The sequence below is a fragment of the Hyaena hyaena genome, unplaced genomic scaffold, assembly GCF_003009895.1.
Source record: "Hyaena hyaena isolate Hyena2069 unplaced genomic scaffold, ASM300989v1 scaffold_1018, whole genome shotgun sequence".
NCBI lineage: Eukaryota > Metazoa > Chordata > Mammalia > Carnivora > Hyaenidae > Hyaena > Hyaena hyaena.
The window spans coordinates 188,178-332,356 of NW_024081650.1; the positions used below are offsets into that span (position 1 = coordinate 188,178).

The window sequence follows — 144,179 nt, forward strand, 5'->3', positions numbered from 1 at the left end:
CTCTACTAACAAATATTATCACCAGAGAAGCTGGCTGAGAGTCATAATATAAGAAGTTTAAAAAGATTGTATAGATTCTCTATTTCATTTGTTTAATGACTTGAAAGGCCAAGCAGAAAACAAATATGACTGTAATGGAGTGTGTACCATAGTAGAGAGTGATCACAGACATCTCTCCACCTATGGTTTCAATTCTGTCTTCTTCCTGTATTCTCCAGGATCATACTCCCTTTTCTGCCTATATTTTCAATCTTTCTAATTTCCATGGCTCCTTTCCCTCATCATATACACATTTCAAGTTTCTCTAGTCTTACTAGAAAACTAAAATAAAATCTTTCTCTGATCTTGTCTTTTTAACTGCTTTCTTCTGTTTTCAATAGAAATTCTTGAGTGATCTGTTTATCCTTCCTTTCTTTCTTCCAGAGTAGATGTTAAATGCCTACAATGTGCTTGGCTCTGTGATAAGAGGAATGATAGAACCATAGATGATACATATATAGATAGGTTTTATGTATATATGCATATATTATCCATATATTTATAAATTTATATCTATGTATATCTCTCAAAGCAAGTCTTCAAACACAATGTTGTGTTAGTTTCTAAATTTATGTAATTGATATAAATCAATTTTTATAGGTTCTCACAAGTTAATAGCATCAGAAAAAAATTTTTAAGGGTTGAAAATTTTTCATTGAACTTATCAGTTAGAAGAAATTATGTGACTTTGATGATATCAATTTCATCAAATTAAAGGGACAGGGTCCAAATAACAGTGAGTTGATGAATGAATGGTAGGTAAGGAAATGTGTTCCTATAGTTTTTTGCATCTCCCTTATAATGCACTTAATTTTTCTATATTGTTTAATTGTTTTCACCTTCCCTGCTAGAAGAAAAGCTTCATGAGACAAGTTACTGTGCTGTATTATCAGCTCTTATCACAAGGCCAAGCACAGAGTAAGCACTTAACATCTACATTGGGAGAAAGAAAGGATGACAAACAGGCCACCCAAGAAATTCTATAGGTAAAAAGATGGGCTTTGACCAAAAGAGATATCTCTTGCTAAGGTTAAAGGAAGGAGGCAATGAAATCATCACTCAAAGCTAAATTAGTGCATTACTGAACTTAATGTATGTGCAGGACTTTGTTAAATGCTGGGGCAAGTGGAAGGGGGATAGAGACTCAAAATATGTACCAAACACAGTTCTCAATAATGATGCATTATGTCATAAAGTAGCATTCTATTTTAATTATTTATTGTCTCAGGAAAGAGAAGAAAAACCTTGAAGGTATGAAAGGCTAACATATATATAAGCATGATCATTCTAAGTTTCATATATATAATAAATAATATGAATATATGTATATATGCATTTCTAAAAGCCAGTAATTCCAAAAGGTACTAAAAGAAAACTCTAAGAAAAAAGAGAATTATGTTTTTGCTGAATGAAGATTGATAGAAGCTGAATAACCAGTTCTCTAAACTGGATGGGTTTTTTTCCTTCTTCTTCCTAATCTTTGTTAAATTTCCTGTAGACATTTTAAAGTATTGTCACAAACACAGTGATACTTCATGCTTGAGAATTCTTTTAGTAATATATATATTATGTATAATATATATATCACATAAGTATAATTTTAAAATTCAAGGAGTGATTCAAATCAGTTTATCCAAGTCTTATTTGCTCATATAAAATGTTATTATTTTAATAACTTTTGAAGTATAATTGACACAAAATATCCTATTAGTTTCAGGTATACATCATAGTGATTTGATACTTTTATACATTATAAAATTATCACTATGATAATTCTAGTTGCTATCCATCCTCATACAAAGTAATTATATTACTGACTATATTCCCTCTGCTGTACATTATGTCCCTGTAATTTATTTATTTTATAACCAGAAGATTGTACCTTTTTAAAAATGTTTATTTATTTTGAGAGAGGGAGAGTGGAAGAGGGCAGAGAGCGGGAGAGAGAGAATCTCAAGCAGGCTCCACTCTCAGTGCAGAACCCAAAGCAGGGTTCAGTCTCACAGACTGTGAGATCATGACCTGAGGTAAAATCCAGAGTCAGACATTTAACCGACAGAGCCACCCAGGCACCAAAGAAGTTTATACTTCTTACTCTCCTTCACCTATTTTACCTGCCTCCTCAACTTTTCCCCTCTCTGATAACCAATAGTTTGTATTCTATATTTATGACCTCACTTATATTTTTTTTGTTTAGATTTCACATATAACGGAAATCATGTGGTATTTGTCTTTCTGTCTTATTTCACTTAGCATAATACCCTCTAGTTCCATCCATGTTGTCACAAATGGCAAGATTCCATTCTTTTTATGGTTGAGAATATTCTGTTGTGTACATATATCACATCTTCATATATTCATCTATTGATGGACACTTAGCTTGCTCCCATATCTTGGCTATTGTAAACAATGTTGCCATGAACATAGGGGTTCATATATCATTTTGAATTGATATTTTCATTTTCTTCAGGTAAATATCTAGAAGTGGAATTTCTAGATCATGTGGTAGTTCTATTTTAATTTTAAGGAAACACCACACTTTTTTTTATAATGACTGAATCAGTTTACATTCTCACAAACAGTGTACAAAGGTTTCCTTTTTTCCTACATTCTAGCAATTGTTATTGTCTTTGTGATAATAGCCAATCTGACGGGTGTGAGATGATATCTCATTGTAGTTTTGACTTGCATTTCCCTGGTGATTAGAGATGTTGAGCAACTTTTCATGTACCTACTGGCCATCCATCTTTGGAAAAATGTCTATTCAAATCGTTTGCTGTGGAGAATAAGTTTAGGAATTCCAGAGCTTGTACCAATGGGTTAACAAGGTTTAGGATGAAAACATACAAGATAAGGTAAACAGGGAGAAAGCACCCCTAGCATAGTACAAAAGCAGAAAGCTGCTTTCACAGGACAGAACGTCCAGAATAGGTAAACAGGTAAAAAGGGCTATAGACCACTGTAGCAGGGTGAAATTGCCTGGAGTGGAGCTAATTAGTAAAAGAAAGGTGCCTTGCTGACCCTGAGGTAGCCTGCTCTATCTGTCTTATCCCCTAAGCAAGTTAAGATAAACAGACATGGGCATTTGGTGCCTGCAGTAAACAACTATCTGCTCAGTGCTGCGATTTTGTTTAGTGTTGACCCAAACCCCAATACCGCATATCTTCGAAACCCCCTTTCTGTCATACAGATGAGTTCATGTTCACTGTTTCATTGTCTCTTTATGCATGTCCATCACATTTGTAAGCCTTCTGATCATAATAAAAATGGAGCAAAGACCCTTACTCTGGCTCTTGCCTCCTCCAGGACATTAGCCTCTCTCATATTTAACTGTGTGTCCACTCTCTTGCTGGACACGAGAGAATTCCAAACTCAAGGTCTGTGACACTCTGCACATTAAAAAAATTTTTTTAAGTGTTTTATCTTTTTTTTTGAGAGAGAGACAGAGTATGAACTGGGGAGGGGCAGAGAGAGAAGGACACACAGAATCTGAAGCAGGCTCCTGGCTCTGACCTGTTAGCACAGAGCCCAGGGCTTGAATTCACAATCCATGAGTTCATGACCTGAGCTGAAGTCAGACACTTAACTGACTGAGCCATTCAGGTGCCCCTGCCTATTTTTTAATTGCGTTGTTTGTTTTTCTGATAATAAGTTGTATAAGTTCTTTATAGGTTTTGGATATTAAACCCTCATCAAATACATCATTTGAAAATATCTTCTCCCATTCAATAGTTTGCCATTTTGTTTTGTTGATGGTTTTCTCTACTGTGCAAAAGCTTTTTAAAAGTTTAATGTAATTCCATTTGTTTATTTTTGTCTGTGTTGCTTTTGGCTGAGAAAGCTCTGAGAAATATTGCTAAGACCAATGTCCAAGAGCTTACTGTCTATATTTTCTTTTAGTTCTATGGTTTAATGTCTTACATTCAAGTTTTTAATCCATTTAGAGCTTGTTTTTAAATTAATTAATTTTTAAATTTACATCTAAGTTAGTTAGCATTTATTGCAATAATTATTTCAGGAGTAGAATCCAGTGATTCATTCTCTATGTATAACACCAAGTGCACGTCCCAACAGGTGTCTTCCTTAATTCCCCTTGCCCATTTAGCCTATCCTTCCACCCACAAGCCCTCTGGCAACCCTCAGTTTATTGTCTATATTTAACAGTCTCTTATGTTTTGTCCCCCTCCCTGTTTTTATATCATTTTTGCTTCTTTTATGTTCATCTGTTTTGTATCTTAAATCCCACATATGAGTGAAGTCATATGACATTTGTCTCTCTCTAATTTCACTCATATACTCTCTCTAATTTTGCTAATACACTCTAGTTCCATCCATGTTGTTGCAAATGGCAAAATTTCATCTTTTTGATTGCCGAGTAATACTCCATTGTATATATATGCCACATCTTCTTTATCCATTCATCTGCTGATGGACATTTGGGCTATTTCCATACTTTGGCCATTGTCAATAGTGCTGCTATAAACATTGGGGTGCATGTGCCCTTGAGCTTATTTTTGTATATGGTATAAGAAAGTAATCCAGTTTCATACTTTTGTATTAATCGACCATATATGAGTGGGTTTATTTATGTACTCTATATTCTATTTCATTGATCTGTGTGCCTGTTTTCATGCCAGCACCATACTGTTTTGATTACTATCGCTTTGTAGTATAGTTTGAAATCTGAGATCATGATACCTCCACACCTTAGTTCTTCCTTCACAGGATTGCTTTGGATATTTAGGGTCTTTTGTAGTTCCATACAAATTTCTGGATTCCTTGTTCTAGTTCCATGAAAAATGCCATTGTTATTTTGATGGAGATTGAAACTGTAGATAATTTGGATGTTACAGGAATTTTAACAATTTAAATTCTTCCAGTCCATAAACACATTCATTTTTTACTTCTAATAGTTTTTTTTGGTAGAAGCTTTAGCGTTTTCTATATATATTACAATGTCATCTGCAAATAGTGACAGTTTTACTTCTTCCTTTCCAATATGGATGTCTCTTATTTATATTTTTAGGTTTATTTATTTATTTTGAGAAAGAGAGAGAGAGAGAGAGAGAGAGAGAGAGAGAGAGAGAATCCCAAGCAGTCTCCATGCTGTCAGTGCAGAGGCCAATGCAGGACTCAATCCCACCACCGTGAGATCATGACCTGAGCCAAAATCAACTTGGATGCTAATTGACTGACCTCCTCAGGTATCCCAGATGCCTTTTGTGTCTTTACTTTGTCTGATTGCTATCGTTAGGACTTCTAGTGCTAACATGAATGAAAGGAGTGAGAGTGGGCATCCTTGCCTTGTTCCTCACCTTAGACAAAAAGATTTCAGCTTCTCACAATTAAGTATACACCCACTATAACCACTTTTTAAAATACATACACTTCTATACCTACTTTGTTGAGAATTTTTATCATAAATATGTGTTGAATTTTGTCAAATAACTTTTATCTATTGAGATGATCATATGATTTTTATCCTTTGTTTTTGTTAATGTGGTTTATCACATTGATTGATTAGCAAGTGTTGAACCATCCTTGCATCCCTGAGATAAATCTCACTTGATCATGGTGTATGATCCTTTCAATGTAATGTTGAATTTAGTCTCCTAATATTTTGTTGAGTATTTCAGCAACTATATTCATCAGGGATATTGGCCTTTAATTTTTGTTTACTTATTTATTTTTGGTGATGTTTGCCTGCTTTTGGCATCAAGGTTACACTGGCCGCTTAAAATGAGTTTGGAAGTGTTTCTTCCTCTTTATGCTTTTTTTTTTTTTTTTTTTTTTTGGAGGGATGATTTGAAAAAGAATAGGTTCTGCCTCTGCTTTAAGTTTTTGGTAGAATTCAGCTGTGAAGCTATATGGTCCTAGACTTTTGTTTTGGAGGAGTTTTTAAATTACTGATTCAATTACATTATTTTCTATCAGTCTATTCATATTTTTTATTTTGTCATCATTCAGTCTTATAAAGTTGTGTGTTATTAGGTATTTATCAATTTCTTCTAGGTTTTCCAGTTTGTTCATAGTAGTTTCTTATGAGCCTTTGCATTTCTGTGGTGTTAGTTGTAACTTCATTTTCATTTTGGATTTTATTTATTCAGGGCCTCTATCTTTTTTTCTTGATGGGTCTGACTAAAGTTTTATCAATTTGATCTTTCCAAAGAACTGGCTCTTAGTCTCGTTAATCTTTTCTGTTGTTTTTAGTGTGTATCTCATTTCTTTTCACTCTGACCTTTATTATTTCCTTCCTTCTACTAACTTTGGGGTCTGTTCTTTTTCTAGTTCCTTTAGATGTAAAGTTACATTGTTTATTTGGAATTTTTCTTATTTCTTGAGTTAGGCCTGTATCACAATGAACTTAACCTCTTAGAGCTGTTTTTGCTATGTCCCACAGATTTTGGAAAGTTGTGTTCCCATTTTTATTTGTTCCAAAGTATTTTTTATTTCTTTTTAAATTTCCTCATTGACTCACATTGAGTTTGAGCCCCACACTGGGCTCCATGCTGACAGTGTGGAGTCTATTTGGGATTCTATCTCTGCTCCTCCCCTATGCATGCTCACTCGCTCGCTCGCTCTCTCTCTCTCAATAAATAAATAAATAAATAAATAAATAAAAATTTAAAAAACTCTTTTTAAAAAAGGCAAATATCATAATTGGAGTTGAGCAAAATGAGCAGACATAAATAGGTCATTAATAATCAATTATATAATTGATAATTATATATTATTATATATAATATATTTAACTGTTATATTTCTGCATGCTAATTAGCCACAATATTAAATAGTCATACGTGCGATTTATAGCATTAATTTTTATCCAATCAAACCAAGTATTTCTAAATCTATTATTTAATGAAAGGCAACAGCAAAGCAGAAAGTTCATACTGTTTCTAAAAACTCTATATTAATTCAAACCAGGTCTTACATTCCACTATCAGTAAGTATCTACAGACTTAGACTTCTAAGATCACCAAAATCACTTACAATCTTATGAGCATTTACACATACCATATTTCATACCAACTTTAGTATCTCAGTTTATTCCTACATGAACCTTACTAGGTATTGTCTAATCCACTTTGAAGATGAGGCAACAGCTGTGCAAAGAATTTAACTAACTGGTAAGGAGTCATATGACAAGTAAAATGGAAAAAAATGTTGTAAAATAGTTTGCAACTTCCAGAAAACTTTATTGCCAGCTTAATTGCAAATCATTGCACTCTCCAGCAGGTCATAAGGAAATAAGGACACTAAGAAAAAACAAATTCCATTTTCAACAAAGGTAGAAGACAGAGAAAACACCTCCAAATTAAATTTGCATACAAATGCTGCCCAACACAGAACTAGTAGCAGAACCTTGCCGAAAACTGTGATGGTGGTAGGGTGGGGTGCCTGGGTGGTTCAGTCAGTTAAGCTTCTGACTTTGGCTCAGGTCATGATCTCATGGTTCATGAGTTTAAGCACTTCATTGGGCTCTGCTGACAGCATGGAGCCTGGAGCTTGCCCACCCCTTGCTCACACTATGTCTGTCTCTGTCTCTTTCTCTTTCTCAAAAGTAAATAAACGTTAAAAAATACAAAACTGTGATGAGCTATGATAAAAGTAAAAGGGAAAAAGTAGGGAGAGCAGTGAGAAAATAAACTAGAAGATCTCAAAAGAAATCAGCACATAAACAAACTCTGAAGACGGACACATTCTGAATGGAAACTGCTATAAGCATGGTTGAGGAGCATGGGGGGAGGGAGAAAGGGAGGGGATTCAGCAGTTATCCAGGGAAAGATCAGGAAATCATAAAAAACAAAAAACAAACAAAAAAAAACCCACTTCTGAATTTAAGGGAATCCCTCAAGAGGTAGGTGCTATTCTTTGGTGGCAAGGGCAGAGTAGAAAGAACCTACAGAAGTTTAGCTATGGCAACAGAAATCTCCTTGAGCCAGGTCAGGTTCAAGAGGTAGAGAGCACCTGATGGTTTTACAGAGTTCCAAGGCTATAACAGAGGTGGAAGCCTTTGAGTTGTAGAAGTGCCAGATTACCCTAGTCTTTCCCCTTCCCCAACACGACCTTCTCATAATAGCTGGCCAGTAAAAATAAAACTTAATCAAGTATGAGAAACAGATACAATATCCACACAACACCATGTTTTTAAAGTGAGAAAAGAGCAGCAAAACATTCTCAGACAATATAAGTCACCAGAACATATTATCATACTTCCCTGATGATAAGTAATGTTGAGCATCTTTTTGTGAGTCTGCTGGCCATTAGGATGTCTTCTTGGGAGAATGTCTCTTTAAGTCTTCTGCCCACTTTTAAATGGCATTATTTGGGTTTTGGGGATTGAGTTGTGTAAGTTCTTTATATATTTTGGATTCTAACCCTTCAGCAGGTATGTCATTTGCAAATATCTTCTCCCATTATGAAGGTTGCCTTTTAGTTTTGTTGATGTTCCCTTTGCTGTGCAAAAGCTTTCTATTTTTATGTAGTCCCAATAGTTTTTGTTTTTGATTCCCTTGTGTCAGGAGATATATCTATAAAAAAAAGTTGGTATGGCTAATGTCAAAGAAGTTTCTGCCTGTATTCTCTTCTAGGATTTTTATGGTTTGAAGTCTCACATTTATGTCTTTAATACATTTTGAATTTATTTTTGTGTATGGTATATGAAAGTGGTCTAGTTTTCCCAACACCATTTGTTGAAGAGATGCTTTTTACCCATTGTATATTTTTTCCTGCTTTGTCAAAGATTAGTTGACCATATAGTGGTAGGTTTATTTCTGAGTTTTTTATTGTTCTATTGATCTATGTATCTATTTTTTGTCAATACCATATTGTTTAGATTTCTATAGCTTTCCAATATAAGGTGAAGTCCAGAATTGTGATGCCTCCAGATTTGCTCTTCTTTTTCATGATTGCTTTGGCTCTTCAGGTTCCATACAAGTTTTAGGATTGCTTGTTCTAGTTCTATCAAAAATGCTGTTGGTATTTTGACAGGGATTGCAATGAACTGCTTTGAGTAGTATAGACATTTTCAAAATATTTGTACTTCCAACCCATGACTAGGGAATGTCTTTCCATTCCTTTGTGTTGCCTTTAATTTCTTTAATCAGTGTTTTATACTTTTTAGAGTAAAAGTCTTACACTTATTTGGTTAGGTTTATTCCTAGGTATCTTATTATTTCTGGAATAGTTGTAAGGAGATTATTTTCTTATTTTCTCCTTCTGCAGCATCATTATTGATGTATAGAGATGGAAGAGATTTTTGTACATTGATTTTGTATCCTACAACTTTACCAAATTGTTTATTATTACTAGCAATTTTTGGGGGGGTGGAGCCCTTAGGGTTTTTTATATACAGTATCATGCCATTGCAAATAGTGAGTTTTACCTCTACCTTGCCAGTTTTGATTCCTTTTATTTCTTTTGTTGTCTGCTTACTATGCCTAGGACTTCCAGTACTATATTGAATAAAAGTGGTAAGGGTGGACATCCTTGTCTTGTTGTTGACTTTACAGGAAACGCTCTTAATTTTTTCCCATTAAGGATGATGTTTGCGGTGGGTTTTTGGTATATGGCTTTTATTATGTTGAGGTATGTTCCCTCCAAACTTATTTTGTTGAGGGTTTTTATCATAAATGGACGTTGTACTTTGTCAAGTGCCTTTCCTGTATCTCTTGAAATGATCTTATGGTTCTTAACCTTACTCTTATTGATGTGATGTAGCATATTGATTGATATGTGAATATTGAATGATCCTTGCAGTGCAGGAATAAATTCCACTTGACCGTGGTAAATAATTTTTAGTGTATTGTTGGGTTCTGTTTGCTAGTATTTTGTTGAGGATTTTTTTGCATCTATATTCATAATGGATATTGGTCTGTAGTTCTCTTTTTTAGTGGTGACTTTATCTGGTTTTGGTATCAGGGTAATTCTTAATTCACAGAATCAGTGTGGAAGCTTTCCTTCCTCTACTATATTTTTCAAAAGGTTGAGTAAAATAGGTATTAACCTTCTTTAAATGTTTGGTAGAACTCACCTGTGAAGCAATCTGGTCCCAGACTTTAGTTTGTTGGGAATAGTTTCATTACCGATACAATCTCCTTGTTGTTTGAATAATTGGTCTATTCAAATTTTCTATTTTTTCCTATTTGAGTTTTGGTAGTATACATGTTTCTAGAAAATTACCCATTTCTTCTAGTTGTCCAACTTGTGGGCATGTAGATTTTCATAAGATTCTTTTATATACAGTATATGATGTTTGTTGTTATTTCTTCTCTCTCGTTATGTATTTGGGTCTTTCCTCTTTTTTTCTTGATAAGTCTGGCTAGAGGTTTTCCAATTTATTGATTTTTTTTTCAAAGAAACAGCTCCTAGTTTCATTGTTCTACTGTTTTCTTTTTTTGTTAGTTTCTATATCTTTTATTTCTGCTCTAATCTTTGTTATTTCCTTCAACTAGTTTGGGGTTTTGTTTGTTGCTCTTTTTCCAGCTCCTTAAGATATAAGGTTGTTTATTTGAGCTTTTTCTTGCTTCTTGAGGTAAACCTGTATTACTATAAACTTCCCCCTTAGAAGAAGTTTTGCTGCACCCAAAGGTTTTGGACTATTGTGTTTTAATTTTCATTTGTTTCCATGTATTTCTTTACTTAAGTTTTTATTTCCTGGTTGACTCATTCATTGTTTAGTAGCATGTTACTTAAATGCCATATATTTGTGGCCTTTCCAGATTTTTCTTAAAGTTGACTTCTAATTTCATGTGATTGTGGTTAGAAAAGATGGATGGTATTTTTTCAATCTTGAATTTATTGAGGGTTTTTGTGTGGCCTAATATGTCATCTATTCAGGAGAATGTTCCATGTGCACTTGAAAAGAATATGTATTTTGCTGTTTTAGGATGCAACGTTCTGAATATATCTGTTAAATGCATCTGGTCCAGGGTGTCCTTCAAAGCCAATGTTTCCTTTTTTATTCTGTGTTTGAATGATCTGTCCATGGATGTAAGTGGAGCATTAAATTTCTCTACTATTACTGTATTAGCATTAATTTTTTCCATTACGTTTGTTACTGTTTCATGTACTTGGGTGCTTCTATGCTGGGTGCATAAATATTTACAATGGTAATATGTTCTTATTGGATTGTCCCCTTTAGTATTATATAGTGTTTTTGTCTCTTGTACAGTCTGTGCTTTAAAGTCTACTTTGTCCAATATAAGTATTGTTACTCTCGCTTTCTTTTGACCTCCATTTGCATGATAGATGTTTCTCCATCCACTCACTTTCAGTCTGCAGGTGTCTTTAGGTCTAAAATGAGTCTCTTATATGCAGCATAAGAATGGGTTGTGCTTCTGCTAGGAATTTACCCAAGAGATACAGAAATGCTGATGCGTAGGAGCACATGTACCCCAGTGTTCATAGCAGCACTCTCCACAATAGCTAAAACATGGAAAGAGCCTAAGTGTCCATCAACAGACGAATGGATCAAGAAGATGTGGTTTATCTATACCACGGAATACTACATGGCAATGAGAAAGAATGAAATCCTTGGCCGTGTGTAGCAACATGGATGGACCTTGAGGGTGTTATGCTGAGTGAAATAAGTCATGCAGAGAAGGACAAAAAATATATGTTTGCATGTATAGGAGGATTGGGAGGAACTTAACGGAGGACGATGGGGGAGAAGAAGGGGAGAAATGGAGGAGGAAAGGGAGAGAGGCAAACCTTGAGAGACTCTTGAATGCTGAGAACAAACTGAGGACTCATGGGTGTGGGGGGGGGGAGAGGGGAGATGGGCATGGAGGAGGCCACGTGTGGGGATGAGCACCAGGTATTATATGGAAACCAACTTGACAATAAACTATTTAAAACAAAAAAAGAATGGGTTGTGTTTTTATCTATCTGTCATACTATGTCTTTTTGTTGGAGCATTTAGTCCATTTACATTTAAAGTAATTATTGATAGATATGTATTTATTGTCATTTTATAATATGTTTTGCAGTTGTTTTTGTTTTAATTGTTTTTTTTAATGTGTATTTATGTTTGAGAGAGAGAGAACAAGTGGGGAGGGGCAGAGAGAGAGGGAGAAACAGAATCCAAAGCAGGCTCTAGGCTCTGATCTGTCAGCATAGAGCCTGACGCAGGGCCTGAACTCACAAACTGCAAGCCAAGGTCAGAATTTAACCAACTGAGCCACCTAGGTGCCCCTGTTTTGTGGTTGTTTTTGAAGATTTTCTCTGATCCTTTTTTGCCTTTCTCTCTTTCATGGTGTGCTGATTTTCTTAAGTCATATACTTGGATTTCTCTCTCATTATTCTTTGCCTATTAATTAATGGATTTTGATATATGGTTACCCTTAGGTTTGTATATAATCTCTTTTGCATGTAGCAGTCTACATTAAGTTGATGGTCATTTACTTTTTAACCCATTTTTTACTCCTCTACTCCCTATGTTTTTGGTATATGTTGTTATATTTTAATGAAAAGAGTTTCATTACTCTTTTTTAAAATAAATATTCATGCTGTCACTTTTGGTTTCTCCTTTCCACTCAAAGATACCCCTTTTGATATTTCTAACAGGGCTGGTTTAGTGGTCCTTCAGTTTTTGTTTGTCTGGGAAACTCTTTATCTCTCCTTCTATTCTGAATGACAGGCTGGATAGAGTATTCTGGGCCGCAGGTTTTTTTCCCATTCATTTGAAAATATCATGCCATTCCCTACTGGCTTGGAAAGCTACTGCTGAAAAATTCCCTGCTAGCCTTATGTATTTGCCCTTGGAGTTACTGTCTCTTTTCTTGTTGCTTTAAAATTGTTTTCTTTATCACTATATTTTGCCAATTTAATTACAGTATGTCTTGGTGTGGCTCTGCTTTGTTGATTTTGATGGAAGTTCTCTGTGCCTCCTGAGTCTGGATATCAGACTTCCTGCTTCCTTTTCCAGATTAGGGAAGTTTTCAGCTATTATTTCTTCAAATAAATATTGCCCCCTTTTCTCTTTCTTCTTTTGAGACTTTTATAATACAGATGTCACAGATGTTATTATGTTTGATGGAGCCACTGAATTCCCTAAGTCTATTCTCATTTTGTGTAATCATTTTCTCACTTTTGTTCATCTTGAATACTTTCCATTACTCTTCCTGGTCATTAATTTTTTTCCTCTCATTCCAGTCTGCTGTTCATTCTAACAACCATGTTTCTCATTTGTTTACTGAGCTCTTTATATCTATGTTATTCCTTATCTCTGTGTTAAGGGTCTCACTCATGTCTTCCATTATTTTCTTGAGTCCAGTGAATATCCTGTGATTATTGCTTTAAATTATTAGTCATGTTACTTATAGCTGTTTCACTTAGATTTCTGGCCATGTCCTTTCCCTGTTCTCTCATTTGGGATACATTTCTCTGTCTTCTCATTTTGTCTAAATCTCTGTGTCTGTTTCTCTGTGTTAGGAGAGTCAGCTATGTCTCCTATTCACGAGAATAATGGCCTTATGAAGAAGAAATCCAATAGTGGCCTACATGTAGTGCTTCCTGTTCCCCAGAGCCCAGTGCTTCCGGGAATGCCTCTAATGTGTGCTGTGTGTGCTCTGCTGTTTTATCCTGTCTGCTTTATCCTTCAGACCAGTTTTCTGCAGAGGCTCTCTTTGCCTGTTGTGGGCAGTATTTGGTCACTAGCCTGAATGTGGTGAGTTTCAAATAGGAGTGCTCTGGTCTGTTTGTAAAATGAGATCTGTTGCCATCACTGCCAGAACTGAGACTGCAAAATTCCTGCATCAAGAGCTGGAGTGATCAGTAAGCAGAGGTTTGGGCTGGTCTGGGGAAGGGGTCCACTAAGATGGTTGGGGGCATGCATGACCGTGAGGAGTGGTTCCACTAGAGCATGGAGGGGGGGCAGAGCTTGTTGTAAGCAAGTTATGTAGCAAGTATTAGTACTTAGCTAGTTCCCACAGATGGCCTTGTGCTTATGCTGAGGGAAAGGGGATGGAAATGGTACTGTCCAGTCTCTTTGTTCCCAGAGGTGTCTCTTGTTGAACACTGTCTCCCTGGGACACACTCCAGGATGAGGAAGTGCCCTCTCCTCTGTTGTCTCGGATGCTCTTCAGCACTGTTTCCATGCTCTATGTCTGTAGGTTGTTTGCTTGCCTTTTCTGCAAAAGCAGCCCAATATCCTCCAGGTTCTAAGCCCAAGCCCGCTGAACTTTAAAACTCCAAGCTTTAATTCCTGTTGGTTGCAAGAACTTACAAAATTTTGGCCTCTTCACTTTCCAAGCAAATTGCTATACTGATTCATTTCCCCCTCATGCTGCCCTGTGTGATAGTCTGTCTCCTGCCCTTCTCCATGAGTGTGTCTCCGACTCCACCATGGCAGCCATGGTCTATTTCTTTCCCAAACCACATGCTCTCACTTTCTACCTTCTTCCCAGTGGCCTCTTCTCTACCTTTAGTTGTGGTGTTTGTTCTTTCAGTATTCAGGTCAATTTCTGGGGTGTTTAGGATGATTTGCTAGTCATCTAGTTGTGTTAGTGGGGTGAGTTAAGACTAGAGTCCTTCTATTCCACCACCATCTTCCTACCTCTTGAAGCAATTGCTATTACCACCATCTCCATACTTGTTGAAGCAATTGCTATTCTGAAGGAAGACCACAAAGCAAAATTACAAAAATTCAGAGAAGAAATGGCCAGAAAAGAGTAGGTTATGAGGTGACAACAGTGGATAAGTCAAGAACTTGGAAAAATCAAGTAAAAATGGGGGTGGTGGTGATTTTTTTTTTTCAGAAATCAAGACTTAATTTTAAGGACAATAGATACTGAAAAAGCCTTTGAGAAAATTCAAAGTCATTCATGTATCAGTCGAATATTGTCTGAGTAAACTATAGTTTATATGTACACAATGCAGTACGATGCAGCTATAAATATTAATGAGTACTATGCAGCTATAAATATTATGGACATATATGAAATAATTTCCAGGATATATTAAATGAAGAGAACTACTTTTTATATGGCAAATAAGTAGAAAAAGAAGAGCAAATGTATCTGTTTATACAAAAAGAAACAGAAAGGATAAACCAGAAAACAACTGCTTATTCATGGGGGTTGGGGTAAAGATGAAAGGGATAGAGGAAGGCATGAAGTTTCTCTGAGAAAGTATAACTGTTTTGTAGTTATGACTTCAAGAAGCATGTTCTATATGTTCTAGAAATAAAAATAAGTCATCAGGAGGTAAAGTAAAAAATATTGAAAATAAACTGAAACAAATGTATACAACTTTATTTCACATGACTAACATAACAATACTAGAAATAAAGACACAAATCCAAAAAAACCCTAACATGCTATTTAACTATATCTCTTCAGTTGGGGGTGAAGAGATGAAAAGAAATAGGAAAAAATTTTAATTTTTATAGGTATTTAAACAAATTAAAAAAAATTTTTTTTTAATTTTTGGAGACAGAGAGACAGTGCAAGCAGGGGAGGGACAGAGAGAAAGGGAGACACAGAATCTGAAGTAGGCTCCAGGCTCCAAGCTGTCAGCCCAACTGAGCCACTGAGGCACTCTAGTATTTTTAAACAGTAATATGGGTGAAACAATTCTGGAGTTATTTAGGTATACTGCTGAATTGAGGAAATAAAATAAATGCTTCTGATGCTGCAATATTAGGAACTGGTGTTCTCACTGTGGAGGAGGGAAATACAAACTGAATGCAGGAAGGCAATGAAAACTATGAAGATGATTGTATTTCAAGGTATCAATAAGAACTAATGATGTCTAATCTCTTCACTGATAATTAGATTACAGAAGTTATACATACATGTTATACAGATTATATATGTATAATAGATTATAGGTGCACATACACACTTGTACACATTTCTTAGCTCTGTCTACTGCAAGGAGCTAGAAACAAAGATGATACTCTAGTAGCATTGAGCACATTGACTATCTCAGTATGGGTTTCTAATTATATTTTCCACTAAAATGAACCACGTTTCCTCAGGAAAAAAAAAAAAAAGAATGAGTCAATGGCTGGGACAGGAAATGAAAAATGATCCTAGAATATATTAATCAAAAAATAAGAAAGTGTTAAGAACAAGTGATTAGAGCACGTTAAAAGGACAGAGAAGCCAGTGTACAGGAGCTCCCATTGGCCAAATCTAGTTCAAATTGAGTACTGGGATAAAAATAGTATTGAAAAATAAACATGTTGAACTTAAAAAATAGAAATCTATGAATCCATTTTGTTAATGACTGGATAAATACATACATACATACATACATACATAAATGAGGTCAAACTTTTCCTTACAGAAGTATGCTAACTAAAAGAGGTGGAAGAAGAACTGGAACAAGAAAATAAAAAATGTTCAACTATAATAATAAAGATTGGAAGGAGAAAAGAGAAACTACATGATGGAAAAACTGAACAATATCTTGGAAGTTTACTGTAAACTGAAGTAAACTGAAAAAAATCATGGTAGTTTACTGCATACCCACTAAAATTTTTCTCTACATTAGAAATTATTTCCAAATAAAAAGGGTGGGTTTTTTTTTTAAATTTGAGGAGAACGAACAAAGAACATAGACACCAGATGTAGTAGGTTGAATTGTGTCCCTCCAAAAGACATGTTCAAGTCCCAACCTCCGGTGCACGTAAATATGACCTCATTCAGAAATAAGGTCTTTGCAAAATTAATTAAAGATTTTGAGATGAAATCACACTGGATTAGGTTGGGCCCTAAATCTAATTCCTGGCATCTTTATAAGAAAAGGATAGAATACAGCGATCCACAGAGAAAAAGTCCACATGAAAACAGAGTCAGAAACTGGATTGATACAGATAAAAGGCAAGGAATATCAAGGATTTCTGGGTGCCACCAAAAGCTAGGAAGAGGAAAGGAAGGATTCTATCCTAGAGCCTTCAGATGGAGCATAATCTTGTTGACCCCTTGATTTCAGACTTCTAGCCTTCTGAACTGTGAGAGAATAAATTCCGAGAGAGAATAAAATTTGTTTTTAGACACCAAATTTGTTAAAGCAGCCCTAAGAAATTAATATATCTTAAAAAATACTAGGGCTATAGAAAGTAAATACCAAAAAGAAAAAAGAAAGAAAAGGATTAGAAAGAAAATAAATATATAAAATCAGGCTAAACAGAGCCAATCCTTACAGGAATGAAGTAACCAAAGAGGAAGATAAAGATGGAACAGAATAAATATTTTAAAGTATAATTCAAAATAGAAAATATTTTCCTAAAATAACTGAATCTACATATAGAAACAGTGCACCATATAATAAAATCTGAATAAGTATAGTTAAAGACAATGGAATCAACCATCTCTATAGTTAGGAAATAGAGTAGAAACATTTATAAGATACACAAGAAAAGTAAGTACCCAGGATTTTGCATTCACCTAAGAACTCCTTCAAAAAGAAGAAAACCAGCAATTTTGAACATATAAGAACTTAATTAAGTTCTTTTGGAAACTACTAAAGAAACAAGGATATGGCTGTGGAAATTTAAGTGAGTGATAGATTTTTTAACCAATGAAAATCTAAAATGAAAACAAACATTGGGGAAAGAGATTGAATGTAATATTTATGAATGACATAAATTTAAAATTAAAATAGTACAGAGAAAAAAGACAAAGTAGAAAATGCCTTGTGACTGATTCATTTGTATAAGTGGAAGTCAAAGAATATAAGATAAAATGAAAATCAAATAAAAGTACAAGCATATTTTAAAAATATGGGAAACGCTAGGGAAGGTAACACTATTGATTAAAATTGAGCTGTAGAGAAAAGGGGAGACAGAAAAAGAAGATACAACTATCTTTAATTGATATATCATTTTAATTCTAAAATTAAAATTATTTTAAGTACATTTAAAGTACTTTTTAAGTACATTTCCTCACAGAGAAACTCTGTAGCTATATCCATGGTCACGGTATTTTTTTTTTTTTTTTTTTTTTTTTCCAGGAGAGAGAGAGAGACAGCGTAAGCAGGGGAGGGTCAGAGAGAGAGGGAGTCACAGACTGAAACAGGCTCCAGGCTCTGAGCTGGCAGTCAGCACAGAGCCCGACGCGGGGCTCGAACCCACAAACCATGAGATCATGACCTAAGCGAAAGTCGGACGCTTAACCGACTAAGCCACCCAGGCGCCCCAATGGTCACGGTATTTTTAATTCTTTAAAATTTTTTTATTAATAAAATTTATTTTAAAGCCTGTCTCATGTCAAACTTTTTGAAATAAATAAGGTATTTACTAATTAACATCATTTTTCTTATTTCTTCATGGACAAGAATAAAAAATTTGGGAAGCGAGATAAGAAGAACATGTAGAAGAATGAAAACTGGCAGAGGCACAAAGTCATTTGAAGATAACTACCAAGAAGAGTAGAGTAGAAGACTGCCTTGATGCAGAACAGCAAAACTGCAGAAACCGGGTTGAGAAGCAGCACAGGGGCAGAGAAAGTAAGAGTAGGAGTAGATTCCTCATAGCAATAGACTCTTTCTTCTTCTCCTTAATTTCCACTTACTAGAATTGGTACATTTGGGTAGCTATTTATGATGAGGAATATTATTGTGTTTTCTATTTTCTAAATTTAGCTATGCCATTTATCTTGTACTTTCACAATAATTGGTGTTATGAAAAGATAATGGCTTTTTCTAAGTCTGGATTTCCTCATTTTAAATGAATTGGTTAGTTTTTTTAAGAAGTAAAAATAATGGATTAATGAAGTTTGTGAGGAATGACTGGCACGTAAATGAAAAAAATGTCTGCAGTTCCAGATATGGTCTGGCATTAAGTAGGTTCGAGCAAAATTTTTTTGTTTCTGCATGCAATTTTGCACTTTATATTTTATAAGTTTTATTTTTTGCTGTATAGTTTGTAAGTTATAAAGATTATATGGATATATTTTGGGGAATCCACTCCAATGCCCTTCTCAATATTAACAACATCTATACGTAGCGTAACTACAAAACTAATAGTATCACCATAAAACTTTTTGTTTGTTTCCTGTATCATAATTTCAAGCTTAAAATTATAGTTCCTTATTTTAACCTCAAGTATACAATTACCACTGATATTATCAACTTCACCAGGAAAGTATTATTCCTGGTGTTTAACTTAGCAGAGACATAGCTATTTTATATAGCATATATACTTTTATTCTCCTTCCTAGATTAATTTGAAGTTTATATAACTAAAAATTTTAAGATAAATAGCTGGTGCTTATGACCCCCTGCTCCAAAAGATCTGATTGCAGAATGTAATAAAATAACTACTTTCTTTTTCTTGACCTTCATTCTCCTTCCCAATACCATAGTAGTGTTTTCTTAATAGCACACAATTAATGACTCATATTAAACAGTATCAACTATAGATTAACTGTGACAGGTCTTTATTTTTACTACTATTATTTGCCAATCTTTCCTCATTCTATAATATTCCATATAAATATAGACTTTTAATAATAATTTGGAAAAATTCCTAAAAATCACATTACATTAAGGAGAGAATACTAGACTATGGAATTATAAATTACATTTTTCAAAACTGTAACACAAGCCACCTATTTAAGTGTATTAAGCTCTAAAGACAAAAAGAAAGGTAACAAGTGCACCTATGTGTAAGCTCTGGATGATTACATGCTAAATTGCAGAGCTGAAGAAATGAGAACTATAGCCATAATTAGTGCACAAAGCTGACATTAGTAATTAGTACATAAAGTTAAAGAATAATTCAAGGCACATAAAAGGATATTTTGAGTTGAGAGTCATTTTAAAATGTTACATTAAAGAGATCACAAGTACATATTAAGCATTTATGAATAATAATTATCTTTAAGGAACATTTTAAAGATTTATAAAAATACAAAGGCTATTGTATTAATTCATACATTAGTGTGAATTTAATTTTTTTTCTCAGTTTAGATTGTCATTTAGGACTCTGCAGGAAATAAGACTTTGGAAAAATGTCAGATACAGTTTGTTGAATTCCAATCAGCCATCTCCTTACTTCTATTTCTTTCTAACAGAACTCCAACTTTGTTCACATTTTGGTAGCAAAGTACAGATAGCCCTGGATGAATCACAATTAACCTAATCAAATTTCCCTTTGAGTATCTGGTTTAGCCAATAAATCTTGATAGGATATCAACAGGGTCAGCTTTTGGATAAAGTTTCTTTCTGGATCAAAAAAAGGTGGGGGGGGGGAGGTGAGGAGAAGAAGGAAAAAGAGAAAGGAAGATTAGAAGGAGGAGAAGAGGAGGAAGAAGAAACAGAGAAGGAGGAGTGGGGGAAGAGGTGGAAAAAAGGAAAAACTTGCCAGGAGAAACTCTGTGTTCTTAACTTTGCATTGGATCTTAGCCAAAAGGCTGAGAAGTGATGTATTCTTTTTAAATTTTTTTTTTAATGTTTTATTTATTTCTGAGAGAGAGAGCGAGAGAGAGCAAGAGAGAGACAGAGCATGAGCAGGGGAGGGTCAGAGAGAGAGGGAGATACAGAATCTGAAACAGGCTCCAGGCTCTGAGCTGGCTGTCAGCACAGAGCCTGATGCAGGGCTTGAACCCATGAACCGTGAGATCATGACCTGAGCCAAAGTCAGACACTTAACTGACTGAGCCACCCAGCTGCCCCTAGGAGTGATGTATTCTTAACTTTGGATGCAGTTATGTGAAACTCTGATATCTGCAGCTTCAATAGCCATCTTTGGACACTGGGGGACAAAAAGACAAAACTTAGGTCTCTGACACTAGCTGACTGGCAAGATGGGGAGTTTGGGACCTTGAAAATAATACCGAGCCACTGATTAATCAACCCTAGAACTACTTTCCTCTAGACTTTTGTCATGTGAGATAACATCTGTTATATATCACTTTTTGCTCGGTGACCCTGTTTTGTGGATCTTGTTACTTGGAGCCAAAATGTATTTTACCTGACATGGCTATAAAAAGCAGTTTAAGGGGACCTGGGTGGCTCAGTCAGTTAAACATCTGACTCTTGTTTTCGGCTCAGGTCATGATCTCATGGTTTGTGGTTTTGAGTCCTGCATTGGGCTCCATGCTGAAAGGCTGGGAGCCTGTTTGAGAGTCTTTCTCTCCCTCTCTCTCTGTACCTCCCCTGATCACTCTTTCTGTCTCTCTCTCAAAATAAATAAATAAACTTAAAAAAAGAAAGCAGCATATGGTCAGGCTCATTCCCTAATCCTAACCTTACCACTAAACTCTAATTCCTTAACTCCTAACCCTGACCATTTCCCCAAACCTAACCCTCTGGGGAGGTCTCTGAATTGCAGGATACTGGGCACATACCATCACCATAACCCTAACTCTAACTCTAATTCTAAACCTATACCTGGATCCAAAAAACCAGGTTCATGAACACACAATTAAAAAAAGAAAGCTGAGAAGCAGCCTATTTATTCTGTACAAGACCTCAAATGTTTAAATATTGGTAATATTTCTTTTTTTTTGCATTTATTTATTTTTGAGAGACAGAGACAGAGCATGAGCAGGGGAGGGGCAGAGAGAAAAGGAGACATAGAATCCGAAGCAGGCTTCAGGCTCTTAGCAAGCGTTCGGCACAGAGCCTGAAGCGGGCCTCGAATCCATGAACTGTGAAATCATGACCTGAGCTGAAGTCGGACACTTAACTGACTGAGCCACTCAGGTACCCCAACATTGGTAATATTTCTAAAAATGGATGTGAAAGAGTTAAAAACAAAAGGAACATTTGAACAATCATTTAAAGAGTATTTATAGATCCAAATCTCATTCTTGCCTCAGCTCAACAGACTGCTGTCACGTCTATTTTCATCCCAGCAAAAGTCTGGGGTTTTATTATCTGGAAAGATCTCTGAACTGCAGGATGCCAGGGACATAACCTCACCCTAACCCTAACCCTAACCCTGGCAATGACCCTAAAGCTAACCCTAGACTTGAGAAAAAACAAAGAGATAGCGCGCACGCGCGCGCGCGCACACACACACACACACACACACACACACACCACATGAATATTACTCAGCCATAAAAAAAATGAAATCTTTCAATTTGCACTGATGTGAATGGAATGTCTTCTCTCTCTCAGCTCCTTCCCCATTTGTGTCCTCTCTCTATCTCTCGAAATAAATGACTAAACTTAAAAAAAAAAAAAAAAGAACTATCCTGTGACCAGTAATCTCACTACTGGGTATGTACTGAAAATATACAAAAACACTAATTCAAAGGAAAGCATGCATTCTCATGGCAGCATTATTTATAATAGCCAAAATATGGAAGCAGACCAAGTATCCACCAATAGTTGAATTGATACAGAAGATATATATGTGTATATACGTATATATACATATATATAAATTAATATTATCTGGCCAGGAAAAAAATGAAATCTTGCCATTTGCAATGACATGAATGGAGTATTATGCTAAGCTAAATAAACCCACCAGAGAAAGACAAATGCCATGATTTCACTCATATGTGGAATTTAATAAACAAAAGAAAAGAGCAAAGGGGAGGAAAAAAAAAAGAGAGAGGTAAACCAAGAAGCAGACTGCTCACTACAGAGAACAAAGTGATGATTACCAGAGAGGAGGTTGGTAGAGGATGGGTTAAATAGGTGATGGGGATTAAGGAGTGCACTTGTTTTGATAAGCACCATGTGTTGTACAGAAATGCTGAATCACTATATTGTATACATGAAGCTAATATTACACTGTATGTTAACTAACTGGAATTTAAATTGAAACTTGAAAAAAAACACTATTCATTTATGTGTGGTCAATGCATCTATGGATAATCCAAAGGTTATATGGGACACTGTATTCAGAACCCAGGGGAATATGCTCAAGTAGGTCAGAGAGCGACCTTTGTATACTCACATCAAATCCAGCTCTCACAATCATCACTTTCTAAATACATAAGAATTCCAGTTCTCAAAGTTGTAAAAATAATAATGATAAAAAAAAATCCAAACTAACCAAATCATAGGTCTGGGTGGCCCAACACGCTTTCTGAAAAGTGCTTGTATTTCTAGGGTCTCAGATCAAGTAAATGTTTCTACTCTATTCCATATAAACCTTGTTTACTACCAAACACTCTGAATTGTAAAAAATAGAGCAACATAATGCGTAAAGTGAAAATAGCACTATATTGAAACCAGAAACCTTAGTAGTGAGTTCTGGCTCTACTAATTACTAGGTCTAAGACTTTAAGCTTCACCTTTCTCATTTGCAAAATTGAAATAGTGCTTATATCATGAATTTTTATGAGCATTATATATGATAGTATAAAAATTGTTGTATCTATTGTAAAATAACATGCAAAGCAAATTATTTAGTGACATACTGTAGGTAGATGTTTGTAAAATGAGAGAAAGATTCCTTTATTCACTATAAAAACTGGATAGGCTTGACAAAGTTAATCATCTTTTCAAGCTTAAGACAACTTTATGGCTTTCTTTTCATGTGATGCCCACTGCCAAGGTAGAGAGGCAATACAAAGAACAGCTAATGCCAAAATACATGTATTTATGAAGATCCTAAATTGTATTGTAATTTTTATTTTATTTTATTAATATAAAAGTATGCCATTTATTTCTTGTAACTCATGATACAAAAGCCAGACAAAGTCATTACAAGACATGAAAATAACTAGTAGAGTAATTGCTTAATGGTAAGGTAGTTCTATTTTTAACTTTCTGAGGAACTTCCATACTGTTTTCCATAGTGGCTGTACCAGTTTGCATTTCCACCAACAGTGTAAGAGGGTTCCCCTTTCTCTGCATCCTTGCCAACATCTAGTATTTCCTGTGTTGTTATTTTTATCCATTCTTAAAGGTGTGAGGTGATACCTTATTGCTGTTTTGATTTGTATTTCCCAGCTGAGTGATGTTGATCATCTTTTTATGTAGCTATAAGACATCTGAATGCCTTCTTTGGAAAAATGTCTATTCGTGTCTGCTGCCCATTTTTTAATTGGATAATGTTTTTTTGGGAGGGGTGTTGAGTTTGATTAGTTCTTTATAGATTTTAGATTCAAAACCTTTATCAGATATGTTATTTGCAAATATCTTCTCCCATTCTGAAGGTTGCCTTTCAGTTTTGTTGATTTTTTCCTTCACTGTCCAGAAGCTTTTTATTGTGATGAAGTCCCCATAGTTCATTTTTGGTTTTGTTTCCCTGGCCTCAGGAAACATATCTAGTAAGAAGTTGCTAAAGGCAGTGTCAAAGAAGTTACTATCTCTGTTCTCCTCTGGGATTTTGATGGCTTCCTGTCTTACATTTAGGTTATTCATCCATTTGAATTTATTTTTATGCATCGTGTAAGAAAGTGGTCCAGTTTCATTCTTTAGCATGTTGCTGTCCGGTTTTCCCAACACCATTTGTTGAAGAGACGGCTTTTTTTTCCTTTGGATATTCTTTTTTTTTTTGCTTTGTGAAAGGTTACTTGACTGTATAGTTATGGGTCCATTTCTGGATTTTCTATTTTACCAATCCAAGTGTCTATTTTTGTGCCAGTACCATATTGTCTTTATCACTACAGCTTTGTAATATAACTTCAAGTCCGGAATTTTGATGCCTCAAGCTTTGCTTTTCTTTTTCAAGATTGCTTTGGCTATTCAGGGTCTTTTGTGGTTGCATACAAATTTTAGGACTGTTTGTTCTAGCTCTGTGAAAAATGCTGTTGGCATTTTGATAGGGATTGCATTGAATGTGTAGATTGCTTTGGGTAGCATAGACATATTAACAATATTTATTCTTCCTTTTTTTTAGAAGAAAAATGTTATTTAAAGATGGCAATGGTTTGCTTACAAAATCCTAAAGAATCCATAAAACATCAACTAGCACTTGTAAATAAATTTAGCAAAATTTCTGGATACAAACTCATTATGTAGTAATTAACTAATTTTATATACTAGCAGGAAACAGTTGAAAAGTGAAATTTAAAAAAAAGGCATAACAGATGCAATTAAAGTTCTCTGCCTTTATCAGCCCTCACTCAACTGAGCTCTGTCTTCCTGACAACCCTCTCAGTCTTCTTCCCTTGCTCCAATAGGTGGCAACAACAGGCCATAAGAAATAAATAAGAAGTGATATATAAATACTTACCAGAATTAAAACAAATTCTATAAAACACTTTGAATTAGTTAATTTCTAATGATCTACTGGCAAAAATGAAATACTTCAGAAAAAGTCATGGGGATTGAAAGAAATTTAGGGTTACTTTAGAGTGACCAAAGAATCACAAAGAATAGAAGGATGAGAAGGGTAAAGAAGGGTCTTATTTTATTTAACCCCAGACTGGCTCTTTGTCTTAAGAAGCAGAGTAAAGTTAAGTATAAAGAGAACTGTGTTAGCTATAATTATCATACTTTTGCTTGTTAATTGGTAAGAGGAAGATTGGAACTCTTTGAAATATTCATAATGCATTTTAGAAAGAATATTTCTAGATAGACAAAAAGTTCATGTATTGTAACTTCCAATGACAGAGCAGGTATAGGACAATTTTTGTTACAGGAAATTAATGTGTTCACTTTATATTTAAAAAAAATTTTAATGTTTATTTTTGAGAGAGAGAGAGAGAGAGAGAGAGAGAGAAAGGGGCAGAGAGAGGGGGAGACACGGAATCTGAAGTAGGCTTCAAGCTCTGAGCTGTCAGCACAGAGCCTGACATGGTCCCCAAACCCACGAGCCCTGAGATCATGACCCAAGCCGAAGTCCAATGCTTAACTGACTGAGCCATGCTGGTACCCTCACTTTATATTTAAATAAATTACTTTGTTTCAGTCCATCCCATGTAAATTGTAGAGATTGTTTTGATAATCAGTATAAATGAGGATTTTTTTTCATTATTCCTCCAATCCATGAGCATGGAACATTTTTTCATGTCTTTGTGTCATCTTGAATTTCTTTCATAAGTGTTCTCTACTTTTCAGAGTACATATCTCTTACCTCTTTGGTTAGGTTTATTCCTAGGTATTTTATTATTTTCGATGCCATTGTAAATGGGATCAAATCCTTGATCCCATTTCTGCTTCTTCATTATTGGCATATAGAAATGCAAAGACTTCTGTATGTTGATTTTATATCCTGCAACTTTACTGAATTTGTGTATTGGTTCTAGCAATATTTTTCATGGAGTCTTTTGGGTTTCCTATATACAGTACAACGTCACCTGTAAATAGCAAAAGTCTAACTTCTTCCTTGCCAATTTGAATACCTTTTATTTCTTTGTGTTGCCTGATTGCTGAGGCTAGGACTTCCACCACTATGTTGAATAAGAGTAGTGAGACTGTCTTGTTCCTTAATTTAGGGGAAAAGCTCTTAGTTTTTGTCCATTTAGGATATTAGCTGTGGGTTTTTCATATATCACCTTTATTGTGTTGAGGTATGTTCTCTCTATCCCCACTTTGTTGAGAACAGAACAACTTTGAAAACTTAAAAATTCTCAACAAGTACTTAACAAATCAAAGGAAATATATTAAATGCTACGTCATAATTAAGTAGATTTATCCCAGGAATACAAGGTTGGTTTCACATTAAATAATTAATGTAATTCACCATGTTAACAAACTAAAAGAGAAAAACCATATGATAACTTCAAAATGTACAAAAAGATTATTTGACAAAAACCCACATCTACTCCTAATAAACTTCTCAGCAAACTAGGAATGGAATAGTACTTCCTTGACCTGATTAGGAGAACCTATGAAAAAATCTGCAGCTAACATCATACTTATTAATAAAAGATTGAATGTTTTCTATCCTAAAATCACAAACCACCAAGAACCCTACACTTATCATTCCAATTAAAAAATCAATTCCATTTATAATCACTAGAAATGTACAATATAAAACAAAAATTAGTCATAATTATAACATGGCCTTCAAAATTCTTTCCCCACAGTATATATGGTTTATATAATTTCCTCTCCTTGAATGTGGATGAGACTGTCTGAATGTTAGCACTGTATTTTACTTCCATGATTATGGTAATATATATGGCAAAAGGAAATTTGCAGATGCAATTAAGATCCCAAATCAGATCATTTTTAATTAATCAAAATAAGGACTATCTGGGTGGGTCTGACTTAATTTGGCAGAAGCCCTTAAAAAGCACGAGTAAATTTTTCCTGCTGACCTCAAAGACAGAAATTACCATGAGTTCAAAAGCTGCACGGAACTGAATTCTGCCACCAACCTGAATAAATTTGGAAGAACACCATGAGCCTCAGATGGAAATGCAGTCCTGGCTGATCCACAGATTATAGCCATAAGAGCCCTAAGCAGTGTATACAACCAAGAAGCCAATTCTCCTGACCCCATGGAAACTGATAATAACTGGGTGATGTTTGAGCCACTAAGTTTGTGGTGATTTATCTGTAAGCAATAGACCCCTTATACAGATACATTTACAATAGTGTCAAAACATATGAAATAATTGGAGACAAGTCTGACAAAATATGTGAAAGACCTATACAATGAAAGCTTCAAAACACTGCTGAGAGAAACTAGGCCTTACAGAAATAGTGATATATGTCTTCTTCACAGGAAAATGGGAGAATTAATGTTGATGAGTCGTCAATTCCTGTCCAAATTGATCTGCTTTGATTCATTCCCAATTATTATCACAGCAGCCTTGTTTTGAGAAATAAACTGATTCTAAGATCTATATGAAATGAAAAATATCTAGAATAACCAAAACAAAATTTTTAATGAATAATAAAGTCAGAGAGTAATACTTCAAGTACTTAAGAACTAATATACAGCTACCTCAATCAAGACACTGTAATACTGACATAAAGATTGCCATATAGCACAGCGAAACAAAATAAAGAGTCCAGAAATTGACCCCTACATACATGAATAACATTTTCAACACAGTGCAAAGGCAACTAAGAAAGGATGTTGTTTTCAGCAAGTGGTTCTGGAACAACTGAATATCCATATTCAAAACAAAAAAACCTTTCAATTTATACTTCATGCCATATTAAAAAATATCTTAATATGATTCATAGATATAAATGTAAAAACAAAAACTATAAAAACAGAAGAAATCACAAAAGAGTAGATTTTTGTGACCTTAGGTTTTTGCAAGAATTTTTAATTACATCACTTAAAGCATAATTGATAAAAGTATAAATTGATGAACTACACTTTACCAATTTTAAAAACATCTTCTCTTCAAGGGACAGTTAAGAGAACTTAAAGATAAGGTACAGAGTGGAGAAAATATTTTCAAATCACATATATGACAATGCATGAGAATTCATAATGAACTCTCAAAATTCAACAATATGGAAATTAATGCAATTTTTAAAAAGCAAAGCATTTGAACAGACACCCCAAAGAAGATATACAGATGGAAAATACATACATGAAAGATGATAAACATCATGTCATTAGGGAAACGCAAAAAAGCCACAATGAGATGCTACCTATGTATCTATTAGAATTGCTAAAATTAAAGATACTGACCATACCAATTTTTGTCTAGGATATGGAAAATTAGGACTATAATATATTGCTGGTGGGAATGTAAAATGATACAACCACTTTGGAAAATCATTTGGTATTTAAATGTATACTTACTCATTTAGCCAGCCATTTCATTTCTAGGTATATACCCAGGAGAAAGTAAAACATATGCCCATACAAAGACTTGTACACATATTTCATAGTAGTTTTATCTGTAATACTAAAACACTGGAAACAATCCAAATGTTCATCAACAGGTAAATGGATAAACAAACTATGGTATATCCATACAATGAATTACTACTCATCAATAAAAAGAATGAACTAAGGATACATACTGCAATATAGATGAATCTTAAAATAATTATGCCAAGTAAAAGAGGCTAGATGAAAAAAATATACATATTGCATTATATTAAATTCTAAGAAAAAAAAAGAATGTAGAACACATTTAGCAGCCAGATCCTCATTGTTAATATAACTTTCCAATAAATTACTGATTCTAGGACTGGGGAGGAAATAGACAAGATAATCTGGAGCATCTTTTAATAAAGACAGAAAGTAAGAAAGTGCTAAAACACACATACACACACATACACACACACACACACACCCCACACCACACACTCTTCCAGTGCCCAAAGCTGGAACAACTTAAGCAACAAAATAAAATAGTATTGAATTATAACCCAAAGCATAAAATAAATATACATGAGCTCATACTGATATAAATACAAGATTAAAGAAATTAGTAAATGGTGGAGAAGGGAGTAAATCTCCTATGCAGAAGAATTCCTAATAAATTATGTAGACACTCCACCCTAAAGGAGGAAGAACAGAACACTCTACTCCCCACATTCTCCCTTAAGTGTGGGCTTCTCATAGTGACTTCCTTCTAAAGTGCATAGTATGGAAAGAGGGAAAAAAGAGTAACTGTGCAATGGAGAAACCTGACAAATACTACTTCAGCCAGCTGATTAATGTTAACATCAAGGGTGTTGTCTGGTTGACAGTACGTATGATGTGACCAATATGGCATTTTACTGCTGTGATTTTCCTCCTAAAAACCCATAAACCCAGTCTAATCATAAAATTCCAATAAAAGGGCATCATGCAATATGCCTACCAGACTCCTTAGGGCTGTTAACCTTGTAAAAAAAAAAAGGAAAGTAAGAAACTGTCACAGCCAAGAGGAGCCTAAGGAGACATGACAACAATGTAATATAGTGTCCTGGATAAAACCCTGGAAAGAAAAGAACATTAGGTAGAAACTAAGGAAATCTGAATAAACTATGTATGTTAGTTAATAATGTGTCAATATCTCTTCCATAATTGCAACAAGTATACCATATTAATATAAGGTGTTAATAGGAGAAACTGTATTCAAAGGATATAGGGGATCTCTTTGTATTATCTGCTTAATTTCTCTGTAAAATCTAACACTGTTCTAAAAAAGTAAAGTTTTGGGGTACCTGAGTGGCTCAGTTGGTTGAGCGTGTAACTCTTGATTATATCATCAGGATCATGCTGAGCATGGAGCTTGCTTAAGATTCTCTCCCTCTGACCCACTCCCTCACTCCCTCTCTAAAACAAACAACCAAACAAATAGTAAACATATATGTAGGTGTATAATTTAACATTTAATAAATCAGATATGAATTAAAATAACTAATGTATAGCAACAGAAAGCAGGTTAATTGGTTGCCTAGGGACAGATGGGAAATGGCAGGGACAGGAAAGAATAAGAAAGAGCAGTAGGAAAGAATTAAAAAGTGGTGTGAAGAAACTTCTGATGCAAAAGGGTATATTTATCACCTCATTTGTGGTGATGGTGTCATAGATACACAGATATGTTGAAATTTCATGAAACATACACTTTACATATATGCAGCTTATTGTCTGACAGCTATTCCTTAATAAAGCTTTTATTTTTTCAAAGTATAAACAAACTAACTTCCAAATTTGAATTGTCTTCTCCAAAAACAGTCTTCAAGAATATTTGGAGTTAGTCCTATCACATCTGAATGTAACCAGTAAATTCTGTTTCACTCTGAGATTCATATATTTGGGAATTCCTTTGCCAAAAATGCTAATCACCCAGCATTAAATATCATGGCGTCATGATGATTAGGACATGCTGGGCTTCTTTATTATTGTTTTCCCATTTCACAATTTTACATCTTATAGAAACAAACCAGTCAGTCTTGCTGGCTTGAGGGAATTTTTATAAGCAATCAAAATTGATCCAAATATAGTTTGCCATTTAAAATGATGCCCAGTGCCAATTTTTATGGCTATAGCAACCTGCAAACCAAATTCCAAACCATCTACTATTTAAAAATCACACCCCTAAGAAGGTTGGCATTTTAATTACCTGAGTTTAAATCTACCTAGGCTACTACTACCTTTATAATATCGGGCTACTCTATACCTCAGTTTTCTCAACTATGAAATGGAGATAATAGAGATAATAGTATCCACTTTACAGGACTGTTGAAGGATTAAATACATTAACACACGTAAAGGTCTTAAAAGGCTACCTGGCAGTGCTATACAGATTGTTCAAATTCTACAGATTCTATGGCATAAAATGTAAATGAAAATATATGTTGGCATAAAAATTTATACACAAATGTTGATAGCAGCATTATTCATAATAACTTAAAAGTAGAAACAACCCAAAATGTCCAACAACTGATAAATGGAAAAATATAATGTGGTACATCCACACAAATGAAGTATTATGTGGAAAGGAATTTAAGTATTGATACATGCTACAACATGGGTAAACTTTGAAAGCATTCTGCAAAGTTTAAAAAAATAGGATAAAAAACCACATACAGTATAACTCCGGTTTTATGACATGAAATGTCCAGAAAAGGCAAATTCACAGAGAAGGAAAATAGATTATGGCTGCTGGGAGATTTGGACTGGGAAGAATGAGGTATGACTACTAATGGGTATGAGGCTTATTTTGGGGGTAATGTAAATGTTCTAAAATTGATAGTGGTGATGGTTACTCAACTGTGAATATGCTTAAAAACCATGAGATAGTATGCTTTATAGTGGGTGAGATATATAGTATGTGAATTATATATCAATAAAGCATTTTAAGTGGTTTAAAATACACTGAAAAGAGAAAAGCCTGAAAGCAACAATGAAAGTATTAATAATAATAAACTGGTTCATTTCTCTAGTCTCATTTTCTTCCATTCCCATATTCATTCTAAGATCAATCCATAATGGATGGCCTCCTGGCAATTGCCATGTTATGTCTTCCTATTTAATGTGCTATGAACATACTCTCTCTGCTTCCTGGAATTCGCTTTACCTCTCTTCTACCTCCCTAATTTCTTTATATCCAAAATTTGTCAGAATAAGCTAATTGCTAGAACAATCAATTCCAAAATCCAGTGGCCTACATCATATAAGTTTATTTCTCATTCACACAGACTTGCCGTAGGTGATTTAGGGATCCAAGATCCTTACCTCTAATGGTTCTGCCCATCCTGGAGTCTTCCACTGATTTCTCTATATCTGGCTGAAAGATCCTGTTGGGGCAAAAGCACACATAGGATCTTGAGGAACTTTCCAAATGATTAATTCAGTTTTGAGTATTTAGTATGACATCAAGATACCCAATGGTCATGGATTCAGCAAAGTGTTAGTTTTTTATTCTGTATCTCAAATATATTGCAATACTCTCCCCTGTCTACCATATCTTATGAAGTAAGACGTGACCTACTTAAAAACTAAACTTCAAAGATAATTATTGTTAAGAATTAAGTATGTTGGGGAACTGTATTGAGGAACTTATGATGTAGCACAGAATATAAGAATATAACCTAAGGAAAACTTTTCCTAAAGTGCTATTAGAAGTTGGAATGAATTCCTTATGACAAATTAAGGTGTGGTACCCAATATCTAAACTTCTAGAACAGGTCAAGAGATATTATCAACTATCTTCTACTCCCGAATTTCTCCGCCACATTGAGGACTGTGTGAGAAAAGCAAAACACATTGGATGTATTGAGAGAAATTTGAAACTACTCGCTTTCGGGGTGCCTGAGTGGCTCAGTCAGCTGAGCATTCGACTTGGGCTCAGGTCATGATCTCGTGGTTGATGGGTTCCAGCGGAAAGGCGGGCTCTGTGCTTACAGCTCACAGCCTGGAGCCTGATTCAGATTCTGTTGTCTCCCTCTCTTTCTGCCCCTCCCCCGCCCATGTTCTATCTCTGTCACATAATAAATAAATATTAAAAAAAAAAAGAAAGAAAGTACTCGCTTTCAAGGAAATCATGAGAGAGAGAATCTCTTTTGTATTATTTAGGATCATCCTTGATACATTCACTCTAAAACATAATAAAGCCAAATATCTTCCTTGATGTTAAATCTTTACAAAACTGAAATCCTGAAAGAATCCATTCGCCTTTCCAGTTCGATTGGGCAGAATTCTTAATTGGTAGTAAAATATCTAACATGTTTATAAAGTTTCATCCCACAGCACCTGCCATTCAGAGTGGAATCAGACTAGCGGTTGGGAATACCCAACTCCAGAATTTCTGATCAGGTCCCTAATTGGTGTAAGAGAGGCTTTGGGCGGGGCATCCCGATAGGGAGGAGACATCATTAGAAATCCGTGGGGCCAGTCTACAGCTGTCACTATTCGAGTTAAGCTTTATAGTATTTGAGTGTTCGAAGATCTGGTGTGTAAGAAGCATTCTCAGTGCGAACTAGTTTCACTTGGCCCTTGAATGAAATAGGTTAGCACAGGCGTTTCTTCCTCCTGGATAGCCGAGAAACCCGAGAGCCGCAAAGATGATTGTCGCCAGTTATTCGTTGGAGCACGCAAAACCCGACTGTTTTTGAGAATGGGCCGTACCAAAAAGTCCAAGGAGTCCCAGGGTTTCAATGAGAAGGCAAGTAAGACGTAGTCAGGGATTGGAGCTACGCGAGGCATGCACTGGAGAAAGCTGGAGATGAGAGCCGCGCCTGTAGCCGCTTTCGAAGCCGCAGCCGCTGGAGTGCCGGACTTGTGAGTACTCTGCGCTTCCCGTGCTCGGACCGAAGTCGGAGAACTCTCCCGGCGAGGCGACGAAGCCCTGGGGACTGAACAACTGTACCCTTCCTCTGCCTTCCAGATGGAGGGCGAAGGCAGTAGCTGAGCAGCGTCCTCCCCCTTCCGACCCGGGAGGTGGAGATCGCACCACCCCGCCCCGCCAGGGCCAGCCACATTCAACATTAATCTTCTCCTCCCGCTGCTCCTATATTCCCTGAACCCCCACCTCCTTCCCCTATCCCGCCTCCTTACAAACAGGGGAGGAGATAAGGGGAGTCCAGGCCGTCATGACAGAGCTGAAGGCAAAGGATCCCCAGGCTCCCCACGTGGCGGGCGGAGCGCCCTCCTCCACGCCGCTCGGATCGCCTCTGCTGGGACGCCGGGACGCGGGCCCTTTCCAGGCGGGTCAGACCACGGACGCCTCGCCTGCAGTCCCGGCCATACCCATCCCTCTGGACCGGCTGCTCTTCCCTAGGCCCTGCCAGGGCCAGGACCCGGACCGGAAGACACAGGACCAGCAGCGGCTGTCAGACGTGGAGGGGGCGTATCCAAGAGTTGAAGCCACAAGTAGTGCAGGAGCCGGCAATTCCAGACCCCCAGAGAAGGACAGGGGGCTGCTGGACAGTGTCTTGGACACGCTACTGGAGCCTTCGGGTCCCGAGCAGAGCCACGCCAGCCCTCCTGCCTGTGAGGCCGCCAGCCCTTGGTGCCTGTTTGGCGCCGAGCTTCCCGAAGACCCCCGGGTTGCCCCCACCACGCAGGGGGTTTTGTCTTCGCTCATGAGCCGGCCAGAGGGCAAGGCTAGCGACAGCTCCGGGACGGCACCTGCCCATAAAGTACTGCCCAGGGCGCTGTCACCGCCCAGGCAGCTGCTGCCCCTGACCTCTGGGAGCCACCACTGGCCCGGGGCCGCAGTGAAGCCAGCTCCGCAGGCTGCTGTGTTAGACGTGGAGCAGGTGGATGGCTTGGAGTCCGAAGGCTCCGTGGGTCCACTTCTGAAGGGCAAATCCCGGCCTCCGGGAGGCACGGCCGCTGGAGGAGGAGCTGCGGCCACCGCTCCCGGGGTGGTCTCAGGAAGCGTCGCCCTGGTCCCCAAAGAAGATTCCCGTTTCTCGGCGCCCAAGGTCGCCCTGGCGGAGCAGGACGCGCCAGCAGCTCCCGGGTGCTCCCCGTTGGCCACCACGATGATGGATTTTATCCACGTGCCCATTCTGCCCCTGAACTCTGCCTTCCTGGCCGCCCGCACCCGGCAACTGCTGGAAGGGGAGAGCTACGACGGTGGGGCTGCGGTGGTCGGCGCCTTCGCCCAGCCGCGGGGCTCGCCCTCGGCTTCCTCCACCCAGGTCGCGGCTGGCGACTTCTCCGACTGCGCGTACCCTCCCGACGCCGAGCCCAAGGACGACGCCTTCCCGCTCTACGGCGACTTCCAGCCGCCAGCCCTGAAGATCAAGGAGGAGGAGGAAGGCACCGAAGCCGCCGCCCGCTCCCCGAGACCATACCTGGTGGCTGGTCCCAACCCCGCCGTCTTTCCGGATCTGCCGCTGGCGCTGCCGCCACTCCCTCCGCGAGCGCCGTCGTCCAGACCCGGGGAAGCGGCGGGGGCGGCCACCGCGCCCGCCAGCGCCACAGTCTCGTCCGCGTCCTCGTCGGGTTCGACCCTGGAGTGCATCCTGTACAAAGCGGAGGGCGCGCCGCCCCAGCCGGGCCCGTTTGCGCCGCCGGCGTGCAAGGCGCCGGGCGCAGGCGCGTGCCTGCTGCCGCGGGACGCAGCCGCCACCTCAGCCTCGGCGGCCGCCGCGGGGGCCGCGCCTCCGCTCTACCCGCAGCTCAGCCTCAACGGACTCCCGCAGCTCGGCTACCAGGCCGCAGTGCTCAAAGACGGCCTGCCGCAAGTCTACCAGCCCTATCTCAACTACCTGAGGTGAGGGCCCCGCGCGGGGCGCGGAGCGCCAAACGCGTCTCGCTGGTCGCAGCCCAGCGCCTACGTCCCGGCTGGCTCCTGGTCCTCAGGGTCCTGCTCACCCAAGTGGCCGCAAGGGGGTGGGTGGCCAGGGCGGGGCAGTTTGGTTTCCTTTTTCTTCCCTCCTCTCCTCACTATTTTGGGGACACAAAAGGGGCGCATAATATGCCGTTGTTGGAGCGTGCCTCCTCGAAAACATCTTCTGAACTTTCCAAATCTGCGAGATTTCGGGGCGAGATCAACCCTGATTTAAAAAGTGCAGCGTCACTATAGGTGCGCAGTAGCTCAGTGGAGCAGGGGTGGGGAGCGGGGCGGGGGCGGGGGCTGCGGCGAGTTGGGGGCTTTGCAAAATGGTTCTTTTCCTTGTAGGATGCTTTCTGGGACGGTCCTTAGAGGAGACTTTAAGGCACAGTCCCTCCGGGAGGGGTGGTACTTAACGTATGGTAGCTAGCCAGAACCGAAAGCAGAACCTGACGGGTTTGGACGTTCGATGGCTCTATTTTCATACGAATTTCAAGACTCCACTTATATGTAAAATATTTACATTATGGATTTAAATCTCTGCAGTGCACTGCTTTCTAATATCGTTTCACATTCGCTACAACTTTTTTCACACAGGTTTTCAAAAACATTTTAATTTACATGCTGAAGTAGTGGGATTTTAAATAATCGGTTTAGAATCTTATGTGCTGTGAATAGGTAAAACGGTGTCCGTATATTGAACAATTCTTAAAAATGTCAAATGCACACTCGTTTAAGTAAACAGTCATTGTGGGGTGTTTTAAAAACTCAAAACAAAAGCAGGGCTAAGTACAGTTGAACTAAAAACCATGTTTACTGTTATGAAGCATATCGTTTCATTTGTCAGACTAAATTGATGATTCTATATAAGGAGTTATATAGAAAGATTTAAAAAAAATGGACCTTAGCTTTTCTGAACATTAAATTATATATTATTCTTTTATGTTGGTGCTGCTGAATGACATAATTTACAAATGCGAGGGATCCAGTAATGGTACACCAAGTTTAGTTTGCAAGCCTTTCAAGGGTGTATGTACGTTCAGTGCCATATTAAAATCCTTTTTCACTCTCAGTTTTGTTAAGAAAACTTCAGTATTAGACAGTGGTGCACCCAAAAATAAATGGAGTACTTTGTTTTGCATTTCAAGGCCCGATTCAGATGCCAGCCAGAGCCCACAGTACAGCTTCGAGTCATTACCTCAGAAGATTTGCTTAATCTGTGGGGATGAAGCATCAGGATGTCATTATGGCGTCCTCACCTGTGGGAGCTGTAAGGTCTTCTTTAAAAGGGCAATGGAAGGTAGGCTCATTTCCCCTGATCCTTTATTTTTGGTTTAATCATAAACTGAGGTTTATTAGATTGTAAATCTAAATTTTTTTAGATTTTAATTGTCCCTTCTAAGAAATGGTGGTATTTTCCATATAAGTTCCATATAAGTTAAGATATGACTACGTTTTAACAGTGTGTTTTTATTTATAATATTCAAAATTGAATGTGGTTGGATATTGTAATTGCATACTCTTGACTAACACTTTCAATACTAGACTCAAATTATAGTAATCTTGGGTACAGCGCTGCTATTGTTCATTGTCCAGTTAGCTTTAAAGAAATAGGTTGGCTGTAATTGTATTTTCATATTTCTATTATATATTATATGAAATATATACTAAGTTTAAAATTTTGATCAAAAGAAAAATGATAAAAGTCATCAAAATTATGTATATGTACTAAGTGTGTTTGTATATATATGTGATGCAGTTACAAATTTTCTACATGATTTTGTCTTTTCTCTACATGCACATTTAGTAATACTTAGATAATGGCAATTCTAAACAAAATTTTAAAAATTCTCTTTTTGTTGGCTATATTTTTATAAGTATGTAAGGGGTTAGGAGTAAACAGTTTAAAGCAAATGAAAAATGTGGATCTCAAAGTAACAATTTCTGTTACTTTGCTACAAGAGTTTCATGTTTTTAAAATCATCTAAATTTCCTATTTAATGATTTTTGGATTGACCTATGTCATGTATTTTGGATTTCAGCTCTAATAGAAAATATTTTAAAATTTCTCTATCAACACTAAATTTGAAGCAAATACATTTCCATTTGAAGATAAAAATGCATTTAAAGATCACTTTACATTTAAATTCTAACAATAAGTGTATTTTATAAGGAGTCGAAATGAGTTTAAGGTTCCCTCTGGAGTGCTGAAATCACACTTAGACAAGGAACCAAAGATCTGAATGCCTGGTTTTTTGCTTCCTGTTTGTGAGTTTACTGATTTCAAGAGTTTTCTACTTATAAATAGGAAAAGAGGGAATGGAGATTTTTTACCTTAAGGAAACTTTCAAAGGAGTTTGATATGTATATTTAATATGCACCAAGAGAATAAAATCTAAAAGGCATTTCAAATTAACTATTTTTGTAGATGCCTAACAGATGATTCTTTACAACTACTAAGACTTTTTGATAAAAATGATTCCTGACTATTTATTAGTAGTGTTTGTAATAATTCTACTTAAATTAATTCTTAAAGAATATTTGCCGGGCACCTGGGTGTCTCAGTCAGTTGGGCGACCGACTTCGGCTCAAGTCATGATCTCACAGCTAGTGGGTTCGAGCCCCGTGTCAGGCTCTGTACTGACAAGTTGGAGCCTGGAGCCTGCTTCAGATTCTGTGTCTCCCTCTCTCTCTGTACCTCCCCCGCTCACACACACTCTTTCTCTCTCTCAAAAAATAAACACTAACAAATTTTTAAAAAAGAATATTTGCTTTGTATATATCTAGAATATGATTTTTCCCCCACAAAACATGCATGTATTTAACTGATACTGAACATATGTATTCAGCTTCAGGGGGTTTAATTGCATTTTAAGTTAATTAAAGCACTGTGTGAAAAGAGGCTAGTGAGAAAATGGAACACAACGGAAAGTGGCCTTAACTTTACTATGGACATTATTTAGTCATAGTTACAAGCTGAATTCCTTTGTATGGAAGGGTTGATTCTCCAGTGCATAATTGGAGTTACTATTCCCATCTGACTTTGGTTGATTTCTTGAATGCTTCTTTCAACGTTAATATGATTTCCTTCATTCTTACAGTCTCCTTAGAGTAGTCTAATTTTATAGGTGAATGACCCCCATAGAATCCCCTAAATACCTTTTTTTTTTCCTAGCCCAGCTCCATCTCTTTATAGATAAGCAAGTCCCAAAGACCTAGTTTCCAAGAGCACACAACTAGTTAGTAACTAATGGTTAGTCACCATAGGTTACTCTTTCATTGCAGTGCTTATAAATCAGAGATGGTATGAACAAGTAGGTATATGATAAACGTTACTTAATTTTCAGAAGTTATTTCAAAATGTGCAAATTACTTCAAAATGTGCATATAGAACCAAGAGCACCCTAACTTAAATACAAATGATTTTATAAAATAGAATAGCATCTAAAACCACATGCAATGTCTTTCCAAATTTACTCTTAAAAAGCATTTGTTTACCACTATTGTTGACACGGTACTCTTTTAGTTCTGAGTAGTAGAAATGAAGCACCTTTATTTGGCAATGTTTCTGAAGAGGAACTCAAGGTATATGTTTATAAATCATTCATGAAACTAGAGCAAGATTAAAAAGCTATATGAGTAAGTTCATTCAACAGTTATTTTATACCTCTTATATTTGGATCTGTGCTTTAGATATTCTTCCCTTGACTTCACCTTTCCCTGCCTTATATATAAAATGAGGATAACAATAGCTACTCATCAGGGTTGTTATGAAGAGTAAATAAGCATTTAATTTAATAAATACTCATTATTAATAATAAATTGCATGTATATACATGCAAAGTATTGAAATAAATGCCTAGCGTATTGTCATCAATTGGTGTTACTTCTGTAGTCAAGGAGTTTATAACAGAGTTGAAGAGATAATATATATGCATGTAAGACCTTTTGGCAGAGACTGTCACTAATTAAACAGATAAGCAAATCTGTAAAATCGTTAAGATTTGTGTGGTTTGTGAGTTGGTGTGTTTGGGCAGGGGTAAGTTGGAATGTACATGTTCTATAATGATGGGAGAAGACTTAATGGAAAATATGAACTTCATTTGATTATTAAAAGACAAGATAATTGATCTCTGAACATTAAGTGTATATGTTTAAAGAGGAGTAAAGAGATTGAGATTAGATTAAGACTTGAAGAGTTATATTAGGAAATCATTAAAATTAAAAGTTGGGAAGTTTAAGTGCTGGTATTTGGGTGGATTGGTAGAAAATCAGTGATTTAAGACAAAATAATAGAAGTTTCTGGGAATTTTCCTGAGTAAGAAGGATGAGTAGAAGGACTTTAATAGTTGGAGAGAGATAGCCAGTGTGAAATCTTAAAGTAGGGGCTGTGTGATGAGCTAGTTCAAGGTAGAACTATGTGTGGATGACAGTATGTCCAGAAATTGAAAGTCGGTGGTCAAAAAATAGATTTTGTTACTAGGGATAATAATAATATCATTTTAGAGTGCTTTCTATGCAGCAGAGACTATTTAAGTGTTTTATGGGTATTTTAATTCATTTAATCCTTATAGTGTACATATTATTTATTATTTTCAAGTTCCAAAAAGGTAACCAAGATCCAGAGATATTAAATTGCCTTAATTACAGTTAAGAAGTGGTAGAATTGGGATTCAAACCCAAGTAGTGGGACTCCAGAATCCGTGCTCTCTACCACCTATACATTTCACTTAATAGGAAATTCTGTTCAAAATCAAAGAAAACAATAGAGCTTGTAAGAAAAAAAATATGAGCCAAATGATAAAACATCTAGGAAGGTAAAAGTGAATCCTAAAGGCGATTTCAAGATGAAGGGTGATTAAAAGTGTATGACCTAAATGGATGAATGATATTAATTTCACATTTAGGAGAGCTAAGAGAGGCATAGTCAGGGGCCAAGGATCAGTTTCCCTGCCTCTCCTCCAAGCTGGGAGTGAGAAACAATAAGGCATGTAAAGAAGTCACTCGGGAAAATTGGGTTTCCCTTGGTATGTGAGAGAAAAGCCAGGAAAAAAAGAAAAATCACTTAGGAAGTGGTTGTACAGGGATCGGAAGAAATAACTTCTCTTATTAAGAAAATGAATTAACTGAAAGCAATTGGTTGAATACCCCATTGCATTCCTTTACTAAGGGTTGGAATGGACCAGGAAGTGGTCAGGAATTGCCCTAATACCTTTCAAGGAGGTGAAGTCATAATGACCCACCAGTTCTATAAATGCAGGCCCATGATTTTGTATTAAGAAGGAAAAGGTCCTTTCTCATTGGCTTACCTCTGTATGTACTGTGACTAGCTCAGTGTTAGGAATATATTAGATATTCAGTAAATTTTGTTCCAACTGAACCGATCATCATAATTGATGGTGCTAACCTCTTATTCTTTGGATGCTTTTTACTGTGACAGCATTTGTAGTGAATAAATTTGATGGAATATGGGTGAGCAAATAATGAAGTACAGTAAAATATTGTTTAGACGATACTAGTTAGGTAAGTAATGATGGATTTTTAATTATGCTACATTATTAGCCTCATTTTTATTCTAGTTATATTGAGGTATAATTGACAAATAAAATTGTAAAATATTTAAAGTGTACAATGTGATGATTTAATATATATGGTGAAAAGATTCTCCCTGTCAAGTTAATTAACATGTCCATCTCCTCACATATGTTTTTTTTCTTTTTGGCAAGAACATTTAAGTTCTACTCTCTTAGCAAATTTCAGTCATATAATACAATGTTCTCAACTAGTCACCATGTTACACGACCTTATTCATCTTTAACATTTGAATCCTTTTACCAACCTCTCCCTATTTCCATTTCCCAGCCCCTGGCAACCATTTTTCTATTCTTTCTATGAATTTGATTTTTTTTTATTCCACATGTAAATGATATCATGTGGCATTTGTCTTTCTCATCTGGTTTATTTCATGCATAATGTCCTCTAGATTTAACTATTTTTTTGTTCATGTATTAATAACCAAATATTTATTGAGCACCTACCATATGCCAGGCACTATGCTAGATGCTAGCTGAAAAAGTAGTAAAACAGGACAGATCTATCTCACTGCAGCCCTCATGGTTTGTAGTGTAGTGGAGGCAGGAAACATTCTATCAATTAGCATTTATATAATGAATTATAGATGTACTGAGTTGAATAGTTTAAACAGTGCTTGAAAAATTAGAGAATCGACCCCTCTGTCAGAAGCTGGGGATGATGGAAAATGCCTTTTAGATTTAGAAAGATGCCATCATAAGTAGGCCATAGAGGAAACTGGACAGAAATTAAATATTTTTATGAATAATGCATTTCTTTTTCCAAAGTTGAATATACTTGGTATCAGAGACTAAAAATGAAACTGATTTGGTGATACATTCTCCCTGTTATGGCTTTCAAAAGAGAAATAACACTCAAATTAATTTAAAGACTTTATTATATTTAAGAGCAATTTTAGGTTTATAGCAGAATCAGGAGGGAGATGCAGAGATTTTCCATATACTTCTTGCCCTGGCATAGCCTCTCCTGTTATTAACATCCTCCACGAGAGAGGAACGTTTTGGTACAACTGATGAACCTACATAGACATATCATCACCCAAATCCATAGTTTGCAGCAGAGTTTGCTTTTGGTATTGTACGGATGGGTTTGGATAAATGTACCATAAAAATGTGTCTATGATTATGGTATCATACAGAGTAGTTTCACTGCCCTAAAATTTCTGTGTTCCATTTATTCATTCACTGCCTCCTAATCCTCGGAAACCACTGTTCTTTTTATTGTCTCCATAGTTTTTCCTTTTCCAGAATGCCATACAGTTTCATTTACTAATATGCACTTGTTTCCTCCATGTCTTTTCATGACTTGATATCTCATTTCCTTTTAGTGCTGAACAATGTTCTGTTGTCTAAATGTAGCACTGTTTATCCATTCACCTGCTGAAGGGTATTTTGGTTGCTCTCAAGTTTTGGCAATTTTGAAGAAAACTGCTGTAATGATCCATGAGTAGGTTTTTGTGTGGACATATGTTTTTTATTTCTTTGGGTAAATACCAAGGAGTGTGATTGCTACATTGTATGTCCGTTTAGTTTTATGAGACCTCTAAACACTCTTCTAAAATGGCTATGTTATTTTGCATTCCCATCAGCAATGAATGAAAATTCTTGTTGCTCTGCATCTTTGCTAGCATTCGGTATTGTGTGTGTTCTGGCCATTCTAATAGGTGTATAGTGGTATCTCATTGTTTTAATTTGTATTTCCCTGATGACATATGATGTGGAGCATGTTTTCATATGCTGATTTGCCATCCACGTATCTTTGGTGAGATGCCTGTTAAGGTCTTTGTCTAATTTTTTAATCAGCTTATTTTCTAATTGTTGAGCCTTAACAGCTCTTGTATATTTTGGATACTTGTTCTTTTTTAGATGTGTATTTTACAAATATTTCCTCCCACTCTGTGTCTTTTTATTCTCTTGACAATGCCTTTTGCATAGCTGAAAATTTTACTTTTAATGAAATCCAGCTTCTCAGTTCTTTCTTTTATGGATTGTGACTTTCATGTTGTATCTAAAGAGTCATTCCTTGATTCAAGGTCATCTAGATTTGCTTCTATGTTGTCTTTTAAGACTTCCAAAATTTTGTGTTTTACATTTAGGTCTGTGATCCATTTTGAGTTAATTTTTATGAAGAGTGTAAGGTCTGCGTCTAGGTTCACTTTTTTCATGTAGATGTCCAGTTGTTCCACACTATTTGTTGAAGAGAGAGTTTTTATTCCTTTGCACCCCCTTTGTTACTATGTCAGATATCAGTTGACTATATTTATGTGCATCTATTTCTAGGTTTTCTCTTCTGTTACATTGATCTCTTCGTTCTTTCACCAATACCACACGGTTTTGATTCATGTATATTTATAGTAAATCTTGAAGTTAGGTGGTGTGAGTCCTCCAACTTCAGTATTGTATTGGTATTCTGTCTGGGTCTTTTGCATGTTAACTATAAATCACTTTGTCAATAACCATGAAGCAATTTTCTGGGGTTTTAGTGGGATTGCATTGAATCTGTAGATCATATTGGGAAGAACTCACATCTTGACAATATTGAATCTTCCTATCCATGAACATGGAATATTGTTCCATTTATTTAGTTCTTTTATTTAAATTGAGTTTTGTGATTTTCCTCCTGTATGTCTTGTACATATTTGGTTACATTTATGTTAGTACATAATTTTTGGATGCTAATGTAAATGACATTGTGTTTTAAATTTCAAATGCCACTTGTTCATTGCCAGTATTTAAGAAGATGACATAGATTAGGCTTGCATCCTGCCACTTTGCTGTAGTTGCTCATTAGTTCTAGGAGTTGTTTTGTCAGGTTTTTTTCTTTTTTTTCTATGTATAAGATCATGTCACCTGCAAAGAAAGTTTTATTTTTGTCTTCCCAAGGAGTACACCTTTTATTTCCTCTTTTTGTCCTATTGCATTAGTAGGACTTCCACTACAGTGTTGAAAATGAATGGTGAGAGGAGATACCTTTGTTTTGTTCCTAGTCTAATAGGAAAGCTTCCAGTTTCTCACCATTAAGTAGGACATCATTTGTAAGGGTTTTTGTAGATATTTTTTTATCAAGTTGAGGAAATTCACTTTTATTTCTAGTTCATGAATGAGTGCTGAATTTTGTGAGGTGCTTTTAATGCATCTATTGATATGATCATGTGATATTGCCTTTTAAGCTTGTTGATGTAATGGAATACATTAATTTTCAAATGTTGAACCATTCTTAGATACCTAGGATAAATCCCATTTAGTCATGTTGTAGACTTCTTATTACATTTTTTTGGACTCGAATTGCTAAGATTTTTTTTGAGATTTTTGCATCTATGTTCATGAGAGACATGTCTGTATTTTTTGGTGCTGTCTTTGGTTTTATATTAGCATAAAGCTTGCTGATAGATTGAGTTAAGAGCATTCCCTCAGTTTCTAAGAGATAGTGGTAAATTGGGATAATCTCTTCTTTAAATGTTTGGCAGAATTCATCAGTGAACTCCTCTGGGCATGGTGCTTCCTGTTTTGGAAAGTTATTAATTACTTATTCAATTTTGTTAATAGATATAGGCCTATTCAGATTGTCTTTTTCTTCCTGTGTGAGTTTTGACAGATTGTGTATCTCAAGACATTGGTCCATTTCATTTAGGTCCTTTTCATTCAGATTTGTGGGCATAGAGTTGTTCATAGTATTCCTTTATTATCTTTTTAATGTATATAGAATCTAGAATGATACCCTTCTCTCATTTTTGATATTAATAATTTGTGTTCTTCTTAATTAGGTTTGGTTAGAGGCTTATATTGATTTTATTGATCTTTCAAAGAACTAGCTTTGGTTTTGTTTTTTCTTTACTGATTTGCTGTTTTTAGTTTCATTGATTTCTGATCTAATTTTTATTATTTCCTTTATTTCTTTATGTGGCTTACTTTACTCTTATTTTTCTACTTTCCTAAGGAGAAAGGTTTGATGGTTGTAAATTTTAGATTTTCTTTTCTAAAAAAAATCCAGTTAATGCTATAAATTTCTGTATAAGCACTGCTTTTGCTATATGTATACCACAGATTTTGGTAATTTGTGCTTTCAATTTATTTCAAAGTACTTTTAAATTACTCAAGATTTTTTCTTTGAATCATGTATTATTTAAAAGTATGTTGTAAAATCTGCATGTGTTTTGTAATTTTCACCTGTATTTCTGTTGAAAGCTTAATCCCATTGTGGTCTGAAAGTAGACATTGTATAATTTCTATTTTTCTATTCTCCAGATTGGTTAAGGTGTGTTTTTTCTTGGTGAATGTTCAGGTGAGCTTGAGAATGTGCATTCTGCTGCTGTTGAACGAAGTAGTCTAGAGATGTCCATTATAACCAGTTGAATGATGATGTTGAGTTTAACTGGGTCTTCATTAGTTTTTTTTCCTGTTAGATCTGTCCTTTTCTGATAGAGAGTTGTTGAGGTGTCCAACTATAATAGAGGATTCATCTCTTTCTCTTTGTAGTTCTATCAGCTTTTGATGTACAAAATTTTAATGTTCAGTTGTTAGATTCGTATACATTAATTAATGATTGTTACGTCTTCTTAGAAAATCATTCGTTTATCATTATGTAATACTCCTCTTTACCCCTAATAAGTTTCCTTGTTTTGAAGTCTGCTCTAATTATACATTCAAGTTTTCATTGACCAACTCATGAATTATTTTCCCTGTCTTCAGAGCTCTATAATACTTTCTCTATATTTTGTATACCATAAAATTATCCAATAATCCCTTCCACCATAATTTCTTTCATTAAAATTTCTGCTCTTGGGGTGTTGGGTGACTCGATTGGTTAAGCATAGGACTGTTGATTTCAGCTCAGGTCATGATCTACCTATACATGAGATCCAGCCCCTTGTGCTCTGTGCTTACAGTGCGGAACCTGCTTGGGATTCTCACCTTCTTTGTCTTTCTCTCTCTCTCTCTCACCCACTCTGCCTCATGTGCATGTGTTCTCTCTCTTTAAAAATAAATAAAGGAATAAACTTAAACTGTCTTATTTTAATTGAGGCTCTTGAGAAGGTAATTTGCCAGTATTCTTATTTAATTTAATTTTCTCTCTAATAGAGTCTACCCTGTGACAGTTTTTCTGTTATCCTAAAAATAAACATGTAGCAATTCAATGGATTGGACTTTTTTTTTAACAGAAAGAGAGCACATGCATGTGCAAGTGGGGAGGGGTGGAGGCAGGGAGTGGAGAGAGAGAGAGAGGGAGAGGGAGAGCGAGAGCGAGAGAATCCCAAGCAGGCTCCATGCTCAGTACAGAGCCTGATGTGGGGCTTCATCCCATGATCCTGGGATCATTATCTGAGCTGAAATCAAGAGTCAGACGCTCAACTGACTGAGCCCCTGGACTGGAATTCTAAACTCTATAAATAATAATAGATATTATTATTAATAAATACTTGGATAATTTATATTCTGCTACAGGTCTCTCAGTTTATTATTTAGCATGAGTTGTAAGCTGGTTTTAAGCACAATTTTGCATTATGAGCCATTAAGTTCTCCACTTTACTGAAAAAGAAGTGGTAGAAGGATTACATTCGGGATCATCTGCTTAACATTAGGTTACTTGGGGTTGCCTCTTATTAATGTCCCTTCAGAACTTGAATCTTAATACCACTGCAAGAATCTGAAGTGGAGATATTGGTATTAAGACATACCTGTTAATGCTAACAGCTAGTGCTTCTTCTTCAGCCTTTGAGCTGTTGAGATATTATATTTTAATTTATCAAGTAACACAATAATACATTCTCCTTTAAAACGGTAAAATATTACAAGTAAGGCTTAAGTCCTCTTTGATCAATACCTCTAATCTGTTTCCTTCCCTTCCCTACCATTCCTTCCTACCTCTATCTTAGTTTTTAATTTGTATATGAAATGTTCATATATAAATGATATCCTATATAGAATTTGTATATTATTCTTCATCATGGTTTCATACAACAATGACTTGAAGCTCTGAATATTTATTTATAGTCCTAGCTTGTTCTTTTAACTATTGCCTAATACTTCATAGTATGAAAATCCTTTTATTAAGACTTCACTATCACAGTTACTTGAGTAAACTTTTTTTTGTTCTCACCTCCTTGAGTACACACCTTGTTTGTCTTTCCAGAATATAATTAAGTATTTTGATACAGCTCTAAATGAACTATATGATTAGCTTCCTTCATGCTGCTAAAGTGATTTAAATCATTAGTTTATTTACTTACTACTACATTTAAAAGTTGCTTGTGCTAGAACTAGAAAGATAAAGATGTGTATAATCCCTGTCTTTGATGTGTACAAAGCCAGAAAGCAGGAAAAAAAAAAGCAAAAAAACCTGCTGTACAATTAGTGAACATGAGAATAATATTTTGACTTGAGTTATACCAAAGCCATGGATGACACACCATAGTATTCAATTAGACAAATCCAGAAGGATTGTAATTTGTTCCACTAACATATCCTGATATTGTGTAATAGGCTTATTCATTTAAAAATACTTAAGTACCCTTGAGCATCATGTAATCTTTCTAAGAGTCTATCAGGTGGAGATATTCTTATCTGTATTTCACAGATGAGTAGCCCACTACAAAGTATAAGGGTCAAGATTTAAACCCAGGGTATCTGACTCCAACTTCTGTGTTTTATGTGCCTCTCTGCTATTTCTCGACAATGTTTTATATTTGAATAAACATTAATTACTTTATAATTTTTCAGACAAAACCATGATCTCTTCCAGAGGGTTCTTTTCAAATTATGATCCTTAACTCAGTCCCATTCCTTTTTCAAACCAGAACAGCTCTGCTTTTGTCTGTTTATTTGATTTCTTCTTCCACCTAAAATTTTATTTGAACAAAGGAGTTTCTGCCAACATTTTATTTTAAATACCATTTCATCATGACAGGAAACCCTTAGGCCTTGAACAAATGTTTATTCAGGTATTTGAATGAATCCTCAACAGTTCCTTGACTTATTTGCTGATACCCTTTTGACATCTGTGCAAAGGTAGGATGAACATTTGGTCAAGATTTCAAATGCAACTATTTAATATTTGAACAGAATCTCAACGTTATCATCTGAAAATCACTTCTGAGTTACTGAGTGCTATCTTTATCAGCAAAACAAAGTAACTCCAGGGAATCTTTTATCAATCACTTCTTTAAAGGACAGATTGAAATAATTGATACTTAAGACAATCACTCTAATCATTTACTTTCCTGGATTTTTAAACATTTTTCCTCATTTAGAATATTTGAAAGCCACATACTCTATAGATATTCCATATCAGCCTAATTTGTAGAAGGAGAGATAAAAATACAACATCCTTCTTATTGCTGAATGAGCCTCATATAATAAACTACTAGTGCATATTTCACATAATTTATCAGCCTATTATGCTTTCCTTTTTATGTTAACTCCTACAAATAAAAGAATTAAACTTTCATGCTCAATTTTTTAACTTAATAAACTTAGGTGTTTGGTTCTCCACTGCTGCTACAACCTTTGTTGTTATGTACTTTATATAAAATTTTTATCACAATGTTTTTTGAAGCATAATACTCAATAGTAATAATTTCTTCAGAAAAAAATACTTTCAATGTTATTTTCTCTTCTGTAATTAAGTGATTTATGATATTGAATAAACAAGTGGTAAGTATGGACCAAGATTGAATTCCTTTGAAAATGTCTTAAGAGCAATCACTCCAGAAAAGCACATGAAAATGTTATATATAACATTATATAATAATATATAATTATAAGGTATTCTGGGGTCCTGGACCATGTCCCATGCTTTAGCTAAATTGTACTTCTGCTCATTCCATTCTTTTTGTTTAGAACAGCCATTATTACAATTCTTTGTAATAACATCATGTATTCTCAGTCCATCTAACATGCTTCCTTCCCCACAAAACATCCTTTTTTTTAGTCTCCCTAATTAATATGATTTGTGTTTTATCCTCAAGATCCAAGCCACATTTAGTTTATATTACCTACGTTACACTTATCTCCCTGGTGGAATTTAAAACTCTATGAATTTAGATATTATAGCTTATTTGTCTTTTGTAATCTTCTGCAGAGCCCAACATGATAGTAAATGTACAGGAAGAATAAATAACAATAATTGTTTCCTAAACATTTATTATAAATTTCAGGGCTGCTACAGTGCAAAACTACAGCAGCATCATGTTCAGTACAGTCAGTAAATTTATTTCTTAATACATGTCCAAAATCTCTAAGCTAAAATCTTTGGGCTAGATATATTTCAGAATTCAGAATTGTATGGATTTAAAAAAAATGATGTAGAACAAAACTTCATAATGAAACAGTAATATTTATGAAGCAAAATGTATGAATGCAGCCTATAAAATGTGAGTTTGGGCCAGGTTCAGCTGCCAAATGAAGTCAGGTTGGGTAAAGTACTGTTGACAAATAGTTACAGCAAAACTTTTGTTAGCATGTCTTTGTATTTTGAAATTATGAATGAGTACTTGTGATGAGCATTGGGTGTTGTATGTAAGGGATGAATCTACCCCCGAAGCCAAGAGCACACTGTATACACTGTAGGTTAGCTATGTTGACAACAAATTATATTTTAAAAAAGTAGATATTTAGCAGAATGACACTTCATCTGCCTTTTCAAGCAGAAAGTGATGTTAGAAAAGCAAAGTAACTCCCTTTTGCAAGATCTCCCTTTATGTGAAGAGCCTTTTGAAAAACAGTTATGTGCAGATGAGTGTTGTTATTTGATTTTGTTGTGAAGGCATTATAAATACATTATAGGTAAAAAGTTTCACAACTACATAACTTTATAACTTATTAAAAAATCTAAAGGGTTTCAATGGTTAGGTTCTGAATATGTTTAATAATAAGAGTGGCATTTATATAACATTACATGCTGGGAACTTGGCTCTATGTATTACATGAAGCACAAAAAAAAAATCACTTGCACAGGTAAATAGCAAATAAATGGCAGAATTGAGATTGGAAACCAGTTAACTTTCTCTCTTATCCATGACAATACATCTTATCCATTACCTATTGTCTCTTTGTCCTAATTATTTGTAAAGAAAACTGATTTACTTCAGGGAGGGCAGAAATTTTCTAGCTGAATTTCAGGAAAATAAAATTTGCATAATTAATAGGGAAGATTGGAGAAAATGAATATAATCACTAAATAACCAGCCCTGCAAATAGTCCATTCGTTATCCATGTCTTCTGGGTGGCTACCTTCCACCTTCCTCTTAGACTTCCAACACTGCCACCTTCCTGTCAACTGATGACATTGCTTCCTAATTTTCTGAAAAAACTTTCTAAAAATGTTACCACCACATGTACTCATGTTTAAACCTTCAGTTTTAAGATTATTTAAAATATTATTTGATCTAGATTAGGGGCCTTTGGTCCTTTGCTTAGGAGAAGCTACTTTTCATTCCCCAAAACAGTGAGGTTAAAGTATAGGAGACATATAGGCAGTTTCCCCTACCAAGAATGCTCCCTTCTCCAGAGAGAATCCTAAAAAATGTGAGAGTATAGGAAAGGAGGATGGAGACTCTTTTTTTGTTTTTTTATTATATACCAGGTACCATGGTAGACACATGGTAATATATTCATATTATCCTTTAATTCTCAGTTAGGAGTTGCTGGAGGAGTTCTTACCATTCTGTTTTTGCAAATGTAAGAATTGAGACCGGGAGAGAAGGTAACGTGCCTAAGGTCACACAGCCAGTTAGTGGTGGAGTTGGTAATCAAACCCAGTTCTGACTTATACCATACCATTTAGCACTAGTTTGAAATAAAACATGGCAAGAACAATTGATTAAGGGATTTTTCATAAAAGGCTTAAAAATCTGATGATAGTACAGACTTATATATTTGGAAGCCTAGACCTAAATAGTGTGTAGGAAAATGCTAATTAATTAGGCATAGAATTCTAGTTTTTTGCAAAGCCGATTTCAGGTGAAGCCAAAGTGACTCTGGAGAATTAGAACAGAATCTTAAGTCACCTGATATTCTAAAGCAGAAGTTTGAAGAAAATAATGAAGTTGAATGTTGATAAATTCAGGATTACAGTACTCAAAAGGAAAAATAAATTCATAGATATGAGAGAAAGAACCACTTACTTATGTGTAAAAAGTCATAATCTTGAGGTGCCTGGGTGACTGAGTTGGGTAAGCATCCTACTCTTGATTTTGGCTCAGATCGTGATCACATGGTTCTTGAGACTGAGCCCCACTTTGGGCTCTGTGCTAACAATGCAGAGTCTCCTTAGGAGTCCAACCCCCTCCACCCTGCCCTACTAGTGCGCATGCATGAGCTTTCTCTCAAAATAAATAAATAAAAATTTAAAAAGGTCATAATCTTGCATCAGAGTACCACATGATTTAAAGAACCCTGTTGACATATAGTTTAGTTTTGTAATTTTTTTCTTATGTTTTGTAGATATCTTAAGTACTTCATCTCTCAGTAGTATGTGAACTTTTCTTAAGGTAACATGGTTGTGTAGATTTTTAAATTCTGTGTGTAATTTCTTCTCTAAATGCCTTCTGGTTACCTAAATACACAACTGAAATTATAAGGTGTGATTAGATAGATGCTGCATACAATTTGTTGTTTTAAAACTTAAAAGATGTGTAAAAACTTAGGAAAGAGATCAGAAGAGATTCAGAGGCATTGTTTTGTTTATAAAGAGAGTAGTAAGACTAGCCTCAGGAAGGAGCAACTGATCAATCTACAGTCAGAAAGAAAGTAAAGGGAAATAAAGTGAAGAAAGAAGAGGAAAAATTTTTTAATAGTAACATTGAGGACTTAAGAAAGTTAAATATCGGAATGTTATTTGTAAGATTTTGTGCCCTACTTGGTTTCTCCTTTAGAATATATCTAGAATCTGATCTCTTAATCACCATGATGGTTCTCCTTTGGGTTTATTATGATAGCCCCTTAACTGTTCTCATTTCCACCATTGACCTCCTAGAATCTATACGTCAATTAGAAGCCAAAACGATGCTGCTAAAATAGCCAGATTATGTCACTCCTCTCTGGTCTAAACTCTATAATGGCATTTTATTTCCTTCAGAGAAAAATTAAAGTTCTTACAGTGATGTCCAAGGCCCTATTGAGTCTTGCCCTGTTACAATCTGATCTTCCTTTCCACTACCAATTTCTTTGGCTCAGTCAGCTCTAACCTTACTCGTGTAACCAAACCCAAGTTCATATGCCAAATGTGCAACAAAGCCAATCACTGAGATATTGAGTAAACAGCAAAGATGTTTTTGTTTTTTGTTTTTGTTTTTCCCCTTCAGGAAGCAGCCAAATGAGGAGACAGGAGAGTCTGGCTCAAATCTGTCTCCCTGAAGGTAAAGTAAGAGATATTTAATGGCAAACAGGAAAAGATCTGGGTACAGGAGAAAAGAACTTCACAATAGGAAGGGGCTTAAGTCAATTTGTTGTCTGTGCCTGCACAGATCTTCTAAATATAATCTTCATGTGACCCATGACCATAAAATGACATCCTTAGCATGGTCCAAGGGTAGAGTTTTAGGCCCTTCTATGTCAAAAGTTCACCCATTGGCCACTTGTGCATGCTCAAAGAGGTCAGTGGTCCTGATCAGCTCTGGCAGTTTCTTGGTGAAGACTTGGGTCTCTGCAAAAGAACTGTGTCAACATTTTATTATTATGGTGTCCAGCAAGAATGTTATCTGTAGAAGCATAGTAGCAGTCTGCATTCCAAGAGCAGGTATATTTGGGTAAAAAGTTGCAGTTGTACTTATTAGTCCTATTAACTCTCTGGTTACTGATTTCACTAGCTCCCTGACAATTCACATCATATCTCAGGATATTGGCAATGGGCCCTTTCTTCTATAATTCCATTTTCCTGACATTCCTCACTCATCCAGCTCATTCTAACATACAGCCTCTGTGAATATCCTAAACGTACCAAACTTTGCTGACTTCCAGTCTCCCACTGAACAGTTACATTCGCCCACTAGAGTCTTGTCAAGTTGTTTGATTGACCACCTTATCATGAATAATTAGATCTGATTTTAGGAAAAGGCATACTTAAAACTGATTAGCTAAAATAGTTTTACCCAAAGAAATATTTGGGTAAGAATCAGCTTTGAGTTCTTAAGATAAAAAATGATGCCATCTGTGAAACGAGAATGAGGATCATAGGAAATAATTAGATAAGATGAAAACATAGCTGGATGAGATAAGAAATACTACAGTAAGATCCAAAAATGTAATAGGAGAGTTAAAATCTATTTTAGAAACCATGAAGAGAATACAATAAGTTGTGTACAGTTATTATTTAAGGGATTGCATCAAATTAAGGAAAAAGGGCAAACTAATAAAATTTTAAGCTATAATTTATTGTTTACTATGTACCAGTGTGCTAAGTAATTTCTCTTAGTTCATTTAATTCATATAACAGCCTTATCTAGTATTTATCTTCATTTCCATTTTATACGTGGGAAAACTAAGATAATTTTCTCAAGGTGCAACTACTGGTAGAACTAGAATTTGAGTCAGAGTCTATGTGAATGTAAAAGCATTTGGTCTTATCACTGTGCTGTTGGATAACAGGTATGATTAATAGAGAACAGATATTCAACACATAAATAATAATAGTTTATTCTGAAGAATAAACTAAAAAACAGGTTAAACAAAAGTATTAACTAATTATGGAAAGTAAGCTCCTGGGATCTTATCATCAGCACCTAGAACAATGTCAGGACATGGAAAATACTCAGCAAATATTTGTTTATTGAACTGTCCTAATTACTACCTATCAGTTATTAATTATGATCTATTAATGGTTAATAAGCATTAACCATTCTGTGTCATAGTGCTACATATATTAACATTATTTTATTTAACTCTCAAACAACTTTTGAACTCTTATTTGAACTCTTATTATAAGAAAAATGAAGCACCAAGAAGTTAAATAATTTAAGGTCTAATAATTAATTGTTGGTAGAATTTGGAAAACAGAAATAAATTTAAGAGTTAAATAAAAACTGTACTCTGTATATCAAAAGGGCTCATGGTATCCCAAACAAAAATAATGAAAAAAGCTATACCTTTGCGTATATTGAATACATTTTAAATTTTACATAGGAGAGATCTGACAGGAGTTTAAACAAGGGAGGAAAAAACTGTTTTACCACCAAGAAATAAAACTTGGGATGACACTAGATTTTCTCTTGGAAGCATTAAACGTTGGAATTGGCAAACAATTCCATCAGGATAAGTTATTATTCTTAGATGAAACTAACACATATTCTATTCTCACTTATGTGTAATAGCTTAGGAATATGCCCAACTTCTATTGAAGTAGACGTTTGCCTGATACTTGAGACAAATTGGATTCTCTGGGTGGCCTCTGGTTCACAATGAAGCTTAACAGTAGTCTTGTATAAGAGATGGGAGGTGCCATTCTCTCTGCTCTTGATACCTGCCAGTGTGATGTAACTCTCTAGCAGCCCCTTTCAGGTGTCATGTGGTCATATCTCATGCCCAGTGCCCATATCTCTGTTCTTGAGGGACATTGATGTGCCCTCTTTGTTCTCAGCCCGAGAATCTTTGTTTTATCTATCTTTAGGTGCTTTCATTACCCGAGTAGTCATTTTCCTCTTAAGAAAATCAAATACCTATGTAGTATCTATTTTGTTGTAAGGATTATATGAAATAAGTTAAGTTCCTAATATATTGGCCCATAGTGTGCTCAATAACATTCTGTTTTCTTCCTTCTCTCCCTCCCCACATACATTTTCTTCACTTTAATAAACAAAGAAAACACCTTCGAAGTTATATGAAGATACTTTAAAACTGCTTTGTTTTTGTCTGACACCCTTTCACACTCTGTCAAATAGTCATTGTTCCTCGCTCTGCTTTCCAGTTTTACATACCCAGCCCCAGATTGGCTAATGTGAAAAACTAAGATAAAACCAAGCCTTCATCTCACTCTACTGTGCCTTCAGAAAACTTTGGCTTCTAGAAAACATCCAGAAAATTTGAAAGAATAGTATAGTGAATATCTATACATAACTAGATGAAATTAAATTGCAGATATATTTCACCTCTCAAGATTTCAGATGTGTCTCCTATGGACAAGAACATTCTGCAATATGGGGCACCTGGGTGGCTCAGTTGGCTGAGCGTCTGACTTCAGCTCAGGTCATGATCTTACAATTCGTGGGTTTGAGCCCCGTGTCAGGCTCTGTGCTGACAGCTAGCTCAGAGCCTGGAGACTTCTTCGGATTCTATGTCTCCCTCTCTCTCTGACCCTCCCCTGCTCATGCTACCTCTTTCTCACTGCCTCTCAGAAATAAATAAAACATTATTTAAAAAAAAAAAAACAACATTCTGCAATATAATCATCATATTATCACACTGGATAATTTAGTATTGATATAATAATTTTATCTAATATATGATCAATATTCAGAGTTCCCAAACTATTCCCAAAATGTCCTATATAGGTTGTTTTTTTCATGTAGGATCTAATCAAGAACTATGTGCTTCATTTGGTTAACAAATCTCTCTCATCTCCTTTAATCTAAAAAGATCCTCCTAACATCTTTTCGTCTTTTAGGACACTGACACTTTTGAGGAGTCCAGACCATCTGTTTTGTAGAAATTCCCACAATCTGGATTTGTCTGGTTTCTTTCCCCACATGATTAGATTCAGGTTCAACATTTTGACAAAATTCATATGCAGGCCAGCGTTGTATGGCCTTTTTTTTTTTTTTACATGGTTAAAAATTATTGAGAACCCAGAGTTTTTGCTTATGTGGATATCTATCAATATTATATTACAAAATTAAAATAACTTTTGAAACTTCTTATTAACTCATTTAAGAAATAGCAAACCCATTTGATGTTAATTTTCCAGACCTAAAATTTTAATGAAAAGTGTGACATTGTTTTACATTTTTACAAGTCATTTTAATGTCTGCCTTAATGGAATGCAGCTGCATCTCATATCTGTGCCTACATTCAGCCTGTTGCAACATGTTTTGATTGAAACATATGAAGAAAATGTGGCATCACACAGACACATAGTTGAAAAACAGAGGAGTATTTTAATTGTGCTTTCAGACTTGACAAGTGGTCTTCATTTCCTTAGGGATTGCAAAAGGAATATTTTCTACTTCTATTATTGCTTCTGATTTTATCAGCTATAAATCTTTTTTTAATAGTTCTTTATGTAAATTAGTAATCTTAAAATACTGGAAGGCCTAGTAGATGTTGAATTATTTATCTTTAATTATCAATTTTCAAAGTCACCAATTTGTGCCTTAGCATCCTCCAGTAATTTCCAGTGAATATATTTTGTTTATTTCTCTTCTTCTTTCCTTTCTTATTTGTCATCATGTAGCAATGGCTTTTTATATAGTCAGTATGTTTTAATCACTTGAACTAAATTCCTTTTGATGTTCAGATTGCCTTTGGTCAGTGTGGCTTTGACACAGTTTCATTAATCCTCAATAACATCAAACTCTATCATAACAAAGCATCACAGGTCCAACTTGTACATTTTCTGCCACGGTCCTAGATCAGCCATTTCTCCAAGGAGCTCTGGTTTCTTTCAGATGAAAATGATATTAGACACAGCAATCTGGATCCTAGTGTTTATTGCTGCTGCTGTTGTGTTTGCTTATAGGCATTTTTAGTGGACCAACCTAGAAAACATCTTTTTAAAAAAGTGGGGTGATCATGAATTTACACTAAAGTTTCTCAGCAGGCACTGTTGACATTTGGGGCCAGCTTATTCCTTGTTGTTGGGACTGTCCTGTGCATTGTAGGAGGTTTAGCAGTATTCCTGGCCTCTCCTTAGTAGCACCTATTTCGTCAGTTGTGTTAACCAAAATTGTCCCAAGGCATTGCAAAATGTCCCAGAGGTAGGTTAGAGAAGGGGCCAAAAATGCCTCTAGCTGAGAAGCACTGGTTTGGAATTTTATTAGCAATATTAAAATAATTCTATTTTATCCATATGTTTATGTATTTGTGTGTGTTGTGTATACATATTTCACAGTGCCAACATCAGCAGGACCTCTAATGACTGTACCTCTGTGGGCTTGTTGTTCCACCTTCTCTATGAAATTATGAAATCTTGGCCCATTCCCATAGTTTTTAATCTAAAGAACAGTCTAATAATCACAATGCACAATTAGGCATCATAGTAAAATAGTAAAAATTCCAAACTCACCTAATTTAAGGTTTCTCCTTTGCCAAAGCTCAACACTGCTTGGAGCCTGAAGTTTCAAAGAGAATCAAGTAGATCACCTTTTTCTATATTTACCATGCTCACATTCCTAAGACCCCTTAACAGCTGATTTTGACCTTTTCAGTGTAGAGGCATGGGGAGATAGGGGTTGAAAGGAGGGGCACAGTTGTACTTGGTGGGTACGTATGACTGTCACTAGAGTTCTCTGTGTTTGGTGGAGGATTATAGCTGTTTCTCTAGCAGGATACTTGGTGGTATTGTTGGGATATTTCACTGGAAAGCTCCAGCTGTAATCCTATAATGTGGGTGATACCTGTCTTCTCTCTGGACACATCTGTCCTCAGTCTCTGGAGTTCAAATGGTTGGCCCTACACAGACTCCCTCCATGTTGGATCACAGTGTCCTCTAGTCTTCCCTCTTAGGTGGAACTGTTTGTAAAAAGAAAGAAAAAACTTTTTATTGGCATGAAGAATTTTAGAAAAGTACTCAAAGGTATAGAGCTTAATGAATTATTACATAAATTAAACTAGGCTGTCATCACCCAGATTAAACTATTTATAAATTCATTAGCTTCCCAGAAGCCTTCTTACATCCCTTCCAGTCCCTCTTCACAGGTAACAACCATCTCAACTTTTAACATTATAGATGGTTTTGACTGTCTGAGAACTTTATATTAATGGAATCATAGAGCATTTTTCTGTGTCTACTTTTTTATGCATTATACTTACGGAATTCACATTTTTGTACAGGCTACATTTTCTCATTTCTGTATAATAATGTATTGAGTAATATATTGAAAATAAAACTGTTTATACATTTTGCTATAGATCTTTGGGTTTTCAGTTTGGGACTATTATAAACACTTCTATAAATATTCTCATACAGATCTCTTTTTCGGCAAATATGCGTACCTGTTCTTGCAGATGAGTTTTGCATTTGGCTTTCCCAGGACTCTAGGACTACTCTTCATAGACCAGTATCTTTTCCTTGGCACAGGTTCATACATCATGTGGTAGTGAAAATCATCTCTTGTAAAGGCCAAGATTTTTGCATGTTTTGTTGTTAGTTATGGGTGACTCCTCTCCACACCCAAAGTTTTGGGCAGATTCCTGGCTTCATCAGCATAGTCTGTGTAGTGTTTTCTAGCCCTATTTTCATGGGTAAGTCAGCCTTCAGATCCTCCATTACATGCAGGGTTCAGTTCCCATGCTCTTCTGGTGGGCCTGAGGCCACAAATCCTGGCTGTTTGTGGGTGTTAAATCCCAGTTCTTAGCTCCTAGGTCTTAGATCTACAGCTAAAACTTTTTAAAACCATTCTGGTTTTCCCCCCTGCTTATCTCTTTTTAATTTCTGGCTTATTGGGATACCCCCATTTTTTGTTCTAGACTATAATTAAACAACATGTTCCCATGATGTTTTATTCAGCATTTTTGTGTTTGTGGTGGAAGGAGTGTTCCCGTAAGCACCAGGTCATGTTATCTCAACCCTATGCTTCACAAGTGATACAATACCAGCCTTCTCTTTGTTCTTTATCTGTTAAATATATATATTCATTTTCCTGCCATTTTACTACATATTTCCCCTCCTTTTCATAAAGGAATAAAAAAGTGACTTCACCCAAACCAAAGGGAAATGTGTTTACCTGTGCTTATAAGGCAACAAAAATAATATAGAACTCTTATTTTAAAGGTAAATCTCTTTCTAGCCTATAATAGATTTCATTTCAACCAAAATGGAATTTTTGTGTATCTGAAATTTTTATGTCATTAGGCATATAAAATGACCTAGCCACATTTTAATAGTGCCTTTATTTTCACAGAATATGGTCCTTTTAATAATAGTAACACTTGAATTTATATTAATATATTAAATAAAAATATATATTAAATATAAGGAGCAGTTAGAAGTAACATATAAATATAGCCATTCAATAATCATTTTTTTCAGATCATTAAATATAAATTTTTCAGAAATAATAAAAACTTTTGTCTTTACAAAGGTAGATGTTAAAAATAAACTTATAATAAATGAACAAAGAAAAAAAGAGACAAACAGATGCTTAAGTGTAGGGGAAAAACTGGGTGTTACCAGAAGGGAGATGGGTGGGGGGGGTGGGTGAAATAGAGGGTATTGAGTCTCATGACGAACACTGAGTGATGTATAGAATCGTTGATTTACTATATTGTACACCTGAAACTAACACTATGTTAATTATATTGGAACTTAAAAGTTATAAAAGGAAACTATAAAAATAAGTTTGTTAAGACTGCTTATAACTCATGGTCTATTAATATAAAAGCAGGAAGTTTGTTGAAATAACAGGCATTGGGTATACAAATGTTGAAAGGGTATTAAATAAAAATCTGAAGCAAGAGATTTTTAAAATTTACCATATATGACAATAAGTGAAATATTACTATAGAGCTTATATCATTGAGTATACCATAGTTATGGCTATAAGTGAAACAAAAAATATAGTTAAGTGTACATATTTCAACAAATACTTATTGAAGTCTTATTTAACACAAAACTTACAAAGACCTAGTTTTTACGTTCACAAAACCTAGAGAAGTCAGGCAAACAGTATTTACAGTAGACACATATTGAATGTTTACTTGGTTACGTAGAAGAAATATCTAGGCCTTTCTCAGGTCAGTGAAGACCATTTAAGAGTTTGTTCAGCATATAAATTTAGAAAAGGGAGGAGAGTCCTAAAGGTATGAGAGACTTTGGGAAAATATAAGGATGTTAGTACAGTTAGAACAGAAAAGAGAATATGCAGTATAGAAGAACAGATGTAACAGTATTACCCCTTACTTTTCCCACCCTAAAATATATGAGATTTTCTAAGGAGAAAGAGAAAATGTGGTGTTCTATTACAGACTTAATGTAATATTGCCTCAGGTTTCAAAAGGGGCAGATGATGTATATATTAAAAGGGGATATTTAGACAGTATCTTTGATTTGGGTGAGTTCTCCTATTATTTAGCGTTGTGCCATTCATCCTATTTTTGGTGGCCCATAGCATATAAGTACTCCTGGATGTCTTGTAACTCATGGTGGTGAAGATATGGGTAGATAGCAAGGATGTTAGAATATACTAAGTAATTTTAAGACTTTTTGTAAATTGTTTTAGAGTGACAGTGTTACATTGGACTGAGGAGTAGCAACAGTTGAGCCATAAATCTGTGATTTGTGAGGAATTAGCAAGTGGATCTGTATGTAGACGTGTTTTTCAAAACCAGAATGTAAATTGTTTAAAGAAAAGTGGTAGCAGCACACATTATGCTAGATTTGCAACCCCTACAATTCAGTGTTTTGCAGATGTCCTGAATAAAGTTTTGACGGAGACGATGCATTTGGGTGTGAACTTTTTTCACCTTTATGTACAGCAAGGTATCTGATGGAGTGACATATGTAATAGAGTGGTCCTTTCTTTATTAGTTGCCTTCTCTGTGGTTCTGAGCACTAGCCAAGCTTTGTGGTACAGAGGCAGTGCCTGAGTCCCATGCCAAATTATCTTAGCTCTAGTTGGAACTGGTTGGGTGAAACATTTCTCAAGCTAAAAGGTCCCTAGAGAAGGTTAACCTCTAATTTTACCCACTAAATTCTACTTGCATGATGTTATACCTGCATTGCAGTTTTGACAGCCTTACATTAGTGTTAAGGTTGAGCAGAGCTTAACTTTCAGATTTCTTTAAGCCTTTCCATTTTGTTACAGGCAGCCCATGATAATATGAATCATGCCTACCCTTCATGGTGGTGCCTTCATGCCAATAGCCTTTATTATCAGAAATTTTCCTCCTTCTTAAAAGTCAAATTTTGGAATGCTTAGCTCTTCCCCCCCAAGAGTTAAAAGAATTACATTCTATTTGATAACTATAATTTTCTCATTTATACTTAAATCTATGTTTAACTTTATTTAGTACTCATTAACAATGTTTCATGCCAGATTTCCCTCCTTATGCATTCTCTATTGTAACTAACTCATCCATTATTGGTTAAGTTACATCTTTAGGAATCTCTTTAGAATGTATACTGGGCTCTTATTTCCTTATTGTATGCATATTTGAGAATGTCTTTCAGTTGCCTTTCAAACTGCAGAATTTCACTAGGTATAGAATTTTCAGACTACATCTAGAACAGATCTAGAACTGTATTTGGGATTTACGGATGTGATAATCATAGTTGTAGTAGATATTCATTGAGTACTTGCTATGTGCCAACTTGTACATGAGCTTGTTTAATCCTTAGATCCATTTCTAGGTACTAATATTATTTCATTTTACTTGCCAAAGTCATCCAGCTACTAAGTAAGGAGTTTGAAATTTGAACTTAAGGCATAATGCTCCAAAATCCTTACTCTTGGGCCCCCTAGGTGGCTCAGTTGGTTAAGGGTCAGACTCTTGATCTAAGCTCAGGTCATGATTTCACCATCATGAGATGAGCCCCACATTGGACTCTGCACTGGATGTGGTGGAGCCTGCTTAAGATTTTCTACCTCCCTCTCTGCCCCTGACCACCTTTCTCTTTCTCTCAAACCAAACAAAAAATCATAACAACAATAACAAAAAACCAAAGTCCATATTCTTAATTTTCTGTAGGTTCTATAGGTGTCTTTTAGGTTAATTAAGCTCAAAGTCTGGCTGTGTGACTTTAGAAATGTTACTTCTCTGTGCTTCAGTTAACTCTATAAAATAGGACTAATACTAATAATAAGGATGCTCTGATGATTTGTTGATACATGTAAATAGTCTATAATAGTGCCTAGCAGATAGTAAATACTTGGTAGTGGCCTGTTGCTGTTGTTATTATCTTATAGATCGTAAGATCCAGATCTGAACTTAGAATAATCAATCCTATTTCAAGTAACTCTGCTGTTTAACACTATAGTATATTATCAAAAATTAGGTGTAAATTAGACATGTAAATTAGGCATTTACACTTAGTGAGAAAAAGGGATTATTCAAACAGTGTTGGGACTTACTTGATAAGTAATAAATGCTTGAATGAATGAGAGTTTTATAAAAGTGTATATGCATTCACTTAATGAATACTAACAAATAAGTATTAAGTATTCTCTAGGTCTGTATAGGCAAACTAGAATGACATACAAATATGATAGGTATATGATAATGAAATTATAGATGATTTTTTTCTTTTGAATTTCCTTAATTTCCTCCACAATTTTTCTAATAATACAGTTTATAAAATTAAATATTTGACCAGATAATCACTAAATTATTTTTTATATATGTTGAGGTTTTTAAAAATTTTTTAAATGTTTTATTTATTTTTGAGAGAGAGAGAGACAGACAGACAGACAGACAGACAGAAAGACAGCATGAGCAGGGGAGGGTCAGAGAGAGGGAGACAGAGAATCTGAAACAGGCTCCAGGCTCTGAGCTGGCTGTCAGCACAGAGCCTGATGTGGGGCTCGAACCCACAAACCATGAGATCATGACCTGAGCTGAAGTCGGATGCTTAACCAACTTAGCCACCCAGGTGCCCCAATATACATGTTGATTTTTAAGTAACTACAAATAAGTGGTTGGAAGGGCAGAGCTTGGAGTGAGGTTTTGTAGCCATGAGAAGATAATGAGACTACCCATAATGGTATGTACAGAGGAGTAAAACATAAGAAATAGGCAAAGGAAGAGCAGTTGGCAAACAGAACTTAAAGGAACTATTAGAAAGACAGATGAAGAATCAGAAGAGACATGACCCCCAAAACAAAGCAGGGGACAAGTGGGGAGAGAAATTACCAGTGGCAAATTATACAGAAGGTCAAGAAAAAAATCCACAGTATTTAGGAATGAAGAAATCTTTGATGATGTTAAGCCATTTTGTAAGAACAGTGAACACATATATAAGCTATATTATAGTATGCTGAGGAGTAAAGGAAATTGGGTAGTTAGAGACTGTAAATGAATTTTTCAACAATTTAGATGATCAAGGGATGAATTCTGGAAGAATTTAGAGTAAGACAGAATTCCTTTTATTTTTCCCTTCTTGCTGCTGAAATTTTTTTGGAATGGAAATACTAGAGAAAGGATATGATTGGAGATATTCTAAGATTTTAGGAGACAAAGGTCAAGATTTGAAAGTAGATAGGAAACTGGTTACAAGAGCATAGACTGAGAACCTTGGTAAGGAGGATTCCCTCTGAGCACTGAAAGAGAAAGTGCCATTGTAAATCATTAAAGAAATTGAAATGCTATAATCAGCATACCAGATGCTGGTGTTTCTTTTGGGCTTTTGTTTTTTCTGGATATTTGTGACCTAGGGGTAGAAAGCAGGAGAGCCTTCTTTCAAACAGCATTACATCCATGTGCAATGTTTGTTTTTTCTCTAAAATGGAAAATCTTGCTCCCTACTCCCTGTTCTCTCTTCCTGTGAGAAATCAGTGTAGGGTCCAGATGAATAATGGGTGGATAAATAGATAGATAGATTGACTGACTGACTGATTTACACATACTTTACTCCCACAGCTACTTGTGTAGCCTGCAAATATAACTTGTGATAAAAAAAAAAAATGAGCAGAGTCAAATCAGAAAGGTAGCAGGTAGTACACTCTACTAACCTGATGGGCATGGGTGTGAAACTTCATAACCACCCTTTATTAGGAGGAAAACCCATGGCTAAGACTCCTAAACAAGAGAATGAACATTAGTAAGAGAGAGTACATGGACGTAAGTTCATGGAGGAATATATATTTAAGAAAAGAGGATCCGTGCTTATCTCAAAATGCCCCAGGCCACGACCATTTTGTTCCTAGCTATTCCACAGACATGGCCTTTTTTCCCTTTGCCCTTTGTTCACATCCTTTCCCCTGCTTGATAAAGCAAATGTTTAAGGTACCTCTGTGTTCCTTTATCACAAACTTTGGCCAGAAGAGTGAATCTGATTTTAATGTTAACTAATATAAAATATTAAAGGAAATTCCATAATCCTTTAAATAACTTCTCATGCTTACAAAATATAAATAAGCTGAAGATATTAAAAAGACTCAGTCTATATTACAGGAATTTATTAGAAAATAAGTTCCAAAAAGTAAAATTTTCAGTTAATTAATGTTTACATCTTTAGGCTGAATTTTTAATTCAGTCTAAATAAGTTAGATTGTTACATACTTTATTAAATGGAACATATATATGGTTTAAAATCATCATGGTTGAATATTAAAATCATATCCAAGACCTTTTGAAGGAAACTCCACAAATGATCCCAGGCTCACGCTTGTATCCATATTTCTTCTACAATTCTGTCTTTTCATTCATTCAGTACTTCTCAGTGCTTTAAATTGTTCTCCTTTATCATTATTTCTATTTATTGTGTTTTCTAATTTGCAGCCAAAATAACCTGGGCAGTAAAGTCAGTACAATCAGTGACATCCTTTTTTATGTGCTATTCACAATCATTAGACTCTTTAAGAGTAAAATAGCTTCAGGATTTTCCAATAAAATTAAATGTATAGATATTTATAAAAGGTCTATTTCAGAGACCTCTTTAGTTCTTTAGTCTGTACTTGTTTTTTGAAGGTTTAGATGTCAGAAAGAAAAGTTGTACTACAGTTTGATTATCTTACATAACTAATGCTTATCAACAACATGTAGATAACCTTGAAATAATAGAAAGGGCTAAGGGCAATCTAATACTGACACCGTTAAGAAGATATACAGAAATATTATGCAATACGTTTTTAAAAGAGCCATATAATTGATTTATATGCTGTGTTCACCTCATTAAGGTTCCTGAGGACACAGGTAAAGTATTAAACAGGGGTTGGAGCATCACCAACATTCACTTATGCCAAACAAGAGGCTGGGTGAGACAGTAATGTGCTTGCTGATGTGCATTTGTTGCTGTTGTTGTTTTTTTAAAGTTGTCCATGCATAACATTTCCAATAGTCTTTAGATATCATATATAACTTGGGGCGCCTGAGTGGCTTAGTCGGTTAAGCGTCCGACTTTCGCTTAGGTCATGATCTCACGGTTCGTGGGTTCGAGCCCCGCGTCGGGCTCTGTGCTGACTGCCAGCTCAGAGCCTGGAGCCTGTTTCAGTCTGTGATTCCCTCTCTCCCTGACCCTCCCCTGTTCACGCTGTCTCTCTCTATCCTAGAAATAAATAAAAATATTAAAAAAAAAAAGATATCATATATAACTTTTGTTTTGTTTTCTAGGGCAGCATAATTATTTATGTGCTGGAAGAAATGATTGCATTGTTGATAAAATCCGCAGAAAAAACTGCCCAGCATGTCGCCTTAGAAAGTGTTGCCAGGCTGGCATGGTCCTCGGAGGTAATACTGATGTTTTCATCAAAAATATACCGTTGAATATTTATACTCTAAAATATGGGTCAGAAAATCCTAGTTTTCTTATTCATCTTTGTTCTTATTTTGCTTTTTCTGTCATGATTATTAGCTTTTCAATGAAGGAACCATTAGCATCTCATTAACTACAGATTGTCATCATTTTAGGTCTGTTATGAGAAGTAATAAGCCTTCATTTGTCTATATTGCCTATAAGTAGATGCTATGAGAAGTTCACCAGTCTCTTATTAAGTTACATAGGTAGGATCTAGGCTCTGCCACTCACTGTATGGTTGGTCTTGAATAAGGTACCAACTCCTGGGCATCAGTCTCCTTATTTGTAAAATGAGAGCACTGAGGTTCTTTTCAGCTCAAAATTTGATTCTGTGAATTGGTCAAGTACGTTGGTCTCTATCCTTCTCACCTCTCCCTCTCCCCCTCTCTCTCTCTCTATCTCTCTCTCTCTCAATCCCCTCCCACCCTACTTCCTTTTCTCATTCTCTTTAAGTAACTATATATGGAGCCCTTACAACTTACCAGGTACTCTTCTAAATTCTGGGGGTATAGCAGCATGCGCGCATGCACACACCCACACACACGAGACCAAATCTTTACCCTAATGGAGCTTACATTCTTAGTAGAGGAACAATAAGTATGTATGTCAAATTATTATAAGTGCTAACAAAAATATTAAGCAGGATGAATGAATAGGAAGTATCAGGGAGCAGAGTCCCTTCTGAATCCTTTAATTAATATTTTCTTTTTTTTAATGTTTTATTTCTTTCTGAAAGAGAGAGAGACACAGCATGAGCAGGGGAGGGTCAGAGAGAGAGGGAGATACAGGATCTGAAACAGGCTCCAGGCTCTAAGTTGGCTGTCAGCAGAGCCCGACACGGGGCTTGAACCCACAGCCAAAGTCGGATGCTTAACCGACTGAACCACCCAGGTGTCCCTAATTAATATTTTCATTTCACTTAGCCATTTCTTTTCCTTCCCCCTTCTAAGTATATTTTCTTCCCCCTCACTGCTTTAAGTTTTTATTTATTGCTTTTCAAGTTTTACTTTTTTATGGTTCCAAATTTTTATTTAAATTACAGTTAGTTAACATATAGTATGTTAATTTCAGGTATATAATTGAGTAATTCATTGGTTACATACAACACCCAGTGCTCATTACAATAAGTTCCCTCCTTAGTAGCCACCACCTACTCCTCCGATCCCCCTGCCCAACTTCCACGTGGTAACCGTCTGTTCACTATAGTTAAGAGTCTATTTCTTGGTGATGCAATGATTATAATTTTTCTAAAATACATTAAAATGAACTCATAAACTTCTTGTAGTTTTTTTATATGTATTTTTTCTATAGAGATATAGTTGACCTAAAAGTTACCTTAGCGTCAGGTGTAAAACATAGTGATTTGACAGGTCTTTGTGCTATGCCCACCACAAGTGTTGCTACCTTCTGTCTTAATACATCACTATTACAACACCAATGGCTTAATTCCCTATGATGTAGCTTTCATCCCCATGACTTCTACATTCCATGAGTGGATAACCTATACCTCTCACTCCCTTTCGCCTATTTTGCCAATCCCCCCAGCTCCCTCCACTCTGGCCACCATGTTTGGTCTCTGTATTTATTGGTTTATTTCTGCTTTTTTGTTTCTTTATATCTCACTTGTATGTGAAATCATATGTTATTTGTCTTTGATGTATTTCACCTAGCATAGTATCCCCTAAGACTATGTATGTTGTTGCAAATGGCAAGATCTCATTCTTTTTCATGACTAAGTCAATAGCACATATATACCACATCTTCTTTATCCATCTATCTATTTATGGACACTTGGGTTGCTTCCATAATTTGCTTGTTGCTTATAATGCTGCAATAAACATAGAGTGACAAATATCTTTTTGAATTAGTGTTTTTGTTTTTTTGCGACCCTAATGTTGAATTACTGAATCGTATATGGTATTTCTATTTTTAATTTTTTGAGGATCCTCTATACTGTTTTCCATAGTAGCTACAACAATTTTCATTCCCACTAACAGTGCACAAGTCTTCCTTTTTCTTCATATCCTTTTCAGCACTTGTTATTTGACTTTTCAATTCTAGCCATTCTGACAGGGGTAAGGTAATATCTCCCTGTAATTTTGGTTTGCATTTCCCTGATGATTAGTGATGTCGATCATCTTTCACATGCTGGTTGGCCATGTATATCTTCTTTGGAAAAATGTCTGTTCAGGTCCACTGCCATTAAAAAAAATTAATGTTTATTTTTGAGGGAGAGAGAGAGAGACAGAGTGTGACTAGAGGAGGGGCAGAGAAAGAAGGAGAGATAGAATGCAAAGGAGGGTCCAGGCTCTGAGCTATCAGCACAGAGCCTGATGCAGGGCTCCAGCTCATAAACTGTGAGATTATGACCTGAGCTGAAATCAGATATGACTGAGCCACTCACGAGCCCCTCTGCCAAATCAAAATTTTTTGGTGTCATATAAGTTCTTTATAAATTTTGGATATTAATGCCTTATCAGATATATTATTTTCAAAAATCTCTTTCCATTCAATAGGTGGCCTTTTTATTTTGATGATGTTTGACTTCACTGTACAGAGGCTTTTATTTTAGTATAGTCCCAGTAGTTTAAGTTTGCTTTTATTTATCTTGCCTGAGGAGACATATCTAAAAAAATGTTGCTAAGAACAATTTTTGCATATCGTTTAAGTAAGTGATCTAATATCATTCTTTTGCATATTGCTGTCCAGTTTTCCCAGCACTATTGAAGAGACTGTCTTATTCCCACTGCATATTATAGTCATAGATTAATTGACCATAAAAGCATTGGTTTATTATTGGACTCTCTATCCTGTTACATTGATCTGTGTGTCTGTTTTGATGCCAGTACATGCTGTTTTTATTATTACAGCTTTGTAATCTTGAAATCTGGGATTGTGATACCTCCAGCTTTGTTCTTCTTTCTCAAGAGAGGTCTTTTGTAGTTCCATACAAATTTTAGTATTTTTTCAGGTTCTATGACAAATGCTATTGGTATTTTGATAGGGATTTCACTGAATCTGTAGATTGCTTTGGATAGCATGCACATTTTAATGATACTAAATTTCCAATCCATGAGCCTCGCATACATATTTCCATTTGTGTCCTCTTCAGTTTGTTTTGTTAATGTCTTATAGTTTTTATTTCTTTTAATTTTATTTAAATCAAGTTTATATATATAGATAGATAAACATATGTATAAATATATATTACATTATACATATATATATAATGTAATAATGTTTTCAGGAGTAGATTTAGTCATTCATCACTTACATATAACACGCAGTGCTCATCCCAGCAAGTGCCCTCCTTAATGCACATCATTCATTTAGCCCAACACCCCACCCACCTCCCCTCTAGCAACCCTCAGTTTGTTCTCTGTATTTAAGAGACTCTTATGGTTTGCTCCCTGTTTTTCTCTTATTTTTCTTTCCCTTCCCCTGTGTTCATCTGTTTTGTTTCTTAAATGTTTCTTAAATGAATGAAGTCATATGATATCTGTCTTTCTCAGGCTGACTTATTTTGCTTAGCATAATATGCTCTAGTTCCATCCGTGTTGTTGCAAATGGCAAGATTTCATTCTTTTTGGTTGCTGAGTAATATTCCAGTGTGTGTGTGTGTGTGTGTGTGTGTGTGTGTCTATACACACATACATAACACATCTTCTTTATCCATCTGTCAGTCAGTGGACATTTGGGCTCTTTCATAATTTGGCTATTGTTGATAGTGCTTCTATAAACATTGGGGTACATGTGCCCTTTCAAATCAGCACTTTTGTATGCTTTGGATAAATACCTAGTAGTGCAAATGCTGGGTCATAGGGTAGTTCTGTTTTTAATATTTTCAGGAACTGTTTTCCAGAGTAGCTGTAACAGTTTGCATTCCTAACAGCAGTGCAAAAGGGTTCCCTTTTCTCTGCATCCTCACCAACATCTGTTGTCAATTTTAGCCATTCTGACAGGTGTGAGGTGGTTATCTCATTGTGATTTGGATTTGTATTTCCCTGCTGATGAGTGATGTTGAACATATTTTCATGTGTCTGTTACCCACCTGTATGTCTCCTTTGGAAAAGTGTCTATTCGTGTCTTCTGCCCATTTCTTGATTGGATTATTTGTTTTTTGGGTGTTGAGTTTCGTAAGTTCTTCATAGATTCTGAATACTAACCCTTTATCAGATATGTCATTTGCAAATGTATTCTCCAGTTTTCTCAGTTGCCTTTTAATTTTGTTGATTATTTCCTTTGCTGTGGCTGAGGTCAAAGAAGTTTTTGCCTGTTTTCTCCTTTAGGATTTTCATGCCTTCTTGTCTTATGTTTAGGTTTTTCATCAATTTTGAGTTTATTTTTGTGTATGGTGTAAGAAAATAGTCCAATTTCATTCATTTGCATGTTGCTGTCCAGTTTTCCCAATACCATTTGCTGAAGAGATTATCTTTTTTCCATGAGATATTCTTTCCTGCTTTGTTGAAGATCCATACATTTGTGGGTCCATTTCTGGGTTCTCTGCTCTATTCCATTGATCTATGTGTCTGTTTTTGTGTCAGCACCATATTGTTTTGATGATTACAGCTTTGTAATACAGCTTGAAGTCTGGAAATGTGATGGTTCGAGATTTGGTTTTCTTTTTTCAGGATTGTGTTGCATATTCAGGGTCTTTTCTGGTTCTATACAAATTTTAGATTTGTTTACTCTAGCTCTGTGAAAAATGCTGGTGTTATTTTGATAGGGATTGCATTGAATGTATAGATTGCTTTGGGTAGTATCAACATTTTAACAATATTTATTCTTCCAATTCGTGAGCATGGAATGTTTTCCCATTTCTTTGTGTCTTCTTCAATTTCTTTCATAACACAGATCTTTTACCTCTTTGGTTAGGTTTATTCCTAGTTATTTTATGATTTTCAGTGAAACTGTATATGGGATCTATTCCTTGATTTATCTTTCTGCGGCTTCATTATTGGTGCATAGAAATGCAACCGATTTCTGCGTCAATTTTATATCCTACAACTTGTCGAATTCACATATCAGTTCCAGCAGGTTTTGTTTTGGGGGGAGTCTTGTGTTTTCCGCATGCACTATCATGTTGTCTGCAAAAAGTAAAAGTTTGACTTCTTCCTTGCTGATTCAGATGCCTTTTATTTGTTTTTGTTGTCCTGTAGCTGAGGCTAGGACTTCCAATACTATGTTAAACAACATTGGTAAGAGTGGACATCCTGTTGTGTTCCTCTCCAGTGCTAATCAGAAACTCTGGCTTGAAGCTATGGATGGGAAAGAATCAGTAAGAGTTTAGAGCATATTGTTCTAGAGGTGCATGGGTGGCTGTCGATTAAATGTCTGACATCAGCTCAGGTCATGATTTCATGGTTTGTGGATTCAAGCCCACATCAGGCTCTGTGCCTACAGCTCAGAGCCTGGAGCCTTCTTCAAATTCTGTGTCTCCCACTCTCTCTGCCCCTCCCCTGCTGGCACTCTATTTCTCTCTCCCAAAAATAACAAATGTTAAAAAAAATTTTAAAAATATCTTTAAAATGTTTGATATGTAGCACTTTTTGAATCAATATGTAGTACTACAATTGAAAATCTATCCCAAGCCAAATATAGTCATTCACATAATATAACCATTTTAATATTTTTCTGATAAGAGTTTTTTTAATGATTCCCCATAACATATCAACTTGCTATATTATTGAATTATAAAATATATTAAGCCTACCAAATTAATAAAAATAAATAAGTAAATACCTATATATCACTCAATTTTTAATTGATATAATTTTTCATATTTTCTTCATTTTTCTAAGGATTAAGATATTAACAGATATTTTGAAGCTTTTGAAATGTTCTTTCCCTAAACCCATTAGATTAATTTATCATAAAATTTCCTTGTCTCTTTTTCTTAAATCAGGTATTCATTCTTGACAAACCTTCCAAACTACCACTGATGTTATTTCAGGTTATCTTCCCCAAACTACATATTGTCATTCAGAATAATATAGAGTTTCATAGTGTTAAATGGCTAACAGGACTAATATATAATACAGTATCTTTGATTCTGAGGGATATCTGGAATATTAAAAAAAAGCAAAAGAAAAACTTTACTGTATTTCATTCATATATGAAGGAAAGATTGAATTCTAATACTAGTCCTGTATTAAATTTCTGGAGTAAGGGTAAGTGTACTTGTAGTCTACAAGTAAGAATGTGAGAGCTTCCTTTTGAATAATAATCAGGGTTGCTTCTAGTTGGATTCTTTCATAATTAGAAGAATTATCGCTTAAGTAATAATTGCCTACGTACTACTGAAAATGGAGATACATCCTTTCCTTCCTTCCTTCATGTTTATTGCTCCTTCTTGAGGTTTCTCATTTCTGATACAGAGACCATTTGAATAACAAAAGAAGAAACAGCGAGCCTTGAACATTTTTTAAAGATTTAATAAGATATGTAGAAGAATTTCAGAAGTCAGAAATATTAATGTTTCGACAGGTCATGACATATATATTGCAGGTTGTTCTTCCAGCTTCAGTGGCTATGTACTGATTATAAGAATTGTGTTTGAGCTATTGGGTGCCTTATTAGTTGCATATAAGTCTCAATTTTGATGAATCACTTTCCTTGCCTTCACCAGCTCACAATAAACTCTTGAATTTTGTTCATTGCTATATAGTACTGAGTAGGAAAGATAGTTACATGCTGAAGTATTGTAATATATCTTCTAATTTAGGTGTTCTGCTTCTAACTTCTTTCCTTTGGAAAACATTTTTGTGTAATGACTCACAAAAGAATTCTAAAATGAATACATTTCTGTGGTAATTAGCTGGAGACTATTTTTGTAGGGTTGTTATTTATTTATTTATTTATTTTGGTAGAGAGCCTTTTCTTCAGATTTAAAAGGGTTATGTTAGTAAGCTAGTTTCTTTCCTACCTCCTCCTGCCCCTAGATTTACCCCATGTCTCTTGACAAAGAGAATAACTTTCTGGGCTACAGAATATGGGTTGTGCAGTGAAGTGCTATCCTACCCACCCCACAGACACACTTGAAGGCAGTAAGCCTTATTTTTTTTTCTGAAGAATTCCAAAATTCCTGAACGGTACCTTCTTTGGAAGTATAGAAACTTAGTCTGTGCCTTTAGTTACTGTAAAAACTGAAATCATCTATATCCTGTCTGAGGCAGGAATTGCTTTGGCTGATACCTGCCACTTACCTCTTTAGACCATCTTCCTCTTATGAGCATTTCCTTTTCTACCCAAACCTTGGTCTTTGAATGAGCAACCCCATACCAAGACTGTACTTCTCACACTATTTCCTCAGTTCACTAAATTGAATGAAACCTACAGCCAAAGAATATCTTCTGGTCACTGCCTGATTGTTCACCCTAAACCCAATTTCACACACACTTTATAAGGATATTTCTTAGAATATTCATTTTCATTTCTTTGTGTTTTTAGTTTGTTTGTTTTGGGAGTGTTTTTTGGTGGTTTGGGTTTTTGTTTGTTTACAATTAGGGACTGCTTTTATGGCTGCCAGCTAAAACTGTTCAAGAGTATCTAGCAGTGTCTACTATTTTTAGTCCTCCTTAAAACGTTAGGATTGAAGGATATAAAGATTCTCCTCCATTTGTAGTCTGACTTTATTTGGATGACTGAGATATTTACTGTTTAAAACAATTCAGTATGGTTTGGGTTTTTTTTGAAAATATTCATTTTAGTTTTATATTTCCCGTTATCTAGCATTTGTATTTTTTTAAGTATAAATGCAGGCATGTCATTTTAATCTGGGAAGTAGATGAAAAGCAAGGAAAATCAAGCTAAATCTGTGCTAAAAGAGCATAGTCCCAATGTACTGATCCCAGCAACATCATCCTTTTGCTAATTCAAAGTTAGAACACATATCTAGACATGATTTCTCACAGCTACTATTGGGGTAATTGGCTATAAATCCACCTAAACAACAGCAAATCTTTTTTTTTTTTTTTTTTTTAACAACAGCAAATCTTATTATCATCCTCATGATATCAAAGGATTTCCACCATTTCCTGTCTACTGACCTTTGTCCTCTATTTTCTCATTCAGTTCCCAGAAAGCTTTCCAGTTGCCATAAAACTTACATTTTAATATCCAATCTAATATCCTGCCTCTATGCAACAGGCCCAGCATTATCACATGAACACCTTGCATCATCCACAAAATAAAAAATACAATTTTTTTGCCAGTAATAAAAAAAAATAGGCCATGACAAAATAAACATTCATTTCAGAGCTTGATCCATAATTAGTATTCTATATTACTTTATTAGTCTGAAAGATTTACATATATGTTTACCTATTTGGTTTTTTTCCAAGTCAGTCTTTCATTCAGTTTACTTATTTTTGAGATAAAATCTTTATAAGTTCTTTCTGTGGGAAATTTTTAATGATAATTTCTTTTATCTGCTTAAAATATCTTTCTTTACCCTTCATTTTTGAAAGATGATTTTGGTGATTTAAAAATTTTAGGTTGACTTTTTTTCTCCAACTGTAAATATATTCATCTACTATCTTCTGGGAGTATCATTTTTTTTTTCTGAGAATTCTCCCATTGATCTATCTAACAGCTGTTTCTTTGAGGCAATATTTTATCTATATTTATATAAAATATTTTTATACTTGTTTCTCCAAATTCACTCTAACAACCAGTAATAAGTTAGTTTCATTTTTTCTACTTGTAAATCATGATTTCTAAATTTATGTCTTTTGTACATACCAGGAAGATTAACACCATCCCAGTATTCTTCAATATTGTTTCCCTCCACATTGTCTTTTTCTACCTCTAGAACACTTACTAGATATATATTAGTGCATTCTCTCTTCCAAATATCTTTATCCTATTTAATATTTCTCATATTGCTATCTATGCTATATTCTGTGTAATTTAGTCAGTTGTATCTTCAAATTTACCATCTCTTAATTTTAGTGGTGGTATTTTTTTAAACATCACACTTGTTTCTCTTATAAATTTGTTTAATTTGTCTTACTAGCTTTTCCCTTTGTTGTGTTCCCATTTTTTTTCATATAACTTTAATAAGTTGTAAACAAATTTGTCACAAATATTTGTATTCAGTAATTTCAAAGTCCCATAACTCTGAATCAAATTATGCCACTGTAGCATGATGGTTTTTTTAAAGCCATTATTATTTACAGAATTCCCCCATGATTGTAGAATAAATACTCCTTTATAGCAAATTTCAGTCTACCAGAGTTTTAAAAATTGGCTCTCGGTATTTCTGAATACTTAATAAGCTTTCATAGGCCATTGTGAGTGAGTTCCAGTTCCAGCTCCCTGCTTATTATCTCTGCAACTTCTCACTCATTGTGCCTTTTGTAATTTTGGATTATAAGTCATGTCTGGAACAGCTTAATTTTCCTCTCCTCTCCTCCCCTCCCCTCTCCTACCTTTCCCTTCCATTCCCTATTCTGTGTGGCCTTAAGGGAGTTTCTCTCCAAAGAATTCTTATTTTATTCTTCTAGGCACTTTAAGTATTTCATCAATGCTCTAGGATTCCTATACCATGCAAGTAGAATAATTTCAAGCTGCCAGTCTGTCTGAAGAAGGCCTTTAAGAGTGATTAAAGGAGAGCTGTTTTATACTGAACTAATAAGGATGAAACAGACAGGCTTTCTTCTCATGTCCCCTTTGTCAGTGGATAGAGATATTCTTCATTTTGGACTCCTTGATACTTTGCCGTCTTTTTGAGTTTAGCTATGCATTTAAAAGTGTGTTAGTTATATTTTATCTGGAGAAGGGATTTATAATTTTCTACATTGCCAGAAGAGAAGTTTATATAGAATTTTATGACAATTTCGTTCAAATATATGAACTCTGCTTTAAAATTTTGAAATTTGTCAGTAGGTTAAAAAAATGATTTTTATGGGGCACCTGGGTGGCTCAGTAGGTTGAGCGTCCGACTTCGTCTCAGGTCATGATCTCACGGTTCATGGGTTCGAGCCCTGCGTCAGGCTCTGTGCTGACAGCTAGCTCAGAGCCTGGAGCCTGTCTTCTAATTCTGGGACTCCCTCTCTCTGACCCTCCCCTGATCACACTGTCTCTCTCTCTCTCTCAAAAATAAATAAAACATTTAAAAATATAATTTTTATGAATATAATTGTCAAATTGGCTTACATAGAACACCCAGTGCTCGTCCCAGCAATGCCCATCATCATTTTCCCTCTCCTCCACTCCCCCATCCATCCTTAGTTTGTTTTCTGTATTTAATAGTTTCTTGTGGTTTGCCTCCCTCCCTCTCTGTATCTATTTTTCTCCCTCCCTTCCCCCATGGTCTTCTGTTCATAAAAAAGAATTTTTAAAACACCTCTGTAGGTGAGGGTATAGCATTATACAAGTATAAGGGTGTAGAGTCAGCCCAAGTAGGGTTTGATTTAAATTTCCCCACTAATAGCTGCAAGACCTCAGAACACAATGTAACCTTTATACATCTCTACTCTCTTTTCCATTAAGGTCACACAATGAGATGGGTGCTTGAGTGGCTCAGTTGGTTAAACGTCAGACTCTTGATTTTGGCTCAGGTAGTGATTTCACAGTTTGTGAGTTCAAGCCCACATTGGGCTCCTCCATGCTAACAGCACAGAGTCAGCTTAGGAGTATCTCTCCTTCTCATTCTGCCCCTCCCCCATGCACATGCACTTTCTGTTTCCTCTCAAAATAAATAAAACTTTGAATACAAAAAGGTTACATAATAAGAGTTATTATGAGAGCAAATTAAATGGTATCTCTAAAGTATATAGCACAGTGTCTGGCCTATAAACATGTTCAGTAAGTAGTAGCTTAAAATATCTTTTCTATCTTGGAGCCATTTATGTAAATATTGTTATTGGCAAAATAATATTTTTTAATGTAAAATATTTCTTGTAAAAGATTTAAATTACTTATTTGTAGGAACCATTAAAAAGCAATGCAGGTATCTTGAATTGCATCAATTTACAAAATTGTATTTAATTAAATTATTGAATATTACTATATTTATTTTCTCAAACTATTTTTCCCATGCAAATGTAATCTCAAGAGAAAATGTATATATTTTTACATGGTAAGAAATTTTTCTAAATGATTGAGAATATTTGTTATTTTTTTACCTTTGTGAAAGAATGTCCTACTTGTTTTTCTTTTCAGTTTTAAAAATTTTATTTAGTTATTTTTTTAAATGTTTTACTGTCAAGTTGGTTTCCATATAACACCCAGTGCTCATCCCAACAACTGCCCTCCTCCATGCCCGACACCCCCCTTCCCCTCTCTCCCACCCACATCAGTCCTCAGTTTGTTTTCAACATTCAAGAGTCTCTCATGGTTTGCCTCCTTCCCTCTCCACAACTATTTTTCCCCTTCTCCTCCCCCACGGTCCTCTGTTAAGTTCCTCCTAATCCACCTATACGTGCAAACATATGATATCTGTCCTTCTCTGCCTGACTTATTTCACTCAGCATAACACCCTCAAATTCCATCCATGTTGCTTCAAATGGCCAGAATTTATTCTTTCTCACTGCCGTGTAGTATTCCATGGCATAGATAAACCACATCTTCTTGATCCATTTGTCCGTTGATGGACACTTAGGCTCTTTCCATGTTTTGGCTACTGTTGAGAGTGCTGCAATGAACATTGAGGTACATGTGCTCCTATGCATCAACACTCCTGTATTCCTTGGGTAAATTCCTAGCAGTGCTATTGCTGGGTCATAGGGGAGTTCTATAGTTAATTTCCTGAGGAACCTCTACACTGTTTTCCAGAGGACCTGCACCAGTTTACATTCCCACCAACAGTGTAGGAGGGTGCCCATTTCTCCACATCCTCGCCAGCATCTAGAGTTCTCTGATTTGTTCATTGTAGCCACTCTGACTGGCATGAGGTGTTGTCTGATTTGTATTTCTCTGATGATGAAGGATGCTGAGCATCGATTCATGTGTCTGTTGGCCATCAGGATGTCCTTCTCTGAACAGAGAAGTGTCTGTTCATCTCTTCTGCCCATTACTTCATTGGATTATTTGTTTTGCAGGTGTGAAATTTGGTGAGTTCCTTATAGATTTTGATACTAGCCCTTTGTCTAATATGCTGTTGCGACTATCTTTTCCCATTCCATCAGTTGCCTATTAGTTTTATGGGTTATTTCCTTTGCTGTGCAGAAGCTTTATATCTTGATTAGGTCCCAATAGTTTAATTTTTGCTCTTGATTCCCTTGCCTTTGGGGATGTATCAAGTCAGAATTTGCTGCGGTTGAGGTCAAGGAGGTTATTTGCTGCTTTCTCCTCTAGGGTTTTGATGGTTTCCTGTCTCACATTCAGGTCCTTTATCCATGAGTTTATTTTTGTGTATGGTGTGAGAAAGTGATCGAGTTTCATTCTTCTGCATGATGCTGTCCAGTTCTCCCAGCACCATCTGTTAAAGAGGCTTTTTTCCATTGGATACTCTTTCATGCGTTGTCAAAGATTAGTTGGCCATACATTTGTGGGTCCAATTCTGAGTATTCTATTCCATTGGTCTCTGCGTCTGTTTTTGTGCCAAAACCACACAGTCTTGATGATTACAGCCTTGTAATAGAGGCAAAAGTCTGGGGTGGTGATGCCTTTCATTTTGGTTTTCTTCTTCAATATTACTTTGGCTATTCGGGGTCTTTTGTGGTTCCATACAAATTTTAGGATAGTTTGTTATAGCTTTGAGAAGAACACTGGTGCAATTTTGATTGGGATTGCCTTGAATGTATAGATGCTTTGGCTAGTAATGATATTTTAACAATATGTATTCTTCCGACATATGAGCATGAAATGTTTTTCCATTTCTTTGTGTCTTCAATTTCCTTCGTAAGTTTTCTATAGTTTTCAGCATACAGATCTTTTACATCTTTGGTTAGGTTTATTCCTATACCTATTTTATGTATTTTATAGTTTTTGGTGCAATTGTGAATGGGATAAGTTTCTTGATTGCTCTTTTTGTTGCTTCATTATTGGTATATAAAAATGCAACCGATATCTGTATGTTGGTTTTGTACCCTGAGACTTTGCTGAATTCATAGATCTGTTCTAGCAGAACTGCATGGAGTTGGGTTTGGGTGGAGTCTGTCAGATTTTTCATGTAGAGTATCATGTCATCTGCAAAAAGTGAAAGTTTGACTTCATCTTTGCCAATTCTGATGCCTTTTATTTCATTTAGAAAAACAGTGGTGAGAGTGGACATCCCTGTCATTGATTTTCTAAAAAAAAATTAATGTTTTTTTTTTTTTTTTCTGAGAGAGAGACAGCATGAGCAAGGGAGGGTTAGAGAGAGAGGGAGATACAGAATCTGAAGCAGGCTCCAGGCTCTGAGCTCGCTGTCAGCACAGAGCCCAGTGCGGGGCTTGAACCCACCACCGTGAGATCATGCCCTGAGCCGAAGTTGGACGCTTTACTGACTGAGCCACTCAGTCATTGATTGATTAGCAAATATTGAACAAACCCTGCAAGCCAGGAATGAATCCTACTTGATCATGGTGGATAATTCTTTTTATATGCTGTTGTATTCGATTTGCTAGTATTTTGTTGAGGATTTTTGCATCTGTATTCATCAGGGATATTGGCCTGTAGTTCTCTTTGTGTGCTGGGTCTCTGTCTGGTTTGGGAATCAAAGTGATGCTGGCTTTATAGAATGAGTCTGGAAGTTTTCCTTAATCCTAATAGTTTAAATTTGGTTTTGTTTCCCATGCTTCATGAGGCATATCTAGAAAGTATTTCTATGACTGATGTCAAAGAGATTATTGTGAATGCTCTTTTAGGAGTTTTATTGTTTCAAGTCTCACATTTAGCCCTTTAATCCATTTTGAGTTTATTTTTGTATACGATGTAATAAAGTGGTCCAGGTTTATTCTTTTGCATTAGCTGTACAGTTTTGTCAAACCATTTATTGAAATGACTGTCTTTTCCCCTATTGTGCCTTCTTTGTTTTAAATTAATTGCCATATAAATATGGGTTTATTTCTGGGCTCTCTATCTTGTTACATTGATCTATGTATCTGTTTTTGTGCCAATATCATACTGTTTTGATTTGTATAGCTTTGTAATAAAGTTTGAAATTCCAGGGCATGATACCTCCAACTTGTTCTTCTTCCTCAAGATTACTTCGGCTAATTAAGGTCCTTTGTGGCTCCATACAAATTTTACAATAATTTGTTCTATTTCTGTGAAAAATTCTCTAGGTATTTTGGTAGGGATTGCATTGAATCTAGATTTCTTTTTATAACATGGACATTTTAATGATGCTTATTCTTCCAAGCCATAAATATGGTATACATTTCCATTTGGGTTTTGTTTTGTTGTTGTTGTCATGTTGTTGTTGTTGTTGTTTTACATTTTATTTATTTTTGAGAGAGAGAGCATAAGTGGGGGATGGGCAGAGAGAGAAGGAGACACAAAATCCAAAGCAGGCTCCAGGCTGTAAGATGTCAACACAGAGCCTGACGCTGGGGCTTGAACCCACAAACTGTGAGATTATGACCTGAGCCAAAGTCAGAGGTTTAACCGACTGAGCCACCCAGGCGCCCCATGTTTTTGTCTTCTTCTGTTTCTTTCATCAGTGTTTTATAGCTTGGACATTTAGCAATATTAATTCTTCAAATCACAAGCATTAATTTTGTTTGTGCCATCATTTTCTTTGACAATCACCTATAATTTCAGAGTTCAGGCCTTTCATCTCTTTCATAAATTTATTCCTAAGTATTTTATTCTTTTTGATGGAATTATTTTTAACATTTCTCTTCCTGCTGCTTCATTACCAGCATATACAAATGTAACAGATTTCTGAATATTAATTTTGTATTCTAAAATTTTACTGAATTCATTTATTACTTCTAATAGTTTTCAGTGGAATCCTGAGAGTTTTCTATATACAGTATCATGTCATCTAAATTTGTGACAGTCTTACTTCTTTCTTACCCATTTGGATGCCTTTTGCTTCTTTTTCTTGTCTGATTGCTGTTGCTAGGATTACCAGTACTGTGTTGAATAACACTGATGAGACTAGACATTCTCATCTTGTTCCTGATCATAGAGGAAAGGTTCTGTGTTTTTCACCATTGGGTATGATGTTAGCTATGGGTTTCTCATATGTGGCCTTTATTAGATTGAAGCATATTCCCCTTAAACCTACTTTTTTGAGAGTTTTTAACATGAATGGATGTTGTATTCTGTCAGATGCTTTTTCTGCATCCACTGAGGTTGTCATATAGTTTTTATCCTTGGTTATTTGAAGTTATCCCTTTGATTGATTTGTGAATATTGATCTACTCTTGCATCTCTAGAATAAATCTCATTTGATTGTGGTGAATAAGTTTTAATGTATCCTTGAACTCTGTTTGCTAATATTTTGTTGAGAATTTTTGCATCTGTGTTCATCAGAGATATTGGCCTTTAGTTTTCTTTCCTTATAGTGCCTCTGTTTGGTTTTGGTATCAGGTTAATGCTGGCCTCATTGAATGAATTTGTAAGTTTTTCTTCCTCTTTAATTTTTTGGAATACTTTTAAAATAATAGATATTAAATTTTATTTAAATGTTTGGTAGAATTCATTGGCCATCTGGTCCTGGACTTTTGTTTGTTAGGAGCTTTTTAGACCACTTATTCAATTTCATTGCTAGTAATGTCTGTTCTACTTTTCTCTTTCTTCCTGATTCAGTTTGGGAGATTGTTTATGTTTCCAGATATTAATCCATTTCTGCTAGGTTGTCCAGTTTGTTGGCATATATTTTTGTAGCAGTCTTCTACTCTATTGTATTTCCATGGTGTCAATAGGTATTTCTCCCCTTTTATTTCTACTTATATTTATTTGAATCGTCTTTATTTTTCCTTGATGATTCTGGATAAAGTTTTAGAAATTTTGTTTACTTTCCTAAAAATCAGGTCTCAGCTTCATTGATCTTTTCTCTCCGTTTTTTTTGTCTGATTTTTTTTTTTTTTACTCTGCAACAATCTTTATTATTTCTTTTCTTCTAATAGCTTAGAGATCTGTTTGTTCTTTTTCTGGTTCCTTCAATTGTAAGGTTGTGTTGTTTACTTGTAATTTTTGTTTCCTGAGTCAAGTCTGTGCTGTATATGCTTTCCTCTTAGAACTTCTTTACATGCATGTTGGTCTTTAGTGTAATGCTTGGATTTTTTTCTTTTTTGTCTAGATCTGTCATGTTTTTTTTTTTTTATTTGTAAGGTTGCCATTGGTTTAAGATATAATCCAAAGATTTTGGATCATTCTGTTTTCATTTTCATTTATCTCTATGTATTTTTTAAAATTTCTTCTGTGATTTCTTGGATGACCTATAAATTGTTTAGCCTCCATGTGCTTGTGTTCTTTTCAGTTTTATCTTGTTACTGATTTCTAGTTCTATATTATTCTGGTCAGAAAAAATGTTTGATATTATTTCAGTCTTTTCAGATTTATTGAGAATTGTTTTGTGGTCTAGCATGTGATCTCTTCTGGAGAATATTCCATGTGTATTTGAAAAGTATGTGTATTCTGCTGTGTTTGGACGGACTCTTTTATGTATATCTATTAGGTCCATCTGGTCTGTGTGTCATTCAGAACCACTTTTTCTGTTGATTTTATGCCTAATGATTGATTGTCCTTTGATGTAAATGGAGTGCTATGTCCTCTAATGTTACTGTATTTCTGTCAATTTCTTCCTTTGAGTCTGTTAATATTTGCCTTATATATTTAGGTGCTCCTATTTTGGATGAATAGATATATATAATTTTTGCATCTTCTCACTGACAGGATTACTTTATGAAAATGAAGTGTCCTCCTTTGTCTTTGTTTTAAAGTCTATTTTGTCTGATATTGCTGCCCTGACTTTTTTTTAAACTCCATTTGCATGATACATGTTTTTTCTTTATGTTTGGTTTGTATATGTCTTTAGGTCTTATGTAAGTCTCTTCTAGCAGCATAGAGCTGGGTTTTTTTTTTTTTAATCCATTCATTCACCTTATATCTTTTGATTGGATAATTTAGTCCATTTATACTTATTGATAGGTATGTAATTTTTGCCATTTCATTCATTGTTTTCAGGTTGTTTTAGAGTTCTTTTCTGTTCCTTTCTTATCTTGTGTTTTGATGTCTGTCTTCAGTATAATGCTTGGATTTTTTTCTTTTTTGTATAGATCTGTCACGGTTTTTTTATTTGTAAGGTTACCATTGGTTTAAGATATAATATTAGAGCAGTCTACATTGAGTTGATGGTCACTTAAATTTGAACACATTTTATAAACACTAAATTATACTTCGTCACCCATGTCTTATGTAGATAATGCCATATATTACATGTTTTTGTGTATCCCTTGACTGATTGTTATAGATATATTATTTTACTACTTTTGTATTTTAGTCTTCATACTGATTTTACCAATGATTAATAACTTTTATATTATATTTGCTCATACCTATGAATTTTTTTCTTTCATAATTTTCTTCTAGCTATGACTTTTTCTTTCCACTCAAAAATTTCCTTCAACATTTCTTATAAGGCTAGTTTAGTGGTGATGAACTCCTTTAACTTTTGTTTGTCTAGGAAACACTTTATCTCTCCTTCAGTTCTGAATTATAATCTGCCAGTAGAATATTCTTGGTAGTAGGCCTTTCTCTTTCACTACTTTGAGTACATCATGCCATTCCCTACTGACTTGCAAAGTTTCTATTTGAAAATCAACTTATAGCTTTATGGAGTTTCCTTTGTATGTAACTGTTTTCTTTTCTCTTTCTACTTTAAAATTTTTGCTTTACCATTAATTTTCACCATTATAATGATCTATCTTGGTGTGGACTGCTTTGGGTTCATCTTGTTAGGGGATTTCTGTTCTCCTGGACTTGGGATGTGTTCTCTTGCTCAGATTAAGGAAATTTTCAGCTATTATTCATTCAAATAACTTTTCTGCAGCTTCTTTCTTTTGTTTCCTTCAATGATTATTATAATGCAAATATTATTATTCTTGATAATGCCACTAGGTTCCCTTAACTTCTTCTCATTTTTATTCCTTTTTCACTTTCCCATTAAGTCTGGTTGCTTTCCATTACATTGTCTTCCAGATCTCTGATCTGTTATTCTGCATCCTCTAATCTGTTATCGATTTCCTCTAGTGTATTTTTTATTTCAGTTATTGAATTTTTTATTTATGACTTGTTCTTTTTGTATTTTCCATCTCTTTGTTGAAGATCTAACAAATCATCCACACTCTTCTTAAGCCCAGTGAATATTTTTGAATTATTTTGAATATTTTGAATTATTTATCAAACATATTGGTTATTTTCATTTCATTTAGATGTTTTGCTGTGCTTTTTTCCTGTTCCTTCATTCAGGAGCTATTTCTCTATCTTGTCATTTTGTCTGTGTTTGTTTATGTATATTAGGTCACATATGTTTATTAAGTAATGGCCTGCTGAAGAAGAGGTCCTGTGGTGTCCTATAGCATAAACCATCCTGGTCACCAAAACCAAGTACTCCAGGGATACACCTGTAAGAGCTGTGTGTACCTTACTGTTGTAGCTGATCTGCAGTTACTTCCAGCCCAACCAGCTGCAATAACCTGCTCTGGGCACACTGGACAGTGTTTGGTCTCCATGCTTTTGAGGGTCTTGTCTGAGGTCATCATGGGCTCATTGGTGAATGGGGCCAGCATTCAGACCAAATGCCTACAATTAGCTACTCTGACACAGTTTCAGGTACATGGGGAGTAAAGCTTGTTTCCTGCACAGGTAGCCAAACGGCTGGGCTGCTGGGACTGTGGACATGCTGGTGTATGAAGTTATCTTCCCCCTGCTTTCCAGGGCCAGATAGATTGATGGATGCCTGTTAATGTAGGTGCGGTTAGATGGAGTGGGTCCACATGGAAACTCAGTGGTTGAATATACAGTTTTAGCAAGGTACATGGAGAATTGTTTACATTAGTTCCCACAAGAATGGGCATTTAGCCCACTGATTTTTAAAGCTTTTGAAGTTAAGCCATGCTGATATTGAAAGCCCAGTGTTATATGGACTCATCATCCTAGCACAGATGCCCAGTTCTGGTGGTGCCTAGTGTGGGGCCTGATCCTCTTGCTTTTCCATGCTTGTGATGTCCACCCCCATTTGTGGTTAGTCCCACCAAAGATTTAGTTCCCATCTGTGTCTCCACTCCTTCTACACTTTTCAATGTGCCCTTGTCTCCACGAACAACCGTGGAAGGTCTGTTCTGCCATTCTTCAGGTCATTTTCAGAGTTAGTTGAAAAGACATAGCTGTTACGTTGTTATGTCTTGGTATGTCTGTGGGACAAAATGAGTTCAGGGTCCCCCTAACCCATCATGTTTGTTTATTTATTTTGAGAGTGTGTAAGAGAGAGAGTGCACACGAGTGGAGCAGGGGCAGAGAGAGAGAGGAAGAGACAATCCCAAGCAGGCCTAATGCTGCCAGCATACTCAGCATAGGGCTCAAACCCACAAACCATAAGATCATGACCTGATCCAAAGCCAAGGGTCAGTTGCTTAACTGACTGAGCCACCCAAGTGCCCCTGTGTAATTAATTCTTTAATCCATGTCTGAGAACTCTAACATTTTATTTATTCCATTTCATCTTATTAGATTGATGCTAAGACTTCCTAAGCTATAATTCTAAGACTTAAGAAAAATAACAGTGTGCTGGAAGGTTTATTGATGTGTATTTACATGATATTTTCTTTTTTTTTTTCTTCTGTGTAGGTCGAAAGTTTAAAAAGTTTAACAAAGTCAGAGTTATGAGAGCATTGGATGCCGTTGCTCTCCCACAGACTGTGGGCATTCCAAATGAAAGCCAAGCCCTAAGCCAGCGAATTGCTTTTTCACCAAATCAAGACATACAGTTGATCCCTCCATTGATTAACCTGCTTATGAGCATTGAACCAGATGTGATCTATGCAGGACATGACAACACCAAACCTGATACCTCCAGTTCTTTGCTGACGAGTCTTAATCAGCTAGGCGAGAGACAACTTCTTTCAGTAGTCAAGTGGTCTAAATCACTGCCAGGTAATAATAATTTGTATATAATAGCATATAATCAAAATTTTACCATATTTGTTGTACTATTAAGATTGTTAAAGCCTATTCGGTAAATTAAGCATTGTGTAAACAGCATGTTACAATACGCATTTCAGCAATGCAAAATACATATCTAGGATCTTGAATAACATGCTTCTTGTCTAGGACCTTACTGTTTGCTATGGAAATACAAAAATCATAGATAAGACTTTGAGTCTTAATGATTCAAGAATTACATGCATGAAGCAATTAAGGAACACCATAAGTTTGTATGCTCAAGCACAGATATAGTAGTTCAGAGAAAGACAAATTTACCATCTTCTTAAAAATGTCTTTCTTTCTAAGTGCTAATTTAACCAAACTCAAATGGTTGAATATAAAACTGAATGTATCTATTCACATAATATATCAAAACAGTATTCAGAGTGCAGTGGGTGTTTAAAGTTATTTAAGAAACAAGTTATAAGCATATATAAATAATTTTGACATAGAACAATGAACTTCCTTCTGGTCACTATTTTTCCTAATTTATACTTAGATAAAGCAGATAACATTGAGAATTTGGGTTGTACCATTGTGAAGGGATTTAAGTCACTTTATTTATAAACTAATTTGCTTCCTTAGCATAGCTCCATAGGAGCCTAGAGGTTGAAAGAATTACAAAGATGCATTTTTCACTTGGCTAAATCTGAGTCTGCAGAGACAGGAGAACACATGGGTAGCCATTACTTGTGAAGGCATTAATCCCATAAGTAAAAATAAAGCAATTTTAAAAATTAACATTCTCTTCACACCAAAAATATCCTTATGCTTTTTTTAAACCAGTTTATTTTACTAGTATCTGATCAAGAATTGAACATATTATGCTATTTTGATCTACCAGGAAATTCAGCATCCTTTTTAAAAGAATTTTATTCTCAATTTGCCTTAATATATTTTTGTTATTATTTTACCTGAAAGGTTTGAAATGTTTGTTATTGAAAATTCAAGGCTATGTGAAACAGAAAGAAAAACAGATCCTGTTTGTTGAATCTTTTAAGAAATACGTTTTGAAAAAAATGATGAAATTCACTATTCTAATTGAGATAAAGTAATTTTACAGAAAAATGCAAATAATCAGGTTCTTATTAATGCCATTGCTACTCAAAGTTTTAGGTAATTTTTTTCCATTAGAAAATTTCTGCATTTTAAAAACTTACTGTAAAGTGGTTATCAAATTTGAAAGATCTTTATTAAATTATTACAATAGCATTGAACTTCTGTTTAAAAATGAGTATTTAAAATGTGTTTAACTTTTGTTAGTTTTTATATTACTTGGTAAGATGATTTCTTTGATTGTGATTGATACTATATTTTTTGCATTTTGGAGGTTCTTTAGTATTTAAAAAGATTCTACTATCAGTTAGGAAAGTTAGAAAATAACCAGCTATAACTGAAAATATAATTCATTCATTTTGGGTGATAGTGTACATTTTAAGTTGAAACACTTATCTGTGAAGATAATTCATCGTCATATTTCCAAAAACAGAGGAAACTTTTACACTAAATTTAGGAGCAATTTTTTAAATAATTCCAAAATGCAATTTGTGTGGAAGTAAAAAATAATGACATTCACCATTATTACTGGTACTGTTTCTGTTACCTGTAACAATAATGGAAGCCTATTTGATAATCTAATTTGATAATTTCAATTAGCAAATGATTGTGTGGCTCATGGTCTTTTAAACTGTATTTGCATGGTCTGCATAGTGCATGAACGATGAAAATGGTCAGTGAACCAGGTTATGGATCTCTTTTAAAGAACCCCTGTATATAAAGTAATCTGGTATCATTAGCTGCTGAAAACCTTTGAGTTGACTTTAAGCCAGAATAGTTTTTATTCATTTGATTCACTCAGTAAGTGTCTATAGCATATTGTGTGCATGATGTAACAATTAAATGGTAGCGTTAGAAAGAAAAGACAGAAGTCTGAACTTATAGTGTGAACACATTTGGGTGCGACATATCCTGCATTTGGTGATCAATTTTGCATGAGAGAAACTTATTTTATCCATTCACTCACATGTTATTTGGTCTGTGAAATGTGAACTTTTGTTAAATGAGGACTTTTGATAAGTCAGGATGTTACTTATTTACAGTGCAAGAAAGATAATAGTAAAACATGTTGGCAGATCAGGTGATTCTTTCACAACAAGAAAGGGTGTTTTGGAAGTCAGATTAAGATCAAATGCAAAACAACAACAACAACAACAACAAAGGTGACAGTATGCCTGAGGGCTCCATGGCGTGTATCTACAGGTCCCTGAGAGAATGCTTGTTGCCTGGTCAGGGCTTCATTATTTTTTCTTTATTTGTGCTCTTCTATTATCTTGGACCCATTAAGGTAATTGCAGGCTATCTAACATCTCATATTTCAGAGATATCATTGCTCCTATATAATGGAGACTTGCAAGATGCTTTAGCCTCATGATAGTGCATTTAAAATATCGCTTAGGATATATTACATCTGACATATTGTATCTGTTATGTGAATGATTTTACACTGACATTTAGCTGTAACATTAGTGAGTGATACTTTCTTATTTGGAGCTTGAAGCAGCACAGTATTTGCAAATTTTAAGAAATGAACAAGACAGAGGTGAGGAGAATAGAAGAGTAGGGGAATCTTGAGCTTACCTCATCCCAGAGACACACTGAAATAGCAGCTATATCTATAAAACTAACTCTGAAAATGATGTGAAGATTTGCAGAACAAACCTTCCACAATTAATCATGGAAGGAGGCCACATTGAAAAGGATAAAAAGGGCAGGGACATGGTTGGGAACCAAAGCCCCAGTAAGACTAACTACAAATTGAAGGGACACCATAACATGGTGAAGCAACAGGATCAGACCCTACATCAGGCACCCACAACACTGGGGTTGTTCACTGGGAAGACAAGTTCTCCTAACATCTGGCTATAAAAACCAACAGGACTTAATTTGGCAAGCTTTGAAAATTAGGGGGGCCTAACTCTGGGTACATTGAAAATCAGTGGACTTAGCTTCAGAAAGGCCAAAGGGCCATAGGAACTGAGACCTTCTCTACTTAAAGAGCTTGTATAATAAGTAACCCTACTGACCCAACACAGCATATAGCACAGTTTGAATAGCGCCTAGAATATATGTGGAGAGCTATTGACTGATCTTAGAACATGGGCTGGAGGGACATGGATCTATAGGAAATTTCTTCAGAAACCAAAGTGTTGGAAGATACCATTTCTCTCCCCTTCCCCCAACCTAGATAGGTGGACACTTGTGGATATCAGCAGGAACACCTCCTATCTTGCCAACACCATGTACCCCAACTCACGTTTCCCTGCAGACCCACCCCATCTCTTCCACTTCAGCAGGCATTCCTCAAAAGGAGCTCCTGCCCTTATATGCTGTGTGAACGTCATAGCAGGGACCAATGCCATTCCAAAGATACTCCTGCCCTGTGGATAGCAGGAAATAATCCTCAACACCAGCACATGGTCAGTTCAACAGATGAGCATTTTAGCTGGCCACTCAGAGAGAGCACCCTGTTTACTGTGGCTGTTGCTGTGACAGCCATACTTAGTGGGGAAATCTGATCTGACTGCCAGCCCTAACTACCAACAAAAGCAACTCAGGGGGCCACATATGGAGGGTACTCTGCCAGTTGCTATGAACACAGTTGCAGCAAACAGAGTACAGACAACTAGCCTGACTGCCGACACAAACTGTCAAGAAGCCCATGATTATTTCTGACATGCCCTACAAAAGCACAAGGACTAAACCCTGTCCTGTGAAATCACAGCAGGTAAGACCATTCATTGCAGCTAACTGGACAAAGTTCAGTCAGCTAGTAGATTAGCCACAACAGCAGTGCTCACACAGCCAATATCCAGGAGACACCCTAGGAGCACATGGTTCTGGTGAACAGGGGACATTGACTACCACGCACTACAAGACCTCTTCTTCACAAAGCCACTATTAATACGAGGAGAGATAGCTGTGCATCCTCATACCTATAAACAAGCGGAGTTAGGCAAAATGAGGTAGAGGACTATGTCCCAAATGAAAGAACTGGACAAAATTGTAGCAAAAGAGCTAAATGAAATAAAAATAAGTAATGTGCCTGATAAAGAATTCAAACTAATGGTCATAAAGATACTCACTGGACTTGGAAAAAGAGTGGTGGATCTCAATGAGACCTTCACCAGAGAGTCAGATAATAAACAAAGAACCAGAGATGAATAATTCAATAACTGAAATAAAAAATATACTAGAGAGAACCAACAGTAGGTTAGAGAATGCAGAACACATAAGCATCTGGAAGACAGAGTAATGGAAAGCAAACGAGATGAACTACAAAAAAGAAAACAATGAACGATAAAAAATTAAAGCATGGATAAGGGGATTCAGTAACATCATTAAGTGTAATAACATTCATAATATCTGGGATCTAGAAAGAGAAAATAGAGAAAAGAGGAAAGAAACTTATTTGAAGAATTAAAAGCTGAAAACTTCCCTTCCTGGATAAGGAAATAGCATTCAAGTCCAGGAATCACAGAGAGCCCCTAACAAGATGAACACATGGAGGTCCACACCAAGATAGATATTAATTAAAATGGCAAAAAAAGTTATAAGAAAGCAAAAATTTTAAAGCAGTAAGAGAAAACCGTTATATACAAGGGAAATCAGTTGTATATCTATACACTAATAATGAGATAGCAGAAAGAGAAATTAAGAAAACATCACCATTTACAATTGCATGAAAACCAATAAAATATCTGTGAATAAACTTAACCAAGTAATATGAAAGACCTATACTTTGAAAATTATAAAATATCAGTGAGAGAAATTAAAGACAACACAAACAAATGGAAAGATATTCTATGATCATAGATTGGAAGAGTTGATATTGTTAAAATGTCCATATTACCCAAAGCAACCTACTGATTTAATTCAGTCCTTCTTAAAATACCAGTATAATTTTCCATAGCACTAGAACAGTCTAAAATTTGTATGGAACCACAGAAGAATGCAAAGAGCCAAAGCAATCTTGAGAAAGAAGAACAAAGCCGAAGGTTCACAATCCCAGACTTCAATAAATACTACAAAGTTGTAGCAATGTAAACAGTCTGGTACTATCATGGAATCAGACATATAGATCAAAGGAACAGAATAGAAAGCCCAGACGTAAACCCACAACTATATGGCCAGTTAATCTTCAACAAAGGGGAAAGAATATCCAATGGGAAAAAGACACGTCAACAAATGTTGGGAAAACTGGATAGCAACACACAAAATAAACTAGACCAGTTTTCATAACATACACAAAAATAAGTACATAATGGATTAAAGACCTAAATGTGAAACCTGTAACTATAAAAATCCTAGAAGATAGCACAGACAGCAATTTCTCTGAGATGAGCTGTAACATCTTTCTAGATATGTCTCCTGAGACATGGAAAATAAAAGCAAAAATAAACTATTGGGACTACCTCAAAATAAAAAGCTTCTTCAGTGCAAAGGAAACAACTAGCAAAACTAAAAATAGCCTATTGAATGGGAGAAGATATTTACAAATGCATATCTAATAAAGTTTTAGTATCCAAAATATACAAAGAGCTTCTGCAACTCAACATCAAAAAACAAAAAACAAAAAACAAAAACAAAAAAACCCAAATTAAAAATGGGCAGAAGACATGAACAGGCATTTCTCCAAAGAAGACATATGGATGGTCAATAGAAACATGAAAAGATGCTCAACATTACTCATCATTGGGGAAATGCAAATCAAAACCACAATGAGATATCACCTAACACCTGTCAGAATGGATAGAATCCAAGAGACAATAAATAACACTGTCGGTGGGAATGTAAATTGGTGCAATTACACCAATTTATGGAGATTCCTCAAAAAGTTAAAAATAGAAATATCGTATGATCCAGTCATCACAATTCTGGGCATTTATCCAAAAAATACAAAGCATTAATTCTAAAGGATATATTTTTATTGCAGCACTATTAACAGCCAAATTATGGAAGTAGCCCAAGTGTCTATCAATAGATGAATGGATAAGGAAGATATGGTATTCTCTCTGTCGGTTGGTCGGTCTGTCTGTCTGTCTGTCTCTCTTTCTCTCTCACACACACACACACACATACTGAAATACTATTCAGCCATAAAAAATAATGAAATCTTGCTATTTTCAACAACACCGATGGAGCTAGAGAGTATTATGCTAAGTGAAATAAGTCAGAGAAAGACAAATTACCATGTGATTTCACTTATATATGGAAGTTAAGAAACAAACAAATGAGCAAAGGGGAAAAAAGACACAAACCAAGAAACAGACCCTTCACTATAGAGAACAAACTGATGGTTACCAGTGAGGAGGTGGGGAGGGAAATGGGTGAAATAGGTGATGGGAACTAAGGAGTACATTTCTCATGATGAGCACTGAGTAACATATGGATTGTTGAATCACTGTATGGTACAGCTGAACACTACTGGATTTAAAATACTTAAATGAAAATGAACACACTAATTTGAAAAGATATATGCACCCCTGTGTTTACTGCAGCATTATTTATAATAGAAAAGATATGGAAGCAACCCAAGTGCTTCTTAGTAAGTGAATGGATAAAGAAGATGTGGTATAAATTTCAATGGAATATTATCATTGATTTAAAAATGGGATCATACAATTTGAAACAGCACGGGTGGACCTAGAGGGTATTATTGTAAGTGATATAAGCCAGAGAAAGACATACCATATGATTTCATATATATATATATATAATTAAAAAAGGGAAGAAATAAAGAGACAAAAAAAAAAAGACTTATATACAGAAAACAAATTTGTGGTTGCCAGGGAGGAGGGGTGGGGGAATGTATGAAATAGATAGAGGAGTCTAATACATATAAACCTTCAGTTGTGAAATAATGAGTCATGGAGATGAAAAGTATACTGTAGAGAATAAAGTCAATAATAGTGTAAAACATTATTTGGTTGCAGGTAGTGACTACACTTACAATGACAAGCACTGTGTAATGTATAGAATTGTTGAATCATTATATTGTACACCTGGAACTAATACAACATTCTGTGTTAGTCATACTTAATTTTTGTTAATGAACAAGACATATTCCTTCTGTTAAGAAACTTTCAGTCCAGTGGAATAAATAAGATACCCAAACAACTATAGTGGTATGGGAAAGTGACATAAGATACAGATATAAAGAAAAGAGGAACAGAAGACATTTTTGTCTTTACGGACTAGAGAATGCTTCAGAGACAAGGTGTCAGTTACATTGTACCTTGGAGAAATGAGACTTTGGAATAGTGTGGCTTATGATGTAAAACAAGGAAAGCATGAGGTATGTTTGATGAATGATTCTCAATCTTTTCTAGTAGGAGGGTCCATTTGTAACATAAAAAATATTTTCATACCTTCCTCCACAGCATAGTAATGAAAACACTTAATAGCTGCTAATTGAGAAAATACAATTGTATATATGGCTTTTCAAACACTAGTATAGTACTGGCCTTGTAATACATCGCCCAAGTATTAAGAAGCCACTGACAATAAATTCATGTTTGAGAGAGTAGTAGAAGGAAATTTAGAGACATAAGTTATGGTTTGATCAAGGAAGGTCTTGAAAGGGTAGGCTCTGAAAATTAAATTGATAAATCCTCATTCCCAATTCAAGTTCACCTTGAATTATTCTTTATCTTCTGTGTCAATACATTGTGGCAGACTTTATGTGACAGAGGAATTTGGGGAAAATATTCCCTTTTTAGAAATTTTGCCAATTCTTCTGTTTATTTTGTGAAAAAAATCTATTAGCGTTAAGGCTTTAACATTTTTAAATATTGCACTTTTGAAAACATATCTTGCTGCTTAATCTCAGTAAGCCAGACTACTAGCAATTAACAGTATCACATTGCAACAGTGCTTCGCCTTGTTTTCTACCTTTGAAGCATACCAAAAATATCTTTTGATTCAGGGACAGGCATTGCATATGTGACAAAGGAGTTTTTCTTTCGTCTCAATTAAAATGGATAAATCAAATTACTTCCCCCAAAAAAGTGATGGGAAAGAAATGAGCGTAGCCTATGAGTAAACTCCAGTGTTGATACTGTTATAAAGCCTTTCAACAAATGATTTTTCTAACATCCTATTCCACTGAAATTACTATTGCTAATGTCAACAAAAATTTTTTTTTATTAAGTCTAATGAGTACTTTCAGCCCTTACCATGTTTTGCATGTCTCTGGAGACACTGATGAAGTAATCATTTCTGTCAAATATTTGTACTTTGGAATTGATCATTTCCTTTCAGGTGGATATGTTTCTCTCAATTTACCTATTTTGTTTCCTTTGTAGATTTGTTCTTCCAATCATACTATAAATTTGGCATTTCCTGAGTTCCATCTTCTACTCCTGTAGTTTCTCATTCTACACAGCCTGGATGAACCCATTCATAGCCTTATCTTGAACTACCACTATATTCTGATGACTCCTAGATACATAGTATCAAGCCAGACCATCTAGTGAACTATCGAACCATCTATTTGAACTATTTATGTATTTCCACATGGATGAATTTCCAAGTCAACATGACCTTCTACTCCATAAACCTAAAACCTTTATCTTGAAATGGTGCCTCAGAAAGAATCTTGGGTATCCTGAGCTCACTTTCCTCCTTCACCACCTGTCCAATTAGTTATTAAATTTTGTCAACTCTGCTTATTAAATATAGGATTCATTATACATACCACATCCACTGGCACTGCCATGACTCAGTTTAGGTCCTTGTCTAATTTCAGTTGTAGCTCTTTGACTAACCCAATTACCAGTTTCACCCTGTCCCCAAGCAATCTTCTTCTGCCACCAGAATCATCTTTCAAAAAACAACTGTAATCAATTATATAGTTCCCTTTCCTTTTCATAACAAAGTCCAAATTTCTTAGCCTTGACATTCAAGATTCTTCTGTGATTTTGCTCCTGAATTTACAATGTTATCACTCATTTTTCTTCAAGCAACTCTAAGGTTCAGTCCCCCCAATGCTCTTTGTTTAGTGTCCTGGTTTCTTTTGTCCGTTTTGTTTCTCTACCTGAAGATCCCTCCCCTTCCCCACATTTCACCCTTGCTGGTTCCTAACTAGCCCTCAGGATTCTAACCATCTATCACTTGAAGTGTTCCCTGAACTTTCCCAGACTGAGTCAAAGACCTCTTTGCTCTACCACATCATTCTTGCCTTTATCAACCATACTACTATCACTCTGACTTATTATTATGTTCTCATTTTTTTCTGTCTCTAAAGTGCAAGTATTAAAGGCAGAGTCAACATCTTTCTAGTCTTTATTGCCTAATTGCAACCATAATGCTTCAACCCAAAGGGGTGCTTAAAGAGTATTTATAGAAATTTAAATTACAGAATTGATATGGAAGGAACTATGCTACTTTAAATCATTAGCCATCAAATCCTTACTCATTAAAAAAATCATATATCTGTTGGTGATGATACTTACAGTGCTGTAACTTTTCTATGCTCCTCAAAGTTCATTCATATTTTGTGTCAGAAGGTGCTGAGGCATTTAATGCTCTGCCTTTGTTGTAGATAAAATGTTTCAATGCATGACAGTTTTTATAGCAGCACAATCTATATATTTTATCAAAACTCTGGAGGTAACACAGGAGAATTAGAAGATCATACATGCCATGTGTTACCACATAGTTTATTTTTTTAAGCATTAAAGATTGAACAACTTGTAACAGCTTTTGTCAGAAATTATCAGGTCAAGGCACTTAAAAGGAAAGTGTATTTTTCTTTACTATTTGCTAAACACAATTAAGAATCATCCATCACTTCTCTATGTGAAGTTTTTCATTTTGATCATCATTGCAAATGTACTGACTTTACCTGATCATTATCATCAATGGGAGTTTGATCTCCGTGTTCCCGTCTTTGTTTTTCAGTATAAAGTAATGAATGATATTACAGTTAATGGGGGAAAAAAATTACACTTCTGTACCAAGCATGTTCAAGTCAATTTAACAGTGTACATTTATCACAGATAAGCCCTCTAAACGGTGGCTATTTTAAAAAGCCCTTTTCTGGGTTCTTTTTCATTCTGTTAAATGGAGATAATACACTTTCTGCTATAAATATTGGCAATTTCAAAAGTTTTAAGTTCTTTCAGCAAGATTTGCCTTTTATATTATAATCTATTAAAAATGTGCTTTATTTTACATTTTAGTAATCCCAGAATGCAAAAAGAAAAACAAGCAACTTCTGCAAAATAAAGGGCGGGATAAAGTAGACACATACATGTAAATATAAGCGGAATCTGTTTTTTAAAAGGAACAAGTGGTTTAACTGTTATATAAAATTTTTTAAATTAGAGATTAACATGAAACAAAGGCCTAGAGTGGAAAAAAAAGTAGCATAATAAGTCAAATATTTAAGTAGTATGAAATACTTTCTTCAAAAGTATAGAATTGATTAAGAAAGGGATAAAGAATAAAAATATGTTCCTGAAGATGATAGTGAATAATTTGCTAATGTTTTAATACCTTTGACTAATTGAGCCTAAATTTCTATGAGACTGTCATTTTTCATACATAAATATGTAATTTATATACATATCTAATGACATATATATAAAATGTGTAATCTGGAAAAATAAATATTGGTATATACCAAATGAAATATGTATTCTGGAAAATGTATATTTCAGATAGAACACTTGCTTTTTTCTTTGAATTTTATTGCTATTACTAATATTTACCCTTTAATGTTATCACATAGGTTCTATAATATAGAAATAAAATATATAATATCTATAAATATATATTTATGGATATTAAGTTCATAATATATAATGAATATATGTATTATATTATGTAATATATAAAATTTATTAACAAATATATTTTATATTTGTTAATAAATTTGTTGATGACTATATAATATATAAATATATTAACAAATTTGAGCATATTAATAAATATGTATTGATACATATATACATTTATTTTTATGTATTAATATATAAAATGCCTCTGGATCTTATTTTGTTTAATCCCATAAGCCTGATTTGTGGCTTTCTCAAAGCCGTTTCTCCATCAGCAATTCTATTATAGGACTCATTGGTAGAATAATAAGCATCTGACTAGCGTGCTAAAATATGCATAATTATCCCATTTGAGTATCATAGCCACTGTGTGAAGTAATTTTCTTTATCATTTTGATTTTACTTTGAAGAAATATAGATTTAGCAATAGTAACTGATTTATACAGGTGGCATTCAGTAGAGCCAAAACTAGAACTTGGGCCTTCTCTCCAGAACTGCTTCTGATTTAAGGAGATAGACCAGCAATAGGCTGATCTATATATGTGTCCCTTTAAAGAGTTTTGCTTTGCAAAAAATTATGAAAATTTATTAATATATTATAAAATGATTCTAAATCTAATCATAATATATAGAATCAAATTCTAATCATAATATAATATAATTATATTAAAGGAATCATCCATTTTCATAAAGCCTATAAAAATTGGTTATAAGCATCCTTTCTGTACATTTTTATAGTTTCTATGGGTCTGTTGTGTTAAAAGTGATCATAAATTTTGAAAGAAATAATATATAGACATGAACTTGAAGATACATGTATGTCATATGAAAATAAATAATTATGAAAGTTGCATGCCACATTTTTCTTGCCTAGTTGTTGAGGGAGTTTTTCTGCACCTGAATAAATCAGGATGTAAGCCAAAAAAGCTAAGTCTGTTGCAGGTCTCAAACTCACAAACCATAAGATCATGACCTGAGCTGAAGTCAGACACTCAACTGACTGAGCCACCCAGGCATCCCTCCATATTTCAAATTCCATTTGTTTAACTGCTGTGTAGACATTTCAAAAGTCGCTCCAACATATCAAAACTTATGATTTTATCCCTAACCTATTTCTCCTCCTCTGTTTTGTCTCAGTAATGCGATTATCCTCCACCATTCCTGCAAAAATACTGAAATATCTATTAGGCTCCTTCTTTCTCCTATCTATATACAATCAGTTGTCAAATTTCTTTGATTTTACCCTTTAAATATTTCTCTGATGTACTCTCTCCTCTGTATTCCTATCTGTTGACTTATCTCAGACTTTTATCATCTCTCACTTGGCCTTTGGCAATAGCTCCCAACTTTTTTTCTGTAACTCCAGACTTATTCCTTTGAATCTATCTTCCATATGGCTAGCAAGGATGCCTCCACAACACAAATAAGGCTATGTCATATTGTTGCTCCTTAATAGACATATCTGACCATAGTCTCCATCTCCAAATTTACCTCTTTGCCTCTCCCTCCTATAAGTTCATCACTGCTGGGCTGGATTTCTTCTGCAAAGCAGCCAAAAAGAGATGGAAAGAAGGTTTTGACCATTTAAGTCAAGGCATTTGCCCTCTCCCTGCTATCTTCCCTCTGCCACCAATACCGGAGAAGGATGGATGCTCTGTTTCTCTCTCTCTCTCTCTCTCTCTCTCTCTCTCAACCTTTTAAACGACATGATATTTAAAGTGAGACTGGGTTAAGTTCCAAAACACAAAAGTGACCATAAACTATGGAATCTACCTAAGACATAATTAAAGGATTGTTAAATAAAAATAAAATACAATTGAAAGCAGTGGTTTTACAAAATAAAACGTTTATTTTTATTTTAATATTTTTTTAAATTTTTATTTATTTATTTATTTATTTATTTATTTATTTTACAAATAGTTTATTGTCAAATTAGTTTCCACATAACATTCAGTGCTCATCCCCACAAGTGTCCTCCTCCATGCCCACCCCCCCTCCCCCCCCCATCCATCAGAAATATTTATCAGCATTCAAGAGTCTTTCATGGTTTGCCTCTCTCCCTTTCCCCCACCATTTCCGCCCTTCTTCTCCCCCTTGTATTTTTAAAGTACAAGGCAAGATTCTTTAACAAACTGATTATAGTCTGCTTGAGCACGATCTCTTTGGGAGTTTTCCTGACTTCCATCCCAATTCCTGGTGCACATAAGTATGTGTTTGTCTCTCCTGTTGACTTATGAGTTTCTTTTAAGGGCAAGGGTTGGGTCTTTAATTTTCCCAACCCTACCATTTTAACACTGCACCTAGCAGACAAGTGATTCTCAATAAATGAATATTGTATGTATGAATGATGGATGACTGCCAATTAGTGAATTCACAGAAATGCTATTTCATAGTGATCAATTTTAATGACTTCCAATGTTATTCCTTTTTAATTTCTCAGGTTCTATTATTTATTAATATTTCTTCATTTATAGTATAAAATATACTGAAATTAAAAACAACATATTCCCTACGTACATCTACTTTCAAATTTCTATGTATTTTCAACATTTTAACACCAGTGATTTGGGGGATCATTTTATTTTTTAATTTGTTTTGTAGGTTTTAGAAATTTACATATTGATGACCAGATAACTCTCATCCAGTATTCTTGGATGAGCTTAATGGTGTTTGGACTAGGATGGAGATCTTATAAACATGTCAGTGGGCAGATGCTATATTTTGCACCTGATCTAATACTAAATGAGTAAGTAGTAACTTGGATTTTTGTTCTTATTGTCACATAAGTGTATATGTAGGATAATCTTAAAAATTATATTTCAATAGATGCTTATACATATAGTAGCCTAAATAATAGAATTTTCCTGAAAACGTCATCAGATTTACCTCAGGATGTAGCTTGATATAACAAAATTAATAAAATTGTATCATATCAGTAATTTGATATTTAGAAGTTTCCCCTTTTGTTTCAATGTGTGGAAGTCCTCTCAAATCCATTTTTTTAAACTTCGAAAATGTGTCAAGAAATATGCTTAAAGATAAAATGAAATTTTTAGTTTATAAAATTAAAATTTTATACCTTTGTACTGATGAAGATAATGATGCAAATTAGAAATAATTTTGCTTGAAAGTATTGGCTTACTTTTAAAAAGTAAAGACTTTTTACTTCAAAAAGTGTGTCTCCTCCTAGAAGAAAAATCAGTGGTAATTTATTTTAGAAATTAAAAGATAAATATTTCAATGTTTTCGGCTGTATTTAAGTTACTATAATTAATTTTCTTTGTATAATCTTAAACTGAATAAGAATCTTTTCATGGAAATATTTATACCATTCTAATGATGAATGCTGACTCAGAATTTTATAACATATTAAGCTACTGTATACGTCTTTATAGTTAACAGATAATTTTCATATATTTTAATTCATTTTGCCCTACAATCCCTTGAAATAGGTAAGGAATCAGCATCCTTCATTTTGCAGTTCAGGAAACAGGCTCAGAGGAATTGCATATCCTGCCAAAGAATCTAAGTGGCAGGATTAGTTTTAGTTCTTCTGAGTCAAAATCTAGTTTTCTTTTCATTATTTGTGTTAGCTGTATTGTGACTAATACAGATATTACATAACACATAGTTGAGAAAATACCTTTAAAAAAGGTTCTCAGCCTTCAGAACTAGTGTTTGGCCTTGTCAATTATTTAATCTTTTGTAAGGTTCTCTAGATAACCAGACATTTCCCCTAGAATAGTTTAGAGTATTAATGTTCTGCACTAAACACTCTGAACTGAATATACTAAACTGTTCTACAGTCTTCAATTTCTGTGGGCTGAATCCATTCTCCTATTGGATTACACACAAAATTTTATACATTTTAACAGAAGAAGATCCATACATAAATGATTTCCTCAGCTCCACATTCTTAACTCCTTAGGTTTTTAAATGTAATAATAAAAATGAGAAGCAACATGTATATATAGTATGAATTTCTAACTTTAAAATTTCTTAACTTCAAAAAATTCAGTATTGCAAATGATTTACTTTATTAGTTTATTTTGTTTAAACTTAAAACTATTGATTGTGTTTACAAAGAGACATTTTCAATAGTATATAAATTACCAAATGTCATTTTCTCTGATAAATTACACAAATTGGCTAAGACACCATGTCTGTGTTTTTTCCCTCTTACTTTCTCTTGTGTGTATTGTGTGTGATATAAGACAGAGGATGAAGGAATCATCATTCTATTCATTATGCCTCACCATGTGGCAGATTCCACAGGAGTTTGTCAAGCTTCAAGTTAGCCAAGAAGAGTTCCTGTGTATGAAAGTATTGCTACTTCTTAATACAAGTGAGTGACTACAAACAACTTTTATAAGATATTTACTTTCTTAATGTTTAATTCATTGGGAAAGTCTTAAATAACAATATGATCATATGCTTATACATGAGGTATGAATCTTAGATTGTGACTGCAAAGGAGAGCCACCTAATATACTGTCATAGATATTAATAAAATTCATATTTGTCAGGTTTTACATGAGAGTAAAATACCCCACCAATTCAGCCAACTATATATTTTTCACATAAAACATGATTAAATAACTTTTTCGTATTCACCTAATTAGGTATTATGAACTAGTTAATATTGCATGAATGCAAATGATCTTCTTTCAGTTCCCACTCCACAAAGAACTTACTATATAAAATACACAATTTTGTTTGGAACTATACTCTTTATGTCAGAATAGGCTATTATAACACATATGTACAAAGATCAGTGGCATAATGCAATATCAGTTTGTCACTCATATTTACAGTCCAGTGGGTTAGCAAGAAAATTCCACATTCCTCCCCTCTAGGGACTCCACTCTTACATAGCAGCTTGTTCTCCAAGCTCCAAGTGCAATAGGAAGTAAGCACTGAGTGAGAAAAGATTTGGAAGTAAGGCCTAGAAGTGTTATATGTCACTTCTACCCGCATTCCATGACCCATAGTAACTGTAGGAGAGGCTGGGAAGTACACTCTAGCTATACACCCCAAAGAAACATGAAACATTGCATTGGTCACCAGAAGGATAGGCAAATATCCATTTCACTGTTTCTCATACACAAAGAACACACATATCTCTGCCTCAGTGGATTTCCAAGGATCTGGGTGGGAAAATTTTTAAAAACTGCTTTTACTTTTCACCTTTTTCTGTGCCCTTGGAGTATGCACAGTTATGCTCAGCCTTTGAATTTCTGAATTGATCCTTCTGTCACTCACAGTGATTTGAAAGAGAACCACTGGGAGCTAAGACCTTAGATGGAAGGTGAGCCAAGGGTCTTTCTCAGTAGCATCTTCTCAAGGACTTCTTTCTAGTAGCACAACTCTCAAATAGTGAAAGGGTGGGGTACATATCAGGAGAAAAGGCCAAAAAAGTGCTAAACCCTTAAAAAGGAAGTTTTCCTCATGAAAGTCTGTGCAAAGACAGGGGAAAATATAGGATCTAAAGATCCATAGGCCTATCCCCCTACCTTGAAAACACTATTTGGCATAGAGATCTTCAAGCCTAATTTGATAAAAGATCATGAAGTGAGCTAAAGTATTGATATGGAATTAGCCAAGAGTGTCAACTAGAATAAACTTAATATTACAGTGGTTAACTCCTATCCTTTTCTTGACAGTAATGAATCCTATAGCAGTTATGTTATAGATGATCCTAGATTTCCCAAATTAGTTGATATCAGTAACATAATTCTATATTTATAGACAGGCTACATTATGCTGGAGAGCCAAACGACCCTAAAATCCCAGCAGGCTAACAACAACAACAAAAAATTAAGTATATATTTTTCCTACTATATGTCCAATGCAGATCAACAGAGAAGCTCTGCTCATTATTGTCACTCAGGTGCCTAGGCACATGGGAACTATATCTTGACATACACTTCTCCAATCATTAGAGCATTGGCAAGGAAAGAAGTGGTAAGGGAAGGAAGTGCTATACCTATAACTTCTATTCCCATACCATGAAAGCAAGATTCTTGGCCCCTTACAGCTTCAACAAAAGGGAAAAACAGCAATATTTAGTGACTAGTACTTATGATTTCTACAAATTCTAATAAAAATCCTAATGGAATTTTTGAGGAGAGACTTGGCAAAGCTTTTGGGAATTCATTTTTAAATCTTAAAATAAGTAGGTAAGTAATACAAAAATTTTGAGGTGTAGAAGATAATTAGAAATCTACACTAATTAATACAGCATAGGAGAATAGATACATTGAATTGTTAGTAAAGTCAGATGAGTATATATTAGAACTTAATATACTGTAGTGGAAACATCACAATCAATTAGTATGGAGAAAATAAATATTGTTAGGAAAAATCAGTTTTATAATTGAGGAAAACTCAGTTTGGATATTTAGCTTAAATTATATCCTAAAATAAATACTAGATAGTTGAATGAAATGTACACACTTTAAAAGTTAAACACACATCATAAGGAATATAAATGATTTTGAGATTTCAAATACGGAATATCTTTTTAAAAATAAATGCAATGTATTGGAAAATTGACAAAATAAAAGTTCAATGATTTGATACATATGTATTTAAACCTCCAATTTGACATTAAAAATTAAAAGACTCCAAGAAAATATGGCAAGTTGAACACACCATTGTTCACTCTAAAACTACACTAAACTATTACCAAAGGGATTTTTTAAGAACTAAAAGTGAAAGAGGATGAGAGCCAGCAAGCAGAACTAAGCTCACCTCGCCCTCATCTCTCAGAACATTGTCATCCAGGTTTATATTCTCTAGACAGGAGAATGAAAGACTCTTCTCTGCAGAATCTGCTAATAGTATGTGTTTCTCTTCGAAATTACTCAGCCAGATTGCCCTGACCTAAAGCTCAGTCAATAAGTGCTACCCATTGAAACAGAACTATGAATCAGCCTTTTAGTTTTGCACGCTTGAATAAAATAACTGAGGAATCTGAGGGGGGCCTTTGACATCAAAGACAAAACAGAAAGAAAAAAGCAAATTTGGAGAAAACAGAGATGATGGAGGGAGGTGAGAACCTCAAAAATATTTTTAAAATACATTCCTCTTTAGAAAGATGAGAGAACAGTTTGCACCCAAGAAATAATTACTGGATACTGTAAGAAAAGAATAACACGTAAAAAGGAAAGAGCTCTTGGAAATTGAGTATATATATATATGTGTGTGTATATATATATATATATATATATATATATATATACATACACTCAATAGCATGAATATATATGAATATCTATAGAAATATATGTTTATATATATGGAAGCAAAATTTATAGTACAGGCATTGGCAGACAAAATTGGAAAACCTCTCGAAAGTGGAGCAAAACCCCAAAAATATAGAAAATCAGAATCAAGGAGGCCCAATACCCACTTAGTTGGAGGACTAGAGTGAAAAGGAAAATACATAGGAGAAAAGGAATCATAAAGGAAATAGTCTTTTCAACAAAAGTTATTTGGAAAACTTCCTTCAAAAAAATGAAGCTGGACTCTTATTAACTTAAAATAGATCAAGACCTAAATCTAAGAGCTAAAACTATAAGACTATTAAAAGAAAACATAGGAGTGCCTGGGTGGTCCAGTGGGTTAAGCGCTGAACTCTTGACTTTGGCTCAGGGCATGATTTTGACTTTTGTGAGTTCGAGCCCTTCATCAGGGATTCTTGCCTGGGATTCTGTCTCCTCTATCTCTGCCCCTCCCCCACTCATGCTTGCGCGCTCTCTCTGAAAAAATAAACTTAAAAAGAAAAGAAAAGAAAAGTTTTATGATGTTGAATTTGGCAATGATTTCTTGAATATGCGACCCAAAACATAAGCAGTAAAAGAAAAAAACAGTTAAATTGACTTCATCAAATTTAAAATTTCAGTGCACCAAAGGTCACCATAAACAGAATAAAGTCAACCCACTTTATGGGAGAAAAAAATTGAAAATCATGTATCGGCTAAAGAAAAAGTATTAATATCCAGAATATATAAAAAAGTATAATTTAACAATTAAAAAAATTTTAAATAGACAAAGGCCTTAGTTGACATTTCTGCTAAGAAGCTATACAGATAGTCATTAAGCACATGAAAAGATGTTCAACATCATTAGGAAAATACAAATCAAAACCACAGTGAAATACCACTCCATAGACCCATCAAGATGATTATTTACTATCAGTAAAACAAAATATATATACTATGAAATCATAATATACGTCAAAATCGTACTGTGTACTATGTGACTCAACTGTGGCAGGATTTAACATGACTAAATAATAAATATTGAATATTCATCTGACCAATATTATGAAATAATTTATAATAATAATAATAGTAATATTAGGAAGATGAGGAATAGTAAGTTTTGTGTTTATGTGTGTGTGTGTGTGTGTGTTGGTACATATGCATGCACTAATGGTGTGGAGATGATGGAAATAGAGTTAGAGCCTCATTTTCCATAGTGGAAAATCAAAAGTTAAAAATAAAGAATCAACACGACAGGGCAAGATGGCAGAGCAAAATGGAAATTCTCAGCTTCTTTCAACCTTAAAGTATTTGTTTCATCCTTGAAATGCAACTAGATCATCACCAAACTATTTAGCACAACTAGGGTATTGATCTGAGGATTAACACAACAGTTTGCATAACGAGCCACAGAACTCGGCAGCTACTCTGCAGAGAGGTAAACTGGGGGAAAGAAAATCTGTGGAGGGTAGGGAGCTGTTTTTACAGAGAGAAGACAGAGAAAGTGGGGAGAGTGTGGCACACCAGGAGAATTCAGGAAAAGCATTCCCCCAAAAGTAGCTGGAGAGGAAGAGTGAAAACACAGAATGGACAAGAAATCTGTTCCTGGGGGCTCCTGGGTGGCTTAGTGGGTTAAGCGTCCGACTTTCGCTTAGGTCATGATCTCGCGGTTTGTGGGTTCGAGCCCCGTGTCGGGCTCTGTGCTGACTACCAGCTCAGAGCCTGGAGCCTATTTCCGAGTCTGTATCTCCCTCTCTCTCTCTGACCCTCCCCTGCTCACGCTGTCTCTCTCTCTCTCTCCTAGAAATAAATAAAAATATTAAAAAAAAAAAGAAATCTGTTCCTGAAAACCACTGATGGGGCGTAAGGTGAGGGTTTCAATACCATTAGGATTCTATAAAGAGTGGAGTACAGAGTTGGAAATTCCAGAGTTGAGAAAAAGGGCAAATCCCCAAGAGCAGACAGTAGGATCTGAGGGGTTCATGTGCCATAAGTGGAGAAGCAGTTTCCCTAATTGGAGAGAATTTGATAGAGGCCATACAGCCTCCCCACAGGCAAAGATCCCAGCAGACCCCAGAGAGCAGCCCTGTTTGCTGCTGTTGGGACAAAGATCCCAGAGTGTGGTAAAACCTGGCACCGGCTGTGTGTTGTGATTTGCCATAATCTCTGAACCTCTGCCACTGCTCAATCACAGGAATGTTTTATAAAGCAAGCCAGGACTCAGCCACTGCTTAGCAAGACCCTCGCCCAGAGAGTTGGCCTGGGACCAAGCTGCAGGGTTCTCTGAAGTGAGGGGTCTTGAAACACAGTCTCATCTAAGATAAAGTTCTGGAGGGGGGTGCCACCTGGCTGGCTGATGGCTTGGACACAAGGTATAGGTGTTTGAGCACGTAGAAACCTGAGACAAAGGAGGGGTGCCTGACTGTGGTCAGTGAGAGTGCAGAGTTCCTGTGCCAGAGATGAGAAAGCTGGGTGAAGCCATTTCCACCTCTCCTGCACACACACATACATGCACACACAGGTACACCACCCAGATCCACCCCAGTAAGCTAAGGAAGCTCCACCTAGTGGAGAATGAAGCCATTACACCACACACTGTCCAACTGCGCCGTCCAAGCATATCCCCTAGAAGACCAACACAAGTCTCTCCACCTGCTTAGTGTACAGTCTATATAGAATGCTTCATAGTTTGAGTTCCAGGGGAAACAGGATATAATTTCATTCAGGCTTCATTCTGTTTGCTAGTTCATCTATTTTGTTTTTTTTAGGGGTGGGGTGGGGTTTATTTTTCTTCTTTGTTTAAATAGTTTTTTTCTTTTTTTCCCCTTTTCTTTTTCTTGGATACTGAAAGAGACAAAATTATTTTTATTTTCTTTAAAAATTTTTAAATTTTTTACTGTTTTTCATTTTTTGTAAGTTTTTTATCCTATTTCACTTTATTTCATTTTATTCTATTTTATTAGGTACTTTTTAATTTAAAAAAATTAGTACCTTTTTAATTTTTTAAAAAAATTCTTTCCCTTTTATCTGAAGGGAAAAATCAAGCATCTTTAAACAAGCAGACCAAACCACAGCTAGGATTTAGCTGCTTTCATTTGATTTTTTTTGGTGTTATTTTTAATTTTAATTTTTTTACTTATATTTTTATTCCTCAAAATTGACATAACAAAGGAATTCATCCCAACATAGAGAACAGTAAGAGATGGTAGCCAGGAACTTAATAAACATAGATAGAAGCAAGATGCCAGAACTAGAATTTAGAGCCACAAAAATAAGAATACTAGCTAATTGAAACATCATTGAATTCCTTACTGCAGAGATAATAGAAGTAAAATCTAATCAGGATGAAATGAAAAATGCTATAATCTAGATGCAGTCTTAAATGAATGCCATGGTGGTGAGGACGGACAAAGCAGAGCAGCAAATCAGAAATACAGAAGACAGAATTATGGAGAATGATGAAGCAGAAAAAGAAGAGGGAAACTAAAGCAAAAGAGCTTGATATAAGACTTAGAGAACTCAATGACATTAAAAAGTAACAATATCCAAATCATAGGAATCCCAGAAAATGAAGATAGAGAAAAAGAATCAGAAGGTTTATGTGAGTAAATTATAGCAGAAAACTTTCCTAATCTGGGGAAAGAAACAGTCATCAAAATCCAAGAAACACAGAGAACTCACATTAGATTCAATAAAAACTGACCATCTCTATGGCATATCATAGTCAAATTCACAAAATACACAGACAAGGAATGAGTTATGAAAGCAACAAGGGAAATGTCCTTATCATGTAAGGGAAGACATATCAGGTTTGTGGCAGACCTATTCACAGAAACCTGAAACTATCTAGAAAGGAGCAGCAGAATATACTCAACATGCAAAATTGGACACATAGGCATCCAAACTTTCTTTATCCAGCAAGGCTGTCATTCAAAATAGAAGGAGAGATAGTGTTTCCCAGACAAACAAAAGCTAAAGGAGGCTGTGAGGACTTAACCAGCCCTGCAAGAAATTTTAAGGGGAACTCTTTGGACAAAAGATGAAACAAAACAAAAAAGGTAAAAAAGCAACAAAAACTTGAAAGGACCAGAGACCATCACCAGAAACTCCAACTCTGCAGGTAATACACTGACACTAAATTCATATCTTTCAGTACTCACTCTAAATGTCAATGGGTTAAACCCACCAATCAAAAGACAAAGAGTATCAGAATGGATAAGAAAACAGGAACCATCTATATGCTGTTTACAAGAGACCATTTTAGACCTAAAGACACCCACAGACTAAAAATAAGGGGGTGGAGAATCATCTATCATGCCAATGGTCGCCAAAAGAAAGCTGGTGTAGCCATATTTATATCAGACAAAGTAGATTTTAGGATACAAACTGTAATGAGATGAAGAAGGGAATTTTATCATAATTAAGGGATCTAGCCACCAAGAAGATCTAACAATTGTAAATATTTGTGCCCCCATCTGGAGGAACCCAAATATATACATACACATATATGATATGTATCAACTAATTAAAAACATAAAGAAACTCACTGATAATACCATAATAGTAGGGTACTTCAACACCCCACTTAGAGCAATGAAAAGATCACCTGAGTAGGAAATCAGTAAGCAAACAATGGCTTTGAATGACAAACTGAACTAGATAGGCTTAACAGATATATTCAGGACATCTCATCCTAAATCAGCAGGATACATATTCTTCTCAAGTACACATGGACCGTTCTCCAGAATAGATCACATACTGGGACACAAATAAGCCCTTAAAAAGTACACAAAGATCAAGGTCATACCTTGCATACTTTTAGACCACAATGCTATGAAACTCAAAATCAACCACAACAAAAAAATTTGGAAAGATCATGAACATTTGGAGATTAAAGAACATCCTAGTAAACAATGAATGGGTTAACCAAGAAATTAGAGAGGAAATTAAAAAGTACATGGAAGCCAATGAAAATGAAAACATGACAGGCCCAAACCTCTGAGATGCGGTAAAGGCAGTCATAAGAGGCAAGTATATAGCAATCCAGACGTTCCTAAAGAAGGAAGAAAGGTCTCAAATACACAACCTAACCTAACACCTTAAGAGCTGGAAAAAGAACAACTAAGAAAGCCCACAACCAGCAGAAGATAGGAAATAATAAAGATTAGAGCAGAAATCAATGATATCAAAATAAAAAAGCCTGTAGAACAGATCAATGAAACCAGGATTATGAATGAATTAAAAATGAAAGAATTAACAAAATTGATAAACCCCTAGTCAGATTGATCAAAAAGATAAAGGAAAGGATCCCAATAAATAAAATCATGAAAGAAAGAGGAGAGATCATAGCCAATATGACAGAAATAAAAACAATAATAAGAGATTATGAGCAATTATACACCAATAAAACGGGCAATCTGGAAGAAATGGACAAATTCCTAGAAACATACAAACTACCAAAACTAAAAGAGGAAGAAACAAAAACTTGAACAGACACATATCTAGTAAAGAAATAGAATCAGTAATCAAAAATCTCCCAACAAACAAGAGTCTATGACTGGATGGCTTTTCAGGAGAATTCTACCCAACATTTAAAAAAGAGTTCACACCTATTCTTTTGAAACTGTTCCAAAAAAATAAAAATGGAAGGAAAATTTCCAAACTCCTTTAACAAGACCACTTATCTTGATTCTAAAAACAGACAAAGGCCCCACTAAAAAGAACTACAGACCAGTTTCCCTGATAAACATGGATGCAGAGATTCTCAACAAGATACTAAACAACCAGATCCAACAATATATTAAAAGAATTATTCACCACCACCAAGTGGGATTTATATCTGGGAGTCAGGGCTGGTTCAATATCCACAAATTGATCAATGTGACACATTACATTAATAAACGAAAGGACAAGAACCACATAATCCTCTCAATAGATGCAGAGAAAGCATTTGACAAAATACAGCATCCTTTCTTGATAAAAACCCTCAAGAAAGTCAGGATACGATCATACCTCAAGATCACTAAAGTCATATATGAAAGACTCACTGCTTATATCATCCTCAATGGAGAAAACCTGAGAGCTTTCTTCTTAAGGTCAAGAACATGACAAGAATGTCCACTCTCACCACTGTTATTCAATATATGGTTGGAAGTCCTAGCCTCAACTATCAGACAAATGAAAGGTGCCCAAATCAACAAGGAGGAAGTCAAACTCTCACTCGTCACAGATGACATGATATTCTATGTGGAAAACCTAAAAGAGTCCACCAAAAAAACTATTGGAACTGATCCATGAATTCATCAAAGACACAGGATATGAAATCAATACACAGAAATTGGTGGCATTATTATACACCAAAAATGAAGCAACAGAAAAATAAATCAAGGAATTGATGCCATTTACATTGCACCAAAACCCATAAAATACCGAGGAAAAAACCTAACCAAAGAGGTGAAAAATCTATGTGCTGAAAACTATAGAAAGCTTATGAAAGAAATTGAAGATAACACACCAAAAAATGGAAAAAACATTCCATGCTCATGGATTGGAAGAAAATATTGCTTAAATGTCAATACTACACAATACAGTCTACATATTCAATTCAATCCCCATCAAAATAACACCAGCATTCTTCACAGAATTAGAAGAAACAATACTAAATGAGAAATGGACCCACAAACATATGGCCAATTAATCTTTGACAAAGCAGGAAAGAATATCCAGTGGATAAAAGACCGTCTCCTCAGCAAATTGTGCTGGGAAAATTGGACAGCAACATGCAGAAGAGTGAACCTGGACCACTTTCTTACACCGTACAGAAAAATAAACTTAAAATGGATGAAAGACCTAAATGTAAAACAGGAAGCCATCGAATTCTAGGAGGAGAAAAAAGGCAACAAGCTCTTGGACCTCAGCCACAGCAACTTCTTACTTGACCTGTCTCTGAAGGCAAAAGATACAAAAGCAAAAATGAACTATAAGGATCTCTTCAAGATAAAAAGCTTCTGCACAGCAAAGGAAACAACAAAACTAAAAATGAGAGAACATATTTGCAAATGACATATCAGATAAAGGGTTAGTATCCAAAACCTATAAAGAACTTATCAAACTCATCACCCAAAAAACAAATAATCTAGTGAAGAAATGGGAAAAAGACAGACACTTTTCCAAAGAAGACATTCCAATGGCTAACATGAAAAGATGCTCAACATCATTCATCATCAGGGAAATAGAAATCAAAACCATAATGAAATTCCACCTCACACCTGTCAGAATAGCTAAAATGAACAACTCAGGCAACAACAGGTGTTAGCAAGAATGTGGAGAAAGGAGAACCCTCTTACAGTGTTGGTGGGGATGCAAACTGGTGCAGCATTTCTGGAAAACAGCATGTATGTTCCTCAAAAAATTAAAAATATTACTATCCTACGACCTAGCAATTGCACTACTAGGTATTATCCAAAGGATACAGGAATGCTGTTTTGAAAGGGCACATGCACCCAGTGTTTATAGCAGCTCTATGTACAATAGCTAAAGTATGGAAAGAACTCAAATGCCAATCGACTGGTGAATGGATAAAGAAGATGTACTACATATATATAGTATGTATACTATACATACTACTACATACTACATATGTATATATACTTCGTATGTAGTATGTATACTATACATACTACTACATATACTATATATGTGTAGTATGTATATATGTATATACATACTATACATACATATAAATACATATATAAACAATGGAATATTACCATTCAAAAAGAATGAAATCTTACCATTTACAATGTGGATGGAACTAGAGTGTATTATGCTAAGTGAAATAAGTCAGAGAAAGAAAAATACCATATGATTTCACTAATATGTGGAATTTAAGACAAAAAACAGACGAACATACAGGAAGGAAAGGAAAAATAATATAAAAACAGGAAGGCAAACCATAAGAGACTCTTAAATATAAAGAACAAACTGGGTGTTGTTGAAGGGGTTTGGGGTAGGGAATGGGCTAAATGGGCAAGGAGCATTGAGGAAGATACTCACTGTGATGAGCACTGGGTGTTATATATGTGATGAATCAGTAAATTCTATTCTTGAAATCATTATATATTAACTAAGTTGAATATCAATTTTAAAAATAATAATAATAAATGTTCTGGAACCAGATAATGGTACTGGTTGCACAACTCTGTGAATATATTAAAATCAGTGAATTGTATTTTTTGAAGAGTGAATTTTATGATGTATGAATAATATCTCAATAAAAATTATACTCCCTTAAAAAAGAGAAGTGTATCAACAGTACAGTGATGCTATTTAAATCTGTGGAAGGAAAAGTTAAAATAGTTGAAAAAGTCGAATATATTTGCTTCTTGAGCATGAGAAACATTGGATTGTCTGGGCACTATTCTTTGCCTAATAAGATTGCAAAACTGTGACAATATTTTAAATAATGTATGTAATATTTTAATAAAATTAAAAATTAAGCAAAAAACTTTGAAAAATATTTGAAATATATTTTAAGGCCCTATAGATAAATGAGTACAAAATAGAAAAGTTTTTAAAAAATTACTAATATGCATAAAAATATTCAGCCTACTAATAATTTAACAAACGAAAATGAGATATTTTATTTTTCTATTAAAAAGCAAAGATTACCTAAAATTAAGATACACAATACTAGTCACAAAACAGTTAAATACTAAGAAGCTTAACAATGTATCTTTTACTGTAATAATTTCATGTCAAAGGATATATTCTTTTAAAAAATAAAAAAATTTAATTTATTATAAGCATTATTTAGTAAAATATCTCAAATAACAAATGATAAGACAAATAAGTTGTACTCCTATAATTTTCTGAGGTTAAATTATATGTGAGAATGAAAACATTCATTTTTAAAGAAGTTTGAGAGATATAAGTAAATGTTTTCAATATAATGTTAGGAAATATCCTAAAATATTAGATTGTAGGATTTGGTGAATTGTAATTTTATATGTATTTTCTATATTTTCTAAAATTTTCCAATGATTGTTATTTTTAAATTAGCTAAATCCAAAATAAAGAGCCATGTTTTTTTTGAAAAAAGTGTTCTTATCTAAAATAGCACCTGGCTAACTGCCCATGACTCACCCTCTCCCAATTTGCCACTAAGATATTTGCAAGAAATCCTAAAACTCACTTGTGGAATCAACAAGAATCTGAGAGAAAATTCTCCAATCATATATTACTGGATGTAATAATTAAGGAAACAGTGAATTAAGGTAAGGAGCTCAAAGCAAATAGAAATATTTATGAGAGCTGATTCAAAATAGATCTGAAATGTAGGGAAGTGAGTAGGAGAGGAGAAAAAACTTTAAAATGTCTTAGAAGCATAGGATGAGAGCCTAATGATTAGATTATCATATCCCCAGAACCTGTTAGTGCTTGATGTGAGAATGTGAGGCAGCCTGGTATTAGACCTGATTTTCTCTTAAAGAGAATGAATAATTGGTTCAAGTGCTGGTTCTAAATACTTACATGGTTAGAGTAAGGCTCTGGGTTACTAGTTTCCATTCTTGAGCGCCCAAGATGAAAATAGTACTTCAGTAATCCAAAGGAAAAATTATTTTTTAAGTGTTTAGTTAAATTCCAGTTAACATAGAGTTATATAAATCTAAGAGATATGTGATTTTTCATTCAACAATCTAGATATAGTTGCAGGAAAGGCAGCTGCTTCACTTAAGTTTGAAGGTATGTATGTAAGATAAATACAACCAAAGAAAAAGTAAGCAAGAAAATGGGTAGTTCTGATGATAATTTGCTAAAGAAATCAACCAGGACATCTCAAATAAGTGATAACAGTCGGAACTAAAATATTAAGGCGGAAAAAAGCTGTAGGTAAATTGACAGTGTAGTGTAACTAGCAATAAGAATAGGAAGTTATGCCTAAAATTTGGCTATCGTAATTAAAAATTACAGTGGTAAATATCTGAATTACCAGTTAACATCACAATGGGAGTAAGAGGCATTCTCATTAAAATAAGCAACAAAATAGGTATATTTGCCATTGTTACCTTTTTTAACATTGTTCTGGGTGTCCTAATGATGCACTGAATCATGAAGCAGAAACAAGAGCTACAGTTATTGGAAAGGGGAAATGAGGATATTTTTAATATAGTATTGTTGTATACCGAAAAAAAGAAAAAAATACCAACCAAAACTACTTGAATTAAAAATATGAATTAAAAGAAATAAATAAAAATAGAGTATAACAAAGTGTCTGGATATAAGAGAAGTATTATGATATCAATAGCTTTCTCATATCAGCAGGAAGGAGTTAGGAAATTTAATGAAGCAATGTTAAAATTACAACAAAAAGGTAAATTATCCATGAATACTCTCAAAGAGAAATGCTTCAGATTTATAATAAGACTTCGGCTTTACAAAGTGATCCAAGTATTTGTTACAATACTTTTTCTTTTAAAAAGACCCAGAATACATATAATTGTGAACTAAATCAAACAATTCCTGACAGGAATGTGGAAAGACAGATGCTCTTTTGAGTAAATGCTAAGTTAAATGCATAATCATTGATACAGCTCTAAAATAAGTAAGCTAAAATGTCCTTTAATTTATATAGTTGTTTTTATCATATTCTTCAAGACAATGTTTATATGTCCTAAAACTATCAATAACACTATTTAAGAAGTTCATATTTTGCGTTGCATACCCAAAGAAATCAGTATATCGCTGAGAAATTTTTGTTATAAATTGCTGCTGTCATCTTTTTAAGCGTAACTATCACTTGTAATTATCTTCTTACAGTTCCTTTGGAAGGGCTAAGAAGTCAAAACCAGTTTGAAGAGATGAGATCAAGTTACATTAGAGAGCTCATCAAAGCAATTGGTCTGAGGCAAAAAGGAGTTGTCTCTAGCTCACAGCGTTTTTACCAACTTACAAAACTTCTTGATAACTTGCATGATGTAAGTATTTTGTTTTCTAGGAATATCAATGATTATTTTCTGAATTTCTGTAATACTTAAATATTAAATCTCCATTTTACTTTATAGGGTTTCTTCAAGGTCTTGTTTGTACTTATATTCTAAAACAGTATTTGCATCACATTGCTCAGAATTTATATTGTGCTTTTTTCATATTCTATGTAGATCACCCAAATATCCTTTTACTGGTATTTGTATAATTTGAGAGTAATTTAATGATTTATAGAAATTATATACCTTCCTGAATATGTTCTAAAATATTTTTGCCTTATGTTAGAAAAGATTTTAAATATACCAGAAAAGTAAAGGTATAGGTGTGGAAAATAAGACTCTCATATCATTTTGGATGGAATTATAAGTTAATAACAGTGATAGTGGACAATTTGACAATCTACTCATCAGGTCAAATTTTAGACCCTATTCCTGAATATGGACAGAAAGCCAAGGATTATTAGCTATATGGGTAAAGCCTCTGTAATGAAAGGCAGAAAGCAAATAAAAAGAAAGTAATGAAGGAAAAGTCACCAGAGCAGAGAACACAAAAGAGATTCAAAAGGTAGTTAGGTTATTGCATCCATGAAACAAGAATAAAAAATATTTGAAAAGGAACATTTAGCAAGAAGATACTTTTGGATCATTAAACATAGAAAACCATAAATTTAAAATTTAATAGAAGGGCTGAACATACATACTTCTGGAAAACTCAGAAGAAATAACAAAAAAGATAAAGATATGAAAAATTAGAAGAGATAGCAAATTTAGGGGATTAATTGAAGGGGGTTCATTCTTAATGAAAGGAATTTATAAAAGAATGGAGAAAATAAAGGAGAGAAAATTTCATAAAAAATCATAGAATAAAAGTTGCTAGACCTGAATGGAATTGATTTTCTGACTGTAAAGCCCCAGTGTACAAAGCACAGCACAATTGAACAAAGGCACATTAATGTAGAATTTTAGAATGCCAGAAATAAAGAGAATATCCTAAAATATACCAATGAGAAAAGAAAAAAATCACATAAAAATTATCAGGATTCAGAATGTTGTACTTCTTAACACAATAGTAGAACCCAGAAAACAGTGGAACAATACCTTCAGAATTTTGAAGGAAAGGAAATTCTTCAAAGAATTTTATACCCAGCCTAGCCATCAGATATGATGCCATCACAAACGTATTTTCAGACATGCAAGGTGTCAGAGAGCTTACCTCAAATATGACCTTTCTCAAGGTCATCTACAGGATGTTTTAACAAAAACAGTGGAGTAAGCCAGTGAAGTAGAAGATCCAACACAGGAGAAATGCAAAGGGTTATTTTAGCATATTACCATGCTGAGCAATTATTGGCCTAGATTGGAGCACTAATGCACAGGGTTTATGAATACTAGTACTGGGGAAAAAAGATGGAACTGAGGGTTGCCAGTATGTATGAACATACTGAGGTGAGTTTTTACCATTTTGTCAGAGAATTTGACTGTGGCTTTATGATAAATATAAAGCAAAACAAAAACAAAAGGTTATTAGCTCTAGCAAAATAAAAATAAATCATATAAAAAAGGAAATTTAATCCAGCAACAAACAAAATTATTTATAATATAATTGCTGGATATTGATTTAGTCAAAAACTGAGATACAGCTATTCAGAGAAAGAGGAGAAGAGAAAGTGTGCATAGTTGGGTGGGGTGTTTCATTTAAGGGAGCTAAATCTCATTTTCTGTAATAGAAAAATCAATAAAATAAAATTTATAAAACAAAATTTATTTTGTTTTATAGAAACAAATCTCTGTATAGAAATACAGAGATAAATATTTAGAGACATGGGCTAAAGAAGTTAAAAGTGATTGCACCTTGGGAGCTAGAGTAAGGATGAGAAGAGTTCTATTAAGAAACTGCTGGATTTTGTTGTTGCTGCTGGGTTCTATTTGACTTTTAAAATAATTTACATTAATTACTTTGCCAGAAATTAAAATTAGATTAAAATAAATTATGTGGGTTGTATGTGTTGATAGAGGTAGAGTCAATATGTTGTGTTGTGAAAAAGCCAGTCTATTAACAAATAGACGTTATTAAATAATTGCATTTTTGGAAATACATATGTATTGTATATATTGTGTATATACCTGACTGTGTTTGTATACCTGTATAAAGAGAAAAAAGAATTTAAAGACACCAAAATGTTCATATCAGTTATCCTGTGGGATTATGAATGACTTTCATTTCTTTAAGTCTTTCTGTACTATCAGAATGTTTCACTGTATGTAATATTTTCATATTATTCTAGAGAGTGGAGGAAGTTATTTTAGTAAGAAAACATCCTGATGGATGCTTATATTAGAAAAATAAGTTTTCATGTTTGATTAGTATGTGAATGTATTATTTTTTACATGTTTCTTATCCATTTGTGAAACCAACAGCTTGTCAAACAGCTTCATCTGTACTGCTTGAATACATTTATCCAGTCCCGAGCACTGAGTGTTGAATTTCCAGAAATGATGTCTGAAGTTATTGCTGCACAATTACCCAAGATCTTGGCAGGGATGGTGAAACCTCTGCTCTTTCATAAAAAGTGAATGCCATTTTTATCTTTAAAAATTAAATTTTGTGGTATGTCTATTTTTCTTTTGGTTAGGATTGTGAGGTCTTGGGTTTTTACAACGTTCTTCTCAAAGCCTTACATTTATAATGTACCATGTAAATTGCAGAGAAAATTGTGAGGTTTTAATTGTTTTTCTTTATAAAGCATAATCAGAATTTTTAAAGTGTTTTTGTGTAGCCATATATTCTTTAAGAGTTTACAAGATTGAAAAAGCACTAAAATTGATTGCTAATGAAAACTTAATCTTATCCACACTATTTCATACCCTTTAGGTGAAGATTTTTAACTTTTGCATCTAACAAATCTTCTACTTTAGAGGAAAAAAAATCTTACATGTAAAAATAAAAAGTTATTATATATGTTCCTCCTAGGTAGCTCCTTTTGTCTCCTTGATTATACTTACAAAAATGAGCCTTTAAAAATGGTATGCAAAATTTTGTCTACATGAGCATATATATACATTTTTGTGAGGAGGAAATTCATAACCTTCATCAGGTTTTCCAAAGGGTTTTTAATGCAAAAAATTAGAGAAAAAGAGTTTAAAATCCCTGAAATAGATTGAGGATTTGACATTAGGAAAAACAGCTTACGTATATATAGAGTCTAACTGTTTCCCAGACTGGAGACACAGACTCTAAGGAAGCTATTAAGGAAAGCCATATCATATTGACAACAGTATTAGGGATTTTGTAGTTTTTTACTAACTTTTTTGGGAGTTGTCCTTTAATAGTGTATTGTGACTCAAAATAAAAGTCAGAAGAGTCTGTGGCCTAATGCTACTCCTTACCATCTGGGGCAGGTAGAAAGTCACTTACCCTTACTGATTTTCAATTTCCTCACCTTTACCACTGGTATAGTATATTTCCTTCAAAATGTTCCTTTTGGTCAGAGCTTCTTATTCACTTCTTAATCAAAAAAGAAAGGAAGGAGAAGGAGGCAGGGAAGAGGAAAAAAGAAATATTCTCTTTCTTCATTCAGAGAGTCATAATGATAAGTCACAGGTTGAAAATTTTTGAGTGACATTGATCCAATTCTAAGAGAGGTATTTCAGGAAATACTAGATACTGACTTAAAATAATACAACCAATTACAGTAGAAAACACACAATTCACACCACTATATGAACTGAAAATACTGCATTTGAATATGGACAAGAGTTATTTTCTGAGATGAGTCACTGGAGATCGATTTATGTTTTAAAGATCTGTCTATATATCTGTATATATAAGTGCAGATAGATATATAAAAAATAACAGGAAGAACTTGATGAGCACATATATATTTTTGTTCATATCACTGATAAAATTTAATAAAAATAATCATTATTTTATTTTCTATTTCTATGATCTATCTATAATTTTAATAGCTCACAGTAACTAGTAGGTCAAATTATGAAATTTTTAAAAATTGGACATTATCTTACAAATAAGATATACCACCATATGCAAATTAATGGTTATTAATTAGAAAAAGTAACTTTGAAAACAATATAGGAAACACTTACTGGTTTCTCTGATTTCTTAATACATCTTGGACTACCTATTCGCTTCAACTGATAAATCTTTGCAGTTTACCAAGGGACTTAATGAATACTAATGTGATCCCCAAAACAAGCTAAAGTGGTTTCATCTTATATAGCATGTCATTGGGGCACCTGGGTGGCTCAGTAGGTTAAGTGTCCGACTTTGGCTCAGGTCATGATCTCACAGTTTGTGGGTTCAAGCCCCGTGTCGGGCTCTGTGCTGACAGCTCACTCAGAGCCTGGAGCCTGCTTCAGATTCTGTATCTCCCTCTCTCTCTGACCCTCCCCTACTCATGCTGTCTCTCTCTCTCTCAGAAATAAAAAACATTAAAAAAAAATTTTTTTTAAAGCATGTCATTGGCATGAGTATTTTCAAAGCTGTTTTCTACCAGCTAATTCTCCATTCATAAAAAGAATTAGCTATGGCATATCCATAAATAGTAAATTCACATAAGGCATTTGAAGTAGGAATTAAAATAAACTCCAACCACAGCTCTTGGGTTGGGTTCATTAGGTCTATGTGACAACTATAGTCAATAATATACAAACTTTATAATATTTGTTTATAACATTCAGTAAGAGTTTAAACCAAGTATTCCAAATAGTTTTAGCAGTAATATACAAATAGTCTCTTCCTTGGTAAGTCTATGTCTTTTTCTGTGAATACATATGTATAACCATAGACTATTGCTTTTCAGTTTTTCAGAATCTTTATACACACAGATTCATTCTCTTGCCATCTTCAGTCTAAAGTTAACTTCCTAAAAAGGATCTCATCTTGCCTCTTCCTCACTTTAAGCTGTTCATTGACTTCCAGTCACCCATCACAGTGAATTATCAACTACAACTGCATGATACAGTCTCAAAGTCAGCTTCTTAAAAATATCTTTCCCTGGGCCCCATCCTCAGTGATTTTATTTTAATTGCTTTACTCTTATTAATGCAGTGACACAGTAGTTACTCTGAAATGATGTTCAAGCATCAGTTTCTATAACTTAATTCTCTCTGTCCTCCTCTATCTTACATTTATCTTATGTTCTAGCCACACAGATCTTTTTACCACCAATTTTTCTGTCTGAATTTTCCCTCTTTATTCTAGTCACATTCATATCTCAGTCTTCAAGACTTAGCAAAACATTATTTTTGTAATGTTCTTCCCTGCATCTTCCAGATAGTGATTGCTTTTTCTCAAGGTTTACCAGGTATTTTGTGCACATCTGAATTACAATAGTGTGTTTTTTGTACTATAAGACTGGGAGCCAGTTTGGGATAGGGCAATAGTGTCTCTTGACTGGGAGTTGCATGGCATGTTCTGATTTCTGGTATCACCATGGGTCTGTTTCATTCTTTTGTTACACCATTGTATGTCCATATTCCTGACTTTATGACTTAAGCTTCCCATACTCCTTATCTGCATTTCTTCAATTTCTCTTCATCTCGTAAATATTCTACTTCTTCCTACTTTGTGAGATCTCTCTTCATACTGACTATACCATAGGAGAATATAAGTATGTTATATATTTATTAAGAACACTGACTGACTGTCACAAATCTCCAGTAACAAAGAGTTTTATGGAAGTTTGCATCATTTAGTTCTAAAAGCAGAGGAAGCACCTTCAAGGCAAAGTGGCTCTTACTATTCCCTGAAAAGTCTCAATTTTGGATCTTATTTATTTGATGTAATTACTTGGGATTTTTTGAGATTTAGAATGAACTATGGAAGTCTTGTTTTTCTTGGTCTGAAAAATTGATTAAATAGATATCTTGTTCAAGTGTGAGTAATGAAGAGAGATTGGATTTTTTCATGAGAGACTGGCTTCTGAAAAGTAATGGTGTTACTGCCTGAGATTGAGGTGGCTGAAATGTTCTTATCAATAAAAGAATTGAAGTAAATTCCAAGGATCAGTTCTTTTAGATGATCTCCATTATGAACTTGATAGTTGAGCCTCTGACAGTATATACTCTAATATGCTTCTAAGAGATTATTTTTATATGGAAAGTTGTTAGAGGTTTTTTTTATTTCTTATATAATTTTAATATATTTTTCTTATCTGAAAACTAAGGATATATAGAATATGTATATGGTGAAAACAGCTGTAATTGTATAATTCAGAAAAAAAGTTGCATTTTAGAAAAAAAAAAGACCACTTTATGCTCCATGTTCTAAATTTCAAACCTGAATGAATGAAATATTATTTCCCTTCCTAAGAAACATTACACAAATGCAAACTCAATATATAGTCCTAACTCAATATGGAATTTTTTCTCATTTCTGATTTCAGTCAACAAATATTGAGTACCTGTTATTAACAGAAGAAAATATGCTAAAAAACATTATGGGAATTCAGAGCTGAAGGAAGACTGTAACTCAACAAAGTAATAGTCCAGTAGTAGGTATAAATCACAGTGCCTGCTAAATAGTAGGCATTCAAATACTTGTTGAGTATACAAATAAAATACAGTTTGGATTTGATAAGTGCAAAGCATTATTTATGTATAACTTCACTGAGACAAATAATGCAGCATAAAGATATTAACTTTCAAATACATATTGGGGCACCTACATGGCTCAGTCAAGCATCAGACTCTTGATTTCAGCTCAGGCCATGCTGCATTGGGTGTGGAGTCTGCTTAAGATTCTCTCTCTTCTTCTGCCCCACCTCACACTCACAGTTTCTCCGCTCTCCAAAAAAATAAAATTTAAAAAATAAAACCTAAAATAAATATCAAATAACCCGTTAATTTGTCAGTAATTCATTTGCATTAAATCTCTACATTTGTTGAAAAAGGTTTCAGTATCTTTTTTTTCCCATGAATGTCATCCCAATAAATACATGTAAAAATTTTCCCAGACACAATTAAGGCAATCTGTCATTGGGAATAGTACCTCTCAGAATGGATTACATAAGTAAGAGACTGTAGATGTACCCCAAAAAAGAAAAATAAGTCATTAGCCTTTCACATTCAAGTAATAGAGAACAGTTGATGATATGGTCATTTTATCTGATTCTTGTTACTTTAAAACAATATTTGGATGACACAAATCCTTTTCTACTTACACATATTTAATTTCTAACATAATTTAAATGTTTAAAATTTCATCCAACTATGGGGAGAAAATATGGTGGCCATAAGGGTTGGGTTTTGTTGTGGTTATTGTTGTTTTGGAACCTCCTAATAATGTTTGATGCTCTTGATGTTGATCTTGATTTGCAAATTAGATCTCAAAATACTGGATTTAAAATTTCAGGCTAACCTTTAAAAATAAAGCTTTTGAAAAAGAACATGATATCACCAAATGGAAGATATCTAGTTTCTAAATCTTCCTTTATAAGTTCCGGCATACTAATGTCTCCATTCCTATGCAGTCATCATAACCTTTATCTTCAGTTTGCAGGTCATGTTCTTTCTACTAACTCTAAAATGAAATTAATCATAATAAGACAGGGTATATATCAGAAAATAAGGTTGCTGAAAAAGATTATTGAGTTAAAAATATTTCCCTTAAAAAGCTGTGAGAAACCACTTGAGTCTGAATCAATTATACCTCCAGTATCAGTTGTTATGTAGCTAATTTTTTGTTTTCATTAAAAACATTGCACTTTTTAATTGGGCAATGCACTAATTTTTTACATTTAACATTAAAATGTTACACAAATTATATGCAAATACAATGTTTTCTGCTAAAACAGTGGCTTTTTTCAGGCCTATCAACCTGTAACTTCTAAATTATCCATTACAGTGATATACTTCATGATGGGTACTGTGGAAGAGCTGACCCATACTCTGTAATTTGCTAAATGAATGAGCTTGAGCAAGTCATTTAGCCTCTCTCATTAAACCTGACTTTGCCAAATTTGTTTTGCAGTTAATAGAAATGAAAACAAAAAGTATACAGGTGTTCAGAAATAGTAATTGCTATTATTATGTTTTCATTAAGCTGTAGATTTGGCTATAATTTTATCAAATTAATCTGACATAGTCTATAGTGAAAACAAGGAATCTATAAAATGCAGTTGCTTCATTGCTATCTCCATGTACACACAAATATTTGATGGATTTGATTTGAAATTAGAGCTAGAAGTATTAGTTTCTTCACCCAAAAAGAAAAACTCTTTTGAGTTTGAGGCCTGTATAATCAGAAATTTAAAGAATCTATCACCCTTTCATTATAATATTAAGAATAATGGTACTGATTTTGGCATTTTTAAAGTTATCTCTAAAATCTTGAGATCTTGACTAGACACAGACCCTCCAAATATCTATATAATATATGCTCAGATTATTTTTACTGTAATAATTTCACAAAAGGGAAGAAATCATGATGAAATTATCAACCCAAAAAATAACATTCCTGTCCTTAAGAAGGCTGGAAACAAATTGCCCTGAAGAGCTCTTCTTGTCTGCCTTGGTCCAATATCTTGCATTCCTTTGGGTGAGATGGCTGTAAGATTTCTAGAAGTTTTGCTCTGAATACCTAAGCAATTTCTCTAATCTACACTTAGTCTTTAAAACACCAGATTTTAGGAAGAATACATATCCTTTTAAATATCTTTACAATCTACAGGGCATTGAGGATAAGTATTTAAAACTTGAAAAAAAAATTTCAAATTAAAAGAGAATTTATTTTTGTATTAAAGAATTCAACAACCATGTCTCCACTGATAAAATGGACAAGCAGATACCCCAAGGAAGGGCATAACTTTCTTTTTTCCCATAGTATGCCTATTAAATAGCCATTAGATGTGGGGAATTTCCACAACTCTTAAGTTTTAAAGGAAATACATAACCAGATAATCTGGCAAGAGTTTGCTAAGTTCTAAATTGCTTATTCTCACTAGACTAAGTCATGTAATGATTTTAGTGAAAATATCAATCAGCCTCTGTAGTTTCACTGTATTTCCCTTACTCAAGTTTTGGTGAAAAGGACAGTTTCTGTCAATACCTAGAATCTGCCGTCTATTTAATATACCAGTATAAATCCAGCCTAGAGAGGTCTACATCCATAACATGAATTAATAATATGAATTGGGCCTTAGAAAATTGCATTCAAGTTGGATCATATCCCTATTTAAGCTCAGGAAAACGTTCCTACAGACCATCATGTACCTGAGGATAATAGAATCTCTAGTTCCAGAGTTAGGCATGAAATAATGTGACCTTAAAAATTTGTCCTCCCTGTCATTAGAGAAAATTTAAGAATTTGGGAGTTTGGGTGGTAAGTAAAAAAATAGTTTATAATAGCCATGACGTATACTTTATCTAAATATCCTGTAGTCAAAGAAAAATACTAATCTGTTCATCTTGAAGTTGATCACATTTCAAGGCAGAGCCCTGGGCACATGCCTGGAGGCTGCGCCCAGGCTTGTCTTACAGCTTTATGCAGCTGTGTAGTTGGAAGACTGTTGCAGAACTGCTGGATTAGTCCCAGAATGTCAAGCTCATATTGAATTTACTGGCTTTTGTTGCTTTTATGTCATGCTGACCTTACTGTGAAACATGCATTTGTTTGCTCTCTTCCCACTCATGGAGAAACAGGGAAAGCATTACTTTTAAGCTAGTTGAAAGCTTTAACTGACAAAGCACATTCAGAGAGATCTGAATTAAGCCGCTAAGAAAGCATACCCCATTCCATTTTACTGTTCAAGGGGCGGGGGAAGCAAACCGCATACCTTGCTTTAAAGAAGATGCATGGTATTTTGCAATGTGACATCAACATCATGGTCAATATTTTGATATATATGAGCAAAATATTTAAATGGTATTGTAAACAGTTATCAAGGCCTGTTTTATAATCTTTTGAAATTTCTCTTAATACATTAAATCCTGATGCATCCAATTTGGGAAGCAGAAATTACTCTAAATTTTCTTTGTAATGTTTTATTTTTGAGAGAGAGAGAGACAGCATGAGCAGGGGAGAGTCAGAGAGAAAGGCAAACACAGAATCTGAAGACAGGCTCCAGGCTCTGAGCTGTCAGCACAGAGCCTGATGCAGGTCTTGAACCCACAAACCATGAGATCATGACCTGAACCGAAGCTGGACGCTCAATGGACTGAGCCACCCAGGCACCTCAGAAATTACTCTAAATGAAGTCTACTTAAAAATGTTTTTCTTTAGTCAATTATATAGAAAAATTAACATCTCTTTTTCTCTGACATTTAGTTAACCATGAAGGATTTTTTTGTGGTGGTTGTTATATTTTATAGAAAGCAGTGGTTTAAAAAATGTTGCCACTAAAGATACCTTTTACTGTCCACCCCCTAGAAAAACATATTTTAAAGTACCTCTCCAGCAAACTATATTCCAATTAAGAAATAGTTGCTTTGTTTTCTTCATGTTTTATTATTCAAAAGCCTCAATTTGAGCTGCTAAACAACATGACAATTATGTCCACACTGATTTGATGCAGTTTTAACTTGGTAAATACAAAAAAAAATTATAATGGCTAAATAATCAATGGACATATCTATTGGGGTTTTCCTAAAATAGGTTAAGAACTGAAGATATCAGGTCATAATATATTATACAAAAGTAAATATGAGGCTTTGAAATTCATGAGCAAGACCAAAAGGTTTATGGAAACTTATTACAAACATACCATATCCTTGTCAAAATAGAATATGCAGCTCTACAACATGAAGAAAACACAAGAGATATGTCCTCCATAGAGTGAAGATACTATTTAGATTTACTAAAAATGGTAAGTCCTATATTTGATATAACTAGGAGTAGAAAGAGATTTTCACATGGTAGTCTTTAAAACTGATCATTTTAACCAATAAAGTATCTCCTTATGGCCTGAGTATTCTGTGCATTTTAACTTTTCTGATATGTGCATATTCACAAGAAAAATCAGAGTGAAGAATTTTTTAAAAAGTTTTTCATTATAATTTGGAAGAAACAGAAGAAAAATATAAAATTTCTTACTCTGAAAGTAGTAAATATATGTCTTACAAAAGTGAAATGGAGAACTCCTCCAAAGAATATCTTAAATATTCTTCCTTATTGAGAAAGCAGTCATACTAATGGTACAACCCCATGGGTGATTATGTTACAGGGATAACAGTGCTAAATGTTAGACAAATTATCATTCACTATGCCAAGTACATAAAACATAAATATGGTCATAAGCTTGCTTTGTAAGTTCTTCATTTTTTTAACGAGGTTACATGGTTTAGAAAAAACAATTCTGATCTCTAACGCTGTTTGGCTATCAATTAATTGGGTGTCTAAATGCTTAAAAAGGAAGCAGTGGGGAGTAGGGATGGGGTGAAAATGAAGAAAGCAAGAAATGGAAAAGGCTAGGATCAATTTATTCCTTTCAACTCAAAACTACAAATTTCCTGTTAATAGTATATATCAACATAAAGCATCGAACTTTAAGTTACTTATGTTAATAGAAGAAAAGTAAGCCCTGAAACAGAAGGGGAAAAAATGGATTTTGTTTGCAGGGTTGAAGAGTCTTGCTTTAGGCATCATTTTATTCTTTAATAACTAGTTATGAAACTTTTACTATGTGTGTGCAACACTTCCAGACTGTGGAGATAACCAGTGAATACATTAAACATAGTTCCTACCTTCTTTGAGTTCACAGTTGGATGGAGACTAAACAGATAGTTATAATATTGTATGGTAAGTGTAATGATGGAGGAAGTACAGGGAGCTATTGGAACATCTATGAAGGGCCGGTAGTTTGATTTAAAGAGTGGGCAAAGGCATTTGGGATAAAATATAAAAGTCATGATCTAAAAGTGGCATAGGAATTAGCTGAGCATGCAGTCAAAATATGCCACAGACAGAAAAAGAAACATATTCCAAATAGGACATAACAGCATACACACAGACCTGATGGTGAGAGAAAGTATGAGGCTGAAGAAGAAAACAAGGTCCAGATCATCAGTAGTAATGTACGTGGAATTAAGTTGTGTAGATTTGATTCTGATGTAAACAGGAGAGCAGCGTAATTTAGATTGTCATATAAGAAAATTCACTGCAATATGAAGAATAGAGTTGGAGATAGCTAATTAGCCAGGGAGAACCTTTTTTGAGGAAGTTGCAATATTTTGGTGAAAAATGGTGGTCATAAACATGAAAAGTTGGAGATGATCATGACCTCTTCCCAAATTTTCCAGAGGTTTTAAAGAAACATAACTTAGAAACATTGGCAGGTTTGGGAAAGTAGGTGAAATACACCATATAAAATGTCAAACACAAGTTCAGATGTCTATTTTGCTGTGTCTATTTTGAAATTTCAAATTTTTCATCAAGAAAGACAATGAAAATTAAGAACTTTACCAATTTCCAGAATTCTATCCATCCAAACATCTCCATCCCTTTATCAATATACCTACCTTCACATGTCTATTGAACTTCAAGATCACCTGGTCTGTTCAAAGAGGTAAGACTAAAACAGTTCAAGAATCAGCAAATAGGTAAGGGAAGCTAAGATGTGTTAAAATAAAAAACACGTCATTTGTATGGATCCTTCTTCAGATGCCATTATTCAGTATAATTGTAAAATGGCACCTGCAAAAAATGCTTTATTCTCTGCAAGGGGTCTGACCTCTTTATGAAAATGTCTTCATGATTTCTTCGTCAAGTGTGGGGAATCAAGGAAGGACAGCTGGTGAGTACATATAATGTGGAGAAAACGTGGCGGTTAAGAATCTCTTAGTTTAAAAGAGCCTTATATGGATTACCTCATTCAATTTCCATCAAGGGCTATTCTTTCTTTTGACTTCCACTAACTGACAGCAACTAGAAAGAAGAAGAAGCTTATTATATGCAAACAGTGGTTATGGGAAGGTTTTTTTTTTTTTTTTCTTCCTCTCGGTCCTCACTGGCCTCACTATTCCCTTATTATTCCTGGTTATAGAGCCCACTGCTATCACCTCATATTTAAGTATATGGCTCATAGATTCATCTGCTCTCTCTTCCCAGTACTGCGGTGTGCTGTGACTTGTCTGACTTGATACCTTCCATTTCTTGCTAGTTTCACATATCCTTCTTAGGCCCAGTGGATTTTCCCATCTGGCCTCTGTATGCAGTTGCCTTAACCCCTTCAGGAGAGTCATAGCTCACTGCTACCTGCTCAGCTCCCACCCAGCTGGCATCATGCTGAATCCAGGCTTCTCTAAGATGCTTGTACTTTATACCCATACACAAAATTCACAATTTTCTTGGACTTTTACTTGTCTGAATGTTCTGTTGCACATCCCACCTTCTTTAAAAGTAAGACACTGTCATCTGAACTCCCTGACCTACCTCTTCCTTCTGAATCACAGAGACCTCTCACTTCCTCTTCCTATCTGTCAGAGGCTTCCTGTGGGTCTTCATTTGGGTTCTCTTCACTTATTTCTAATAACTCCCTGTTTGAGTCTACCTTTTAAGAATACTTTTGTGATCTAGAAGACCTCTTTCTCTAGGGTGGGAAAACCCAATTCTCCAGACTTGCTCTGGCTTTCAAAAAATAATTGTGGAAATCCGAAGCTCAACATGGACTTTCTTTAAGCATTTCTGCTGTAATAATCCTAATTCTTGGAGCAACATGGCTACTTCCAACTGACCAGGAAATAGGTCAGATGCCAAAAAGAAAAAAAGCAAAGATTAATATATTTCAACAAATATATACTTTGGATGTGCTTTGAGAAATTCATATGAGATTTTCTGTCAAGAGGGTGAGACTCTCCATCTGGATATGCCTAACAGTTCTGGCACTGGCTGGTGACAAATGCATAGCTGTAAAAATTACATGACAGTAGACTCATAAAAACATCACACACTTATTTTCAATCTAATGCTTTAGAATCCACCTGAAATATTTAGCAGACTTCTTTGCACATAAATTTTTTATATTTTGTTATGTTGAAATTTATGAAATATTCAGTTATCCACTGTGTTCCTTGTTAGTGTAGTATTTGGCAAGAGATGCAGGGAATGATCATTTCCGTCTCTCATGACTCACACCCCTTTTTGTTCCATTGTAACTACCTTATTTTGAGTAAAATAATAAGGGACAAAGCACATACATCAGACTTATACTTTTAAGGCTATTTAACTCCTGTATACTTCTTGTGTCCAGTGTCACACATTTAGCTCCTCATTTACGAGGGGAGAAGCCAATATTTCAAATTACATTGGAAGTTCACCTGAGGCTTTTGCTGAGAAAATGAGACTCTCTCTTCATCTATGTATGTCTGGCACTGGTTCCCAAGCAACAGTTGGGTGACAAATCCAAAGCTATAAAAATTAGGTGATAGTGGGCACCTAAAACCATCATCACATATTTATTTTCAGTCTAATCTCTATTTGAACTAGAGGTGGGTTTTGAAGGAAATATTTTGTGATTCACATGAGAAAATGGATATTTGACAAGTTTCTTCCATTAAATTGGCTGGTGGTTTGAAATGAATCACCTTCAAATATGTTTTCTTAAAAATAACTACAACTAATTTTTATTATTCTAACGATTCTTTGTGATAGTAAAGAATAACTCATGTCTATATATCTCTTTATTGATGAATTAGAGGACCAAAAACCTCAATACAATTATATAAAGTTATATACAAGGTACATAAGAATCATCAGTACATTCTTCTTTGCCAATCACTTTAAATTTATAATCATTTCAGTTTGCTCAACAGTGTATATGGCATAAGGTGAGATATTAATATGGATGGTTTGGCATATGTAGACAATATCCATGACTGTATGTACATTTTAATGAAGCAAGGAGTATTCTTAGATAATTAAATTGAATCCAACTAGTTTGTGATGACAAAATATACACTCAAATGGTATCTAGTAAAATTGATAATGCACTATTTTGACTATTCGCATTGGTAAAGTAAAAAGTTTGATAACTTATTATAGAAATATTAAGAATTTCCACATGAAATTTGATGCACTTAACATTAAACTTTGTTACTAACAAAGTATTTCAGATTAGTATCATGCATTGGTTTTGCTACCAGTAATATAATTTAATATAATATTGGAAATATGCAAATATACTTATTTAATAAATAAAATAAGTGCCTAGAGAGTATAAGTAATTGTGATAGGTCTTTGGAGACACAAAAATAAAAGTTGAACAGATTTCTTGCTTTTAAGTTCCAGCTGATAAGAGGCTAGATATTATTTGAAAATTAAACATAGTTATTTTTATTTATTCAGCCACATTTGAAATAGAATGCAGAAAGCAGGAAGTTTTATTGGATTATTTGGCTATGAAAATGTTCCTTTAACAATTATTTCATTTATTATTGTTTAACACTATGTTTTCATTTTTTATAGTTTTTAAATTCTTTTAGTGTTTTATTTATTTCTGAGAGCAAGAGAGACAGCGTGAGCAGAGGAGGGTCAGAGATAGAGGGAGATACAGAATCCGAAACAGGCTCCAGGCTCTGAGCTAGCTGTCAGCACGGAGCCCAACGTGGGGCTCGAACACACAAACCGTGAGATCGTAACCTGAGCCGAAGTCGGATGCTCAATCGACTGAGCCATCCAGGCGCCCTTGTTTTCAGTTTTTAAATTAAACATGTCTCCATATTCAGATTTATAAATGGAAATTAAAAACTTTTTAAATGAATGTTAAATGTTAATTTAAATGAAAGTTAAATGAAAGTTTTAAATGAAAAACTTATATTTGTCTATAAAATATGACAAAAATATGCTGGTTTTTATAGATATCTGATTTTGATAGTTGGTATTTTTCTAATTTTACAGTAAGCTATTTAATGAATAAAGAGAAAACATAGTAAATGGCAATGGGTGTCAATGTAATGGGAGACTCTATTCCCTGGTGTCAGAGTTACTATAACAACTAAAGAATACATATATCACTCTACCTACTTTTAAAAAAGCAACATTTTATTTAAATGGTAGGATATTAATTTTACCTAATCAGATGAAGTCAAATTTTATTTTACAAGTGATATACTTCAATTATTATAGACCAGTAATCAATATGCATTCAGTAAGTACTACCATTTGTTTTTAGCTGTCACTTATTTGAGTTGCTACTATGCACTGGGTCTTGTAATAGGGAGGAGTTTTACCTATATTATCTCTAGCTCTTACTGTAATCTTTGCAAGCTAAATATGAGTTCCATTTTACAGAAGTGTAAATAGAGGTTCAGAGTACTTCATTAAATTTGAAAATCTATTTCTTGCACCATTGCTCTTGCAAAAGAAAAAAAGCTTCTGTCATATTTTTCCAAATTAAATTATTTTTCCTGGCATATATGTTAAATATTTTGTAATGGTTTTACTTGATAAATGAAGAAACTTAATATCAATAAATGTGCTGCCTGTTTAAACCTCATCAAGATGAATATCTTTGGAATTCTTTATTTTCATTTTTTAAAAATTTTAATTTTAATTCTAGTAGTGTTAAAATACAGTGTTATACTAATTTTAGGTGTACAATATAGTGATTCAACAATTCTATATGTCACTCACTGCTCATCATGATAAATGTACTCTTTAATGGTGCAGAGCCTATGGTGGGCTCTACCCAGCCCACGAGGTTTCCTTTTTTTCCACATTCTTGCCAACACGTTTTTCGTGTTTGGATTTTAGCTATTCTGACAGGAGTGAGGTGATACTTTATTGTAGTTTTCTTTTAATTTTTTATTTAAATTCCATTTAGTTGACATACAAAATAATGTTAGTTTCAGGTGTACACTACTACAATACTTCCACATTTTCTTACAACTCTCAATGTTCATCACAAGTGTACTCCTTAATTCCCATCACCTATTTAACCCTCCCCCCACCTCCTTATATTTTTTTAATGTTTTTTTATTTATTTCTGAGACAGACAGAGAGAGAGGGAGAGACAGCGTGAGCAGAGGAGAGTCAGAGAGAGAGGGAGACACAGAATCTGAAACAGGCTCCAGGCTCTGAGCTAGCTGTCAGCACAGAGCCCAAAGCAGGGCTCGAACCCACGAACCATGAGATCATGACCTGAGCCGAAGTAGAAAGCTTAACCGACTGAGCCACCCAGGCGCCCCCCCCCCACCTCCTTATAAGTGTCACTTTGCTTTCTATAGATAAGAGTCTGTATCTTGGTTTGCCTCTCTCTTTTTTTCCCCCTATGTTTTTTTTTCTTAAATTCCACATTTAGTGAAATCTGTTTTTGTCTTTTTCTGACTGACTGATTTAACTTAGCATAATATCCTCTAGCTCCACTCATGTCACAGCAAATGGCAAGATTTCATCTATTGTGTGTCTGTGTGTATATATATATATATATATAACCTCTTCTTTATCCATTCATCAGTCAGTGGACACTTGGTTTGTTTCCATAGTTTGACTATTCTTGATAATGCTGCAACAGAAACCTCACACCTGTCAGAATGGCTCAAATCAAGAATACAAGAAACAACAGGTGTTGCTGAGGGTGTAGAGAAAGGGGAACCCTTCTACACTCTTGGTGGGAATACAAACTGGTACAGCCACTGAGGAAAACAGTATGGAGGGTCCACAAAAAGTTAAAATAGAACTACCATATGATCCAGCAATTACCCTATTAGATATTTATCCAAATAATACAAAAAAAGAAACCCTAATTTATTGTAGTTTTGATGTGCATTTCCTTGATGAGTGATATTGAGCATGTGTCTGTGTCTGTTGACCATCCATATGTCTTCTTTGGAGAAATGTCTATTCATATCTTGTCCCATTTTTAATTAGATTATTTTTGGGAAGTGTTTAATTGTATAAATTCTTTCTATATTTTAGATACTAACTCTTTATCAGATATGTCATTTGCAAATATCTTCTCCCATTCCATAGGAAGTTTTTCAGTTTTGTTGGTTTCCTTTGCACTGCAGAGGAATTATTTTCAGGTAATCCAAATAGTTTGTTTTTGCTTTTGTTTCCCATGTCTCAGGAGACATATCTAGAAAGATGTTATTACAGCTAATCTCAGAGAAATTGCTGCCTGTGCTCTCTTCTAGGATTTTTATGATTCCAGGTCTCACATTTAGGTCTTTAATCCATTTTTAATTTTTTTGTGTGTATGGTACAAGAACTGGTCCAGTTTTTTGTTTGTTTGTTTACATATAGCTGACCAGTTTTCCCAACATCTTTGTTGAAGAGAGTGTCTTTTTCCCATTGGAAAATCTTTCCTCCTTTGTTGAAGATTAATTGATCATATAATTGTGGATTTACTTCAGGATTTTCTCTTCAGTTCCGCTGATCTATGTGTCTCTTTTTGTGCCACTACCGTATTGTTTTGATTGCTACAACTTTATAATATAACTTGAAGTCTGGAATTGTGATGCCTCCAGCTTTGTTATTTTTCAAGATTGCTTTGGCTTTTTGAGTCTTTTGTAGTTCCATACAAATTTAGGATTGTTCTAGTTCTGTAAAAAATGTTTTTGGTATTTTGATAGGAACTGCATTAAATGTGTAGATTGCCTTGGATAGTATAGACATTTTAACAATATTTTTTCTTCCAATCCATGATCATAGGGTGTCTTTCCATTTCATTGTGTCTTCAGTTTATTTCATCAGTGTTTTTAGTTTTCAGAATACAGGTCTTTCACCTCTTTGGTTAAGTTTATTTCTAGGTATCTTACTATTTTTGGTGAAATTGTAAATGGGATTGTTTTCTTAATTTTTCCACTGCCTCATTATTGGTACATAGAAATGCCACAGACTTCTGTACATTGATTTTGTATTCTGTGACTTTATTGAACTCATTTATTATGTCTAATAGTTTTTTGGTGAAATTCTTAGGATTTTCTATGTATAGTATCACATCATCTACAAATAGTTAAAGTTTTATGTCTTCCTTACCAATTCGGATGGCTTTTATTTCTTTTTGTTGTTGGATTGCTGTGACTAGGACTTCCAGTACTATGTTGAATAAAAGTGGTGAGAGTGGACATCATTGTCTTGTTCCTAGCCTCTCAGTTTTTCTCCATTAAGGATGATGTTCACTGGGGGTTTTCCATAAATGGCCATTATTATGCTGATGTATGTTCCCTCTAACCCTACCTTTTGAGAGTTTTTTCATGAATAGATATTGTACTTTGTCAAATGCTTTTTCTACATCTATTGAAATGACCATATCCTCTCATTGACATGATGTATTACATTGATTGATTTGCAAGTATTGGACCACACTTGCCTCCAGAGAATCAATCTGACTTGATCATGGTGAATGATTTTTTTAATGTATTGTTGGATTTGGTTTGCTAACGTTCTGCAGAGGATTATTACCTATATGTTCATCAGAAATACTGGCTGGTATTTGTCTCTCTCTCTCTCTCACTCTTTATCTGGTTTTGATATCAGGATAATGCTATCTTCATAGAATTAATTTGTAAGTTTTCTTCTATTTTTTGGAAAATTTTGAGAAGTGTTAACTCTTTTTTAAAGGTTTGGTTGTTTTTTAGAATTTTCCTGGGAAGCCATCTGGTCCTGGACTTTTGTTTATTGGGAGGTTTGTTTGTTTGTTTGTTTGTTTTTTTACTGATTCAATTTCATTGCTAGTAAATGGTCTGTTCAAATTTTCTATTTCTTCTTGGTTCTTCTTCTTGGTTCTATTTCTTCTATTTCTAGGAATTTATTCTTTTCTTCTAGATAGTCCAATTTGTTGGAATATGATTTTTCATAATATTCTCTTACAATTATTTGTATTTCTGTGGTGTCAATTGTTATTTCTCTGCCTTCTTTAATTTTTGATTTTGTTTATTTGGTCCTGTCTCCCTTCTCTGTCTTGTTGAGTCTGGCTGGAGGCTTATCAATTTTGTTGATTTTTTCAAAGTACTAGCTCCTTGTTCCATTGAGCTATTCTATTTTTTATATTGTTTATTTCTGCTCTAATCTTTATTAGTTCTCTCCTTCTGCTGGCTTTTGGTTTTGTTTGTTCTTTTGGTAGATCCCTTAGGTGTAAGGTTGGTTGTTTATTTGAAAATGTTTTGCTTCTTGAGGTAGGCCTATATTACTATAAACTTCTTAGATTCATTTTTGCTGCATCCCGAAGTTTTGGATCATTGTGTTTTCCTATATTTGTTTCCATGTAATTTTTAATTTCTTTGATATTGTGGGTGACCCATTCATTGTTTAGTGTGATATATTTGTGCTCTTTACCGATTTTTCCTTGTGGTTGATTTCTGGTTTCATAGCATTGTAGTCAGAAAAGATGCATGGTGTGACTTCAACCTTTTTGAATTTGCTGAGACTTGTTTGTGACCTAAAATGTGATCTATTCTGAAGAATGTTCTAATTGCACTTTAAACGAATATGAATTCTACTCTTTAGATTGGAATGTTCTTAATATATCTGTTAAATCTATCTGGCCCAGTGTGTCGTTCAAAGCCATGGTTTGCTTATTTATTTTCTGTTGGATGATCTATCCATTGATGTAAGTGGGGTGTTAATGTTCCTGACTACTATTGTATTACTATCAATTAGTTCCATTATGTTCATTACTAAATGTTTTATGTATTTGAGTGCTTCCATGTTGAACACATAAATATTTACAATTGCTATATCTTAGATTGCCTCTGTTATCAGTAATATAATGTCCTTCTTTGTCTCTTGTGACAGTCATTGTTTTAAAGCCTATTTTATCCAATATAGGTTTTGCTCCTCTGGCTTTCTTTTGACATCCACTCGCATGATACATGTTTCTCTATCCCTTACTTTCAATCTGTGGTTTCTTTAGGTCTGAAATGAGTCTTTTATAGACAGCATAGAGATGACTCTCGTTTTTTTTTAATCCATTGTGACACCTTACATCTTTTGATTGGAGCATATAGTCCATTTACATTCAAAGCAATTATTGATATTTATTTTCATATTGTTAGTTGGTTTGTTGTGGCTCTGATCTTTCTCTTGCTCTCTTTCATGATTTGGTGGCCTTTTTAGTATTATGCTTGGATTCTTTTCTCTTTATTCTTTGTATATCTATTACTCTTTATTGAAATGTAGTTACCATTGGGTTTGTATATAACATCTTCTGTAAACGCAGTCTATATGAAGTTGAAGGTTGCTTAAGTTTGAACCCATTCTATACTCCTTGCCCCCTACATTTTATGTATGGGGTGAGACTAATTTTATGAATACCTTGACTGATTTTTTACATATAAACTTATTTTTACTGCTTTTGTGTTTCTTACTTTCCATACTCCCAGTTATGGTCTTTCCTTCCCACTCAAAGAGTGCCCTTTAATATTTCTCATAGGGCAGGTTTAGTGGTCATCAATTCCTTTAGTTTTGGTCTGAGGAATTCTAGTTCTCCTTTTATTCTGAACGATAGCCTTGCTGGATACGGTATTCTTGGCTAAAGAGATTTCCCTTTCAGCACTTTGAATATATTATGCCAGTCCTTTCTGGCCTATAAAGTTGATGCTGAAAAATCTGCTGCTAGCCTTAGGGAGTTTCTTTGGTATGTAACAGTCTTCTTTTATATTGTTGCCTTTAAATTTTTTCCTTTATCACTACTTTTATAATTTTAATTACTATGTGTCTTAGTGTGGACCTCTTTGGGTTGATTCTGTTGGGGAATCTCTGTGCCTTCTGGATCTGGATATCTATTTCCTTCCCCAGATTATGAAAATTTTCAGCTACTATTTTTTCACATAAATTTTCTGCACCCCTTTTCCTTCTTTTCTCCTTATATGATCTCTATAATGTGAACGTTATTATGTTTGATGGAGTCACTGAGTTCCCTACGTCTATTCTTGTTTTGCCTAATTCTTTTCTTCTCTCATTTGTTCAGTTTACTTTCCATTACTTTGTCTTCCAGGTCACTAATTCATTCCTCTGATTCATATAGCCAGCTACATATTCCATCTATTTTTAATTTCAATTATTATGTTCATCTATCTATGATTAGTTCTTTTTTATGTCTGTGCTAAGGGTGTCACCAGTGTCCCCCACATTTTTCTCAAGTCCAGTGAGTATCTTTATGATCATTACTTTAAATTCCCTTTCAGGCATATTATCTCTGTTTCCCTCGGTTCTTTTGCTGTTATTTTGTCCTGTTTTTCATTTGGGATATATTCTTCTGTCTCATTTTACCTAACTTTCTGTGTCTGTTTCTGTGAGTTAGGAAAGTCAGCTGTGTCTCTAGCTCTTGAAATTAGTAGGTGGGGCATGCACTTCTAACAAAGTTGTGCTGGTCCTCTTTCACAGGGGATGCACAGCAGCCACTCAGACCTGGCTGGCCTGGGCAACTCTGCAAAGCACACATAGGCATGCACACAATGGCACAAGGTGTATGCAGCATTCCTCTGTCAATGGGGATGCACAGCTCCTACAGAGACCAGGCATCCCAGAATACAGGAGGCTGGGAGTGCAGTTCTAACAAGGTGCACTTCCTCTGTAGGAGGTCAGAAGATGCAATATTGGAAAGGTTTGTACATGTCTTCTGGGAAAGAGGACTCAGTACCAGCACTGAGGCAAACCAGCTGGAGAGGGCAGGGTACAGTTTAAGCGAGTTAAGTAGTGAATACTGGGGCAATGCTGGCTCCACCAGATGGCTGAGTGATTATGCTGGGGCCAGGGAAGGAAATGGCACCTGTCTGCTCCAGCTCCTTTCTTCCTGAAGAAGTCTCTCAGTGAACTCTGAGATTAGTAACTTTCTCATATGCCCCAGGTGTTTTTCAACAGCTACTTCAAAGGTGTATCTCTGAGGGCAGTTTCTTGTGCTGTCTTTAAGGGCAGGGGTTCAGCTCTCTCTCACCTTCCAGGGTGTCCCAGAGTTCTAGGTTAAGCCTCACTGATCTGTAAAGTTTCAGGATTTAAGTCCCACTGATTCTAAGAACTCACAAAATTCATCAAAGCCCAATGCTGTGGGATTCATCTTCCCATTCCAGGTTCCCTAATGTGATAGTCTGTTTCTCACCCCTCCCCACACCCGTACTTACCTCCTCCAGTGGCCAGACCCACAGGGATTAGTGCCCCACCACTTCTCTACCCTAGTTACCCTTTTCAATGTGGTCTCCTCTCTACATTGAGTTGTGGAGTTTGTTTACTCAGTCTTCAAGTCATTTACTAGGTTATTTGCACTAATGTGAGTGTTATCTAGTTTGTACCCATGAGGTGAGTTTAGGGTTCTCCATGTTCCCCAAAAGTCCCAGGGAATGGAATTCTTAATAAAACTGTAGAAAGCTTCTGGGGGAAAACAGCCAATTCTCTGGGGAAAGCAAAATATAAATAGCACTAACTTCCCAGCATCACAGCCTCTGCTAAAGAATTAATCAAAAGTAAAAAGAAAACCCTTCCCCTACTAAATGTATGATTAAGAGTTTAATCTCATTTAATTACTGGAAATATATACATATTTTGAGACAGAATACTTTTATGCAAGTAATTAATTGACATTATCTGTGTAGTTGGAGAAATGGTCTCTTCATTTACAGAGATATCACTTTGGAATAAAAGGTTAATTGATAGTTCCTAGGTCTATAAAAATTACCATAATACAGTGCTTTTTGAAATACATATACATCTTAAAGAAAATACACCTTTTCCTACACCTTATGTTCTACTCAAAATAAAATTAGGAAGTTATATAAAGTATGATGAATATATCATCTTTGAAGGTCAAAGATTCTCTGATTTGACCTGTGGCTTCAGGGTAGCTCCAACTGACTTGGCAAGGAATGTTTTATAATGGTTGGAATTTTGGGGATAAGTTCATATTCTTGATATTTCCATTATTATATTTACAAAAGAGTTTTGATAAAAATGATACATTAATGCATTTCAAAGCTTCCATTCTTTATCTTCTTGTTTTAATTCTTGTGTGCCAGAGGTTAAGATAAATAACCAACTAAACCTTATTTAAAGCTAAGATAGGTATAGACCTAAGTATTTCTGTAAAAAGAAAAAAAAGGCAGGTCACATGCTGGACCAAAAAAAATTCAATGTAAATTGAATTATTTATAGATTCACGTTTAAATTTTGAAATTCTTAATTTATTAAAACACTTCAGCAGAACTGCACAATAAAAATGCTTCATTTAAATAAGATTTAAATCTGGGGCATCTGGGTGGCTCAGCTCATTCAGGATCCAACTCTTGATTTCAGGTCATGATCTCATGGTTTGTGAGATCGAGCCCCACATCAGGCCCTGTGTTGATGGCAGAGAGCCTGCTTGGGATTCTCTTTCTCTCCTTCTTCTGCCTCTCCTCTGCTCTTGCTGTCTCTCAAAACAAACAAACAAACAAATCAGACAAGCCTTGATTATAAGGAACAGAGGAAATGTTTTTACTTGTCAGAGTTATTTAGATCTTCACAAATCTTACACATTTCCTAATGATCACAATGATTCAAAGATGCAGTGTTCTTAACTGAAGCATTACAGAGTCATGAACAATTTACCAAAGAAAAGAACACTTTTAAGAACTTGAATCAATGTCAATAAGTGGTTAGATTTTTTGTAAAAATTTTTATGATATACAAACAAAACATTATAAAGTTTTTCAAGTTCCTAAATGACATTTTAGTTGTTGAAATTATGGATAGTAAGAAACATATCATCTTAATTCCCATAAAACTTGAGAAAATGTAGAATAAGGTAAAAATCAATAAATTATGCAACAAAATTCAAAGTGAGGGGGAAGCTATTATATTATATATTTATCTATCTATCTATCTATCTAAATTTAGCCAGAGAGTATTTACATTTAGATAATCAAATTTCTGATTTTGTTGGAAGTGTTTGTTGTGTTGATTTACCAAAGGATAGTTATCACTAACAATTTCTGAAAGTAAAAAAATAATAACCTGGTTGATAAAAGGTTAAGGTATGAAGGTAAGAAAATATAGGTAGTGAACCAAAACATAATACCTGTGAATCACTTAAACAGATATGGCCTTAGCATCAATTTAAGATGGTTGTTAATAGCACCCAAATACATGTAATAAAACAAAAAGCATTACTCTACTAGGTTTTAAAAAATAAATCCTTCACTTCTCAAAATAATGCTTTTGATCTTAGTAATCTATCTTCACTCTCTGAACCTCCATGTCTTAACATATTAAGCAGAAAATATTTCAGCAAGAGGTTTCATGTTTAAATGAGACAGTGCCTATAAAATTCCTTTGCATATTATAAAATACTATACAAATATAATTCTTCTAAGTAATGGTCCTCTGTGGACCTTAAGCCTGCTCACTCTCTTGTGCAGCTTGAGAGGTTGCTTTCCATGTAGACCCATGCCCTGCGATGAGAGATGGTCATTGAGGAGCTGCTTTTTGGAAAAAGTTATGTCAAAAAATGGTTGTTTGCACATTCCCAAGAATTATTAGTTTCCTCCTTTTAGTTTTTTTAAGTTTATTTATTTTGGGGGGTGGAGGGAGACAGAACACATGAACAGAAGAGGGGCAGAGAGAAAGGGAGAGAGAGAATCCAATGCTATAAGTGTGGAGCCTAATGTAGGACTCAATTCCATGAGCCATGAGATCATGACCTTTGTTGAAATCAAGTCAGACACTAAACCGACTGAGCCACCCAGGCACTCCAGTTTCCTCCTTTTAAATAGAGAATCATGTTCATGATTATTATTTAGAAGGACTCCATTTTTAAAGCAAATTTTATGAACATAAAAACATTTTACAAAGTTCATGTATACTTACAAAAATCTCTACAAGGAGCTTAGTTAATAGAGGGCTTTCTGAACAGCAATTTTATATTTGCAATGAGGAAACTGGCCTACATAGAGATGATCCAAGAAGAAAGAAGAGGCTACTGTTTGAAAATCATCTGAGTTGGCTATCTAAACTGGGTTGAATTCACTGGATTCTTGTCTCGTGATTTATTTCACTTTTGCTATGAAACCTCAAAATATATCTCTTCCAAGAACTAATACTGAACTTATGTTCAGAGGCTATTTATACATCACATCATTTGCATAATTTTAGAAACCTTTTTGAATAGAGTTAAATTACATATATCATGTGGAGCTTTCCTTAACTTATTGCTATCCCAATTTATCTCTACTTAAGTAGGGCTTACACTGAAGTTATTCTGGGATAGGAAATGTCTACTCAAACTCTGTATGCATGCATGCAGGAGTGCAACTCATGTACACAATCTAGAAAAAAATGTTCCTAAGTGTCTTTTACAAAAGACAGCAAAATTTATCCTTTCAGGCTAAAATATAAGGAGAGGAGATTGGAAGCTTGAAGGAAAAAAATTTAGTTCTAAAGGACCCTGACACTTATTAAGCTGGTATGAGTTTCCCTACCTGCAAGATGAGGCCATATGATATATGTGTATCTCAAAAATTTTGGAAATCTGAACAAGAGAGGTTCTTATTTTTAATAGATTTTTATTTAATTTAGTCTATAAATTCTTGGCAGTTGTTATCTTTGTTTAACCTCTTTGTTTAACTTCAGTGTTTCCACTTAATTTCTGAAAAAAGCAAGGAACACTTGGTCTCTTTATTTCTTATGTGTCTATTAATAATCTAAAGTAAGTTTTGAGTACTTACAAAAATTTCACAAAATGACTTAACCTTGATTTTACACATTTAATTATAAAAGTGGATGGCTATAGTATATAATACAAATTAATCTTAAAATAGTGATACTTTGACTTGTGATGCTTTCAAAATCTAATTTATATTGCCTGCATGAAAACTTACAATTTTTTTCTGTACTTTATTTTCAGTAAATTTTAAATTTCTTTTAAAAAGAAGTTTTGGGGGGCGCCTGGGTGGCTTAGTCGGTTAAGCGTCCGACTTTCGCTTAGGTCATGATCTCGCGGTTCGTGGGTTCGAGCCCCGCGTCGGGCTCTGTGCTGACTGCCAGCTCAGAGCCTGGAGCCTGTTTCAGAGTCTGTCACTCCCTCTCTCTCTGACCCTCCCCTGCTCAAGCTGTCTCTCTCTCTCTCTCTCTCCTAGAAATAAATAAAACATAAAAAAAAAATTTAATAAAAAAAATAAAAAAATAAAAAGAAGTTTTGGTTTGATATGCAAAAACGATTTTTCTTTTGTCTTTCTTTCCATCTCCTCTCTATTTCTTTTAATAAAACCTTGGTTCTAAAAAAACAAGTCATCTTTTCCTATTGTACTTGCTTAAGATTGAATATGACATTACAATTCAAAATATTAATTTGCATTTTAATTCTTTCTAGCTATATCCAGACAATCCCTTTTTTTTAAGTTTGTTTATTTTGAGAGAGTGAGACAGAGTGCTGAAGAGGCAGAGAAAGAGGGAGAGGGAATCACAAGCAGGCTTCACACCATCAGCATGGAGACCAATGAGGGGCTTGAACTCACGAACCTTGAGATCATGACACTGTACTGAAATCAAGAGTCAGATGCTTAACTGAGCCACCCAGATGCCCCATGTTTTACCTGCTCAAAATATTAAGCAAACAGCCTCAAATCGTACTTCAAGGATGAACTGTTTTGGTTTTTTTTTATTTATTTTTTTATTTAGAGAGAGAGCATCTGAGTGGGGGAGCAGGAGAGAGAGAGAGAGAGACAGAAAGAGAGACAGAGACAGAGAGACTCCCAAGCAGGTTCCATGCTCATAGCATGGAGCCCTAACATAGGGCTCCATCCCACAATCCTGGGATCATGACCTGAGCTGAAATCAAGAGTCAGTCACTTAACTGACTGAGCCACCCAGATGCCCCAAGGATAAACTGTTCAAACAGAAATATGAAAGGTTTTTTTTAACTGATTAAATCAATCTTAATTGTAAAATACTGAATATTTTAACAGTATGCATGCTAAATGTAGAGATTACTCATTTAAAAATCATCTTCAAAATATGTATGTCAAATTAATAGTGTCTTCTGTATTAATTTGGAAGTCATTATGTTTTCATCTGTTCTTTGAATCAGTGTATTTCTCTACATGGAATTTAAAAAAATTGTTAATGTTTATTTTTGAGAGAGAGAAGGAGACACAGGGAAAGCATGGGAGGGGCAGAGAGAGAGGGAGACACAGAATTTGAAGCAAGCTCCAGGTTTTGAGCTGTCAGCACAGAACCTGATGCATGGCTTAAACCCAGGAGACATAATATCATGATCTGAGCTGAAGTTGGAGGCTTAACCAACTGAGCCACCCAGGCGCTTTTCTATATGTAATTTTTTAATGAAATGATAAGAACATGTACCTCTAAGGATTTATAAATTAATCCGTCTTGTAATAAACAGCAATTTATCACTTAAAACATTACTATTAAAATGCAGTGTCAATGCTGATATATTTTTGTTTCTGCATATCAAATTCATTATCACTACATTCCAAAGATTACAATCTAGTATCTAAATGCATAGTTATATCCATATTTGTGTTGCTTATATTATACACTTATTCTTTTTTTTTTCCTTTCTTTCAATATTCTGTTTAAGCCAATTAAAAAAAATATATAGTCAGAGAGTCACAGGTTGTTAGATTTACATAGACTTCTGAAGATCATTTGACCCATGGCTTCTTTATCTTTGGTCCATGAACAAGCTTTAGGGGAGTTTAAAATTCAACAGTCTGTGTATAATTTTAGTGTCTGTGTAAACATGTGTTTTCCATTACTTTCATTAAGTTCTCAGAGGGGTCAGCAATGAAAAACATTTTAACAAATAAATCAGTTACACTATCTCATTTTGCAAATAGATAATCTGAAATTTAAGAGAGCATGTGACTCATCCAAGGTCACAGAGGATTCATAGAGGATATAAATGTAGGCGCTGGAACCAGACACTGATATGTAGGTTAAGCACAGAATGTTATTGTTTGGTAGAGCTCCCAATAGATGGGGTTTTCAGCTGACAAAGAGTTTGGTAAATTGTGGGTTCCTCTTAGTTTTGTTCACATGAAACTGAAGTAGTGAATTTAACCTTCTATTGTAGGTAGCACAACAATGTTATCATGTCACAACTACAATGTAATTATAATTTGTTATCCATTTTATGATTTAAAATATGGTTTTGTGAAAAATCGGAATGAATTTCTCATATTCCTGAAGCTAAATCGGATTGTTCTGGGGCACAATAAAGTTCTAATCATTTAAATGATAGTTCTACGTTTAAGTTTTTGGGGAAACTCCAAACTGTTTTCCACAGTGGATGCACAGTTTGCATTCCCAGCAACAGTGCACAAGTTTCCTTTTTCTCCACATCCTTGACAATATTTGCTGCTTCTTGTGACTTTTTATATCCCATTGTA

The 144,179-nt window shown here is 34.8% G+C and overlaps 1 protein-coding gene across 2 annotated transcripts; it reads left to right on the forward strand.

Annotated features, from left to right (window-relative positions):
- The first annotated feature begins 33,852 nt into the window (after positions 1-33,852).
- Positions 33,853-117,621, forward strand: PGR (progesterone receptor). Of its 2 annotated transcripts, XM_039221798.1 has the most exons (8): positions 33,853-35,486; positions 36,695-36,846; positions 65,549-65,665; positions 85,461-85,766; positions 99,257-99,401; positions 100,870-101,000; positions 114,742-114,899; positions 117,327-117,621. In XM_039221798.1, exons 1-8 carry the CDS (start codon positions 33,853-33,855, stop codon positions 117,480-117,482), a joined length of 2,799 nt encoding a protein of 932 aa, XP_039077729.1. In that variant the 3' UTR covers positions 117,483-117,621. The 2 variants fall into 2 exon arrangements, with proteins under 2 accessions (XP_039077729.1, XP_039077730.1); XM_039221799.1 differs by lacking the exon at positions 85,461-85,766.
- Positions 117,622-144,179: the final 26,558 nt, after the last annotated feature.

Bases quoted from the DNA above. Each gene is read 5' to 3' on its own strand.
- PGR (XM_039221798.1), top strand. From the start codon at position 33,853: ATGACAGAGCTGAAGGCAAAGGATCCCCAGGCTCCCCACGTGGCGGGC. The intron at 65,666-85,460 runs GTAATACTGATG...TCTTCTGTGTAG, and splicing joins GGCTGGCATGGTCCTCGGAG to GTCGAAAGTTTAAAAAGTTT. The intron at 85,767-99,256 runs GTAATAATAATT...TTTGTTTTGTAG, and splicing joins GTGGTCTAAATCACTGCCAG to GTTTTAGAAATTTACATATT.